Raw genomic sequence first — 141,888 nt, 5'->3', positions numbered from 1 at the left:
TTCAATATTCTAACGCTCTCTCTCCCTCCCTAACCCCTTCGTACTACATCTCCATCTCGATTCCGGCCCTCTCTCTCTCCCATTTCCCTTTGCTTACTGCCTGCTTCCTCTGATCCCTTCCTCTGATCTCTCTCTCTCTCTTCTCTTCTTTCTGTGTCTCCATCTCACCTCTTTCCCTTTTTTCCCTCTTTCTTTTTTGGTCTGCGGTCACTCTCTCTCTCCCCCTTCTTTCTGTCTGCCTCTCTCTCACCCCCCTTTCTCAGAGTTTTGCTAATGACAAAGTATTAAAGAACTACGATACAAAATCAAATATCATTTATATAATATTACACTTTTCTATTATAGAGCTCAATGATCATTGACCCTTAGTACATACTAAACATCAACATATTCAGTCTCATATATCATTGGTGGATTAAAATGTAAACAATTGAACTTGTCCTTAGACATTATCATGCATTTAGAGAACTGCATTTTGTGATGTCAAATCCAAATGAGACACATCAACATTCTTGGAAAAAATAGCAAAATCTTTTAACTTTTCTCAATTATTTAGATAACATCATCATTTCAATCTTACATTAGATTAGAGAAATTTTGTGTCACCATACGTACCAATGTGAGTTGTGATTCCAGGTACCAATTGATTTAATGGCTTTAACAAGTGCTGCTCAAAGTTACACTTAAATGTATTTAAAAAACAACTACACAAAGTTGTTACATATTTATTTTGTTTTAACTTCTATTTGAAAAGCAAATAACTTAATGTACAGACATGTGCCTATTACGTTTAAAAGACAGAGGAAAAAGAAAATGGTAAGCTTTGACTAAAACTTTGAGCAATGACACAAAAAAGACTACAAATAAATTAATCACAGCATATCTATAATAATAATAAATTCAATATACAGATATTAATCAATATCTCTGAAAACTTTTTACAAATATATTCCACAATATTTAGTACTACAAAAAAATACAAAAATATATATACACCAGAATACAAAGCAAGGTGATTGATTATTCACATAAAGAATTCTTATTTTACAAAATCACATTTAATTTATTTGTGTTCAGGGAGAAAATGAAGATACACAGAACTAGAACCCCTCTTGTATCATACACTGCATACACCAACAGCTGAAGCCTGACAATTTTTTAATCATTGTTAATAAAATCAATTATAATCAACGATATGATGAATATATAATTGATTAAATCAATTGTAATCAAGGACATGACTGATGTAAAACTAGTCATTTTCAGGGCTTAAAGTAAAACAGAAAATATATCTTGCTTAAACCACCATTGCATGTTTGTAGGTTAAAATTGTATGTTTTTCTTTATCACTTTACCACTGATTTCAAAGTGGCTGGTCAGAGAGGAAGAGGACAACTGAAAATGACATGGAAACAGCAAAGTGATGGAGGAGAGCAAGAGGGTTGGGTTGAGGGGGGGGGGGGGATGATACAACGAATAGAGTAAAGTGGAGGGAGGGGTCAGGGTGATCTCTCTGAGTGTGAGATGATTCCAGCAAACCTCCTAGTCATGGCCTATACCAGGTTTAAAACCTGGATTACTGACAACGAGTGAGGAAATAGCCTTGGACAGATATGTGTGGTTTAGCAGTGAGCACTGGTTGGAGAATTTGAATCAAATTGTCGCTGACCACTATAAAGACAATACCGATTATTAGATGCAAATACTTTTCAATGATATATTATGATCATATGAATTAAGGTCAATAATAAAGCTGCTGCAATTCTAAAGTCATTTTTACATAAAGTACTAAAACTCAAGGTATGCAAGAAGATTTCATCGTGAAAAACACTGTCCACAATGTCTACATGTTTACAGTATAGCTATAGTAGCCATAATCAATTTAGTATTTTGGCAACCATGATCAATGAAATAACTGGGCCTATATATCATCACAGGAAAGTCACTCCTAGTGGATACAGTGTTACATGTCAACCATGTGTTTTTGGATCCTTGTTTATTCTGAACAATTAACTTTTGCTAAGGTTTGAATGCCACAGCAGGATACTGGTTTTATTCCAAAAGAATGAATGTTACAGGTAATTATTATTCTGTGAAAATGGCACAATTTCCCTGTTAGTACATTACATTCCCTGTTATTACATTAGCCGGGGTAATAATAATAAACAATGTATTTCTAGATAGATGGCGCTATATAAATGCCTATTATTATTATTATTACCATGGGTAAAATACTAGTATGTTATGGATCTCAGATGGAAATCATTGTAATGAAAGAGTTTGGATGAAATAAAATTTTAAAAATCTATCCAGTCATCCATTGAGTATCTGATATAGCTCATTTACCTTGTGTGTACAAAGCACATTACAATTTGCTTCACACTATATACATGTTGGCAACTTTTCAAACATTTCAAAAGAAATCAATTGAGAATTAAAAATGTCTCAACATTAAATGACAATAAGGACTAAATCTCCAAAAATGTTGTCAATGGATAACATTACCCACGTGGCATTGTCAATATGAAACACATGTTTCTTTAATTGTAGCAAAAAAATAATTACCAATTGATTATTTTTAGAGTGTGATGAAATATTTCATATGAATGTACTTGACAATGAGATATTAATTCAATTCAAGAATCAGGCTGTCTATGGGGAATACAAAATTTAGTAGTCAATGGATTAACCCAATACCTACAAGAATAAGGCTGTCCCTGTATAAAGTCTATGGGGAATACAGAATTCAGTAGTCCATGGATTAACCCAATACCTACAAGAATAAGGCTGTCCCTGTATAAAGTCTATGGGGAATACAGAATTCAGTAGTCAATGGATTAACCCAATACCTACAAGAATCAGGCTGTCTATGTATAAAGTCTATGGGGAATACAGAATTCAGTAGTCAATGGATTAACCCAATACCTACAAGAATCAGGCTGTCTATGTATAAAGTCTATGGGGAATACAGAATTCAGTAGTCAATGGATTAACCCAATACCTACGAGAATCAGGCTGTCCCTGTATAAAGTCTATGGGGAATACAGAATTCAGTAGTCCATGGATTAACCCAATACCTACAAGAATCAGGCTGTTCCTGAATAAAGTCTATGGGGAATACAGAATTCAATAGTCAATGGATTAACCCAATACCTACGAGAATCAGGCTGTCCCTGTATAAAGTCTATGGGGAATACAGAAAGTCAGTGATTGACGGGTTACAGGCATGATCAGCAGTAAGCCTCATCCTCGTTATAATCCTCCTGAACATCTTCTTCTACCTCCTCTCCGTCATCCTCATCCTGACCGAGATCATCACCCATGACCACACCCTTCTTCTCCGCCCCTGTGCCACGCCCAAGGGGTATGTCAAGGGCTCTGTGTACAGCCTCAATGGTGCGGATGTTGATGTAGTAGGCCATGTTGACAGTAGCTATCCTTGATCGCATCTCCTCCATAAATGCATAGGCCTGAAAGAGAACAGGAAGAGAGAGAGAGTAGAGGTAGGAACGAAAAGAGAAATAAACAGATGAGAGAAAGAGATTAACATTATTTCCGTTCCTTTTGAAAGTTTAGACTTCAATCATTATTACTTAATATTCATACTCTTTCATCACATTGGTTGAGCGTTCGTTTCACACCCAGGAGGTTGAAGGTTCAAACCCCGTCCGCCTCAGATCAAAAGACGTTAAAATATTGGAGTTGCTGCTACCCTGTTTGGCATTCAACAATTCAAGGGCTAGGGCTATGTCGATCTGGCAGTGCACGGCGGCTGCCGGCCACACGATCAATTGGGCAAAGTGAATTTTCAGATTATTTCATTTCAAACAATAGAAAATAAATTGTCAAAGCGTGTTGACAGGACATGTTTGTATTGCCTATCCAGAATGAAAGAAGAAATATAAAATCATGAATATCTACAACAATTGTTACAAACATTTACATTCATGGCACAATAAGCATACCTTCTTATAGTTCTCTTGTCTAGCATAATGTTCTACCATCATACCATACACATCACCAATCCTAATAGCGCTGTCTAATTCTGTTTCTTCAAGTAAGACCTGACACTGACGCATTGATTCTTCTGGCTCCTCATCATACGCTCTGAAATATATCAATACAGAGATACGTCGTTGGGTTATTTCAAGTTCAGTGTCGGTGTCAGTGTCAGAGGCACAATCTAGATTGCCTTTCATAGCTCCTTTTCTTTTCTGAATCAACAAAACTGATCCAAATCACATTATATGTAACTCAACAGCTAGTGAGACTTGTCCTAAGACCAGACTATACATTTTTGTTTTGGTACTTTGCTTGACAATATCAAAACTGACCAAACACCAACACCGAACTTGATTTCCCCTATTTGAGAGTTTAATTCTTGGAAAACACATTTTGGCCATTATTTACATTGCATAATTCATTTGTCTCCTAACACTACCTTGTCATTTACTATGCTACTTTTACAGTAAAACTTCTGAGGACTTCTCGGGGCAGACACTGAAAATGATAGTTGTAGTCATGCAGTCTTTTGCACAGGTTTCTTTCATTTCATGCTCTTATACAATAATTGAGGAAAGAATTGGCCTGTATAGACAGGTGATCCTTGAAATGTAAAATAACTATCGCATAATTATTGGACTATATATCACAGTTGAAAGAATTATAAGGGGTCGGTTGCAGAAATAATTGCAATCAACTGCAACTTATAAGATTAAATGCAACTCTTTGTGCAACAGATTTTCTGCAGATCATACCTTCTTGCTTGGACAAACTTCTTGACAAGACTGATCCGATGTTTAAGAGCTCCTAGTTTCTCTTCAATCTGTGTCTGATTCTTGACTTTAGCCTTGCTAAGACATTTATATGCCTCTGTCAAAGCTCCAAGGGCTTTGTCATAGTTCTGATATTCATCAATCTCAACCTATAAATCAGAACAAAATCATTCATAATTCATTAATGCAATACAGACCACACAAGGGAGACAAGAATAGTTCTGGGCTCCGTAACACAAAGGTTTACGATGAATTGCAAATATGAAAGAACCACACTGATTGGTTCCTGGTCAGAATTTTAAACCAAATGCGCATATAACATTGATATTGATAGGTCAGTTCATTTAACGATTGACGCTAATCTTTGTGTTACGGAGCCTTAATGAGCAGGTGGTCTTAAAACCTTATTTAACAGGGGGTGGGGGTAAAATTGACTCCCCCCTCCCTTGACAAATTTTGTGACTATTCCATACTACGGTGATAGTGGAATAAACTTGAGTTCTACATTAGTTTTGACCTATCATTATGTTATGTTTATTTTTAATTGTTTTATTTTGATAAAACCAAGAATTTCAGGATTCATATCCATAGACTTTAAATTGAACTGAATTAGTATCCTGCAGAGTACCTCCTTTCATGGTACCAATGTAATAATAAGAACATAGCTTACCTGTGCACAAGCATCATAGAAGCCAGCCAGTGAGTCTAGGGCTCTTCCTTTGGTATAGAAACCAATAATATTCTTCATGATCTCAGGATCTTTCCTCCAATCCAAGGATTGAAGATAATTAGCAGCCATGACATAGATCTCTTTCTGACGCGACACACCAGCAAAGAAGATTATTTTTTCAGTGTCCCCTGATTTCAGGAGTGCTCGCATGGCCTGAAGGAGACAAAAGGGTAATTTAAGTCTTGTAAACCGAACATTGGGCTTGTATGCATATGATTAAGACTTTTCAATTCGCTTGCCATTTACCTCAACGTACGAGATTAGTGGATTTTGGGAGCTCTGCACATGCAAGAAGTAATCTGTGGTGAGATTCTCATTCATTGCCCAAAATCTGTGGCTTGTGTAACAGGGTTTTGACGTTTGGTCTCACTGTGCGCGAATAACATCATCCAAGCTTAGAAAACTGGATGAAGCTGTAATCAACGTCTGAGTTTCAGCAAATCAGAAGGTTTAGTAAACCACTAAGTTACTGCTTGTTACCTACTTTGCCATTAAATTTCATGGGTTATGTTTTCATCCCCTAAATGTACGGTAGGCAATTGATGTTTCATTTCCAAATGGTTTTGCTTTTTTTGGCTTTTGCGCCACATTTGCACTCCCAGCTTCCAGGATTTCGGCTCGCTATAGTCCTCCCTATTGACAGCAATCAAGAGCCTGATGTACAAAGAGTTTAGCCATAACTGAAAGTAAATGTATAAATCCTTTATCCCTTATGCATGCTTCTACTTTGTCCAAAATCAAGTTGCATTTGATTTTTTGGAGCTGTGTTTAGTTGCAACTAAGTTTGACTTGCACAAATTTTACTGAAATAATTCAAGAATAAATTACCATAATAAGAATAATATGAACTTCTACGATGGTAAGTTGGAGTGGTAACAATGATTAATGGTAAATAGTTTAATAAAGGTGCCAAAGTTCATCTTTAGACGATTCAATGGTCTCCCCCAGTCTTTCACCCATGATTGTTATGGCATTGATGGTGACCTTGATACTGACCTTGACCTTGTTACCAGCTTGAGTATATTTCTTGGTTGCTAGGTGATATGATCCCTGTAGGAAACATAGATCAGCCACCTTCTCTAATAGTTTGAGTCTCATATCACCTTGGCTATCATCCTTAGACAATGTCATCTTCTCAGCTAAGCGTTCTGTGATGTTCACATTGTGATCCTGACAGAGCTCTAATGCCTCAAAATACTGGTAGAAAAAACAGGAATCAGAAAAGGGTTAAATATCAATCACAAATGACACCTTCTCAGCTAAGCACTTTATGATGTTCATTATGCTAGACATCTCTCATCTAATTTAGGTGCAAGCCAGAAATATACATAACGTCACTGTAACTCAAGGTAAACAAAAAAAAATCGTAATAGATTTTAGATTTATCACTATACCTCAAGGTAAAGAAAAATAAATCTTTTAGGTCATAAGGTTAATTTCACCTCATCAATCTTTGGAATACCACGGACTCCAATCATTACTCTTACATTAATGACTGCAGTGGAGATACTTTTAAATCATTCAATGAGATTATTCTACACGAATAGAAAATCATTAAAACCAATGAGGATGGTATATCTGTCAAATATTCAAAAGTCTTAGAGTGAGTGTATACACACTAAAAACTGAAAGGTTATTGAGCAATTGGAAGGTTTGAGGAGTGACCTTTTCCAAATTTACCACTTTAATTAGTTTGATCCAACATGTTGTTAAGTTCAGCCTAATGCAAGGTTGGATACAACCGTTGGATACAACCTTTGGAAAAGTTTGTCACTCCTCCAACCTTTCAATTGTTGATTTAACATTTCACTTTTAGTGTGTCAGAGAATGTTCAAGTCTAATTAAGAATAAATCACAAATTTAGCTCAGATCTAGCTATCATGTTAAAAATGGACCTACCAATACTGGTATACTCTCACAATTGCTTCATTTTAGAGAAAGGCAGTATTAAAACACTAATATTGATTGCAGTAAAGTTTAGGGTCCTTGAATATCTCACAAGTGTTCAAAAAGCTCTTCAAGCTACATGTATGTAGCAGGAATACATCTGTTTTGTAAATGATCATAATTGTTACTCTGAATATTGCCAATGAGAGTTATTTTGATAACTTTGTCTGTCTAAAGCAATACAATCAGTGTGTAAAATCAATGAATGTACGCACCTTTCCAGCTACAACAAGTAAATCAACAGCCTTGTCATACTGTCCATGTTCCATAAAGAACTGTGCACATCGATTGAGAAGAACTGGATCAGTTCTTTCATCAAGGTCTTCTGAGATGAGCTGTAAGGCACCAAACTGCTGGCTTTCAAAGGCTAGCTCAAGGGCCTTAGAGAAATGACCTCCCTAGATATAAGGTAAAAACATAAAACTAGTCAACTTCTTCACACATCGGATATTCACAGTGATTGCATGAAAATGAAAAAAAAAATGAAAATCCATATTTTATTATTCGAAATGAAATAAAACAAAAATACTCTGAAAATTATTTTTGCCCAATTGATTGTGGGCCAAGATGCCACTGTGCAGCAGCAGATGCAAATTTGGCAACTACTGTATGCAACCACAATGCTGACTTCCTATGTATAGGAAGTTAGCATTGTGGTTGCCAATGGAACTGGAATAAAGTCAAGTAAATAAATTCATGTGAATTTCATGTCTTAAATCAAAATTGCTAATATTTGTGCATTTTGTTTTGGTTTTTACTGTATAGCAACTGTTTTAATCAAATTACAGTTATTGAATCTGTATCTTTGGATTATTTGGTGAAATAGCATTGTAGTCATTACCTAATGAATGAAGAATACACATTATGGCATTGAGAAAAGTGGAAGACTGCAACGCTATCAAGAGTATGAATATAATTTTTAAGGAAATGGGCTGTTTTCAGCATGAATTCAGTGCAGAATATGTATTACCTTGTGGAAAAGCATGACAGCTTTATCATGAGTATTGCGGTTATTTTCATAGTAACGAGCTGCTTCTATCATATCTTCCTTCGTACTCATCAAAGCTAGGTTCATTAGTTGATCTTCCATGTCATGTTCCTGTAAGAAATCAGTGATAGTATACAAATATTGATTGGAGGGTAACATTGGAAATTATCAGTCTCACAGTGCAACGTGTGATGAATTACAATATAACATTAAAAAAAAATCATAAAGCTGCAAGATATTACATTTCAAAGTTTTCCACAGTAGTTTTAAAGACCTTCAGTCTCTATCAGCCTTTTCCTCTTTTAAGTTACATGCCTATTTTTTTTTACAAATAAATACCAACAATAATATCCACATTCTAAATAATAGTATATGTTCTGTGAGTTTTTCATAAACAATAAACATATTTCATCCAAAAGAAGATGAAAAGTTCCAGAATGATAGAACAGTATGCATGTATGATCTTGACATTATTTTGAAATTCAGATTGAAAAATATCTCACCTTGCATAATCTAATGGCCTGACTGTATGATTGAGCTCTAGTGAAGAAATGAATGGCCTCTTTGATGTTATCCTGCTAATACAGCAATGAAAAGTTAAGAAAAATTTATTATACATTCAATGTCAGGCAACTCAATGAACTGAGATCAAAGGGAAAAATGAATTGTTATATTTTAACATCTAAAATCAAAATCAAGGATAGGAATGTAAGCATATGAATGGCTGAAAATAAGTTATAATTTCTGAAGGTTTCCATGGCGAAGAAGAATAGTGTAGTAGGTTTCACGGTACACCATGTATCTTTCTTGGGCATATGTTGGTCCTGAAAAGGACCACCCAATCTCGACGTTTCGACAAGTGTGTTCTTGTCGTCCTCAGGAGAATGAGCAAAGTTTGTAAAAGCAGGCCTTATATACTCTGTCGAAGTGCCGTATGCACGGTATCTTGCAGGGTACATGTCTCTGATTGGCTAAATAGGTCACATGACATCCACATATGCGGACGTGGGTGACAACACACAAATTGGGCGCGCAAAACCAGCGACGACCGGAAATTGCTGTCAGTTATCATTCCCGCTAGGATTAGCATGAATGACAAAAGTCACCACTTCCGCCCATACACTGCAGTGCTCACACGTGTGTGGAACGTCCGGGTAGGCTAATTAGGCAAATTAGCCTCTTTGTCTAGAACGGTAAGCCAGGTATTGCTGAGTTGGAGGCCGCTGTCTTGAGGAACAGTGTTATGTTCCTCAATCTCCAACGCTTCTCTGACTCTCCGTTGATACCAGTAGGGGACACGGGTGACCAGTCTACTCTCATCCCAAAGAATCCGGTGATCATGCGTATGGGCATGATCGATGATTGCAGATTTTTCCCTCTCGTCTCTCCTACCATGGGCCTTGTGTTCCTTAATCCGAGTGTTGAAGGAACGACCCGTCTCTCCGATATAAACTTTACCGCATTCACAAGGAATTCGGTAAACTCCAGGGAGGTCCTTGGAGTTGCGCTTGTCCTTATGTGTAGTGAGGGCAGATTGAAGCTTATTTGAGGAACTATGACGAACCTCAATGTCGGCTTCTCTCAAAATCCTCTGAATTTTGTGAGAGGCTGCTCCCAGATATGGAAGAACGACTCTCGCCTTGGGTTGTCCTACACGAGGGTTCCGCGAGGGGGGAAGCTCAGTGCAGATCTTATGTGAGGGGTAGTTGTTACATTTCAAAACACGTTTGATATGCTCAAGCTCACCTCTCAGGTGGATCTGGTCACTAACCTCATGCGCTCGTTTGACTAACGTCTTGTTGATGGATCTCAGCACTGATGGGTGGTGGAATGAACGATAGTTCAAGTACCGATAAGTGTGAGTAGGTTTCCGATAAACCTGATGGGATAGGGATCCCTGTGCCGTCCTCGTAATCTTTGTATCAAGAAAGGGGATAGACCCCTCATTCTCCATTTCCATGGTGAACTTGATACACTCGTGTTGAGAGTTGAGGTGCTGTAAGAAATTGCTAGTTTCCTCAGCACTGTGTTGCCAAACCACAAAAGTGTCGTCCACATATCTAAGTCACACTTTGGGTTTGTGGGTTGCTGACTGGAGAGCCGTCTCCTCGAAATGTTCCATGAACATGTTGGCTACCACTGGGGACAGGGGAGACCCCATGGCAGCCCCTTCGGTTTGCCTGTAGAATGTGTCTCTCCATCTGAAAGAGGTGGAATTGAGGCACATCTCAAGCAGGTCATGGATCTCTAGAGGAGAAAACTGTGTCCTGTCAGGGAGAGTTCTGTCAAATTTCAATCTCTCAAGGATGATGGCGCAAGCATCCTTAACTGGTACACTTGTGAATAATGACTCAACATCAAAGCTGATGAGGAGGTCATTGTTAGAGACGTTCATCTGACAGATCTGCTCAACGAAATGTTTAGAGTTTCTCACGTGATGCACGCCCTGACCAACAAGAGGCTGTAAGATGTAAGTCAAATGCTGAGCCAGTGCGTACGTGGGAGATCCTCTAGTAGACACAATAGGTCTGAGTGGAGTGTCTGGTTTATGAATCTTCAGTTGCCCAAAGATTATGGGACATAGACCAGACGAGCTCCGGAGTTGTCGGTAAATGGGTCTAGACAAGACATCCTTCCTCTGGAGAGAGAGGAGCTTATCATTAACCCTACGTTCGATGGCCGGTGTGGGGTCTCTAGGAAGTTTCCTATAGGTCCCCGAATCCAGTAGTCTTTGAACCTTGGTCTCATAATCCAATCTGTCCATCACAACAGTAGCATTACCCTTGTCTGCCTTGAGAATATGAATGGAGTTATCCTCTCGGAGACTAGCAAGGCCTGACTTCTCGGCTTTGGTGAGGTTGGGCCGAGGTGGGTTAACCGAAGTCAGTACTTGTGAGATTTGGATACGTACTGTGTCTGATTGAGACCGAGTAAGATGTCTGAGGCTGGGTTCAATCTTCTGGATGAATTCTTTTCGGTTTACTTGCTTAGGAGCCATAGCAAAATTAAGTCCCAATGAGAGGACCTGATGTTCATTCTCAGACAACTGACGTTGACTGAGGTTGACAACAGTTTTGCTAGGATGCAAATTGTGTCTAGGCTGGCGGTTGTGTCTCGGCTGGCGGTTGTGTCTCGGCTGGTGTTTGTTGAAACGGGAAGGACGGATCAGTTTCTCAAACTTCCTCACTTGTTTGGACTTAGTTGTCTCGAAAACGAAGTGGCTGGAAGATTTGATGAAACGATCGATTTTACCCCAATCATTGCTCGAGAGCTTTGACTTTAGGTATTCTTCCGATGTTTCAACACAAGGTTGAAGTTGTCTGAGCTGGTTATGGACGTGTCTGATCCTCTCTCTGATGAGACTCTCAGAAGCATGTCTAAGAACCTGCTCCGCTCGTCTGGAACGGACAGGTGCATGGAGCACCAATCCGCGGGGGATAACCCCTGAATCCCTGCACCTTTTGAGAAAGGTGAGATGGTTGACAAATCTGGCTTCCTTGATCCTGTTCCGCTGTAGTCTTCTGGTGTGCTGGAACGTCTGCTCCCCGTAGAGACGAATGATATAACTTCTGAAGGTTTCCATGGCGAAGAAGAATAGTGTAGTAGGTTTCAATAAAAATAAGTTGCTGAAAATAAATGTTACATTCCATTTTTCTGAGTGGTAATAGAATTACAGTTTATGGTAGACGCCTGTTTGAATTCTAGTGCTGTTAATGATGACTTTGGCGAACAAGTGCTGAAAGTAGGGATAATGATATCATTTTGGGCTCATTTTGAGCAAATCTACTTACATTTCCCAAAAGATATTGCTTATCTCCTGGACTGCGCATTCTGTCATCACAAATCTGGGCCTCGTTTCATAAAGACTCGTTATAATAACAAATGCACATAATTTCAATAAAAAATGCAAAATTTCAATAAAAAATGCAAAATTTCAATAACAAATTTACCATCAACCAATCATATTGAACTAATTCAGTAGCTTTTAACTGTTATTGTTTATTATAACAAGTTTTATGACACGGGCCACTGGTCTATAAGATGTGCAAACCAAAAAACAAACAAACAAGTGCATCAAAAGCTTCATGAAACTGTCTAGGGGGATTTGAGTATCCATCTGGTCTTACTAGGATTAATTCATAATCAAGAACCAGTTGTGTATACTTACCTGATTTTCATGCTGTCTAGCTAGATGATAACAAGCTGCTCGATCACCCGTTTCATTAGCAATCTCAGCAGCCTATATGATAAAAATAACAAAAACTCTTAAATTGCACTAATGCGTGAAAATATTATGTAACAAATGATCCATGAGCACATGCTATATGTCCTGGATTCAAGCATAGTATCAATTTCTATACATGCTATACACCCTCTCTTATTATCATTATCGTATAAGGAAAATGGTAGTATTCTAGACTAAATGTGCAGAGATGAATTTAATGAAACTTTCAAGAATTTTATCACTGCAGTTTGAAACATTTTCTAGAGACCCATCTCTCACATGAATTTATATTTATAGGCAGAACTATTGCACTGTTTGTCTGATTTTCCTTCCCCTTTCCTTTTAAGGCCTTTATCAATTTCAAGCTCTAAGCTTAAGATGAAGGTCTCCCACATTTCAAAATGTATTATGTCGATATATATATAATTTTTTTCTGCTATTTGTTTTAATAATTTAAAAAAAAAGAAATTTATCAGGTATAAATATATTTCAATTAGATTGTTAGATTGTATATATGCATATGTTATTAATTATATAATTTGCTTATTGTTATGTTATGCTAAGAAAAAATGATTTTTTTTATATACTTTTGTTGTTGGAATGTGGAAATAAATAAATCAAATCAAATCAAAACTAGACAATCACTGTACTATGAAATACTTTACCAAAAGTTCAATTAGGTCACTTCATTTTATTTATCAGTTATTCAGCATTTCAAACACATTAAATTTACAATATCAATATTAATATGATTACATACTAGTGCATAGAATATCGTACAAATGCACAATCATGCAGACACTCAGTGATTCAAATGATTACATTATAAAGACGTTTAAAAAAAGACTCCAGCGTCAGGGGATGATATACCTTGTCAATGTTACCACAGTAACAGTAGACCCTGACTAGAGATAGGTAATCCTGAGCTGCTTCATAGAACTGTAGAGCTGTCTCCATCTCTCCTGTACTCTCCATGTACTGGGCCCACCATTTCCTCAATGCTCTACAAACATAAATAATATCATTAATTGAATCACAAATTCATTACAAATCAAAATTATCATTGTCATTATCATCATAGATATCATAATTACATCCAACATTATTACCACCATAACCATCACCATTATCACTACCATTAGTATCATCATCATCATCACCATCATGCATCATCACCCCCATCATCATCATCACCATCATCATCATCATCATCATCATCATCATCATCATCATCATCATCATCATCATCATCATCACCATCATCATCATCACCACCGCCATCATCATTGCCACCACCATCACCATCATCATCATCATCATCACCATCATCACCATCATCACCATCATCACCATCATCACTATAATTGATAGTGACATTGAGACCAAAGAAGAAGTAATATTTGTATTACAAACCTGTCTTTTGTCTTCATAATATACGCTTCTAAAGCCTGAGGCTCATCAAACAGCATTCTTGGAACCTCAAACCGATGTGTATCAGATTTCTCATAGCTGGGGATAGTAAACAGTGTCAAAGTAATAAAAGAGTCAATGTATAGATACGCATATGCTGAAGCTTTTTTATTCACACTCTTTACAGCAATATGCAACAATGAACAGAAGGCAAAATCAAACAAAGTTTGAAAACGGAAACTAATAGGAACATATAGCACAAGAAGGGCAAAATGCAAATCTCTGTAAGGCTTAATTAATAATTCAAATACCTCTCTCTTTAACTAAATGCTAACTGCAAATGTTAAGTTGGTAACTGATAAAGAAATAATAATTATAATAAAACATGTAATGGTAGTTTACAGGCAATTTGAAAATGATAGGGCTACACTCAAATGAAATGTATAATAGTAATAGAAACTAAGATTAACAATAAGATAAATGTATTGGAATTTGGACTTAAAAATCAATGAAAAATATGGTTGACTTTTGGTCTTCCTAAAGATCCGATGGAAACATTTGTGATTTATCATACTGAATATCAATTAGTGGTCAGTCAATCACATTTCAACTTGGGACAGAAGACAATTTTGAAAGAGGACAAAAAAATTTTATCATAAAAACTCTACATTTTGATAAACATGATACATACTTTGGAATAGCTCCATTGATGTCACCCTTTGCTTCTAGATGTTTAGCGTAGTGATAGTAGGTGGTTCGTAAATGAATACGATCATTCAGTTCGGCAGTCTCCATAGCCTAACCAAACAAAGTAACAAATTAATCAATGGATCATGGCAAATCAAAAGAGTGTTTTCATTGTCATGCAGAAAGTATAATATAATTGCTTTCTTGCAGAGGAACTATTAAAAGCATATTGGGATAAAAGTATTTTCAAATAACTATTATACTTTCATACTTTAATACTCCCATACTTAAAATTAGGTATAAAGGAAACATATTTTTTTTACTTATTTTAAAAAATTGAAATAGAGTAGAAGTTGTCAGACATTGCATTATGATGCAATAGTAGTAAAATATTTAAATATTTGTTTGTGTAAGAATGTTTGTGTGGTTGGAAAATACTTTTTCAACCACGCAAACATTCTTACAAAAACAAATATTTTACTCCATGAAGGAAATTAACTAAAGCATATGGTGTTCTGTGATAAGTGCTATCATGAATTTGGCATATCGAACATCTGAGCTAATGCCCTTCTGCTATACTGGTAATGATAACAAGACTATAACACGCAATTGAATAATTTTTTCATTTCAAGAACAGTTTGTGATCATGCATCCTTGGTATTTATAAGAGTATCATGTTATCTAGATTGACTTTTGTATACCTTTCCCCACTGTCCACTAGCTTGGTAGAATGCATTAAGAAGATCATAACGCCCACAGTTCTTGTACAGTCTCTCAGCATCATCCTTAAAAAGAACAAATATAACGCTCAAATTACATTCACTTCCAGTTTCAACAATTTTCAGCTACTTGTACTGTAAATACAGATTCAATGCAAGCTTTCCAGACATAAACAATATGACCATAATCTAAATGAAATTTACTGTATGACAAGGCTCTTTGAACATGGAAGAAGGACATACAGTTGTACATGTAATCCACTAACTTAATTTACTAGGGGCATACAGATAAATCTTGTTTTGGTTCAAAACAACAGTGAGAATCCTGGTAAATTATCATATCTTATTCATAGAAATGTGTAAAAAAAAAAAAACGTGCAGTTATAGCTAAAAATACTAAAATGACTTTAATATACCATAATATAGGAATTCATAGATTAAGACTTTTTTTGGATTTTATGAACCTCACCTCACATTGAGTGATTGGAAGAGATTGGATTTTTGAAAAATTGCGATAAGATGTTTTATACAATATTTGCAAGGTTAATTCTTTCTAGACAATGGCAAAAAAGGCAAGGAAAAGCAGTTATGTCATTTCGGTTGCAGCTGTCCTGTAACTGGTATCCTATTTGACCCCATACATGAATGCTACAAAATGAAAGAAATTGTCATTATTCTATTCCAATGACCAGTCTATACCCAGTCAGCTACAAATTACAATTTCAAACTTAATTTACCAAATCTTATTGCAAATTCTATTAGAATCCAATTCATCGCTTAATGCGAGGCAGGTTGAAGTTACCATATTATCATTATAATTGAATTTGAATGCAACTTACCAACAGACCAAGTTGAACAGCAAGCATAGCAACCCTTGCATCAAGCTCTGGCTCATTCTCAGCTTCTCTTAAAGCTCTAGCTCCTCGAGCATGTCCCATGTTACCAAGACACACCCGGGCTACATCCAACCTTCTAGTCTTCACGCACATCTTAGCCATGTTCTCCCATACTGACTCACTGTAATATACAATCATTCATTTACATTAGTTCTATGGGTTTATCTCTAGATTGATCTAGGCATTCTATCCACTTGGAGTTGTGAGTTGAATAAACATTTTGAAACGTTAATTAACTCAATTCACTCTTTTATTAATCATGCTAAATTTTGGAGGATTTGTTTTGGCAAAGCCGACTGGAGGTGGGGGGGGGGGTGATCATCAAAGATCAGAGTGAGACAGAAAATGGTACATAAATCATGTGTTATATGCAGAACAATTCCATGCCTGACCAACCATTTTCAATACTCTTACTCCTACTAATATGCTAAATGCATATAGCATTAATAGATGTTTCTAAGAGCAGCATACTATTACCCAAGCTTTAGCAAGGCTTCCTTGATCCCTGCTGCTTGGACACTCAAGTGTTTCAGAAATTCCTTCCTACATTTACTACAACTGGGAGAGTGGCAAATGTATATGAACACCTTTCCAAAGGACGCAAGTGTTGTGGTGGAATTGGAACCCCAGACCTTGTGGTTCAAAGTCCACAGAATTACTAAATCAACCATAGCACCACTTCATTTTTCTCCATTATTACTTCACATCATCAACTGCTAAAATCAAAACAATTTGAAAAAGAATGAATTATGATAATAATACTACTATAGGATACTAACCTCTTGATAAGTTTAATGGCTTTGAATGCTTCATCCATATTACCAATAGTGAGGTAATAACTGAAGTTCATCATAGCATCTCTAGCACTCTTATCACCATCCTCTAAACCAGCAAAGTTTCTCATCACTTGTCTAGCAATCAGAGATGATGATGATATAGGACCAGGATCATCCATCTTCTCACCAGGCTACAAGAATTCATATAAGAGTTACAGGCTATTTTAAGTATTAAGTGCTAAATCCCTTCAAAATTGCACATCACTTTATTATCAGATCAAACTCTTTTGTGGAAATAAAAGAAACCATATATATATAAAATCCAAAGTTTTTTTTTCAAAATCTAATGTTTACACAGTTTTAAGAATTATGCTTGTATGACATTTTGTCATTCAATTCAACTTGTTATTGGGGTGGATCTTTGCCTTTATAATAAGCTTAGATACAACATGATGGGTATGAGATCCTCCAAATTTGAGTGTACAGAGATATATTGATTACGAATAACTCTTTCATTACTATAACAATAAACATACAACATTTTTTTAAAGCGATAACACTTCCACAATACACAAATACATACAGGAAATAAATACATACCAATTTTGCCCAGATTAATATTTTTTGTTACAAATTCACCTTCTAATCTCACCCTCTTCTCATATGCAACAGTTAATAGCATCTTAAAAATGGCAACACATTACGTCTTACCCCCGTTTGGGAACGGACCGCAGTTCGGATTGCAAACTGCGGTATTTCACCCCATTTTGCGTTTGAAAATCTAAAACATCATTTCCAAGCCCTGGGGGTCATTTCATAAAGCTGTTCGTAAGTTAAGAGCGACTTTAACAACGACTGGTGATCATCGCCAATTGTACCATTTACCGCAAGACATGATCACCAGTCGCTCTTAACTTACGAACAGCTTTATGAAACACCCGCCTGATCAACCCCGCTTGGCCAGGTAATCCCCACAGGCCAGATTATGAGCGTTGAGCCAAGGACGAAATGATAAATGACAGCTGTGCTATTACGTAAGTCTTCTCTGCCTGTAGAAGGACATTCGGAATTAAATTATTGTATTCGATATTTAATCACGTTTTCAAAGGCATATTGTATTCAGAAATTCAATGCTAGCCCATTTTCAATTTCGAACAAAGAAAATCAACCTCGAAATAAGGAAAGTAAGTGAATAAAAAATGGCGACATGTTTTCCCGGACCGCACTCGGGCTGTTGTGTTATCTTCGGACCGAGGTCAAGAAACAGGTGTTTTGATACTTAAATTGCATGCCTGGGGCAGTGAGTAGGGTTTTCGTACTTGGAGAAGAGGGGTATAGTGTTATCAAACGGAGCTCTTTCGTCATGATATTACTTGTTTTTAGGGGGAAAGTTGGACAACTTAAAAATAAAATCAACATTGTTTTTTTGTTACTCTCTGGTAAAAGTAGGACATCACAAATGTGTTTTACCTGTTTGTCATCTTTCACTTCAAATTTTGTTTGAAAGAATTTAACATAGCTCTAAGCATATGAAACTAATTATTTGTAAATGATCAGGTTTGGTAGTACAATCATTCACTATATGTGACTGAACCTAGTCAGAACAAACAATAAAATATTGAATCTATGCATTTGTCATCCACAGATTGCTGTATGGTAAATGGTAGAACATGCACTATACATATCATGAAACAATTGTCTGTACACTTTACATCAATCTTGATCAAATGTTAATGTTCCATGTAGACTACCTCAAAGCTTGTGCTATTAAAGAAGAGAAACAAAATGACAAATATATGAAAACTACAAGAGAAACATTTCAGCAGCTGAGGAGTCTTATATCTCTTGAAAAAATTATGCTTAATATCTACAAACATACTTTTTATGTGACAGTTCTGACAATTCATTTTCTGTCATACTAATCTACAAATCACATTAATCTACAAATCACATTGATCTACATTTTCAATATAAGCAGATAACATAATTCTAGACAAATACTAGAAACACTGCTGCAATCCCGTGATATATCATCCCCATGCTCACCAAATAATAATAATAATAATATACAGTTCTTGTATAGCGCATATCACATTATGAATAATGTCTCTATGCGCTTCCAAAGGACTTGGATATTATTACCCCAGCTGTAGCTTGGCAGCCGTAATTACTAAGATTACAGCGCACATGCATTTCAAGGAATAAATTCCTGCCAGGTACCCATTCACCTCACCTAGATTGAGTGCAGCACAATGTGGATGAATTTCTTGCTGAAGAAAATTACGCCATGGCTGGGATTGGAACCCACGACCCTCTGTTTCAAAGTCAGAAGACTAATCCACTGGGCCACAACGCTCCAAATAATGATCAAATACTTTTATGTGCAATTGATAGTGAAAGCTGGTCAGGTTTGACACTTAATTACACTTTTCCTTTGAATATTGTGAGTTTGATTATGGAAATAAGGATAAATTCTGGGTTTCATTATCTGACAGACTCATACAAGCGTCGTCGTGTAGCGGTTGTGACTCTCGCCTTGTAATCAGAGAGTCGTGTGTTTGAATCCCACCATGGCCTAGTGTCCTTTGGCAAGGCATCTATCCATACTTTGCCACTCTCCACCCAGGTGTTAAATGGGTACCTGGTAGGATGCCAAGCAATTGAGTCTTGGAACTCTTATTGGAATGCTCCCCAGGGAGTGGAGAAGGTGCATACATTGTATGCGGGCGTGCTAGAATCCGATGACTGGGGTAATAATATATTATTAAAGCACTGAGAGACCTCGTTCCGATGTATTAAGCGCTATATAAAAGTGGGACAAGCTTCAAGTCTGAAATATATCCCATCCCTCCCCCCCCCATCGTTACGATACTATGAATGTTAATTTACTATCTACCCAATATTATCTTTTCCATATACAAATAGTGAATGTATATGAGTGCGATGGACAGAATACTTCATGAGGTGAAAGATGAAAAGGAGGCGTAGCTGAGCTGAATAGTTCAATTATTTCATCTTTCACTAAATGAAGTATTCTGTCCATTGCCCAAATGAACATTCATTAATTGTTTTATATGATACCTAAAAATAAATTCTTGTCATTTGGCATTTATAAATTTGAATTCAAAATTCATTCAGTACGATCAAGTTTTGTTGATTGTCGCATACATACAACACGCGCAATGCAAAGAGTGGTCTCGGCGAGCAGGCAATGGACAAAATCGTATGGATCCAAAATTGCACGAATGATGACGTCATCGTAAAATGGGCTGAATGATCAACACAGGCATGATATTCCCCTCTGAAAAAAAGTCTCGGCAAAAGTCAGAGTTTTTTTTTCAGGGTTACAAGCGCTTGCATAGCAAAGAAATCAAAAGTGAGTTTTCAAGTTGAGTCTGCATGATAGTTTTATCATTTGATTTCACTTTAAAAAGCAGTAAAACCAGCATGAGAATGTTCTTGGGCAAAGGATTTCATGTAAAAAAATATAATAATTTTTTTTTTTTTAATCTGAAAAAAAATATTACAAAAATCGAAACTGATTTTAATCGGGAAATTATCATGCCTGTCAACATCAAACAATCAAATGACAAGGATTTAGTCTTATATAGCGCACGACACCATTACAAAATCATTTTTTCCTGTTTAAGAGGTGATTTTAGTTTCTTTTCACAGTCATATTAATGCTACCATCAAAGCGAATAAAAGACAAACTAAAAGTACAAAATTAATAAAGGATTAAGAAGTACTGTTAATGCTACCATCAAAGCGAATAAAAGACAAACTAAAAGTACAAAAATAATCAAGGATTAGGAAGTACTGATAAGTTGACATTATTTCTTGAGAATTCGACAAAACGAAGAATTAGCTTTGTATAAAGAATCAAACAGGATGTCTTTAGATTTTGTAAAGTATTCTTTTCCACAAACTTTATGGTAGAGTGTGATACAATATGCATTGAAGATTACCATGAAAGTTATTGTGTTCCTGACTATTAGACAATAAGATTTAAACAGTGGACCTTGATTAGATATTAGTCAAAAACATCTTCATCTGCAGTTAAAAGGAGGAAGGGTTTTTTTCTAAGCAGTGCTAAGCATAGTGACTGATACAGAGTAAATAGTGTGTTATAAAGTTATAGATCAGTGCTTTAATGATAGACCATTTGGAAAACATAATCATACAATAAATTGTCTAACTAAAATATGAATTATCAAACTTTAATTGGCGCAAACTAAGAGAATGCATTAACAATATGGATTTCTTTTACTGTAAACATAACTCCAAACCTTTCCAATGGAAGAATATGGATAATTTCAAAACAGTATTTCTCAAAGGAGTGTTTGATGAAAGTATTAAGAAAAAAACTTGATAGAAGAGCACAGAATGGTGAAAATTAAAGTTTGTTGGAGCTTTTTAAGAATTCTATGTAAAAAAAATTAAAAAGGATAAAAGACATTAAAAGAAACAAGTATTTGTCATATTCTGGGATATGTCAGTTAAACTAATGTATGATAATAATTCCGCACCATATATAGGCACATTTTAAGGAAGAATGCGATTGCATGTCAGAATGATGAAAAAATTTTGAGAGCATATTTTGACATTACAAATGTTACCATCCAAAGATGACATACCATTAGACAAGAGATATTTGAGCATGTTTTAATGTACACTGTGCATAGACAAGTGCAACATTGAATGTTTTAGATCAGTGAAACAACAATAAAAATATCAAAAGGTGAACTACTTACGAAAACTCCTTTCTTTGTTTTCCCATCCCCAGCCTTCAAGAGGCATAAATTAAACACAAGGTCAAAAGTCAAATGCAAAGTAAATACAAACATGAAATAGTAATAAGAACATCTAAAAGAAATGAAAGACGGTCTCCAGGGGAGCGTTTCATGAAAGGACTTTTCGGAAAGAAATGTTGATAGAACACTCCCAGATATCACTGCATGTACAGTGTGTACAAACCAGTCCAATGCTGTGAATATACTTGTTCTGCAATATTGGGTATGTTACAGTGTACGTGCTAACTTAGATATACTGTTGTGGATCTATTAATGATCTTGACATGGCTCTCACTGTTACAAACCATGAGCAACTGGGCATGTTACACAAACCTAACCATTAATGACATCTTGGCCATCACTAGTAATTTCCATGGAAACCTTAGCTACATGTATTATCAATTGTTGAGGGATTTTACTATGGTAGTTAAACCCTGATGGCAGAGATATTACAAGTGTACAAAAAATAATAATAAAAATAACAAAGGCCAAGTCATCCTCACTATTATTTCCTTGTCATTGTTACTGGTAGTTATATTTATATTGTCAAGGAGCTCACTTCCCTGCAATCATACATGTCTGTCCCCCAAAACAAAGCAAACAGTTATGTTTTGTCATTCTTGAGTGCTTTACCTGATGGGAAAAATCAAGAACGTGACAAGAAAGTAGGAAACCCTTCACCTGGACGAACCAGGAAGATGACAAAGCTTACCTTCGGAAAAGGAAATAATCTGTTATCTCATGATGCGGCAAACTGAAATTGCGACGTTTCGACTGCACCTAATATTCCTCGTCAGGCAATGAAGTGGACAATCGCTGCGTACGTCTTGTCCACTTCATTGCCTGACGAAGACTAGCAGGTGCAGTCGAAACGTCGCAATTTCAGTTTGCCGCATCGTGAGATAACAGATTATTTCCTTTACCGATTCTATACTACCACGATGATCAACATCTTCCGTACTAAAGCTTACCTTCTTGATGAAGTAGAAGTATGGTACTTCAACTCCAAGTAGAGTCCCCTGGACATGACCAAAACTATCCTGTAGGACCACACCATGCTCCAAGGTTGTAAACAGAGATACTACCATCATCTCAGGCTGTAAACAAACATAACATTAACTATCAATGGTAGGCTGAATAAAACTGTTATAAGCTACTGAAATCAAGGCAAAAGATTGGTTGAGAGCAGAATGATAGCATATGTAATTAATCAAAGTTGACTACACATTACCATGATGGAAATAATACAGAGCAAACAAGCATCCACCCACCTCAAATTTAAGGGGAAAATTTTTGTTGTTGTAATTTTAATGACAAAATAATCTAATACGGTACTTAACTTCCCTCATTCCAATTCTATAGCTCAACAAGAAAGTTATTACCCCATGTCAGCTGATCAGTTGAATCTTTTTTTCTCTCAATTATGGTTTGCAGTGTATTCTGTAACCATGGAGATATATATTGTTTGTTATATTTAACCATTCTATGTGATTTTAAATGGAATGATAAAGGGAAGATCTATGTTTTATGACATCCATGTTTATTTACTAGATACAAGATACAAACTTTACTGCTATTGGTTGTTGAGCTTTGTCTATATTATTACATAAACTGTTTGTGAACCTAAATTTTCATTTGCCAAAATATGAAAAAGTAAGTAAAAAGAAAATTAGACCATCTGGGTATTAAACTAAATTACATTTAGCCCAAGTAAGTATTATATCATGTAATACCTATAAGTAGAAATTGGTCCAAATTAATGGAAGACCATGTGGGTTCAGCCATGATGGTATTTAATGATCTGACGAACTGCTAGTACTAGTAGTGAAGAATATACCTGTGTATTGACGATTGTACTCAGTAGAGATGTAGTTTTCTTAGGTGTAGTAGTCTCTTCCTGATGGGATAGTTTTGCTTCACAAACCAAAAGCTTAGATTCATGGGTATCCCAGAAGATATTGATTGGATAACGACCAGCTACATCCTGGGCTGCTTCCTCACGACCCCTAACAAACATTGACAAAAATAAATAGTAATCAATGGTACAAAGCGTTTTAATAAGATTTATCTGCTTTAGCTTCTTAAAATGACAATTACCATTAATTTTATATTCATTTTCATAATTTGAAAAACTTAAATATAGATATAACAGAGTTAATTATCAACAAAAAGTTGCCAATTTGCATTTTCAAATAGTGATTTTGTTAGGTTACAAGGTTTTTATTCAGGAACGGCAGCACACACTACCCAACTTTTCAGCATAATGTTTCATATTACTGATTATTTCTTCTTCATTCACATTTCATCAATTGATGTTTTATAAATGTTGAAGAAAGAAAGCATTGAGGTTGGTCTAAATAAGAAGAATTCTCAAGACAGAAAAAAATTGGAAGGATGTAGTATCATTATAAAGCCTTGGTAGGAAAAATACAGACAGATATCAATTATGAGAGTTACTTCACACTATCATTTTAGTTATCATCACTACTATAACTTATTATCTTGATCATTGTAATCATTATGATTATTATCATGATTATCATTATCATTAAAACCATTACTGTTATGATTATAATAGTTATAATTTTAATATCATAATTATATAATCATTATAATCATTACTATAATCATCATCATTATTATTGAGTTTTTGTTTCCTACCTTTCAGCATCAGTGATATCATCATCTTTACTAAGAGGTTCATCCTCTTGATCACCATGTCCTGTCTTGAGATCAAAGAAACCTAACGTGTCTAGATCAGGGTCCCATACGTACAGTTTGGGGTCAGTAGTACCATCACTCTGTACAAACAAAAATCAAACAGGAAATATTTCATAATCAATCACAGCAATAAACAAGCATGAAGTTGAAATATCATATGTATCAAATGATAAGTTATTGTATGATCACATAGACTATATATTATAGAAAATAAAAGTATCTAAAGAAAATAATATCTTAACTCTTAATGTGCCATTTACTGTAATCAGCAAGTGCCATTTTTTTTTCAAAGAGTCTATATTTAATAGTTTTATTCATAAAAAAAAGGATCACTCCTGAGACAATAATGTTAAACCTCTTGACCATAAGCTGAAGTGAACAATGGAATCACTCATGCATGCAATGCACTCCTCAAAATGCAATAGGCATAACAATAGCTGTATGACAGAGCTGCCAACCTTGTGCAAGCAAAAAAAGTAATCATTATGGCCAAAAAAAGGAATTTCCAACAAAAAAAAGGAATGTGTTAAAACGAACCGTAAAACGACATTCAAAAGTATGCATGCAGTGAACAATTAAAAAAAAGTTAATCTCTAGGCCTAGTCTGGGCTAAGTAACGGAGCGTTACAAATTGGACCCTTATTTTAATTAAGTCAGTAGCAGGGCTTGAATTAAGAATTGAGAGGGGCAAGGCCATTTTCAAATGGGCACTTTCAGCTTGGGGCAACCGGCAAAGTGGCCTTGGATGCCCCAAAATTTCAAGGGGTATCAAGGCCATTCTAAAGGACATGAAGGCCACTTTTATTCTAGTCAAATGGGCACCTAGGCAAATTTTTCTAAAAATGACAAGTAGGCCTTTCATTTTGTAGTGCAACCTACTCCGGCACTTATCAAAGTGAAGATCTGTCGAGAAAAAATTCTTTCAGGGGCACCAAAATCAGTTCTGGTGAACATTTTTAGGGACCCATTTTTCTGGGGCTTCCTTTCCACTTCTAAAATAATTAATTGTTTTATGTTGAGTTTCCTGACAAAACTACCAAATTGTAGACTAAGAGAAATATAAAAAAAAAGTTGACATCAATTCAGACTTCTCTTCCCAAGTAACATTGTTTTTGCCAAACAGTACCCTTTAAAATTAAAGTGTCATAAAATGGAAGTGTACATGTAACATTCCACAAATATAGAAAAATTATTCATAAATCAATCTAATCTAAAATTCAAATAGATCTATAGATAAGAAGTTGAAATCATTCCACAAAAGTCCCATCGTAAATCACTTCACGATGTGCACAGCTCAGCCTCAATCACACTGCACGCACACTCAATCATCCCCAGCAGTGACGGCACTATAGAGCAGACATCTAGGCCGCCAGAACCGGGGAAGAAATCTTCCCATTCCTGCTAAACTGAATGCTAAAGTGCCGACTTTTTTAATGAATTCCAAAGGCAGTAGGACATCTCTCTAGTATAAATCATGTGAAACTATCAATAAATGTTGAATATCACCCAGAATTATTACTTCAAGGGACAATGAAGAGCTTTCCAGGTCTTTTCAAAGCCAAATTCATCGTATTTGTTTGATACGATTACGAGTTGATGAAAATTAACCAGACGGTACTGTTATCCGAAGGGAATTGATATTAATCAATTCAAGAAAATAGCCTCAAAATTTCATTTCTTTATCACAACAATTAATTTTAAAGTATATGAAAAATATCTTTTGATGATTCAATCTTTAATATATATGATGAGTATTTTTGTAAAATTTTGCAAATGGAATAATAATTTCCCTCAAACCTCCAAATCCCCCTCCATTACAAATGGACTCTTCTCTTACTACATTTGGGAATTACCCTACCCAATTCATCGTACTCCTCGCTCTGCGCTGCAAGAACAAACGTTGGCTCGATCACCTGAAGAGTGTTGGCCCGTGCGTAAAGACAACGTATTAGCAGTAACGTTAGATCTAAATTCTGAAATCTGATTTTCGGATCGTTTTTTTGTACATAAAACATCACTTTATAGGAAAGAAATTACATGCAAATTTAAGATAAAATATATAAAATTCAGAAATAACGTACCTTAGACCGCAGTTACTGTTATTTCCTTTCAAATGATGATCAAAACATAATCATCCTCGATCCTTTCGTTTGTCATCGTAAGTTGCCATCTTGGATGACGTCATCATCCTTACAGACGTATTTACCAGTCGCTATACATTGCGATTCGTACCATGCATGCCGCTCGCATATTCAACTAACGTATATGTACGTGCACGCTATCAAATTATTAAAGTGCGTTGGAAAACCGGCCGGCGGGCGACTACGCACGCGCAAATACCAGGCTCATCTCGGGCTCAACCACTGAACTAGAAATACGTATTTCTAGTTCAGTGGGCTCAACACGCACTCCACATACATACAATTATGTACACACATTATCAAAATTGTCAAAAAACGTAATTTGAAAAGAAAAACCATAATGCTGTAATTTGAATGAAAAAACGTAATGATTACGGCAAAAACGTAATGGTTGGCAGCTCTGGTATGACCATTGTACGAAAATGTGTTCGCGGCACTCCAGTGGATGCACAAATATGTGTTCATGGCACTTTAAGGGTTAAGGAAACACAGTAGGGTAATATCTTTAGTTAGATAACGATGTCCCACTTTGGCAACCAATGGATAATATTGGATTACAATAATGATATCAGTTCAAGCCCCACTAATGCTTTGATCAATAATGTGAGTTATACTTAACTATCATTTCAATCTTATACAAGTGTAGTGGGCATTAAGGAGATCATTGATTACCTTTGAGACGATGATAGCAAGCTTTGTACCGTTACAGTTGGTCTTAGCCATAAGAATGCTCCCCATACCAGGTATCACATCCATTAGGTTCTTAGGAGCATTGTGCGGCTTAGCTTCCCTGATAAACATAAACAAAATTATATTTCATTCATGTAAATCACTTTAACTGCAACAAGACAATAAATTAAAACCTCTTAATTAACAGACCAATTAATCAACAGACAGGATTTATCCTGCTCTACATGTATTTAACGCACCTTAGGAAACAATACACCCTTTAACCCTATCTAGGCGGGGGGGGGGGTGGGGCCTCAACGATTATATATATTTTCGCCGTGCGAAATTTTTTCACCGTGCCGCTCACTGACTTTTTATTTTCATTATTTTTATTATTATATGTCTTGCGCATCTTTTGAGACCAAATCTGCGACACCCGGGTACGCGGTTCCGAAATTATGCAACATTTTGTAAGTGCATGTCAAACCAAAAATTGCTTAAAAACATGATTTCGTGTACAAAGTCAATGCAAATTGTGTAGATTTGCTGGTCTAAATGGATCTATTTTATGTTGTTTATGATCCCCCACAAAGTTCATTGAAAGAACAATGAAAAACAAAAGGTCCAAAAAACAAAGAAATACATAAGATATTGCAAAAAACAATATAATACATAAGAAATTGATCTGATATCGCAATTTTTTTCATGTACATTTGCTGAGTTAGAGGAAAAAGTATGATTTTGTATACTAATTACGCATAAATTGGCATAATCAATTAATAGCAATTTTTGCAAGAAATAAATTCATATGGAATTTTGTAGACTATGTCCCAGACTACCCGTGTGCCAATTTTCGGCACAATCGCTTGATCAATGGCCTAAATAGGCCTAAATAGGCCTAAATAGGGTTAAAGTTTGATAGTACATGTTGAAAAGTGTATTATATAATTACTTGGGTAAAAGACCTGACACCATGCTTGTTTTGCTGATTTTTCAGCAATTACACATTTTTTGCAGATTCCTTTGGCACATATTTTTTAAATTATAAATACAGATACTTAGGTGGTCACTTGATTGGATACTATACAAACTCATTTTGATATTGTTACAGCTGGCAGTTATCTTTAAACTAGGGTTTTAAAAAAAAGAGGTTTAAACCTCATTTAGGCATGAGAGTTTCAATAATTAATGAGTGTTTCTATTAAGAAAATAAGAGCTCACCTCCTTGATACATCATACATCTTCACAAACCCTCCTGATGTTCCAACAACCAGGTAATTACCCATAATTTCCATTGTACAGGGCTCTCCTTCATTCTCATTCATGGAGATGAGTTGCTTTACAGTGCCCTGTAACCAGTATAACAGTGAAAATGAAAGGCTGAAAGAGGACCAGTGACTGTCAGATAGCAACAATACTCAATTCAATTTTCAATAAAGATAAGTAGTTTTACATGAATATTTACTCTGAAGAAATAGTTGGCCAAGTTTGGTACGCGTTTTTAAGTCATGATTATGGTTAGGTATTGTGCATTTCATTTGAATTTAAAGGTCAAGTCCACCCCAGATAAATGTTGATTTGAATAAATAGAGAAAAATCATACGAGCATAATACTGAAAATTTGATCAAAATGTATTCCTGCCAACCAAGACACTGACATATTGGCTTCATTCTCCTTTGCCAAGTGTTTTAGTTAAAGGACAAGTCCACCCCAATAACAAGTTGATTTGAATATAAAGAGAAAAATCCAACAAGCATAACACTGAAAATTTCATCAAAATCGGATGTAAAATAAGAAAGATATGACATTTTAAAGTTTTGCTTGTTTTTCGCAAAACAGTTATATGCACAACTGAGTGGCATGCCAATGAGAGAGTCGATGATGTCCATCACTCACTATTTCTTTTGTTTTTTATTGTTTGAATTATGAAATATTTTAATTTTTACCAATATGACATCACAGACCGACTTAGCTGAACCATAAAATGTTATAACAATGGTAATGTCACATGTTCAGGAAGGAATAAAACAAATTAAGGACCAACATCACTGAACCATATAGTATTAAACAATACTAATTCCACATGTTCAGAGAGGAATCAATCGTTGTATCACTTGACAATGAGGAGAAAATTTGAATATTTCATATTTCATTTAATAAAATACAAAAGAAATAGTGAGTGAGTGATGTCATCAGTCCCCTCATTTGCATACCAACCAGGATGTGCATAAACTGTTTTGTGAAATTTAGCGTAACTTTAAAATGTCATAACTCTCTTATTTTACATCCGATTTTGATGAAATTTTCAGTGTTATGCTTGTTGGATTTTTCTCTTTATATTCAAATCAACTTGTTATTGGGGTGGACTTGTCCTTTAAATAAAACACTTGGCAAAGGAGAATGAAGCCAATATGTCAGTGTCGTGGTTGGCAGGAATACATTTTTGTACATCTTGAGCTATACAGAATAATAATAGAAGGGTTTTGGAATGACATATTAACTGCATATATTTGGCAATTGAAGTGTGACAACTAAATGCTTCTAATTAAAATAATTTTGGCTCGAATTTGGCCTACTAGAATCAAATATTGATGACCTACCATGAAGGCTAATAAAAATGTTAGACTTTACACCATGGAGTCAAAGACATTATTTTCCAAAATGAGTATTGTTTTTAAGCTACATACCTGGAAAGTTCTGACTTGTATTTTTCCTGGTTCTGTGGTGTACGCATTCTGCTCATGAATACGAACCATCTTAGAGTCAGTCGAGAAAGTACCTGATAGGACAATATCAACATATACAGTGGAAACAAATAAAAGGTTAGAGGGGCAAGCAAATGTCCATTACAACAAGCTCCCCCTCCAGTATTTTGCTGCATTTAATCAAAACTTTTCAATTACAAATATAGCATTTGAACAGGTTAAATTCATATAGTAAGAGCATACTTTCACAAGTCTTTTGACATCATATGACATGATTGAATCCATGGATGAACTTTTCATGAACTTTATGATACACAAATCTACCATCCATATTGATTATTGAGTATGTGGTTTAAAGTTTAATAACCAGCCGAAGTATCTTACCTGTTGCCCTGATGGTTTGACTAATCTCATAGACTACAGCTTGCTTGCCATTCCATACAGCAACATGGTCCTATTTTCACAAACATAAGAAATACAATTATCTTAGGAGGATTAAATGTTAATACTTTATCTGCCTGCTACAAACAATGGAACTCCCTGGTGGTCTCGCCTGCAATTACACAATTCAATATAGCAACAGAGCTGAATTTGAAAATTACCAGTATTTTGATAATGAAATACTAAGTTTGTTGACCTCAAATCTCCTTTGATCTTGATCATGTGACCTGCAACCCATGCCAGATAATAAGTGATACTTGATTTACCCATATGTCCAATTTTCAAGAAAAAGATCTATATACTTTTAAGTTATGATGACATTTCCAAAAATTAACAATGGTAAAGATTTCAATGTTGTTAACGCCACCGCTGTCGGAAAAAGCGGCTACTATTGTCTCACACTGCTATGCAGGCAAGACAATAAAACTAGTATAATGAGATATTACTGACATTCAACAAGAGCATACTTCTTAGGGAGTGTTTCATAAAGAATCTTTTCAGTGATTTCTACTGACAAATTTGTTCTAAGCCAATCAGATGTAAGGATTTCATGATCTCCCCTTACAGATAATAAGAATGTTAGTACATTATCATACTTTATAGTGTGATAAATACAATTACAATCTCCTGTAATTTAATAAAATAAAGACATGAATCATAATATTGTTTGAGCCTTTTTTGTGTGGAAATTTGGTCTCTCATTAAAATAATCCTCAATATCTTAATTAAAGAGTGTTATTTGATAAATTTGATAATAAAGAAAATCAACGTTGAATTGCAATAAAGTGCAATTATGCCAATTTGTGAATGTACACATGCTTTCATGTTGTACATTGAATGGGGCAATATTCAAAGTTTGAAACTTGATAGAACAATACATGGAAAGAACACTGTGTGACATCACTCATTTACAGACTGACCAAGTCCTGCATGTCAAAACTTTCTGAGACTATGCCATATTTGAAAATACTAGCATCTTCTTTCTTCAAATTAAAACTTATTTGGAAATTTATTATAATTAATATATATAATTTCATTTCCTTTCTTTTAATTATATTTACTTTGAGTTTTATCATAATTAATATACCTTGTTTATTCTATATGTAATTTTTGTGAAAAGGGCCTCATTTGATCATTAAATAAGATAAGAAATGTGGGACAATTACTCCACGACTTGAATATGGGCTTCTGCAATAGAATAATTTTACATTTTCTCCTGCCATTCTGTTACAACTAAATAACAAAGAACTTGAGGTAATGAAGATACTTTCAAAGTGTATGCGTGCTTTCAATACTAAATATCATATGATTTCTTTTATTGATTTTTTGTTGTTGTAAGAGTTGCTTTTAACATGAGAATCAAGGTAAAGAGTACAACTAAGAGCACTGTTACCTTAGTGTTGCATATTCCCTTGATATGTATGTCAGTCTTAATGTCATGATGAGAGCCATTCACGAAGACATCTAGAGAAACAGAACTAGGTCCAGCTTGGACTACAGCAACCTGTCATTAATGAAATCATAAACTGAGTTAAAAGAGATAAACAAAATACACAGATTCTTGACTATGTGCAATCAAAATTCATGCTTCCGCCATTGCCAGAACTGAAAATATGATAGTTTTATCATCTAAACTATTTTAACTTTCTTATGCAAATATGAATCAAATTTGAATTTAATTTGTTTATTGAATATATGAATTATTGCAAGAATGGGGCTTTTATGATTTAAATCTATGACCTTTGACTTGGTGATCAGTATAATATAACTGTTTCTCGTATCATGAACCTATTAGATGCAAAGGTAGTCACCCGATTATGTGCCTCTGAGCCAGGTTTGATTTCGATCCTTTGTTTTGATGCTTTGATAAAGACCAATATTAAAGGATCCTCATGAGGTGTTCCATTGTAGCTATTGGTAAAACAACCCTCCAGGAACATCCTCTCAACCCCCCCCCCCCCCCGCCCAATTAGTAGGAATAAAGAGGAGTAATATGAATACAGACCTGATCTTTCATACTAGCACTCATGATGTGTTCATTGAGAATAACTACTCCACTGAAGCTATTAGTAGCTAGTAGATCCCTCCTAGAACCCCATTTGATCTGACCAAGCTGACCTTCTAGGTTACAAGGGGCCTGAAGTTTCCATTTGGTTTCTCCTTCCTGTCTACGCCCTAAGACACCGGGAACAGGTGAGTAGCGCCACATAGCTACGCGACCCTTGTCTGTACCTCCAGCCAATAAACCTGCATTCAAAACACATATCAAACTTGCTTTAACAACTATTCTAGCTGAAGCTTATAGATTATCAAGCAACTGGCATATTATATGCCAAATGAAGAGTCGTGTGGTTGAGTGGTAGATTTGTATATGCCTATTATAAACTTATACAATGTTCATGATATAGAGAAAAAAATAGAGATGATAATTCTCAATAAATTTTGATTTCCTACGTGAAAAATTTAAATGTATCATAATAAAAAAATAAAAAAAATTTTCATTGAAAAATTATACTAAGTACAAAATAATCCGGTGTTGTTGGCTCAGTTGGTAGAGCGTCCGTCTCACAACCGGGAGGTCGGGAGTTCAAACCCCAGCCGCGTCAGACCAAAAGACGTTAAAGATAGGAGTTGCTGCTACCCTGTTTGGCGTCCAACAATTAAAGGGATAGAGCCTCGTCGATCTGCACAGCGGCTGCCGGGCCCACGATGGGCAAAGCAAATTTTCGGAGTATTTTACTTCATGTCTATTTCGAACAATAAAATATGGACTTTAATCTTTTTCATCTTTCATTTCATAATCCTACTGGTGTGCACTTGGTTTTATGAAGTGAATTTGAACTGTCTTCTTCATAGTGAGAATTTAATGCAATTTTTCTCTCATTTTACTTTGTCATGAAAGTTGAGATGCAATCGATTGGTACTATCACCCTGAAACCAGCTTTATCTTCAAACTGAGTTCAGCAACCTGTCCCTTACTCTCAAAACCAAAACCAAACTAAAAATCCACATAGCCTCTTTTGATACTAGGTAATCTTACCCTTTTTTGAAGAGTATGCAACACACGTGATATTTTCCCCCATCTCAAAGCCGATATTCTTATCCAGAGCTAGAACATAGTTATCATCCTTATCAAGATCCCACATCCTAATTGAAGAAAAGAGAGGAAAGAAAAAAAGAGTGGGAATTGAAAAATGTGAATTCATTTTATTTCATTTTAAAAATGCAAGAGAGATAGAAATGAAAGATCATTTATATGAATAAGAGAAACATGAAAAAAATTAAACAGATGGAATGCAGTCTCAGCTGCATTATAAATATAACAGCAATGCTATGCAGGCAAGACAAAAATGTAGGATGAAATGAAAATAGAATATTACATCAATATATAATTATTGTACTTAAGAATGTAGCATTGAACAACAAAACAAAACCCAGTTCCACAATATCTTTATAATGTAGAATACAAAATGATAGACTTGTTTTTGTTAACACGATAACAATAAGACTATGCAGCAGATCAACTCAAAATTTGTTCCACGTATAGATAGGGGTTATCTACAGTACTATAGGGTTAACAGTCAGAAGAAGACCAAAAGATTGTGTACCTGACTAATGATTCTCCAGATGCTGTTGCTAGAAGACCCTTACCAGCCCAAACCATGTCACAGTCACTATCGTTAGGTTTACCACTTAACTTCACCTATATACGATCAGAACAATACACATACATTGAAACTTAATTAAAGACTGGTCACAAGAAAATAAAAATATTATTTCATATATATGTACCTTTTTAATAGGGACATTCAAATTGCATACTGGATAAGTGGAATGCAATATAAGTGCATCATAAAAGGTCAGCTTTGTAAGTTGGTGGAGTGAAACAGTAATAGAAACTCAGCATGCCCGAACTCAAACAACGATGCCAGTCATCTCAATTGCTTGTGACGTCTTGAATTTCTCCCAAATTATGTCTTTTGCTACAATAGTGAACAGTCAAAGTACTGACATGATGTGTTTCTTGGTGCTCTGTATATCACGGTACTCCAAGCCACCAAATTTGTATGCAGTTAACAAAAAAAAACAGACTATTGTGGCATGAATTTGAAGCAGGCTGCAAGTCAACATGCAAAACAAAAAGTCCATATTACCATCATGGTATCAAGGTCAATATTCACAGGTAATGGTCTATGTGACCTTTGGTACAGAAAAAAAAACAGTCCACAAGGAGTATGTTTCAGCTTCCCTTTATCTCTCTTTCTCTCTCTCTCTTTCACACACACACACACACACACACACTTTTCAGAAAAACTCATGTTATTTTGTTGTTTTTTCCTTCATTTGAAAGTTGAACAAAATAGAAAAGTACTATTTTCCATATTGAGCATTCTCTTTTTAAAACGTTTTCTTATCTTTGTTTGCCTACATACACTCATACATCCTCCAACATTTCTCAATTATTTCTTCTTAAAATGGTCAATAAACAATCTTCCTCACCTTCATCATTTCTGTCAGCTTTCCATCTTGTGAAACACTGTATTGAGACAGAGCCATTGACTTAGTGACAACCACCATGACATTCCGATGGCTATTATACAGCAATTTCTTGACTGGGCCGTCTACAGATACAGCCTGGGACATGTTGCCCTTGTCATCCATGAAGACAATGTGACCTGAAGAAGAAGATATTAGACAGAGAACAATGTGTAGTATGATATTGATGGATAGGAAGAAGACAGAGGGTTTCTTGCAGATGTAGAGTGTGTAAGAAGCACGGGACCGCTTGGCAAAGACAAATAGGGTAGGTTTGTATAGCCATGCACTGAGGAGGGATGATGGGCAAGTTTTAGCAAAAGGTTTCTTGAGTTTGAAGTAAGTGATCTGAGGAGGGGAAAACAAAAAAAGACATTGAATAAACTAAACATGTGGAGGACAGTAGAAAGGATGGCTTGTGGATGGAGGAAGCACTGAATTGCAACAAGTCAAAGGACTGGTGTGCGGCCGATGTGAAGTGAATTCGGCCTCACAGTAATTCAGGCCACCCCAATTCAACATGGACAAAACTGGGGGGTCTTTCACAAAGCTGTCCATATTACATAGGACTTTATGTACAACTTTACCCACGACTTCATGCACGACTGGTAAGCCTTTTTGGGGGTATTAAATCAGATCCTCAATTATTTAGATTCCCATCAGCTACAGTGGAAATATATTTCTCATTATATTAATTAGGGAACATTTTTGGCTTCTCCTTTAGCACCCATGAAATGGTCATCAGTTGGAGTCAAACTATGTGTATCTTACAATTTTTTTTTTAATGACCCCTATTCAAAGATTTAAAACTACTGAGTAAATGTGATATGGATCAGTCCAAAGACTGAGCGCCAAGAAATCTGGGATCCCCACTAAAGAGGGACTTGTGTCATTTGACAAGGCAGCAATCTCGATTTGCCTCAATTAAATATTAAAGGGATGGTCCGGGCTGAAAATGTTCTATCTTAATACATAGAGTAGAATTCACTGAGCAAAATGCCGAAAATTTCATCAAAATCGGAAAACAAATAATAAAGTTATTGAAGTTTAAAGTTCAGCAATATTTTGTGAAAACAGTTGTCATGAATATTCATTAGGTGGGCTGATGATGTCATATCCCCACTTTCCGTTTTCTTATATTATTACATAAAATCATTTTTCATTATTTCATACTTGTAAGAATAATATGTCTCCCTTATAATGAAATAAGTTGCAGCAATAAATATCTAATGCACTAAATCAGTTATCAACCCAATTTTTCTAGTTCTTGGAGGAAAAAAATTGAATAAACCTAATTTCATATAATAAAATAGTAAGATTAAACGAGAACTTACCTGTTTGAAGTTTAATTGTTATTTTATAAGTAATGTAAGGGGAGATATTACGTCACAATGAGAGAGCCCGCCAGTGAGCGCACGAGGTCTTGACTTCAATCTTAGAAGCAAAATTCAGATCGTGACATCTGTAGCAACGGAAAAGGAAGATTACTGAAACTTAACCTGTTTGATAACCACTCAGGGTGGGAGGGAGGGGACGTAATATCTCCCCTTACATTACTTATAAAATAACAATTAAACTTCAAACAGGTAAGTTCTCGTTTAATCTTACTATTTTATGACGTAATGACGTTGAGAATTACGTCACAATGAGAGGTTCGAAGCCAGGTGTCACGATCTGACAGGAATGTATAAAAAAACAAACAAGATTTTTTCATAGAAAAAATACCTGAAAACCATTGTTTCATGCACATTGTCCAATCACTGCTGATGCAAAATCTGCTTGATGCACACTTGTCTTAGAGCTTTCCTTTGGCTTGTTATAGTACTTGTGGAAAGTCTTTTCATTCGACCACCCTGCTTGATCAAGTATCAGTTTGACTGGTAAATTTGCACTGTTAGCAGCCGATGAAGCTGCAGCCCTCGTGGAGTGGGCCTTATACACGTCTGTATTGATTCCAGCTGCAGCCATAGTTTGCTTAATCCACCTGGAGATGGTTGCTGCAGTGACACGTTTGTGTGGTTTCTGGTAACTAATGAAAAGGGCACGTTCCTGCCCCCTAATTTTTTCAGTTCTCAAAATGTACTCCTTTAGGTAGTGAACAATGCACAGCCTTCTGTCAGGAGCATAAGCTTTAAGTTTCAAAACATAGTCTGCTTTCCCTGGTCTGTCTTGTTTAAGTAGCTCCTTAAACTGAAAAAGGATCACACTGCCTTTCATGACCATGTTGTCCAAATTAAGAAGGTGCAAGGACTGTACACGTTGGGCCGACAGTAAGGCAATCAGCATGCACAGCTTTAGAGTCAATGCTCTCAAATTGAGTACTCTTCTTGGAGAGAGGTTTCGAAGGTAGTCTAAGACTGGGGACACATCCCAGACTTCCTTATATCTGGATTGTGGTGGTCTTTTGTTGAAAACACCTCTCATAAATCTGCTGATAATTGGGTGATTTCCAATATCATATTTGTCATCGTTTAAGATTAAGAAGGATGAAAGAGCACTCCTCGCTTGATTAATAACACTGTAGCCCGATGATCCATCAAAGAAAAGTTCGCTTAAGAAGTCTAAAACATATCTAACTTCAGTCTGAACACAACTTAGGTTTTTCCTGTCACAGAAAGCTTTCCATTTACGGATATAAACCCCATACTGTTTCTTAGTAGAAAGCCTCCACGAGGCCGATATTAGAGTCATTGTTCTGTCGCTTAGTCCTTTTCTTTCCCATGCATCGGACAAAGCCTGCAACATAAAAGATCAAGACAATGATTAAGTGGATGAGGCTCATGTGTAACTGGGTTAACCAAGAGTGAATATGATTTAGGTATGAACATAGGCTCCCCAAGAGTCATGTTCATTAGGACTGGGAACCATGGTTGAGAGGGCCAGTTGGGGACGACAATAAGTCCCATAGCTTTGTCATTACGTATTTTCTGTATACATTTTGAAACAAGGCAAAATGGGGGGAATGCATAGAAAAAGAAACTGCCCCAGTTCACAGAGAAAGCATCTGTGGCCTCAGCCCCCGGGTCTGCTGACCATGACATATACCTCTCAAGTTGTTTGTTAAGTCTAGATGCAAACAGGTCAATATCTGGTAACCCAAACCTATTAACAATAATAGCGAACACTTTTGTGTCTAGCATCCACTCTGTTCTGTCATTGAATTTTCGGGAAAGAGTGTCGGCTTCCACATTTAGTTTCCCAGGTAGGTGGGATGCAGTAACCCAAATATTGTGCATAATGCACCAGCTCCATATTTCTTGAGCTGCTCTATTGCAGTCCCTGGATTTGGTTCCCCCCATATTATTGAGGTAGGCAACTGCTGTGGTGTTATCTAGGCGAAGTAAGATATGAGTGTCATGCAAATGAGAGCAGAGGGCTTTCAGGCCTAACCCAGCTGCCAGCGTCTCAAGGTAGTTTATACCACTAGAATTTGCCATTCGAATTTCATCATTACTCCATCTACCACCGGTAGAATGAGTGAGGTCAGTTGCTCCCCACCCCAATCCACTTGCATCAGTTCGCAGTTCAAGGGAGGGACTTTCCCTTCCAATGGGGGCAAACACCGACTCAATATTGGAAAGCCACCATTTGAGATCCTCTTTGGCCTCATGAGATAAGACCATCTTTCTATCAAAGTGACCTTTGTTGAACCTCAGTGCCCTAACCTTATCCATTTCCAGAGCTCTATAGTGTAGGGGTCCAAACTGGGCAGCAGGAAATGTGGCTACGAGTTTACCTATTACCCTGGCAACTCTTCTAATTGTAGGTTCATTGGAATTGAGAAGATCAAGACATGTTTGAAAAATATCCTGGACTTTCGTGATGGGGAGTCGAATTTCCATTTTTATGGTGTCAAGTTCAAACCCTAGGAATTGCAATTTTGTTGTGGGAGTTAAGACTGATTTGTCTGGATGAACCAAAAACCCCAATTTAGTTAGCAGATCAGTAGTGGCACTCGTGGCCCTTTCTGACTTTTCCAGACTATCTCCCATGATTAAAGTATCATCCAGGTATCCTACAACAACATGCCCTGCTTTTCTCAGATGTGCGAAAACAGGCTTCAAAATTTTTGTGAAAAGTCTTGGTGCAGTGCTGAGACCGTTGGGCAGAACCTTGAACTGCCAAACTGATTTGTTCCAAATGAATTTCAAGAATTTTCTGTGCTTGGGGTGGATTGGCACTGAGTAATAGGCATCCCGGAGGTCGACTGAGGTGAGCATACAGTTAGGGGTTAAGAGATGAGCAGCAGTGTGAACGTTATCCATTTTAAAATGATGGTAGTTGAGAAATTTGTTAAGGTCTGAGAGATCTAGAATGATACGAATACCACCACTCTTTTTTGGTCTGGAGAAGATGTTGGAGATAAATTCTCCCTCTTCGTGAAAGGTGGCTTCAATGACCCCTTTATCTCGTAAGACCTGAATTTCATTGTTTATTTTATTAAAATCCTCACAGCCACGTCTATATTTGACAGGTGGATGTTGCTGTGAGGGGATTGCTGCAAACTCTATCTCATAACCCTGAACTGCGTTCAAAATAAAAGGGTCAGATGTTAATTTACACCATTCTTGGTAATGCTCTTTCAGTCGGCCTCCGACTGCTTTCTTTTCCTCACAATTAGTGGGTACATAATTTTGAGAGGCACTTACCTCTTTGTTTTCTGCTTTGTGAGCTATTTCCTCCTTTGGCTCAGCATGTTGCTCTGACCCGGTCCGGCTTGTTGAGCATGTGACTTTGTCTGATGGGGCCAGCCCTGTGCTTGGTGAGGTTTTCCTCTCCCCCGACCTCGGGGGGCATGGCCTAAAAAATGACTGTCAGAGTTCCCGCTGTGCGGTTCGTAGGGTTGGGTAGCAGTGCTACTGGCTTTGCCTTTAGAACGAGCCCACCCCGCTGCAGCAAACTTGTGTTGAGCGGCAGTTGAATTTCTCTGGTAGGGGTGGTAGTGGGGTACATGTTGTGAGGTGCGAATAAAACCTAGCCCTTTATTCCCGAGGCCTGCTACTGCTTGTTGCTGATCTCTCAAGTCCTTGACTTGTTTACTCAAGTCATCTCCTAACAGAAATCTTGTCACTGGAGTGTCAGGCTTACAGAGGTGGTTATATCTGCGGTGCAGACTAGGCTTGATGAACTCCTTTCGGAGACAATTCATCTCAAATTGTGCATTACAGATGAGTGCCATGGCATCTTGCTGCGTTTCAGTCATAGACTGGGATGAGAGGGTTCGAAGGAAAGCATTCAGTCCTTTGGACAGGGATTTTTGTACCCTTTGCATCTTAAGATCCCTCGACTTTGTTTGCGGTGTTAAAATTTCCCATATAGCTGGGTTAACGCGTGGAGTAACGATGGACTGGCAGTTATCTGGTAATGGATACTTCGCAACCACATCGGTAAGAGTTTTGCCCTCTAATTGGTTGCCGACAAGAAAGTTGGCTGACTGTGCTATGTCCTGATCTATGGGCTCCCCAATGTCAGTTGGCGTAGCAAATTTTGCCGCAAGAGAAGGAACTGCGATTGGTTGGGGCTGCTTCTGACTAGATCTAGTCTGACTCTGTGCCTGTGGCCAGGAGTCTGCAAGTTCAATTTCATCATGTTCATTCCCATAGTCATAACTAGATAAGTTCTCAGAACCACACACTTCATGCTCTATGTAATCCATAGGCATAACGCAATCTTCGTAATCCGGATTACCGGTAGACTCACCCGCGGTGAAAATCTCGCCAGGCTCTACGTCCCTTGCCCTCGGCAACCCCGACCCAGCGGGTGCGGGTTTGGCCGGCTTGCCGATCGGTGCCGGCTGCTGCCCCGCAGCGGGAGGCGAAAACATGTGGCGCTGAGTCTCAGCAATATTGGCCACCATTTTCTCTAGCGCTTGGAAACGTCTGTCCATATCGTCCGACAATTTCGGGGCTGTAGATTTTACCTTTGGCTGAGCTGAGGGCTTGGACTTCCCACTCGATTTATGGCTTTTAGCCTTGGGTGGCATAGTCAAAAGTGTCACGTCGCTTCCAGCTTTGCTGGCCTCATCGACGGAACGTTCATCCGCCTTCCCCGCGAGCGGGGAGGCGGAGGTGGTGGGCTTTGCCCTCGAGATCGTGCCTTTGGCACTGATACTAGGGTCATCGTTTTTACGATCCGACATAATGCCTTAAAAAACCACAAACACGCAAGAAAATCCTTGAAAGGGTGAACGAAGATCACGACCACGAAAAAGTTGATGAAAAATGTCCAAAAACACAAAATCCTTTGGGGAAAAACGTCGAAAAAAGTAGTCAGTCTCAAGACTAAAATTATTCCATGACCTCGCTAAAATGGCGCTACTAACGAATTGAAGTCAAGACCTCGTGCGCTCACTGGCGGGCTCTCTCATTGTGACGTAATTCTCAACGTCATTACGTCATAAAATACAAAAGAACAAGTGGGGATGTGACATCATCAGCCCATCTAATGAATATTCATGACAACTGTTTTCACGAAATATTGCATAAACTTTAAAATTCAATAATATGTCTCCCTTATAATGAAATAAGTTGCAGCAATAAATATCTAATGCACTAAATCAGTTATCAATCCAATTTTTCTAGTTCTTGGAGGAAAAAAATTGAATAAACCTAATTTCATATAATAAAATACAAAAGAACAAGTGGGGATGTGACATCATCAGCCCACCTAATGAATATTCATGACAACTGTTTTCACGAAATATTGCATAAACTTTAAAATTCAATAATATGTCTCCCTTATAATGAAATAAGTTGCAGCAATAAATATCTAATGCACTAAATCAGTTATCAATCCAATTTTTCTAGTTCTTGGAGGAAAAAAATTGAATAAACCTAATTTCATATAATAAAATACAAAAGAACAAGTGGGGATGTGACATCATCAGCCCACCTAATGAATATTCATGACAACTGTTTTCACGAAATATTGCTAAACTTTAAAATTCAATAACTTTAATATTTGTTATCCAATTTTGATGAAATTTTCAGCATTTTGCTCAGTGAATTCTACTCTATTTATCAAGCTATAAATACTTTCAGCACGGACCATCCCTTTAAGAGTCAATTTGTAGGAGGTAAATCAACACCAATGAAAACTTGATGGTTATCATCTTCCACAAGAAAGGGTCACCAGTCATTCGTAAATTTTTGTATAACTTACAAACGGCTTTATTAAAGTTCCGCCAGAGGGAAATATCCGATAGGAATCAATCTCTGAATACACTAAATGCTGTATAGGTTTGTTAGATTTTAAGCTAGGCTATTCATAGTACTCTGGATATACACAGAGATGTTATATCATACAAGTATAACATTAAAACATTTAATTTTGGTTGTGAATTTGAATATGAAAGAAACTGTCCCAAAGTGATTGTGAAATGTTGTTTGTAATGCATTTCTAAACTGGAATTGCCAAAAGAGAACAAACTGACTCAATACTTCAGAATAATTAACATGTATGCAATGCAAACTGATGAACATATTATATGGGATTAATCCAAAAATTGTTTGTCAAACATCTCTTGGATATAATGTTGACCAAATTCATTTCTAGTACATGCAGGTAATAATAATAGCTGGATTTATAAAGCCCTTTTTGCCAGAGGATACAAAGCGCTGCTATCATTACCCTGGCTCTAGCTCAAGCTACCATCACCGCCGCTCAGTGCATGCAAGGAATTACTCCTGCCAGGTACCCATTCACCTCACCTGGGTCGATGGCAGCACAGTGTGGATAAATTTCTTGCTAAAGGAAAACACGCCATGGCTACGATTTGAACCCACGACCCTCTGTTCAAAGGCAAGAGTCAGAACCACTAGACCACGAAGCACCCACAGGTACTATTGGGGAAGAAATGCAACTTACCTTCCTCTCCTCCTACAAAGCAAGCATTGCCATCCGCTAACAGACTGGAAGAACCTTTGTACAAATTTGAGCTCCATGGGGCACTCCGATCACTTTACACCATAAATTGACAAAAAAAGGAAAGAAATTGAGTGGAAATCTACATTGACAAAGTAAGACAGCAAAGATGAGAGTGATAGTGAATTGGAAGAGTTTTTTTCGAGAGATTATTGAAAGAGACACCCGAATAAAGTGACATAAAAATATCTTATTTCTAAGAATATAGAATTGTTTGTCAATTGTTTAATTTGTAAATTTTCTGGAAGCAATCCTTTATGTTTTGACCTGAATCCATACACATTATAAAAGCCATGTAGATATGACTGCATCACCTATCCTCAACTCCCAGTTAAATTCTGAGAGGATAGCAATGATTGTTCTTTTCATATCTTCTTTCAATATTGTACTACTGATTTATTCTATAGATGTATTAAAGCCAAATGTGACAGTAAACACTAATTAGTGTATGATTGTTAAATCAATAATTGAATGAATGCATAAATAGCAACATTTGCATGCTAATGGATACCAAAACAATACAAACAATTAAAGACAAGAAATATCACTGACAGTAATTACCACCCCTTACCCCCCCCCCCATCCAATGCCGTTACCATGGCAAAACAGTTTCCAATAAATAGAGAAAAAATGTGTTGCCCCTCTTTACTTCAAGACAAGTGTGCCAAATTTCATGAGCACTGGTAAAAAAGTGAGGAAGTAGTATGAAACTTGGAAAAACAAGCAGGGCCCTGGAATGAGTTTTAAATAAGAGATGCTGGGGGTATTATGAAGGGGATTGTCATCTGGAAAAAAATGACAAGAAAAAAAAAATTAAATAAAGGTAATTGCTCCCAAACATGTCATTTTGAGAGGTTTTTTTTTTGTTGTTGGCTTGTCAACCTGATTCCTAGGGGGGTGCTGCCTATGGTTATTACATATGCAGCACCCCATGAAAAATCTTGGGCGTGCTATAGCACCCCCAGCATCCCCGCTTTCCAGGGCCATGACCTCAAAATTTTTAACAAATTTTTGCCCTAAATATAAAAATCATCAACACATGCAAAAATGTGCCTTAAGACCAATGTTTATGCAAAATTTTGTATTAGAAATATGTTAAAAAGTGAGAAAGTAAGTTGATCCACAACATTTGCAATGGACAAACCTGCCAATAACCTGATGAATAGTAAGGGCAACAATGCCTTAATTTAATCTGCACACAGCTCATTAAATATAGAGTACATCCCAGAAAAAACGAAACCAAGATTTATCAATGATTTTCCATAACTTAATCACAAATACAATAGACAAATGTAAAGCTGAGTGTCTCCTCTTTCATTTGAAATAACTTAGATTATTTATCATTCATGCATGAGTGAGCAAAATCAATTTGAAGAAAGGAAACCAAAAAGTCACTTGGCGGGCTGTATCTGAGTTTCAAAAAGAAACTCACATTTTTAAAAATTTCAATATCTGCTCTTAAATTTGATACCTCAGTTACAGAAAACGGTCAAGAAATAACAAAGTTCTGTTTATTTGAAATAAGGCTTGAATTCCAATAATTTCAAAAAATGAAGAGGTTTTACTGGATAGCTTTCAGACTTACTCGACACTCCGTTTTGTTGACGATCAGCCATGCATAAAGTCTTTTGTTAACCGTGCGATAGCTTAGGTGAGAAACCGGTGAAAACATGTATGTTTCATGAAATTATGGAAATACAAGCATTGTTTTGAAGAAGCATAGCTTTGTTATTTCTTGACCATTTTCTGCGATTTAGCTATCAAATTAAAGAGCAAATATTGAACTTCTTAGGCATGTGATTTTCTTTTTGAAATTTTGATATCTCCCGCCAAATGACTTTTTGCTATCCTTTCTTCAAATTGTTTTTATTCACTCATGCGAGGATGAGAAATCTTGTATGTTATACCAGCTGAGAGAAGAGATTCTAAGCTTTACAATGATAGGTCATTTGTCTACTGTATTTGTGATTAAGTTATGATAAATCATTCGTAAACCTCGGTTTCGTTTTTTGTGGGACGCACTGTATACTGAACATTTCTAGTCAGGAATAACACTTGAATGACAGAAACCAGGATCTGGGGTGATTGCACCCCTTTCAAACTTCATTTGGCGAAGGTAAAAAGGATAGTTGCTCTTACTCATCCTGTTTTGGTCCACCATAGGGAAATAAACATTGAGTTGGCGTCTGTTGAGATGGTAATTGACTGATGGGATTACTAGTCAGATGACCTTTTCCGTCACTCTTCCACATGATCAATGTTCCTTCCTATAATCAATGTTAATCAAGAAAGCGAGAATTAGTAATCTCCTTCGATATTCCTGATTATTGCATAACAGACCTACATTAAGTGATATGATATATAAGCAAAGTGTAAAAGACCCGGTTATCAATAACAAGGGCAAGAATGCTATGATATAGATTTTTTTTGTCAAATTAGATACATTCAGTAGCTTATAACAGAATGTTAAATCTTCTTGTGGAGTCAAGCAAGGAATAAGTTTTGTTGACCAAGAAAATTTGTCGTAGTTCCATAGAAGTTAAAAGACAATTTGTATTGTTATGCCATTTTGTTATTAGTATTTATGTATGTCCTGTTTAGGCTATTCTATGTACCCAGATATGTCCTGGTCGTAATTCCTCCCACGTTTGTACTCATTCCTTTGTTTTGAACAATTTGAATGTTAAATAAAGTGATGAATCACTACATACCTATAAAGATACATCCCTTGTGCACATACATGTCATGCATCAAGTTGCAGCTTTATGCATAGAACTCCAAACTCATGCATGTGCATTTGATATCATATCAGAGAGATATAAAAGCTCAGATTAATACAGGGTTTATTTTAACAAGAAACTGATAGATCCATAAGAATCCAGGAGGGGGGTTCATGAAGAGCTTTGCAAATTATTTTTTACTGACTAATTTGTTCTCAACCAATCAGATGCAATTATTTCTGTAGCTTATATCATGTCAGTGAATGAAGAAACAAAACTCTTCATAAAACACTTGCCAAGTCTGACCTTATCTCCTGATAATAAACGTTGACCCTTGACACTCCATTGAAGCAAGCAGACCTGAGCCTTGTGAAGTTTGGTGGCTTCCTGAAGCTGCTGATCTTGCTCATTCCAGATTAGAATCTCTCCACTCTCCCATCCTACAGCCACTGAAGGATGGGTAGGATGCCAGGCCAATGAGGTGGAGTAGCAAGAACGTTGAAGATTAGCTGCTGGAAGGGCTTGACCCTAATTAACAATACACATAAATCAATCTTCCTTTATTCAGAGGAAGGGCAAATAAACAATGACAGGCAGTGATAAAGATAATTCATAGAATTATTATTCATGAGTGATTTTTGAAGGTTTATGAACTCATTTGTCGCACACACGGATATATTCCGTTTCATAAGCGATTATTTTATTTTGATATCGACAAGGGAAAGAAATTGAAATGTTTTCATTTACATCATCCACTATAAAGATTAAACCACACCAAAAATATCAACACAGAACTTGAATTCACAGTATTTTCTTTCATTAAAAATATTGTTCCTTTAAGATGAATAGCAATCACTTTACGTAGATAGAAAATAAATAACATGAAGATGGGTCATGAAAAATGTAAATCTTTCTCGAGAGAAAAAAAACCTTTTCCTTACCTCTTCATTGAAAATGTTGATGACACCTCCGCCTTGCTGGCCTCTCATTGCAATAGCAAGTAAAGGTTGTTCATTATGCCATGATATATCTACATGGCTAGTTGAGCCTGACTGAACTCGATGATCAAAGAAAATAGCCATCTTGGATACAACAAGCTTGTTCTTTCAAAATGATGTGGTTTCCATACAAATTATAGGTCCGTCCTCGGACCTAAGAGGTAAATGAGCAATATGATTCTGTAGAAAAAAAAATGGGAAAGGATAATCTTTCTTCATTTTTGCAAAGTGAAAAAGGCTATATTGTTCATTCTTTAATTTTCTAATCTTAGGACAGTCAATTGAATTAGAGTAAGTGAAGTTACTAGAGGTATCTGTATTTTGCTTTGAAATTGTTGAACCTCCATTTGAAGAAACTATCTTCTCCCTTTATTATAGTTTTCAGAATTAAGACAACAAATAATGTTCAGCAATATTATGTGAAAACAGTAACATGCAGGTCATCATAAATATTCATTAGGTGGAGAATAGCCCCGGTCCGACGGTCCCAGACCGGTAAAAATCACTGTCGGGCCAGTAGATTTTCAGAAATAGCAAGATTTACTGGTCCGACATGACCAGTAAAAAAATATCATTGTCGGGCCAGTAATTATTCCTAAAATAGCAAGATTTATGGGTCCGACATAAACAGTAACAAAAACCATTGATGGGCCAGTAACTTTTCCAGAAATGGTCAAATTCACTAGTCCAACATAAACATTAAAAATATTCCATGACTCAAATTGCAAATCATCTTCCTCCAGTTAATTTCTGTCATTCACACACAGAATACACACAGAATGAATTGTATGCAATTTTTACTAGGGTAACATACAGTGTACATATGGCTAGCCAGCCACACAGCCACATGGTAAATTTTCTACTATACTGGCTGCACGAACGAAGCTTGGCTAACCTCTGGCAAAAATCTCTCACAGAACTGTCAAAATTCACATTTCACACTAACATGACTACTGAAAAGCTCTTGTAATGTCCATATTTCCTAAAAATTGGGGTAACTCTGTCATTTGTAAGCAGTAAAAGGAGAAATTTTCACTTCTGTTTTAGTTCAAAGAGATCGGGTTTCGAGTGATATCATCTGAATACATGATAGCCCCACAAATGCTTTTGTGTGTGTGTTGATACACTTGGGTTCTTTCGTAGCTATACATCTTAATTGAGCCAAAAAGAAACTGATAATTTATTTATAATGATAGTTTTAGCTTTCTTCCTCTGTTTTCTTTCTATCTTTCTTTCCTTCTTTCTTTTCAATCTTTCTTTGTTTCTTCCCTCTCTTCTTTCATTTTTTATTTCTTTCTTTCTTTAATTCTTGAGTTCATCCATCCTATATTTATCTCTTTCTTTCTTCCTTTCCTTCCTTCTTTTTACCCTTTCTTTCCTTCATTCTTTGTCACTTTCTTTCTTTGTTTCTTTCTTCACTCCATCCATCCTTTCTTTACCCTTTTTTATTTCTTCCTTCTTTCAGCCCTTTCTTTCATTCATTCCTTCCTTTCTTTATACTGTTTTTTGTTCTTTTTTCCCCTTCGTTCCAACTATCCTTTTACCTTTTTTTTTTTTTTTTTTTTTTACTGCTTGCTTCCTTTCCATTCTTCTTTCGTTCTTTCCTTCATTCCTTCCTTTCTTTGTCTTGGCCTCTTTTTTTCTTCCTTTCATCTATTCTTTTATATTTTCTTTCTTTTATATATTGCTTGACTGCTTCCTTCCTTCTTTATTTCTTTCCTTCATTCTTTTTTCCTTCTATCTATCATTTTACCTTTTTTTTTTTCTTCCTTTCTTCTTTCTTTCTTCCTTCTTTCCATCTCTCCTTTTAGCCTTTCTTTTTTATTGCTTCTTTCCTTCTTTCTTTCCTTCATTACTTTCTGTCTTTTGTTCTTTTTCTATATTGCTTGCTTCATTTCTTTCCTTCTTTCTTTCTTTCCTTCATTTCTTTATTCATTTATTTTCTTTTGTTCTTTCTTTCTTATTTTGGTTCTTTCTTTCCTTCCTTCCTTTCCTTCTTTAGTTCTTTCCTTTTTTCCTTCCTTCACATCTATCCTTTCTTTACCTTTTTCTTCCTTCCTTCCTTTTATTCATTCTTTCTTTCTTTATTCCTTCTTTCCATCTCTCCTTTTACTCTCTCTCTTTCTTTTTTATTGCTTCCTTCTTTCCTTTTTTCATTAATTTCTGTCTTTTGTTTTTCTTTCTTTCTTGCTTACTTCATTTCTTTCCTTCTTTTTTTCTTTCTTTCCTTCTTTCTTTCTTTCTTTCTTTCTTTCTTTCCTTCCTTTTTTTTCTTTTGTTTTTTTCTTTCTATTTTTTGTTCTTTCTTTCCTTCCTTCCTTCCTTTCCTTCTTTCTTTCATTAGTTCTTTCTTTTTTTCCTTCCTTCACATCTATCCTTTCTTTACCTTTTCTTTTTTTCTTCCTTCCTTTCTTTTATTCTTTCTTCCTTTGTTTCTTTCTTTTTGTCTTGCTTTCTTTTTGTCTTTCAGTCCTTCATTTTTTTTTTTTTGGGGGGGGGGGTAACAAAAAAGGAAAGCAAAATAAACCAACGCCTTTTTTTTAATGTTTTCTTTATTTTTTGGGACCAGTAGATTTTAGGTTCGGACCAGTAAAAAATGGAAAAACTGGGTATCTACTGGTCCGACATGAATAGGTTGGACCAGTAGAAAAAAAGAGTTAGTGTGGAGCCCACTATTAGCGCCACCAACAACCTTCCTTTTATTTCCGTCGAAGAGACATGCGGAGCAACTTTCCAGGCCGAGGTAAGCGATTTTGCTCTTTTTTACATGATTTTTACATTAATAAAATTTGTAAAATTGAAAATGGAACGCTTTTCACCAGAAAAAGTCCTGGTGAGTAGCGGAATGAGTTTCGACTAACATTATTCGCGTTATAAAGCGATGGTAACCGACAACTCTAAAGTCCATACTGTAAACACGTATGGTGAGACCACTACATATCGACCACCTCTTTTGAAACCGACCACCTTGCGCGCATCAAAATTATTGCTCATTACAAACGATACGCGCAGGAGAGTAGGCGCAGTGTCCATAGGAACGGTAAGAATTGATTTTTACAAGAGAAAAAGAAGGGGAAAAGGGTAAAAGGGTAAAAATTTAGTAGAATTTATCAAAATTGTATGACTAGACCCGAACCCGCCCCGTTTCCGATAGGAAACGGCTTTAGAACAAATATCCGTCATCAATCGTCGAATCATGTGCCAGAGCTCGCAGTGGATGGAAGTAGTGAGACAATGATTTAGCATGTTGACATCATAGAACTGATTTGAAAGAGTAAAAATATTTCACCACCGCGACAAGAATCGGCCGTAAACTTAGTGTATTGCAGGTGGTCGGTTTCAAAAGAAGGGTGCAAATGAGCAAATGTAAAACCGTCGTATTCGTTGTTCGCCGATATATACGCGAATTGAATCGGAGTTGCCGATCGAAACATGGGAATCTGATCTGCTCAATTTTCTGCACAAATGAGACGAAAACTAGGTAAAACTGATGAGTGATAAATATTTTCGCAGATATGATGCTTAGAAAATTAGGTGGTTGATAAGGGGTAGTTCCAACCATACGTGGTGCGAGGTTTGTATAGTATAGCATACTAACCTCGCAATACGTGTGAGTGAGTGGTTTTGGCCCATGACCTAGACCAAAAGCTTCAGTCTCTGTATTTTGGTTGTTCCGCTGAACTGCGTTGGCTCCACTCACCATACATAGACTGAAGAGGAGGGGGGCCCCTACCTACAGCCAACGTATAGTGAACTAGCGTTTTATAGATCGCGATTTAAAACTGTTTTTTAGGCAAAATTGACATTTTCATGGTTTCCATTATCAGGGTAATATAAATAACTTAAGTAATTGCATACCTTGGGCCGGAGTTATTGAAAAAAATCCTCTGGATGATTGAGAAATCTGTCATCTAAGACATTTTCACCTGACCTGACGGTTTTTCTTGCAAGTTGCCATCTTGAATGACGTCATTATCGTTATTAACTTTTTCATGTCTCGATTTATCGCGATTATAACTAGTATCGTTTATCTTCGTGTAGTGTATCGTATCGTATTAGATCAATTAGATTTAGGAGGTGCCGTGGCCGAGTGGTCTAAGGCGCCTGGCTATACATGAAAAAGTCCGGGGTACGATCCCCGGCCGCGGCACCTATGCCCGTCAGCAAAGCATTTAATCTTCAATGCTCTTTTATCCTGCTTTCAAATAAATGTAAATGCTATATGCATTATTGGTAACTAGGTGTGCACTTGTTTAAAAAAAAAAAAAAAAAAAAAAAAAAAAAAAAAAAAAAGATTGATTGACGATATGATTTACTACACACAACAAAATAATGCACCTGGTTTCTTAATGGCAATAGATTTTGAAAAAGCGTTTGATTCGGTCTCGCACATCTTTTTGCAAAACGTTTTACGTTCTTTTGGCTTCGGGTCCTCATTTTGCAGCTGGATCAAAACATTATACAAAAATGCCCTGAGTTGCGTATTTAATGGGGGTATATCGACAGGATACTTTAGTGTTGAAAGAGGTGTGAGACATGGGGATCCCCTCTCTCCTTATTTGTTTATACTTTGTATCGAGGTCCTTTCTAATACCATTCGTAAAGATAAATCCATCCACGGAATCAGCTTTGGTAATGTAGAAGTCAAACAAGCGCTCTATGCGGATGATATGACACTTTTTGTGAGGGACTCCCAATCTATTGATAGAATCGGAAAAATATTTGGAGATTTTGCTAAGATTTCAGGCTTAAAAATGAATAAAGAAAACACATTTATATTAGCGTTGGGTCCTCTTTCTACAAAAGATATTAAAGTTCCATTTGGTAAATTAGTTGAAACTATCAAAATATTAGGAATAACTTTATCATTAGATGTAGAAATTCAGGAAAATGTTAATTACAAATAGATTCTAAGTAAAATAAAAAAAATTATTTATATGGTGGAAGCAAAGAGACTTTCTGAAAATGGGTTTAGATGGAAATGAAATAGATAAAGTTTATAAAGTTTTTGAAAATATTCCAGCAACATGGAAACACCTATTGAAGAAAAAAGACAATTGTGAAGACACTGGTCTAAATCTAGAATTTATATTTAATGGTAAGATTAACAGTTTACCAAACGTGACATCTAATAAAATATACAAGGCACTTTTAAGTATTAAATTAGAAAAATCGTATGCGTTTGATAATATAAGACATATAATTTCTCCGAAAAAGATATATGTGCTATATTTTCAAGACCCAGAAAATGTACTCTAAGCAGTATAGGCTTAGAGAGTTTCAATTTAAAATGCTTTATGAGTTAATATACACGAAGAAATATTTACATTTATTCAAAATTTTCTCAGATAGTGAATGTTCATTTTGTGGGAATACTGAAGAAACTTACGAGCATCTGTTTTTCTCATGTGAAAAGACGAGAGACTTATGGATAGATTGCGGTAACTTATTCAATATGTATGAAATAAAAAATGCCAGGTGGGTGGATATACACATTGGTGTTAAGCATGCTAATATAGGGAAGGAACAAATAATTAATCACATTATTCTTTTAATAAAATATCTGATCTTTGTTTACAGCAGGACTAAAAAGACCACCAAGTCCCAACGAAATTAGAGAGAAGATATTAGAAAATGAACGTGAAGAGAAAATTTTAGCAGTAACAAGGGGTAAATTATCAAACCATATAAGGAAATGGGAACATTTCCTTACAAGAGTATAGAGGCGACAGAGCTCACGAGATTATGTTCGTTCATTATGGTGTTTTCTTATTTCAGACGGAACGCGGCATCATATGCAAGGGTGTACGAAAAATGTTTGAGGGTGTGAAGTGTGGGGGTTTGTGGAGGGAAGGGGGGGGGGGGCAAGGAGGGGGCAGGTGCAACGCATATACTTTTATAATTTTTTTCTCTGATATTTGTTTGTTAAACTCATCTGGTAGTGGTACGATGCAGTCTTAGAATATTATTTCATGATGTGCATAATGTATACTAGTTTAAGAAATTTATTTGAATTATTATTTACAATTGTTACTTTGTTAACTGCATTGTATGAAATTTGATTTGAGAGAAAAACAATAAAACATCTTTTAAAAAAAAGTATATTGCCATGTAGGTGTGCTGATTGCTGGTGGTAATTTTATTTGATTCATTAATTCATTTTAGTAATTATGTCTGACTACTGGTGTTGTAATTGTGACCGTAATTTGACTAATCATCCTAATAAAAGAAGAACTTTGAATGCAAAAATGGATCACCGTGATTACACCACTGCTGACGCTGTCGAATCATTAGGAATTAAAGTGACACCCGATCAAATATAAAAAAAAATCATTTGCGACAGATGTTGCAAAATAATTTTGAAATTATCTGAAAGTAATTCAAATGTAATTGAAAATAAATCCAAATTAAAGAAAATTAGTAGAATCAATGTTTACTTGGGGAGGAAGGTGAAGGTGACCAGCTATGCTTCGCCATTTCTTCGAAAGAAACGAAGACGACTGACAAGCCCACAAGCACAGACACCCCTTCAAAAAAAAGATGTGACGACACAAACACAGCCAGAAAAACGGCGGGTAAGTTTCTCTTTAAATCACACATTTCGAGACTTGATTGTCCATAGACACATTAAACTACATTTTACCGAGCCCAAAATGAAGAGATAAGACAATAATCTGTCAAATGATAAAAATAGAAAATCAAATTAACCACAAGAAAAAAAAATCAACTTGACCAGTTGGACCAGTAACTCTGGAAATTGGAGTATTGGTTTATCGGTCTGGTAATACTGTTCTAGTTACAAATAATACTGCTCCAGTCATTGGTATTGAATAGGCCTATAGTAACTGGGATTTTAAACTGGTCTTAATTATACTGGAGTCTGTTACTGATGTTTTGGCTTAGTGGTTGGTATCCAACTGAGTGAACTCAATTGGTCTTACTGGTAGTCCCTATTGGTCTTATCGGCTGTTCATTTGGTCTTCCTGGCGTAACAGGCGCCGGGGGGGGGGGGGGGGGGGGAGCTGCCCCGGCCCTGGCGGATTTCACCGAGAAAAGGGCGAAAAGAGAAAAAGGTAAAATGAAGAAAAGAAAACGAGGAAAGAGGCCGGGGTGGGAGGAATGGGAAAGGTGAAAAAGCAAAGGAAAATGACAACAATAAAGAAAGAAAGAATTAGAACATGCGAGAAAGTATAGGCCTTAACATGTCTTTAGCAGGAGACTCAGTGGCATGGACAAGAATGGTGGACAATGAGAGAAATCGACAAAAAGAGATACGAAATGAAGGTATATAGAGACAAAGGTTGAATTTGAAAATCAGAATATGAAGAAAAGGAACAAGAAAAAAGTCAATAACACGACAAAGCTGCCGCGGATTGAAAAAAACGAAGGGAAAGAAAGTGTATGAAAGTGAGGTAAAACACGTGCTCAACAGTGGCGTAACTACGGGGGGGCATGGGGGGCACGTGCCCCCCCCCCCCCCCCATCGGCTGGCCAAAAAAAGGAAGGGGGGAAAGTAGAAAAAGAAGGATAAAAAAAGGAGAGGCGTAGTAGAGGAAGAAGAAACTAGTGCATATTCTATTATATTAAGTTATATATATATATATATATTATATTATAATATATTATATTACATAAATATTTTTTTTTTTTTTTTTTCATAACTCTAATTATGAAACATATTTTGCTAAGGGCCTATGACATTGTGTTCATCATTCCTGGTGCTCGTAATTTCTGTTTGATGAAATATATAATCATGTTGTACTAAAAAATTCCGTTTTCAAGTCAATATACACCATATACATGTATTTCCTTGCACTTCGAGTTATTGTTTTATGTAGTGACATGCTTCTCACTCATGACTACTTAAAAGAAACTGCCCCTTTTTTAAAGTCTGAATGTAAAATATTCCCAGTTAGTGCTTACGTTCGCATCAATGGACTGGTGAGATATGTCTGCTCTTCATGAATTCCTGAAAACAGTCCTTAAAATTTTCCCTTTACTGGTCTGAAAACTCTATCAGAAATTTTCAGCTCGCGCTTCGCGCTCGCATAATTTAGTAAGTGAAATACGTATGGCCTTAGTGAATTTTTACAAACAAGCCTAAGAATGCCCCTCTTCAGGTCTGAATTTCAAAAATCTCAGCTCGCGCTTCGCGCTCGCATTATTTAATCAGTGAGATACATATCTGTTTAATGAAACAGTCCTTAAAATGCTTCTATTACGTCAGTACCTGGCAATTGAGCGCGCTTCGCCAGCCCAGTAAATGACTCAAAATTTTTGCTGGTGCCCCCCCCCCCCCAATGCCGTGACCCACGGTACGCCACTGGTACTCAACATCATCAAAGAATGACTGGAACTGGTCATGACCAATTGGGAATTCAATTTCAAACAAGAAATTTTATCAACCCGACCAGTTTACTATAACATTTATCTGAAAAATATTATTCTTTTATCTCTTAACCATAGTGATAATATATATAATGAAAATAATGACAATGATGATGATGATGATAATAATGAAATAATAATAATCATAATAACGATGATAATGAAATATTACTACTACAAATATTAATACTTACAACGATAATATTTAAAAACCACAATGATTTTAGCGATAATGATAATTATATAATAATAGTGATGATAATTTTATCTTTAAAAACCAGCAAGCGCGTATATGATTACCGAGGTAGAGTGTACGTATCCTTTTCATGAATTCAAATAAGGAGCAGATCGTATAATATCGAAAGCAATATCGATATCACATTCATGATTGTTGACGCCCTCTCCGTTCGTTTGTAAATATTTCATAGTTTGGCTGCCATATTGACCATTTTTATCGTGTTCAACCCAATTAAACATCGGTAAAGTATAATTTTTCATGCCTTTTCATCTATATCGTTTAAAGTATTTTGTTAACAAAATATCCAGTTTTAAAAGTTTGTTGGTTATACATCCTTAGATTGTAAATTCGATGTGTAAAATTACATCAAACTTTGGACTGTGAATTGACAAAAGGGTGGGAATGAGAACACATGCGAGCCCACACGTATACCCTACCGTCGGTTAATGGGGATTAAAGTAAAATGTCAGAAATTGTTGAATAAATCCCCAGAAACGACGGTTATTCCTGTCTACCCATGACCATGACTTTACTTTAGTCTTGCATGTCTTGACTTGTCTTTACTTTATTTAGTTTGGGCTCAAATTCAAAACATGATTAAGTAAAATGTGTGATTTAATAGATCTAGTTTCACCGTGGGAAAACCCACGGTATATATTTTATTATGGGGAGCAATGCCAATGGTAACCTGTCCCAGGCTTCATGGAGAGTAAGCGAAGCCTACGTTTACGTGTCAGTATACAAATGATGCATGGGTTAGAGTGGGTCAGTAGGAACTGTGTGCACAAGGTAACTTTGGCATGGTTTAACCCACGAGGCGCAGCCGAGTGGGTTTAGACCATAATGCCAAAGTTACCGCGTGCACACAGTTCCACTGACCCACGAAAGAAACCCATGCATCATCTGTTTTATAGAATGGAAAAATTTTATTGAATAAACCACAAAAATTAATGATTTACCGGATGCATGATAATTTCATGCGTCCAGTAAATTCAATTTACTGGACGCATGAAAATATTTACTGGACGCATGATTTTTTTTACTGGACGCATGATTTTTTACCGGATGCATGAAAATTCCAAAATGTAATGCAGACCCTTTGATAACCCTGGAAAACATAAATATGTATGCCTAACTTGATAATATGTTGGCACAAAGGCATCATTATACCCAAAATGCCAGATACAGCTTTGCCTTTGCATTGACTAGATCTATGAGGCAGCCATAGGCATAGCTGTGTGTGTATGCCCGGGCCGCTCCGGTGGCCAGTGCCTACGGCTGCCTGGGCCCGCACTGGAGATTTGGCTGTGCACAGCCACAGCCAGCCCAGGGCAGTGCCAGTAGATCTATAAACGTTAGATCGTATGTCTGGACTTCTCAACTAACGAGTATGCAGGCAGTTTTAATCCCTATGACAATTACGGTAACGTATTTGTACTTACAGATCATTTTGCATCCTTTATTTGATTCATTCTGCCTTGATCGAAAATTCAAAATTTTGACGTTATACAAATAACGCATGGCACTGCGTGCGTTAGAGTAAAGTGCAGCGCACTCGAGGTTTCTTTAGATTGATGCGCCTCTGCACACGAGCCGCTTGCGGCGAGTGGGCAGTGCGCATCATCTGAAGAAACCGAGTGTGCGCTGCACTTTACATTTATACACACAATAGTCTAATGCGTTATTAGTTTTATAAAATAGCGGAAATAAAAACGAAAAAAAGGTCTAGGCCTAGATCTAAATCTAGAGACTAAAGTTAGGCCTAACAAAATTTATCTAAAATATATTTCACTTACCAAAAAAATCTTGCAGGGATATTCCAAATTTAGGGATTCCAAATTATTTAGTCCAATAGCCAACTCGTGAATTCCAAATTAAACACAAACGTATTTACAAAGTGACAAGTCACAAAGTCAAAGAACTTGATAACAGTTAACAGTAACACTGACAGGCCAAGTCCAATTAAATTAGGCCTAGGCCTATAACTTGTCCAAGAAGTGAAATCCAATTCCAAAATTGCCAAGTCCAATTAAATGAAGTCCATAAGGAGTGAAATTCCATATCCATAAACTACCGGTACCGTATACAGCCGAGTACAAATGTCATTTGAGTAACACTGACAGGCCAAGTCCAATTAAAGTCTAATAAGTCCAAGAAGTGAAATTCAATTCTAAAAATTGAAAACACATTTACAGTTTAGTTTGATGCTGAAAATTAATTGTAAATGTTAACGTTGCATCCATGGAAATGAAAATGCTTATGGATGCTTTGTTGTTGATGAATCTGCGATGAACTGATGCCGATAGACTGAGTCTGGGACTGGGATTGGGAAGATGGTCCAGGATCTCCGTAAGCCACAGTTTCCTGACTGTAACTTGACTCGGTACTAATTGTCACAGACCTGGTCTCAAGTTCAGATCTAACATGCGATCTTGGCACTGGGGGCATAGCCACAACATCAGTAGGCCTAACGTTAGTAGAAGTGGTTCTAGAGTTTTCAGACTCAGAGTAAAGTTGCTTAGCGAGAGTGCCGCTCATTTCTCTCTTTCTTTTTTCACCGGTGCGGCTGTAGTGTTTCAGACTCGATTCACTCTTGTGGCCACTGACGCTCATTATGTCCCTCGACTGGAACCCTGCACTATCCAATGTATTTATGGTTGTAGCACGAAGAGAGTGATTTGTGTACAATTGACTACATCCAGCATTTCGAGATATTGTCTTCAGCTTGTTTCCGATGGTGTTTACTCCAAGAGGACTGTTAACGTACCACGAAGATCCATCATTGGGAGCTTTTGGTTTGGGTCTTTGCCATAGCCAGGGGCAATTTGGGTTAAGTTTACTGACGAGGTTCTGGAATGCACTTACGGGACATGAATTACTCCCTGGAATCTCATACATGCGGCCACTGTTTGATACCTCATCCTGATCTTCTCTGTTATTCTTTGTGAGGCAGTCTCTCTTCTTGATGTAAGTCAGGCCACTGTCGACGTCCTTCTCGACTGTGAAATCGTCAGGTTTCATTCCACGAATATTTTCCCGTCCACGGTTACAGAAGAAGGTCATGATGTCGACAAAAACTTTATTTTGTAATCCGTATGGTGTTGTCATGTCGAGTTCCTCCGAATTCTGCATTGTTTGCATGTCCGTTGGGCTGATCACGGGTTTGTGCTGCACATTTCCCTTTCCTTCTTTCTTCAAACTAACCAATAAGGCTTTGAACATGCGATTTGACTGAGGAAATTTCACCTTGTCACAAATATCTAAGGCTAAGCCGGACTCCTCCAAATAGTGCCGTTGAACTCCATATTTTAGAGTTTGCATAGTCCGTTTTTTGTAATTTGCCCCATCTTCTTTTCTGATTCCGGCGTAGAACTTACAAAGAAAGGAATCTAGATCAGACGGATCAGATAGGCTCTCCAAATTTGTGTCGGAATACTTGGCAAATCCAATTAATTTCTCTCTTGCAAATTTCAAGGACTTCTTGGTGTTGTCACTATCCATCTGGCCCATCAGGTCAGCGAGTTCTTCGTCCGTAGGGACATGAAACGACTTATTCGCCATTTTTCACGATTAAGATAGTCCTAGTCTAGACCCAATAAATCAGCTCCGCAATCCATTTGCTTTCCGGATTCCTCAAATTTGTAGCGATTTTTGTCTCCCGCTCTTTTCATTGGACTTGGCCTGTCAGTGTTACTCGCACTCAAATTCTAGCTAAAATGAGTGCAATGTCACTTTTCATTGCGCGCCTGCTGCACGGCCGTGCAGACTGCGCAAAAAAAGTTGAATGTCATGTGACGCGTTTTGACCAATCACGATGCTTAAAAATACAGAGCTATTTTATAAAAACAATTAACAAGCGTAACAGTACATGCATGCGCGATGACATCACAATGACCTTTTCGGACGATAGCTTGTTTACAGTGGATATCGTTTTGATTATCGGGATATCGTTCATGCAGCCCAGTAAAAATTCTTGCATTGCTCTCAACCAATCAGATTGCAGGGATTTTCCCATCCATTCTATAATAGATACTTATATACCGTACTATCCAGAAGCCTCCTACGCCTGAGCCTGAGGTACCGGTCCGGATACCGTACGGTACCGTACACACTGCACCGCACTGCCACTGTCGGCGATGCGAAAATCATGGCAACAAATGCCTTCTAAACAACTAATTATCGACTCTACCTCTCTTCATTTAATAATACAAATTATACTTCATGTACAAAAATTACATTTTATAACGATAATTCCAAACTCCCTATGTATAATTCTTGGCAACGCATAATTTTTATCAAATACTCACACATAAATCGGTTGACAACGGTTGGTGGGTGAAGCTATTTCTTCTAAAGTTAGCGAAACAAATTACGGCCGAAAATATAGCGCTAGCGCTTACTAGCTAATGCCAATTTGATGAGTAGGAAACAACGAAAATATCCCTCTTAGCTCAGCTCAGTTTAGAGACCGTTCAAGACCATAGAGATGTAGACTCAAATATTCAATTCAATATTTAATTCCAAATCGCCGTTCACATTGTAACTTTTGACTGCTGGTTACAATAATATATACTGAAAACGGATACTCTGAAAGCACAACTTTAAGGTGAGAATTGACAAAATACTTCCATACACGGTATTCGATCAGAGACCGAGGAGGAGATAACAAAACAATAAACATGAATGGAATGATAATAAAGACAAAGACAAACCAGTACCTCCTGTATACCGAGCATTGAACCAACTAGTAAGGTATATCGTCATTTACACTAAACATAGGCAAATCACAGAACGTGACTACTTATAAAATGATTTTAAAAAAGAAAACAGCCCGGTAGGCCCTGTGATTTGACTCAGCTAAATCACCATATCTACTAGTCCATGATCAGACTTTAAACAAAATTCTGAAAATAATCATCAAAATCGGACAAGGAATAACAAATTTATTGCATTTTAAAGTCTTGCATTATTTCGATGCCTATGCATATTCATGAACTTGACATGCAAGAACTGTTCCGGGAGCTGTGTCATATCTATTACCATTTTTTCTTATGTTTATTGTATGAAATTTTTAATTTTGTTTACAGGAGTGACAAAAAAATGGATTGACTACTGATGTGTAAGATATTCATTGCCATAATGTGTTACGGAGCTACACGCAATACATTAAATAATGAAATGATTATAATTTCAGATAATAACATAGGGCTTATATTTGAAGAGAAAAGAAACTTGGGGACATGATCATCAGCCCACTTTGTTTATTTATGATGGCGGTGCTTAAGTTTAAAATCCACTAACTTGTTTATTTAAGATTTTAATGGAATATTCAGATTTCTCGGTGAATTTAGATTCAGCCCGCGGAGTACCCAGTTTATTTGTTTCTCTATCGGAAAAAAAATGAATATCATGTTGACTAAACAACAACTTTTTTTTGGCAAATGTATCAATGAAGAGTAGAAAGTATTTTTATCAAGAATAGTTTCAGAAGACTAATACTAAATTTCAAATACTAACCGGGAAGATATCCTATATAATTCAAAATTCGAATGCTGCTTGCTCAATTTTTTTTTAATACAGTCTCTTCAACAGCGTTACGTGTTTATTCCAAACGGCTAAGTGAAATAATACAATCATCATAATGAATTTTTTTTTTTTTTGGGGGGGGTATTTTTTATGTTTCAGGAAAAAAATAATAAAATCAATCAAGTCATGCACAATTACAAAATATTATCACTTCATTTTCATTTCGATAGGTTCTCGTTTTTTCTAAATAATTCATATTCATTTTTAAAATATGAAAGTCTCCACAAGGTTCAATCTCACCTCATGGTCATTCCATTTTCAGTGACATTTGATATCCAATCAATCATGGTTGTCATATTTAAATTTGTTTCCTGGTCTAAATAAGTCTTTCCCTGAATATATAGGTCAATTCCTGGTTGGTTTAGACTGACCCGTTTCATCTACTTTGCGTTTTGTCTGGGGTAATCCAAAATACTTTGTCTAAAACCAATTCGCATGCGGGTTCGTCTGATAACCATTTGGTCTTATCGCCATTGATCCTATATGCTATACATGAATAGTTTTTTTGTACTAAAACTCTGCGCAACACCACTTAGGCTACATTGTAGTAGTAAGAGTACCTACGAACCAAATTTTCATAAAGAAAATCATTAGATAAAGTGGATATAAAACCAGTTAGCCTTTAGACTAAATACGATTTAGACTAAGTGGCTAGTAAGGTCAAGTGAAGTGTAGTGTAGATATACACTAGACTCAATACATTAGACATTACAATACTAAGCAGGCGCGGATCCAGGGGGGGGGGTACAGGAGGCACGTGCCCCCCCCCCCCCCTTTGAGAAGCCAAATTAAAAATTTGAAATGTAAAAATGCCATTAAAACAGAGGTGAAGACCTTTTTTTTTTTGCTTGTCAAATTTTTTCGGGTACGAAATATCTTTAATTTGTTGTTGAAAACTTTTTTTTTTTTTTTGGGGGGGGGGGGAGCTTGTCAAAATTTTCCTCCGAAAAATCTCCCCCCCCCCTTTTGGAAAATCCTGGACCGCCCCTGACTATAAGTACACAAAATTGATCATAGACCAAATGGGTCTTGCGGTGTTAGGCTATTTGAGAAATAGACGAAGTGAATATTATCTTGCGCTGATTGACTCAATACACTAGACATTACAATACTAAATACTGCCATCTTTTGACGGTCGTAGGACAGCATTGAACTTGAATAAATCTAGATTGATAAAGACCAGTGTCCCCGACAAACCTGAACAAAATATTGTAATAAATACATAAACCAGAGGCGGTGCTACATGATATTGTGATCAGGAGGGGGTAACTGCCCCAAATGATTCTCGTTACTTCAGGTAATTCGATACAAAAAAATATGTGGAGTAAAAACGGAAAGTTTTGGGTCTCCTAAAACTGTAACTCTGTTATTGAGAAGGAAAAAATATCACTTTCCGGTTATCTTGCCCTTTTTGTGAGGAATGTGAGCAGATTACCAATTGAAATTTACATCATCTTCCGTTTTCTTATTACTCTAATTAGCCTCAACTTTATAAATCCTCGTCCATCTTCTTCCAAACTTTAGTTTCAATCCTCTGTTATTCTTGTTATTATCCACCAGTCCTTTCATTACAAATGTGAATTAAATAAATCACGAGATGGATTATAATACCCCCCCCCCTTTCAAGGTAGAGATATGGTAGAGATATATGGCGCTGTTCAAATGCTGTGCATCATCATCATCATCATCGGATGAAATGCAATATCAGCACAGAATGTGACATCGAGTTACAACACGAAAATGCCCCTCCCCCCCCCCGTCACATTCAATTGTTTGCATAATGGAGCATTTTTTCCATTTTATTATCCCCCCACCCCCCGACGTCATTTGTCATACCATCCTCACTATCTTCTCTCTTTCTGACCTTTTCTTTCCCTCTTTATTTTCTTCTCTTTTGGGACCATTTTCTACCAATCTTCCCCCACTTTCTCTGTAATACATCAACACTCCAATGTGAAAGCAAATTAAATAATACAATGCGAGTAGCTTTATTTGTGTAATGCTTAAAAATATAGCACATTTAATAGTCATCTTTATTTACAGGTATATAGGTAACATAGGTAGGCAAAGCCTCCAAAGATACCATCAGGTTTTTTTTAAATCAAATTCTTCATAAAAAATGAAGAATTCATATTTTATCTATTTTTCTATCATATCACAATTTACTGGTACAAAAGTAGTACATGTACATATTCTTAATTGTGGTAGATTGTATACTGTTAGCATATTTCCATCAGAGAATTAAAAAAAAATAATAATTTAAGAGAACTTTTGGCATAACCTAACATACAATATAAAACAGTCATTAGAAGAGAGAGAAAAAATATACACACTGGCTTAGCACATGCTATAGGTTGAGGTTAGAAATTGTACATTAGGATAAAAAGGAAAAACTTCCTAAATCTGAATTGTAAAACTGTCATTTACTAGTTTTCCATGACAAATTTAAGAATATAGCTGACCAAAAAAAATTGAACTGAGGTCATATATCTGCAAATTGGACATGGATGTTGTTAATGTTTGGATATGGAATACAAAAAAGGAGGTATAGGTAACAGATCTTAATCCAATCAAATATGAGATACAGATTTTAAAGAGATGGAAATTTATGAATGAAAATGGAAAACTGAGCATTGATTTATTTATTTAAATAATCCTGGGAAGCATTCTGCTTCTAATATCATTTACTTCCACGATTCTAAAGTCCTTTTCATATGGCAAATTACATTTTGGCACCATACAAATTCCAACTTTCTGGATAAAATGAAGACTTTAAATTTAACTCAAAATGGATCATGTCTAGAATTGAACTATGATGAAACCATCTTAAAATATATTGAAAAAAAAACGATAGTCATTAAAAATCATACTCTCATTTACTTATAATTTGAATATCATATGAGTGATAGCAGTTCATGCATTGGGAACTGAAATTTAAAAAGATACAAACGTTTTCATGAAAGTTATTACGAGAGTCAATTTATCAGCTGTAACGAGAGAGAAAATGGCAAAGCTTAAGTATGCGCAAAGTGTCATAATTAAAAAAAAAATCACCTTATTTTCTGTGAATGGTAACCTACTGATATTATGAAAGGACTACCATTTGGCAAATAAAGATAAATAACAAATAATGATGATAACTGTGGTGTGATCAAAGGAGAGAGAAATAAGACAATTTTCATGATTTTCTTAACAATGCCCATAGGCAATTACATTGTTTAATACTAGGCGATACTGTTGATAAACTAAGAGAGGATATGGGAGAATCAATACTTTTCCTATAAATATATGAATATAAAAATACAATCACCATACATAGGAGGCAGTTTGTCTCTTCTTTTTCTTTTATAATTATCAATTAGTATTGTCTGCCTATACAATACATTATTCAGTAGAAAACATCTTTCTTCATCTTAAAAACAAAACAAAATCTGTCCTCTCATCTGAGGCATTTCATAGAAATGATCAGTCAGAATTTTCTTACGAAAACAAAACACTATTTTGGCATAATTCTTTTTTAACCTATAAACATATAAAACAAGATAACAAATAGCCTTTTAAAAAATCAGAAAAGAGGATTCAGGACGTCTTCTTTTCTTCTTGCATAGTTTTTCTTTCTTTCATTTGAAGTTTAAAAGGGATTTTATTTATTATACTGCTGTGAATTAATACACCAGTTACATTAAGCAGGGGGGGGGGTGGTGATTTTACAAATGGCTGGAACACACTGCGGTGCGAAATGAGATACCTCAATGTTTCACAAAACAAAACTGAATTTCCTATAACCCTCGTCTAAATTTGATTTTTTTTAATCTCCAAAAATATTCAATGTTGGCCGATGGGCACCTAAATGATCAAAATATAACTTGACACCAAATCCATGTTCCATTCCATGAAGATACTGCATAACTTATGAGCTTTATAGACAAATCATAATGTCATTTAATTAGTTATCTTAATTTCAGTTATCATATATTCAGAATCATCTACACAAGATTTTAATTTTTTTTTTAACCTTTGTCAATGGTTGTAATAATAAATATGCATACAGTACATCCATTTAACACTACCCATTTACTGTGGGATTCAAATATTCTGCAAGGGACAGTGACATTCCACAAACCATTATAATCTTCCATGAGGAATATAGGTGATTATCAGAAATACTTAAAGAGCTCAAATTCTTGAGATATAACAACCCCATCATGGTAAAAAACACCTCATAACTGACCTCCCACATTATATATTGACAGCAAACTCTGCTAAAAATCTTGTTTTATTGGATACTTTAAAAAATAAAAGCATTTGCATACTAAGCTGGTATTTTAATTACAAATATTCTTAACCTTTCAAAAGGCTGTATGATACACTAATATGAAATGTTTAGGAAAAAAGACAGTTTTATTAGTTTTGTATCGTACATAGAATGATTCTTAATTTCAGGAGGGAGATTATTCATTATTGTAATATATGATCTGTAATAAACTAGCTACTAGAAGAGAATACATTGTATTATAAATAGCTTCCATGGTATTATCCCTTTCATTTGACGTGAATACATGAAAACTAATTGTAATCTTCAAGATTAAGTACCTTTAATTACATACAAAAATCACAAGTACAAATCTTCACCATTGGACCCATTTACACTGATAAAGTCAGGTTTTGTATGTGCTTTTGTTGTAATAAAATATACTTCTCAAGCTGGATACACCGAGGGGAAAATGAGGGGTTTTACTCTCAATTAACTCCAGGGATTTCTTTTGGCAAGATGTCACATGCACATCATGTCTATTTTGAAGAAAAAAATATGACCCTGGTAGTATGCATTTAGGGATATCTTTGCTTACATGTGAATAGTTATCAACTTCCAACTTTAATAGCATGTTACTTCTATTAACTGCAGATGATTCATTATGAGAGAAACATGTCTGAACACAAGTAATTTTTGTAAGCAGAGGATCTTTATGGAAAGGATCAGTTGATTAAGTATCAATAGGAAATTATTCAAGGGAAACAATTGTTTTTTAAAGACAGGTGGTTCTCCCACACAGATGACTGCTAAAGTAAGTTTTACTTTATCATTTACTCCCTGAGATCTTAATTAAAACAAGCATGACATGCAATAAGAAGCTATGACTTAAAAAATGAAAAAGTTACTGAAACTCACTGAACATCCCTTTCATTGAATGTCTTGACCAAAAATTGTTTCATATTCCAGGATAATGAAATCTTCAAGGAGAAAATACAATTTTTACCCTGGTACATCATTCCTCTTACTAGAATTGGTTAATGGGTATAATCTTATGTTAACCCAATTACCTGTCATAATGTGCATTGAGCCAAACACCAGACAAACACACCCTGTAAACTTGCATCAACATTGACCTCATATACATATTACAGACTTGATATCTGCATTTTGAAAAACATTTTCAAATTGATAGGTGGAAAGGCAATTGTCAAGTAGGAGTGATTTCAAGTTTTGTGTTTGATTACAAGTTTGATGTTGACCTTTTGAAAATAAGACTAGTCCTACTACGAATCTTACTTGGTGTTGAGATGTCAATAATGTGGTTTGAATCATTTATGTAAACTCAAGATCAGGTGATGGATCTACACCATTGCTGAACTTGAAATGACCTAAATAGACAACAAATGATCATCAAGACCGCATGACTTGGAAAAATGATGATGAACATAACAATATCATATCTCCTAAGTAGAGTTTTATGGAAGGTTCAATACCAGTTCATCAACAATAAAATCCAAACATTCGTTTTCCTTTGCAAAGTGGATATCATATACATGTACTAAGTCGTGCCAAAATCTTGAAACACTATCCTCTGTGTGTGACATCATTTGTAAAATATATATTTCACACTCATAATTTTTGTTCTGTTTAGCAGGAAACAAAACTGACAGTTTCAAGAATCACTGGAACACTTCATAATTTTTTATCAAATCATTGTATCCTATTGGCTATGAGGAAATTTGTCAGTGAAAGACACTCATCACTGTCAATATGCTTCCTGAAAACAAAACGACGATCTCTAGTTTTCTTTCAAAACAACGATGAAAAATATCCTAAAAAGCATGCACAAATCAAAAAAATAAAACACAATACGAATAAATGTAAAAATGCAGCCTGACATCATAACATCACTTCCATAATGCATTTATAATAAGACCTAATAAAACAATCTGAGGTAGGATGGTCTGAGATGTTATAAAGTATATCCCATCATGCTATTTAATGAGTGTAGAAGAATGATGGTATTAAACCTGAATTCAGCAAAGGAAATGGTTCGGTTTTTTAGCATATAATCTTCAAATGAGATCTAAATCACTCATCAAAGTTTAAAATTTGAACAAAATGAAAAGAGAAGATTTTAAGACCTGATTCTGTCATTTGATAGTGTGGATAATAAGTCTATTAGATTACATCTTTTGGGGGGTTTCCCATTATTATGGCAGATAGACTCCTGTTTTTCAGTAGTGACTAAGCAGTATCATGGCATTGACAGGTAGTAGAAAGATCATTTTTTGTTTAAGTAGGTTGCTTTCGGGTTGTTGTTTTTTTTCGATTAAAAATAGTCAAGTTGAAATTCAAATTGTACTTCCAAAGCGCAAAATGGATTTAAAAATCTGATTTAATAGAATATGGCACATTCCCCCACAGCATCATCATACAAGGCATGAACACAATTAAAGATTGAAGTGTACAATGAATTCAAACTTATCCCATTGTCTAATGGAACCATGTGTACAATGCATGTGGGAATCACCAAAGTCAGGAATTGATGGGTAAACCTATTGTCTACTGGAACCGGGTGGTCCTGTGTGTCCACCAGTTATGCAATGGAATGATATCCTGACTCAGCCCAATTATCAGTTAGATTTATATAAATATCATGTAGTGCCCTTGCCATAGTATGAGCATGATTTAATTCAATGAGACCCAATCCCAATAAATCAAGATATATTAAAAAAAAAAAAAAGATATATTCAATATAACACCAGGAAACATAGTTTCACCCTTTGTCATGGTTACTGAGAATAGCAGGAAAAAAACACCTTGCTCGAATTCCTTATGTTAAGTCGCCTGAGAAAGTTGCTACAGTGATAAAATATCATCAAGTATAAAAAGTTATTACTATATCCTGTTTCGTAAGTTTTTTTTTCTTGCAGAAAATACGTAGCTGAAAAATCCTCCCAAGTCTATCTTGGGATTTTTTTGTTGCCATATGAAGAAATTCCAATCCTTTTTTTGTCATGACGATGTATCAATGGATATCCAGAGAGGAGTGCATAGTTCATGTAAGTTGACATCCCTCTTGGTTACGTCATCTTGTACTTAGGGTTGGTTTGGTTGCCATGGTAACATGTTTAGTTGTCATCCACTGACTCCACCTTGCCTACCACTTTCCCTTCATACAGAGGCAATACTGCATCATCGTCTACTAAGATCTGATGAACTACTCCAGATTCAAATTCAGTGCTTGGCATCTTAAATGTGTACCTGCATAGAAAATAAAGTCAAAAGAAAAATATTAAATATTGAGAACACCATTGGATTTTTGTAATAACAGTCGCAACAAGCCCCAGGAGGCTTCAGGAAAACATACATTCTAACTATATATGAAGGTCTGAGAGCAATGCTTTATGTGAAATTGAATCCTATATGCCAATAAGTCTTTCTGGAATGAAGGATTCACTACAGATAGGTATGGGAAAGAGTCAAAGGGAAAGGAAATATACAGTACAATCAGCATATCCTTGAAATGGTGCATCACTTTACAGTGATTACAGTTTAAGATAAGTTATGCAGATGGCAGTGAAAACAAAGAAGGGGCAATGAATAGCCATTCGTGACAGGCTTTTAACAAGACAAAACCAAGGAGAGAAATTAAAACAGGTGATCAGTTGCTCAATCACATCATGGGAGTGTTTCACAAGACATTTTGTCTCTGATTTTTCACTGACTAATTTGCTCTTATGTAGTCAATCAGATGCAAGGATTTTAGTAGCTTTGGCAATAAAAATCACTGAATATTTGTGCCATGAAATACTCCCCTTGTCAGGTCATGAATAAATATGGAAGAATGGATTTGTGAGATAGAAGACAGTGAGAGAGGGAGAGGTTAGATGAGAGGGACAGTAAAAGAAAAGAAAATGGCCTTGGGTAAGGTTCAACTTCAAACAGATATCCCGCCAGCCAGTGAAGCAAGCAAGCCTGCAGGTGCACTGAAAGACTGTATCATTCTGTCCCATCGTGCAACACAAGCTGCTTTCATACCCACTTCATACTCATAATTATGTGAAAGTTTTGCCATACAAATATTACATTGATTTAAAAGAGGAAGGAAGAACAAAGAATATACCCCACAAGATTGCACACATTGGCCCATACTCTTCCCTTCTTCCCTTTTAACGCCCTTTGCCATAAGCTTGCATTTAATTGGATTTTTCATGGTATAAATAATGAAATATAAAGCGTAATTATGGACAAAAATCTGCATAGTCTACGGTTTTGTACCATGGTAGAATTAAAACCTCTCTCAAGAATCAATGCCATCACATTGTCAAGGCAACTTGGGATTGACTTCTAACTGGGGTAAGCACTGGTGGTGGAGCAAAAAGGAGGTTAAGTATTGGATGGATGGTGAGATAAGAGAAAGGAGGAGTCAGAGTAAAGCACTTGGTATCAAAGGAATATAATTGGATAATGGCATTCGTTGATACCAGCGAGGTTTTGTACTCCAATGCTGGTGAATCAAGGAAATCTAATGAGAGAATCAAATCCAGTAATTAGACACTTAACTCTTATCAACATAAGAATGGTGTACTGATTACAACTGGGAATGGGGGGTAAGCATGTATAAAACCATACAAGTGGAGAATATATACCATTTATTACCTCTTAGAAGAAAAGGGGGGAAGTGGTAACAGATATGAAAATGAGCCGCGATCGGCACTGTCACTGGCCAATTAGGGCAGGGGTGTTGGGTTTCAAGAGGTGAAAATTAGCTACAATTTCCTACAGCAGGAGCAGGCTTTGGAGAGAGGGCCATTGCGGCATGACATCAAAGAGACCCCTAGCGAGTGGAGCGAATTAGGAGGGCATGACAATCAGGTTACCACCGAGAGCCAGTTGTCACAACAACTTAGAGTTCACTCTCAAAGACACGTTGGCCACATCACCAAACCCAATTCACACAGACTCATTAAAAAAACAAAGGGGTGGAAAGCACAATCATTTCTCTGTCCTAATACGGACCCCCCCCCCCTGAAAAAAAAAATTATTAAATCAAATCAGTTAACAATATTTTACTTCTTACTGGTTATTTAAAAAAATCATATCATGCTAAGTAGAACAGTGGCTTATAACAGATTTCAATACCAGATTTGTGTGCTACTTTGTGATGAAATTAAAAGTAGGAAAACGGTATAGCATTTTACTCCCGTGTGAAAGAACCAAGGTTGTGACCCTAAGGAGAAAGTCTGAAATGCTCTACAAGCCACACTCATCAGATGAAAAATGCATTACCATGCGGTCAATTACAGAGAAAGACAGAGAAAATGGCAGGTGAAAAATCCCACCACAAATCCAGACAATTCAAAGCAGTCACTCTCTTCTTCCTTCCTCTCATCCAATATTCCTCTCTATTTTCCTCTCTCGGTTCTCAAACTTGAAGCCACATAAAAAGACATGTGATCAATATCTCTGAAGATGAGATATCAACCTGTTTAAGACTGCATCTCATTCTCCAGAATGTATACGATTGGGATACATAAATGACACCCTCGCAATTAAAGTAGCAAAAAATGAATGAACAGCAATAATATTGTCAACAAAAAAGTACAATACTTCAGAATTTAATTGCTAATAGTTCATTAATACATAGCAAGAGGAAAAAACAAGAAAAATATAATTACTAGATTTCTTATACAGAGAAAAAGTTAAAGTAATAACCCCCCCCCCTGCCCTAACTGAAAACAAAAATTAGTGTGTGCAACAGTGCATATTGTCATTACATTCATGCACTGTACAAGTCATACAGCTTATTAAATGACCAGTGATTCTCTCTCTACCTTGACTTACATGTAGACATATTTTTAAAAAGTTTAAATTTGTTCTAATTAATATTCTAATATGGACATACCCTTGATAACCCCATGTGGATTTGGTGTTTCCTCTATATTCGTAGTTTTTGCAAGTAATTAGCTTTCTCTCTCTTTCCATTTTTAAATATTTTTCTGTTCATGTGATATATATTCTTGATTGTGATTTGATGATTATGTTTGTTTTTAATTTTAATATGTAAATAAATGAAATTGACAGAATTATGAAAAATTCCAGTTGGTGCCTGTATTTGTAGTACTGCCAGCAGAGAAAAATGATTTGCCCATTTCAAGAACATCTTATGATTATGGTACCTTGGCTGTTATGGTACTATTAAATCACTCTTAAAACATGACTCAACAGCCAATCAAACTCAAGGTATACATGGTAATTAGCATAATAGCAAAAGTCACAATAATCACATGAAAGTCTTTATAACACAGAGCCCTGGTCATTATTTCCTGCAACAATTTTACTTTGAAGGATACCCTAAAGATATATCTGGGGAGCGTTTCATGAAAGGACTTGTCAGACGTTTTATCTGACAAGTCCTATTTTATCTGACAGTTACCATAGGAACATTGTTTCTCAGCCAATCAGAACCAAGGGAAGTTGTCAGACAAACATGTTGATGAACACTCCCCTGATCTTGGATAGGACAGCCAACCGTGTTCAAGCTTTCAGAAAAATGATTAGCACTCTACACTGTTATTCTGGCCTGATATGTATAACTCCCTTGTATCGTGTTCTACAGTCATATTGATTGCGTGGAGTTGAGGTCAGTTTGACTGCATTCGGGAGGCCTATACAAGCAAAGCAGATGCAATTTCCCTGACCAGCCTTGGCTTATCTGTGGTGAAAGAGCAGCGACCCCTGTCTGAAGCATCAGAGCATGTAGAATTCTTGGTTGGGTCAACTTGGGGAGAGGGATTAATGGGTATGATATCATATTGGCCATATAGTCAAGGTTACTAGTTTATTAGAATCAACCATGACACTTTCAAGTGATGTTTCAATGGTTGTAAAAAAAAAAGGGCACCTTCCAATTGCACAAACATGTATTCTGTAAATGAAACACTTTGGCAGGAAATTCTGCAAAACCGTGGGCAGTAAAAGACAGTTGATCAATACAGAAAAGAGATCTCAAACAGCATGATTCTAAAACTGTTGTTGCTGCAATTGAGATGTATTGCATATAAAGTTCAACCCAAGGAGCTTCAAGTCAATGAATTGCGAAATAAAAATGGCAGCCGTTTCTATTGTTAAAACAAAACAAAGTAGACTTTCAGCATCATGCACATAAACAAAAGAATACCAAGACAAAATTGACTTTAATATCGTAATTCGTAATGAGAACAGTTTCTACTAAAAAATTAAACTGTGAAGGATGAAGAGCTGCATCTTAAAGCTAGCCAGAGGGGCCAGAGTTTAACAAGGCATGGGTGAAATATAGGAGCAAAACTGTCCATCGCAGCTCCAAAGATGGCCATCGATGGCTTGAGCACGATCAGAGATCCATGAGACATACATGGAGAGTACAAGAGACAAGATGACATCATGGTACATTAGATGTGACAATCACATCAAAATGACAGCCAATCCATTCATTCTTGACACCCTGCAACCGTCAACCCTCAGGTGTATTTCAAGACACATTCTGGAGAGCAAGCATTAGCATGCTGAGAGATGGGCAATGTGGCAATTGCCTTCGGTGAAGCGTATGCAACGGTGAATCCATTATGGAACACCACTTCAAACCCTGAGCAGCCTCTGGCATCCACGAATAAAAGGCAACAGTTTTACCCACTGAAGCAATGCACAGAAATGGTCCAATTTCCGATAGAAGCGACATCGCTCACCGTGGGATGAGAAAGGCCTTTAATTTGAAGATTCTTCTATCAAAATAGAAAGTGTAACCTTAAAATGAAGCAGTCTCTTGCAAGACACAGCATGGTCTGCCAATCATGACTACTGGAGTATTCTTAATGCATAATCCACTAATTCACACCACTTCAATAGGCAATTGCCAAATGGACATGACAATCTAATAGCTTGTTCACAAGTGCCATGTGATGACGCATCTTCATCATATCACAAGAGTATTCTCAGACTACTTCACTTTTTCCACCTGCAATTGTCAGTTTTTACATGCTATTACAGTAGAAGTAAAGAAAAGTAATGCAATTTTTTTATTCATTTTTCTTTCTGAGTCTGAAAACACTAGCCAGGTTGTGGGATCATGAATCAGCTATAAAGCACATAGGCCCGTATTCTGAAGTTGGGTTTAACTTAAACTTGGGTTTAACTTAAACTCGGGTTTAAAGTAGTATGGAAAGCCAATTGTTACATAAATCAGTAACAGTAGAGATATCATATTTAAGCTCATTTGGCTATCAAATCATTCATAATTGTCTAGGAAGTATAAATATATCATTGTCTTCACCATTGAAGAATCAGGAAAGAGCACAGTAAATATAAGAAACATACAACTTAATAAAAATTTTGACACTTTTGGCTCCCCATAATTTTAGCACAGAGTTAGACCATGGTCAAGTTAAACCTGTCTTCAGAATAAGGGCCATAGATTCAGGTACACAACCATGGTTAACACATTCTCCCAACTTAAATTTCAATACAATTAAAAATAAACAATTAAAAAAAATTGGGCAATACCACAATAAAAACAAAACAAAAAAGTCCAAAACACCAGGAATCTTTTCCTTTCTAGGCGTTCAGTAGGCTCAATCATGTGCGGTAGACCTAGTTCTTCGAAAGGCAAGCTGACTGGACCTTACGGCAATGTTGATGTTGCATTTCTTGGGCTGACCTCAAAACAACACCTGAAAAGTACTTCTATTGAGCTCATCAAGGGCTATGGAATAGCTGCTTTCATACCCCCACACGATCACAAGGATAGGCCTCAAAACACTCATTCTGCATGTACACACCAATGTGAACCAGTGTAGGAGGAGCCAGAAACAATATTCCTATTTCAGCGTGCAACACTGGCACTGGTCCGACGGTCCCAGACCAGTAAAAATTGCTGTCGGGCCAGTAACTTTTCAGAAATAGCCAGATTTACTGGTCTGACATGACCAGTAAAAAATATATCAAACCAATATAAATTATATTTTCTCCTCTTTAGTATCTTAAAAAATGGCTTTCCAAAATTGAGAAATGGTTCTCATAAATTGTGTTTTGTGTTTAGGTGTGTACTGTTTGTTAGTACGTTTTTCTTGGGGGGGGGGGGGCAATAAAAGAGTCATTTCTATATTTTTCCTTATTTATGGGACCAGTATTAAATTTATGTTCGGACCATTAAAAAATTGAAAAACTGGGTATCTACTGGTCCAACTTGAACAGGTTGGACCAGTAGAAAAAAAGGTTAGTGTGGAGCCCTGCCTATTTTTACTCATTCCTCTTGCCTCATGTTTACTACAAGTTCTTCTCTTACACTGTAAAATCCCTGCAAAAGTTTTTGAGATTTTGAGAAGTACCTACTGTAAATTTTACAGGCATTGTCTTTTGGGGACAATACAAGGATACTTTCAGTTCCCAACTGGTATAAACACTAGTATCTGGTATTTTATTGTATGGGTGGAATTCCTGATCAGACAATACCAGGTATTTTCTGTGATCTAGAGGGTATAAAAGCTCTACATGAGGGTCTCTCTTTCTGTGGGGGCGATGGGAATTAGGTGAAAAGACAATAACAAGAAAAAGTGGGTTCATTTCAGTGCTTAAGATGGATGTTATTTCTGAAATAGATGAATTAAAAGAATATTATTATACTGTTGATTATATTTCATCCATAGAGCTCCATAAATCTTACATCTTGTTCATAAATACTGATCAGAAACAATGAGAGCGATTTAAATTGCAGATGTAGACCTATATTTCAGATTTAACAAGAAGTTGCATGTTGAGAAGTTACTGATAAAACGTAAATATGAAAGAGAAAAGAAAGATTTTTTTTAGATATATCCTTTACCAATATTTTCATCTTGGTATCTTGATTTCATGAATAATGCAGGAATATAGCAGTCAATAACCCATCAACATGTTAAGAGGTAATCCATTCTATCCATCATCTACCAACTACCATTAAAAAAAAATGAAAGTACTGCTGCCAGTATCTAATACATATAATACCATTAAGTGACAACAGGAACAGGTAAATACTAATAATTCACTCTTCAGAAAATGATCCTATAAATGTAAGTAAATTCAAATATCAAATAACATTTCAAAAGATTAGTATGCCTTGCTACTGAATACCTCCAACAGGAAACAGATTTTTATGCATGTTTTTTTTAAATAAAATATCATCGATCATATTTTAATATGAAATAAGCTTCAACTGAATAGTGAAAGAGGAATTGTCATAATGTGCATAATTTCAAATAATACCATAACCCCATCCCCAAAAGGATTTGATTTATTCATGTTATTGAACCATGTTCCTCAACATAAGATCTTATTGTACGACTGTCAAATTTTGAGGGTAGAATTTAGTGATAAATGCGAGTATATTTTTAATATGGTTTTTCAAATGTCCAATTTATACTTTCTTTCAATTTCAAAATTAATCCCACATCAGTGAGGGAGAAGAAGATAAACTGCGGTGACGAAACGTGAGAAATATGAAACAAAATGCATTACAACAAATTACAGCCAAGTATGCGGATTCTTTCCTGTAATTATTTTTTTTCTAAAAGAGATTCTTATTAAGAATAAATCTAAGAATGAGTCAGAATATGGCATGCTGATTTGCCTTATGGTGATTTTAATTTTTACTGTTTTCTCTCTCTCATTTTTTCCTCTTCTATCCTTCTCTCTCTCTTTTAGTGTGAGAGTATCTTGAACACACAGCTGAGCATGCTGGGTACAATCCCCACACACACCCACAGGCAGTGCACAATCAAACGTCAGATTACATGGGCGGTGGAAGCAAGAAAACAGGGTGAACGACCTCACAGTCGTTGCCCTACATGACGCCACACAGCCACCATGCCCACAGGGGAAGAGACACAAACCAGAGTACACAACCAAAGAGACAGAGAGAAAGAGAAAGAAAAAGAAAATGAGCCACGGTAAAGGGGAAAAGAGAAAAAGGAAGTGAGAGGAAAGAGACAGTGCAAAAATCAGATGGTGTGAAGGAGAGAATGTGGAAAAGAAATGTACATGAGATAGAAATGGAGGTTATTACAATATTGTGAGACTTTGAGGGATGATGGGAAAGAGAGAGGAATAACAGACAGAAAAGGAGAAGAAAATAAGACCAAAAAAATAGAGAAATTGAATAAAGTAAAGGGAAGAAAGAAAAAAATTGGGAAGGTAATGTGATATTAAACTGAGAAATTGGGATCACGAGAATAAAATCTGAAGTTACAAGCAGATTGGATGATGTCAATAATAAGGAACAAATCAAGCTTCATATAACCAAAAAAATAAATAAATGAACCATAATCAAAGAGATCCACCCCGAACAAAAAAGTAGAAATCATTGTAATTACAATAATGATATTAAAAATGAATAACTATAAATAACTAAATAACTACATAAATAAATATAAACCAATAAATAAATAATGAATAACAAATTGAATCAAACAAGCAATACCTGGGTCTGGTATCACAAAGCTAATGGATTGATTACACTTGATGTTTTACTCTTGATTGCATCATGATTGATGTAAATCAAACATACAAACCGACCCTACAATCAAACAATACATTACATGTTACATGAATGCAGACTTAAAAAACCATTAAAACCATTATGACCATTGAATTTGAAGAAGCAAAAACAAAGAACACAGCAGATTGCAAACAGATGATCACAAAAAAGACTATTATCCAGTATTATTATCTACCCTTCAAATCACAAACAATAAGTGATTCTAATCAAAGCATGAAAGTGAAAATCAATCAGACCACACATTTTCTCAACTCGATACTCATCATGTTACTGAGCTTTGACTAAAGTAATCCTTAAACTTGATAAATAAACTTAAAAATAGACAAACCGTCCATACATCACATTCAATTCATTCCAGTATTGATCACATTTTAGAGAATTGATTTTACATGACAATAGTTGAAATATCATAGATACATCAAACAGCACCAAGAAAAGAGAAATTGCTCTAGAGAAAAGTGCAGTCGGGCAATGACTTGTACAATCATTAGCTCTTTATCTTTTTTTCCCAGGTTGCCATGGAAATAAGAGATTCTCATCCATAATTCATTGCTTCAATTGTCATATCTGATCCTCAGCCCCACTCAATCAGTCATCAACCTTTAAAAGCCTGACAGAGAGATAAGAGCTCTGTGAAAAAATTGAGTTGTTTTGACTCGAGATGATGGGGTTATTGGGAATAGGTGTTAAGAGAGTTAAGTACAGGTGGTGGGCAAGCAAAGGGGTGGGGATAATGTTTGTTTTCTCTTTGGCTACTTTTCTAGCCCACCAGCCCAAATTCGCTACATTGTGTAGCAGTTTACATAAAACCTGATGGGAATTCCAGAAAAAAAATTGACAGAGTAGGGAATGAGGTAGATAAGGAGAGGATAGAGCGGAAGAGGAGCGGCAATACACAGCAGATTTATATAATTCTGATTTAAACCAAAGGGAATAATTAAAGAGTGGAAAACTTAGCTTGTTAAATTAAAAAGGGGGAATATAATGGTTTCTTACCTGTAAGTACCCTTCTTTGAGATGAGAGCCTTGAACTGTCTCAGAGTGATCTCAGATCCCGGTAAGCTTGTCCTATATGGAATAGGATCATTACAGAGATAGTACGCAATGGTGATACTTGGTTGGACCTTCTTCTCCATAGTACCACTTGACGAGGTGGGCCGGCTTTTACTGGAGGAAGACGAGGAGGTGGGCCGCTTCCTGAAAATGGAAAACACATGGAGGAGAAAACTAAGATTATGGGGAGCAGATATGGAGCATTGTGGCCTAGTGGATTAGTATCAAACTGTGGAATAGAGGATAATGGGTTACTATCCCAGCCATGGCGTAATTTCCTTCAGCAAGAAATTGATCTACACTGTGCCCTCAATCCAGGTTAATGGGTATTCGGCAGGATTAATTCCGTGAATGCAGTGAGTGCTTGAAATGGCAGCTCGAGATATTCACAGAAAAAAACTCACTGAATTCAGGAAAAAGATTGAATTGCATGGGAAAAGCAAATTCTCAGGCTAAAGAAAAAAGAACCCTAGGACTTCACATTAAAGGTCTTACATTGTAGCGACTGAGCTTTACATATTCACATGATTGATATTAACATCTGCTAAAACGATTGGTAAAAATGGGACTTCATCTTCTTCCAGAGTAAGTGCTGCTTCAATGTGATGAAGATAAATGCACTGGTTGTGTGTGTATAAGGATGTGTTGGTGTATACATTACCTAAAAACTATTGTAAAAATTGTGCAAGAATATAGTCATAGACAATCACATAGGGAATGATATGAGAAGAATCTTAACCAGTAAAAATCATATGAGCACTGTTTGTACTAAAATTATATGACAAATATTTAGTCCATATAATTTTGGTACAAACGGCGCCTCATAGAAACACATCTCAAGAAACTTACCCTCCAGTGGTAGGAGGTCTAGAGAGACCCGGATATATCTGGTTATCAGAGATACTCGTGGGCATCGTCGATCTCGTCTGACCTGACATTGATGACGGCATGGTAGGCATCATACCAGGCCTTTTCTCCTTACGAGGATCACTGGTTTTACTGCATAGGACAATCAATAAACACAAAATTAAACTTAGATACAATGGAAATTTCTTTTGTGAGAAATGTTTTCATTTTCAACTGATTTATCATTGCCTAATGAAGGTACCACAAGATGAATAATCTTGTACAATTAAAATCATGTATGCACATTGCAGGATTTCAATCAGAAAGAAAATAGCTAGAAACTAAAATTATGGTTATCAATGATTTTTTTTTTTAATGTGGAATTAAATCTTTGAATATGACAGTGCTTTATTCATTAAAAAGCTTTTTTTTCTGTCACTGTCTGCTATTATAAACCAAACTTGATGTCAGAGTAGAAAATTCCCTTTAAATGTGATCTAGACTGCAAGGCCAAAATTCACAAAGGTGGTTTTGAAAACCAGTAGTTGAACTCGTGGTTTATGCAGATTTCCTGTATAAATTACGCTTATTTACTGTGTATATTAGAAAAATGTCCAATGCTGATGCGCGCTCTTGTCACAGTGCGCCTAATTGACGCCTGTCCACTCTTCAAAACAGTGGACTCGTGAATAAAATAGCGTACTGAGCCATGGCAACAGGTGTCAACTTGGCGCACTGTGACAAAAGCGCGCATCAGCATTGGACATTTTTCTAATATACGCAGTAAATAAGCATAATTTATACAGGAAATCTGCATAAACCATGGGTTCAACCAATAGTTTTCAGAACCACCTTTGTGAATTCGGGCCAAAAAGCTTAGCAATACATGGTAGAACAATTTTAACATCACATTGCACTGGCTACGATGTACATGAAAAGCAACTATACGATCAATCATCGGGTTTTGTGTACGGAGACCCCGTTATTGAACTGACCTGATCATTCTTTGTTGTCTACTAGACATATCAATCCTTCTCCTAGCTTCTTCCAAGACTGTCAATGGTTCCGGTGGTTGCATCAGAGGCATCTTAGGATCCTGGATGAAAGGTTGCTTAGGAAGGTGAGGTGAACTTCTCTTTGCCAGGTTAGTGGTTGGTGTATGTGTCCTTTCACGCTCCATTGAGTTGGGTCGGGATGTGTTATATTGGACTGGCTTCTTTGACATTCTGAAAACATCAAGGACATGAAAATAATTAATGGACAAATGCACTATACTCGAGTTTAATATTCTTGCTATTATCAATTCATTCATTCATGACTGGTAGAACACCTATACCAAAGACTTCGTCTAATATTCCCACGTCTCCTGTGAAGCAATTCATCACGGTAAATACCATTCCAGAAACCTCATATTCAACTATAACTGAGGGATGCAAGTTTTGAAAAGGCTTCAATCAACACGTTTACAACTTAACATTTGGCAGGAGTTTATTCCTTGAAATGCTTTAGTGCTGTAAAATGCCAGGATTATAATATCCAAAATCCATAGGAAGCACCTAGAGGCGTTAGATGATAACGTAACATGCATTATAGAAAAACTGGACATCATTATCACTGCGATGATCAGACTACTTACGTTGACATTGTCATAGTATTGTTATGCTCGGGATGCATTCGATGTCTCTGCTTATGATGCATAGGTTGAGTTGCTAACCTTGGATCAGGCTGTTCGTCACCCTCTCGGATCCAATCAGCAACACGTTTCATGGAACTAAAAGAAGAAATACCGGAAAACAATTCTTAAAAGCATATAAACCTTAAGCCAACTCTGTTTCAGCATCCACCTGTCTTTAGAGAACATAACTTTGTATTCCCTTGCGAACCCTCCCCATTAAAACACATGTCAAAAGAACCTGCCCATAGAAACCACCTACTCAGTAAGATCACTTTCCTTGTCTCCTCCCCTGTGCGGTCTTTAAATACAGGTTTGACTGGGCAAACTTAGAAATTTGTGCATAGGTTGGGTCTCTCCTCTGCATTGTGTAATGCAGATATTTCCATCCATTGCAGTAAATTTGAAAACAAAAATAATTGTGAAATGTAAACTTTTGATATAACCATTAATTTACTTCATTCACATCCAAAATGACGAAGATGACGCCATCATTCTGATACAATAGCAATAGATAATGCATAAAACCAAAGAAAGATTAACGTCCAACTGCTTTCTGTTTCAACTTACTTCTCTGAATCTGATGGCAATGATGGTGGTCCTTCATAAATTCCACTGTCTGTTGTTTTAGAAATAGATGAAATGTCAGACTTTTTACTACTTCTTTTTTTATGTCTCACATTATCCTCAATGTACGTCATGTACGGCGTCTCAGCCAAACCAACGCTGGCCATATTGGGTGGCACTATGAGTTCTTTCTGGGATTTTGACATGTGATGTCTACTATGATGTGGGTGGGATGTGATCTGTTTCGGATGTAACGAGACCTGGGGCACGTTGGCCATAGAGGGCGGCATTTTATTCCTATGATGATCGGGTGACTGGGAACGCGGCGTATGCCGGTTTGAGTCTCTGAACACCCTAGACATATGGTCCTCCAGAATACTATTAGGGTCATCCTCCACAAAATCATGGACGGGGAATATTTGGTTGCCAGGAGCCCTCATGGTCGTTGATGCCGGTGTTTTACACTCATGTTCCTCTTCCTATTATCAGACAGGAGACAAACACAGGATTTATGGTGATCAATTGTTAACACAACATTTTGTGAAATGCTGATGGGTTACATGTACATGTATATGCTGCAATAAATAATGAATAGAAATCTTTCAATATAAAGGAAAATACACATAACTTGCATGTTCCTATTCCAATGCATCATAAAAAATCAGGCAGAAAAAACTACGTTATACATAGAACTTGACCTTTTGGGAGAATAGGTTGCAAACAATGTCATACAAAGAACACTTAAAACTAGCTATTCTCTTGATTGATATCATCAAACTTTCATTGATCAGTACTCAGCCCGTATTACAGAGCATAGTAATTGATTGATTGAATTAATCACAATAACATCCAGTTGGAAAAGCAATCCTACCATCGGTCGCTACGCTTTGTATTACAGAACCCCAATTGTATTAGAGGCTAGAGGTCCCCTTAAAAACTGAAGAAAAAAATTTACCTCAACTTTGCGTAATTTGGCAGCAAGTCTTTCTTTAGCTTCCCTTTCTGCAAGAACCTTCTCTAACTTCTCAGTTAATTTCTTTGCGAATTCAACCGGGTCTGTTGGTGGTAGTTCTCTAGGATGAGCACGCTAAAGAAGAAGAAGGAAAAAGAACATGTATAATGTGGAAGCTCTAAAGGGTCTTTGTTACAAGTGAGAAAATATGCTCTCTGACAGAATGAGAAATACTCCATTCCATTGTCATAATTCATAGTAAGAATATGCAAAAGAATTCCTAAACTATGTGCGTTGACTTTGAATGTATTCGGTTTTGTATGTTTCATCAATATGTTGTAATGATGAATGAATTAACTGTGATAAATTCAATTCAATATGTCACTGAGCCAAGAAAATAATGTGCAATAAAGACTTGAAACCAGATAGGATATCAGCCTGAGATCCTGAATCACTCGTGTTTGTGAATGGAACAATCAACCATAGAGGGAGACAGATTAACATATCTTGGAAAGTGCAGAACAGCAGAAGCATTCAATGTTTTGTTTTTGTTAAATATCCCCTGAGGCAAATAAAATACATTAGCTCTACATTCATGTTTCACTATTATGTCAAAGTATATTTTCAAGGTCCCTTCAGTTCTTTTATATTCTCCAGGATTTGTTCCCCTGGAAGTTCACAGAAATGCCTGAGTAGCAATTACGAATTTCACACCCCAGCTGAGCTGTGAAGGTCAAAGGTCATGGAAGTGAAGCCTCTTCTGGAGAAGAGGTCAGGTTGTTTAGTCTCAACTTCTCAGACTCACTTCTCATCTGGAAATTCAAAACATGGGTGGCAATCATAGACTACCCCGGTAAGAGACCGTTGAGAGTTGTGACGGGAATGACACCACCCTGATCATTTTGTCATATCTACTTCAAACTTGAGGAACGTCTCTTAAGATATATTTGAGGTAAGCAATGCTAGGCAAGGGTGAGTCTGAAAAGGGAATTTCTCCAGACTAATAAGGGGCATATGAAGCACAGATGGGATGCTGGAAGCCTGTCAAGGTCTACTCTGTACCACCACGATGGAATTCAACAAGTTCAATTGCAAAACCAGCTGACTGGGTGCGAAATGATACAAGATCTTCTTAGATCTCTTGCAAAGGGGGCACAACAAAAGGGTGGGGCCATCTTACAGGGGATACTGTCCAGCGTAATATCAAAGTGCATGTACATGTATGTCGTTGAATGTTTGCAATCTTTGCAGGAATTCGAACGAACTAACTAAAAGTATTAATGATTTTCAAATTATGTGATTGATCATGCACATTAAATGCACAACCTGTGAATCACTGTGCCACTATCCATTCAAGTCATTACAATGAATGGGATTAAGTCATGTAATCATTTTCCAATTCCACCTCTGAAAGAATCTTTAGATGTGGATTTTTTTGCATCATTTTAAACACATTCTCATCAGCTTTGATAGCTGTAGCAAGGGGCAGGTATTTTGAGAAGGGGGCAAGGCAACTAAATGTGACATCAATTTCTCATCAATTGAATAACCAGGGTATCTTAGGGTTTCAGACCTCTCTTGTCTGTAAAGTTCTGTGTTTCTTCTCTTTCCTTTTCCCTTGTTTTTCTCTTCTTGAAAAATAAGATGACGCAGTTGCCTACAACCCCTTAGCACAGCCCTTGGTATTGTGGAAAGGGTCTTTAACAGACTTGCATTGGATACCACATATGGTATTCAAATTAAAACAAACAAAAAGATATATGTGGTGGGTGGTCGAAAGGTCAGTTTTCAATGAAAATGAATCTTTTCTTGAAATCATTTAAGGATATTTCGCATTAGGAAACTTTTTGCCAGATGGCATGGCCAGATTGAGGGTACAGTAGAGACATTCTATCTTGACCTAATCTTGTATGTTCACACCCTGTAACAATGCTTTACAAGACACAAAACTCTTAATTAATAGTCCTTGACCTTTCCTTTCAACATTGAGTAGATATACAATGTTCAGTTTTCTTCCCCCCTCTACCATATTTTAATTGATTTCCCTCATTTAAAATATTGATTTTTTTTCCTCCTCTCATCCAATTTTTTTTTTTCTGAACATAAATGTAATGTATTTTGCTACATTCAAAATCAATAGCCTCCCATTCTTGCTCTCTTAAAGGGGTACTCCAGGCTAAAAATATCATGAAAATCTGATAAAAAGCAACAAAGTTATTGAAATTAGAAGTTTAGCAATAGTTTTTGAAGGGCAAAATTTGAATAAGCATAATTTCAAGAAGGGATGACATCGTCAGTTTGCTCATTGAATATTCATGAAAAAATTCATAGAACCGTTTCACCAAATAATGCAAATCTTTGAAATGTCATAAATTTGTTAACTCCTTATCTGATTTTGATGAAATTTTCAGTGTTTTGTTAGTATGATATTTCTTTATCTCTTTAAATCATATATTTTTAGCCTAGAGTACCCCTTTAATACTATACCAGTAGGGTCAATAGCCCAGGCTACTTGCAAAATTGGCTTCCGATTATAGTCTCTGAATGTCTTCTCCCACTTTCTTCCTGATATAAGATCTCTCTCTCTCTCTCTCTTCCCCGCTGATCAACTATTGCATCTGTAAAAACCTGACAAGGTTCTTGTCTCTATTTCTATTTCTCTCTTTGTTCACACACGATTCTTATACTACTTTGACTCTCCCCAGCCACCTCTACCTCCACCGTGTCCACTTCCCTCATCAATCTTGATCTGAGTGACCAGTCAGATTTGCATTTTAATCACATATCCTCTTGACCAGTAGACCAAGTGACCAAACAAAGAACCTTTCTTGACCATTAATCCTGCTTGGAGACTAGCTAAAATGAACATCAAGTTTATGCTAAAGCATTTATGCAAATTTCCCTTCAAAAGTCGTCCAGACAGCATTAGGGTTCATACTGGCGTCTGTGCTGTAAGGGATTTACATGTACATGTAGATTATGTTGTTTTTTTCTTCAAAGAAACAGTATAATTTTCATCCCCTCCCCCTTCCTGCATCCTATAGTCCACCTAAAAATGACAGGTAAAATGTCTGAATGACAGCTAAAAATATCTGACGTCTGACTGAAATGTGGTTTCTGATTGTTGTGTAGTTTTAAAGACGACTTTGGTCTGGAAAAGACGTAATTTCATGACGTCAATCGAGAGATGGTTAATAACGTTCAAGTAATATATTCCTGGAGCATGCATTACATTATAGATTAACCATTGTTCCCTTTCTATTTTGAATGGGGGGTGGGGGCAAGCCAGAAAGGGGAATTCTATAATTCTTTCTCCACATGGAAATGCTAGCATCATCTGACAATCATCACTTCACAATGATAAAAAAAAATATGAAAGAGAGAAGATGGATGAGGCTACATTTTGAGACAAATCAAAACTTTATGTACTGAGGGGCATTGCATAAACATAATATTCAAAACAAACATAAAATTTATTCAATTTTTTTTATTTCAGATTTTAATTTGACATTGATTGCAATGTTTACTTCACATCATACTAAATTTCTATCCCCACGATCACTGAAACCAAACTGTCAAGGCACAGATTGGGATCTTCATAGAAAGTCAATTATTAGGGACAGTGATTTTCAAAAAAATTCAAAAAATAGCTTTTTCCATTTCAGAAAATTTTCTGATTCCCCATAGACTTTGTGTACATGAAAAAGTGATGATTCTGTTAACCCAGGAAATCAATACGCGTTGAGTAACGCAATACTCGCGCTGGTCAAAATTTGTATAGATCTGCTAATGCTTTAGAGTCCAATCTATACGAGCACACAAAATATTTTAAGAAACACATTTAACATGAATACATCGTCACCTTTCACATTAGCATTATTTTAGGGTTGAATGAAATCTAATCGATAATTTGGGGACTTTTTGGACATCGTTTTGAGCAGTCGACGACATTAGTCTATCCACCATTTTGGATTTGAGGAGTACTGTGATCGTGCTGTCACATCACTGAACGTTGAGGGCAGCAACACATGGCCATGTCAACAAACATATGTTTGTTGGTTATAAAATAAAATGTTTGGTCGCTTATTTCAGCTTGCGCATGTGAACATTTTCAACACGATTGAGTGATGGAGTAGAGTGCAGTCACAATGTGTGGATTGTCATGACTGTAGCGAAATGAGATTGTGATTTCGTTGAGATTTTGGAGTAATTTCTGATGTTATTCTTTGGATTTTGAGGAAAAATATGTTCTCCGTTTGAAAAGCCATTTTTCCGTTTCAAAAGGCAGTTTCTGTGAATTCCGTCCGTTTTCTGCAATCGCGAAAAATCACCGTCCCTAAATTATGAGGTGACCTAGGACAATATTTGAAAGGGATTTTATCAGCTTTGATTGGTCTGCATGTACTTACCGGACAAGGAAGATGAGTCATTACTTTTCCATTCTGTCTGATATTATATTTCATATTTCGCTTCTGTCTCCTCTTCTGTTGCTGCCTCGACCTTACTGGAAAACCATCCCTGTATTACAAAGAGCAAAACATGCAACAATAATGATCAAAAGTGAGTAAAAATAATTTGATATCGTAAAAAAAAAAAAAAAAAAGGTTTAGTCTGATAATGATGCAGATGCTGAGATCTCCTTTGCATGTTCAGAGTATGACACAAGAGTGCATACCACAGCTAGGATTTGAACCCACCACCCTCTGTTTGAAAATTGAGAGCATGGACCTACTGTCCATGGTGAGAGAAAGAACCACGAAACCTTGACAAGCCCACATCATAGTCCTATGAGATCTATAGAGTCCAAAGCTAACTTCTTGCAGGTGTATGTAATATCAAGAGAATGGAAGAAGCGGCATACAAACAAAGAAGGTCTGCTTTGAAATTGGGTTAGATTGAAACACTCTGTCAGTGTGTGCAAGGAGAAGGGTATGTATCCAAACCCAAATCCTCTGTAATTGATCTACTTCGTATTACCTGCTTTGGGTTGGCAGGAGCATTTCCCCATCGTCTACTTGTTCTTCTATTCCGTTCTTTCTGGTTGAAAATAATGTTGAAATGTCTTGTCGTTGCAATAGCTTGCCATTATTGGGCACTAGGAATACATGTAGGCTTGCCATACACTGTTGGCCTAGATGCATGATGTTCAGCATTTTGGATAGTTGTTGGCAAGGGAGAGGGACAAATTCCATTTATTTTCCAGGTCAATGTTAATCATCCAATATTTTAAGGTTGGAAATGCTTGATTTTCTTAAAATTAAAATAGATTTATAGATTTATTCACTTCATTTTCATAATTGAATATTTTGATAACATCAATTAAAGAGCAGTATTCAAGTTTCAGTTGGAAGAAATTATAAACAGGAGTACTAGTATACCCATCTTTATATTTGAGATGGGCCGAGCATAGAATATGGGCCTACACTACAGTTGTAGAAACTGTAAATTGAGTAGAAGACTATGACTGGTAGGGGGTAGAAATGAAGTAATAAGATTTGTGCCTTATTTTAGAATCCTAGGCTTAGCACCAAGCAGTACATCCCCTGTGGGGATGGCGGAACTACTTCACTCCAGAGTAAAATGAAAATGAGATTTTGTCTATCAGTCATCAGTGGAGCAATGCTGGTTCTCCTTCCAGGCAGGCAGTCTACTGCTACAGCTGTGACATCATAGTCTATAATATACAGACCCTTCACTACGCAACACGAAAAGATATATTACAAATATGCAGCAATTCAATACTGAATAGTAACTGTTCTATTATTGCGAATAAGAGTAGAATATAAATCCACGGACAATACCACAAATCAAAGTATCCAAAAGGGACAACCATGCAGAATACAGGAAGTATATAAATACGAAGGTGGGAATAAATGAATCTTTTGCACAAATGATGCAAAGTGATTGTGGACAAAAAACTTTGCAGAGACAAGATAGCTCACAGGACAGGAGAATCATGAAGTTGTTGACAAAGCAGAGATACACTGTTTATTTCACTAATCTAGCTCACATGGTGAGGGGTGTCTATTTCTAGACTATTTGTTTGCTGCCGCATAGGAGAGGAAAAAAAAGAAGCCAGTCCCCAAAGATGAGAGAATTTATTTTCCAGCAGGGCAGAAGGAAACCGAATGCAGCCGGTATGAGCCCCAGTGACACTGCTAAATCAAATTACCAGGGGAAGAAGGGGGGCAGGCATCGCAGGGAAGGGCGGCAGGCAGTGTCGGCACTGGATCAAAGCGTTGTAAGGAGATCCAGAGAGGAGAGAAAGGACGAGAGTGAGAGAAAGAAGAGGAGAGAGAAGGAAAAGCACAAGAGATGGAAAATGTAACAGTCTCACAGGCTAGGCACCCCGCTTCCATCTCCAAGATTTCCCATTTGGAGACCGCCTTTGTGTTAATAGGAATAGCCTTGGGTAGATTAGAAACACAGTGTGATGCAAACTTGTATTTCACCTCAACATGAAAAACAACTAACAAGCAGTTGCTACTTTGTACCCGATACATCATCTCCTTCGCCATGGTCTCAAGGAATTAACCCAATTGTTACCCCAGGATCAAAATATGTATCTCAATGGGCAGCGTTCCTGAACATGGTATTGGATTGGTTAATACCATTAAATACTTTAAAAAACAATTCTATACATGGTAGGTGAACAGCAGAGGTTATTAACAGAGAAAGGGAACTTCTTGAAAAGTATATAAAAAGGGGTCAATACACATTCTGCAAAAGGAAACAAGCAGTTTCATCATTCATGAAACACAAAGGCAAAGGGAAAAGAAAATAAGGATAAAATGGGGCACATGCAATTATCTTGTGTGTTTATAAAAAAAGGCAGTTGATGGCAGTAACTGATGATCAATGGACAGGCTCGAGGGATTGTCAAACAGACAGGAGAGAGAAAGCGATAAAAGAGATAGAAGAAACAGAAATGAAGGGTGGATAAAAGATGAAGAGATTTGAACAATGATAAGCACTACAGGTAATCATAGTTAATACCCACACACAGAGCCATGCATGGTGGTGGAAAGAGGGCATCGCATACAAATAGAATTCATACCCGCAATATAAATACCATGCAATGGTTTTTATTAGAACTCAAATTTTCCATGCATGGTCGAACATCTACGGTAGGCCGCAGACTTCAAAGCAATGACCCGACTGAATGAAAAATTTGATTCTGAAGCTTAACAAGCTCCATACAATGCCGTAAATGGGTGTAAAGCCGAAGCCGCGCCAAGCTCTCTACAAAACAATTTACAAACATGTTGGCAAAAGGATGATATCTGTGCTTACCCCCCCCCCCCCACCTTCTCTCTCTCTCTCTCTCTTCTTTTGATCATGATAATCATATTGCCATAAATGACTGGGCATGGATGGAATTAGTGGGTTAGCTGGGAGGTGGGCTGTGAAAAATTCAGCAACCACTGCATTTGTTGATGTGATTAACAACACAAGGGACTTAGGCAGAGCTTCCGCTCTAGGCACAATGCGCTCACACAATAGCCAACCTTCCCTCCTCTTTCCCTCTCTCTTCTCTTTATAACTAACCTCGTTTGCATCTTAATAAGAGCTGCCCCTAAACTGTGCTATTACCCAAAATACAAGGCGACAATCATTGTGTGCTTTGTGTGTGTTCGGCTGATTTTATCATAGAAGCTGGAGCCAATTTTTTTTTACCATCAAAAAAATATATTCTCGAAAAGATATAAAATATCAGAAGATTGGTCACTGAACATTCCTTTCAATAACCCCACAAAGAAAAAAAAAAAAATTTCATCCTCTGAGTATACCAGAATTTAATTCAACTTGAATTTCCAAGCACACACATATAGGCCTATATGAACATGTATACATGGTAATTAAAGATTAAATTCCATACATATTTTTTTAAGACTACACATTAGACATTATACCTCAGTCACATTTGATCTACGACGGCCATACGGCGAGATGAAAACAGTCATTTTATTCATTTTTTTCAGACCACTTACATGTACATGAAGCTATTAAAACAAATTGTTAAAAACGGCTGTTTTCGACTCGCCGTACACATAGATCAAATGTGACTGAGGTATTATGAAATTTGTTGCATATATTACACTTGAATACTCCCGAGTTTGATCTTCTGTAACTCATCAAAATAAAAAATTATGTTTACTTCAAAAAAATATCAATAATAGTATCCAACATTCACATACAATGACCAGAGGCTTGAGGTATACCCATTTCCTAAACCTGGGTGAAGTGTGGTTAATACTTACACACTGGAGTCTGTTAGAGACATGGTGTCGTCTGAGATAGCATCACTGCTCAGAGATTGTAACTCAGAATCATTGTTTGACGTTGCAGGTGCTATGGCTGCGCAGCCTGGGTGATATGGATTCTGACTACCTAATAATCCAGGGTATAATCTGCAATGGGAAAGAAAAAAAAAGTGATCTTTAAAATTTGGCTACTCTTTGGTTGTTTTAAAGCTAAATTAAAGTAGTTGCAGTAAAACACTGATTTCGTGAGTCTGTAAAACCAAGGTTAAGTATTACTATATCATCGTGGATCTAGATCTGGTACAGTTACATAAACTGAACTTTGTGAAATCATAAAATCTAAGCTGAAAAACGATCACACTGAAGATTGCCAACACAGATAGGCACACGTGGGACAGTGTATATTATTAGTGCTGGAATAAAGACCCGACGGATGTGCCCGAATCCGCGCTTATTTTGTTTATTTCTCAGCAATAACACAATTTCTTCCAGAATCCTTTGGCACATATTTTTTATTCATACAAACAGACACTTGGGTGGTCATTATATTGGATTCTGTAAAAAGTAATTTTGAGATCATTACCACAACTGGCATTTCTCTTTAAGTCAATTGTATCCATGTTGACAGGGTTTTTTGAATACCCAAACAATCTCATTCTTAGCAATTAAATCCTACCTTAAGGGATAGTCAACTGCATGTACATGTATATTTAATATCTTGATACAAATATTATACTTATTGTTTTAAAATTGGGAATTCCCATCCTAAATCCCAATGACATATAATGACAAATAATTTTGCCATTGTCATGTATAAGGGTACGTATCTATAGGCCTATATGACACTTCACCATCAACATTCTAAAAACCTATATTGACTGGTTCTTTTTACTGAGTTGGTTATTTATACAAAGCTAACATGTAGACCTAGTAGATATATCAGCAGTTCAAATATGTAACCGAAATGTAAAGCCTCCAATGTCACCTATATAGAAAATACATAACAGGTCTATTGTATACATGCAGGGCCAACACATATTTTGCAGTGCTCGGGTGTGCAATCTCTGAAATAAATTTTCAGTGGCAAGTACTGGTAATATTGCCCCATATCACTGTTTCCACCATTTCTAGCTTTCAAGGAATATCCGGATAAATGCTGCAGATTGCATGCATGAAAAATGTGGGATTCAATTTCATTCCAAATTTCCATATGACCATCCCAAGTATGCACAGCCCCCTCAATGGCACTGCATGACCAGTCTGAAATACCAATACATGTACATCCACAGATCCACTAGCTATTTGACCAAAGGTGATATGTAAGGTACTGGTCATATAATACACTACACACACATACCATTGGTCTTGGCAGAGATTGCATGGAATTGAACACTGTATTTACTTTGTTTTCTTACACCACCTCTTCTGTTGGTCTTTGAGACCACTAGTCTCCTTATGTCCAGACGCCCTGCACGTACAATGTACAAAGACTTACAAACTACATGAATGTAGGCAGACATTCTAGGTTTTTAACAAGAAATTTTAAATCAAATACAAGATCTGTATTCAACTACATGTAGGCTTATGTATTCTGACTGATTGCACAAATCGATCCGGCATCAAAGAAATAAACGAAATAGTGAACGTACACACAGGCATCTGATATGTAATGCAACATGAATCCCTTTGATTGAGGGTTTGGACAGGATTATCATCACTCTTTCACCCATTATTAGTTGTATTTTATTCGAAAGATATCACAATGTGATTGACTGCTTGAGCAATTCCTATCAAACATTGTTATGAGCGCGACTCCTAGCTGAATGGGTATATAAGAAAAGACTACATGTACTACCACAGTGCAACCAATACCGGGCTCTGCCATGTTGTGCAAATGGTACTTTGTTTGGACATTCCAGTATCGTTGGTCAAAGGTCAAATGAACTATAATAAAATGGGGCCAGGGTGGTGTATTGGCTTTCTCCCTGTCACTGCACTCGCTTTAAACAGGACAAGACAGTCACTTTTCTTTTTCTAATCTAGTTTAAAGCCAGTTCTCTGCGTTGAATGCATGGTACATGATGTAGGCTACAAGCATGGATTCATGCACATGATGCAATATACCATACGCTTGTAGGCTACAAGTACATGTTGTAGGCATCCAATCAGTGCCACAGAAACATACCTGTGAACCTTAATATTGGTATTTATAATTACATCATAATGGTCAAATCAATGTTGCCCATTCAAGTAATAACATGACCATCATAATTTTTCTTTAAGTACCAGTACATGTAGGTGTAATTCATTTTCTCTAGCCCCTCCCCCCCCCCCCCCCAAAAAAAAGGCCTGTGAAGGTATAGGTACAGTATGATGCTGTCGGGTAAGTTTTACAAAGGAACATTTTTTGCTGAAAATTGCTCACAGATAGATATATGGGCCTAATAATTCAACACTGTCATTGACTCCAATAATTCTCAAGAAGAAAAAAGGGAACTATGTACATGTAATCCAGCAATGAAGCTCTGCTCAAAGATTTATAACTTGAGTATGAGGGAAATGCCTGCTTCACATCGGCATGTCCATGGAGAAGGTATGTAGCCTAAGGGTTAAAAAATTAATTTCAGCCTCCTACAAGCAAGGGAATGAAGAGACAATTTCCACCTCACCTCCTATTTAAGATTAAGGGTGCTTTCATACCCTCTTTATTATAAAAATACCTGTAAATTATACAAAAACTCGTCCCAGCAACCCAGGCCCCAAAACAGAGCATAAACATTTGGGGGTAAAAATCTATCTGAATCAGATTATAAAGTTGCTGAGTTATGAGGGAGCAACAGTACTCAAGATTGCATTTATATCAGATATATGCATTCTAAATGCCTGCGCCCTTTAATAATAGATATTCCTGCTAAATTTCCAACAATTTTGACAAAAAAATTGACAAATTACCTTCATGTACAACTTGCTGGTATTTTCTTTTGAGAATATTTTACACATATTTTGCTTTTTTACTGGAAAACACCTGGCATTTTTTACTGGAAAACACCTGGCATTTTTTACTGAACTGGGTAGATTTATGGCATAATATACCAGGTAGCCTATACTGTAAGTATGACAAAAAATACTAAAATGTAGTTGGTATGAAAGCAGGTTCTCTCACCCCAAACGTGTTCCAATTCTATGTTGGGACTGTTTGGACAAAGTCCTACTGCCAAGAATCTCAGGAGGCTGGACCACACAAAGTCTCAGTGGGAAGCCATTTTCTCATTTTCTTCTTTTTTTATTTTGACCCTTCTTCTTTGAAACAACATCAAACTGTGCTCCATTTTTGCCTGGTCTCCTTCACAGCTCTCTAATTCATCAGCATAATCAGGGGGGATTGCACTGGGGCTTGGGGCAATTCCGCCCCCCCAAAAAAAAAAAAAGTGATCAAAAGAGAACTGGAAAATCCCCATTCACTGCTGTATTAAAGCAAATCAAATGTGGTTGATTTATGCAGTAGGTTGTGAAAAGTAGCCCCTAACAATAAGAAATGACTTTTAGCCTGGCTATAATCAATGTACATACATTGTACATGTACATGTATAGGGCCTACATTCCCAGTTTAGGTTCACATGTAATGTAAAAAAAAGTCAAATCAGTACAACATGCGAAGGACCACTGTCCTCTCACTAATTTCTAATCATTTCTAAACATGAATTTAGATCATTTCTGTGTACCGGTAAATAAAATCCGATGAGTAAATAAATGTACATGTACATGTTGTACCATTGGATACTTCTTTAAAGAAGTAAAGGGCCACACCAATCACCCAGTTTGACTCAAATATTCATAGATAGACACATGCAATCATGCAGGGAGGATATTTATTGCATAGCCTTCCTTACCAGGCTCTAGATGAAATTGTTAAAATATGAACCTACTGTACATGTAGGTTTGGATACACTTACATGTAAGGACAAGGAATACCAGTAATTTCCCTGATATCGCATCGCAATTTGCTCCACATTTTTTTAAGACTGCTATGCATTAAGTCTTTTGTACATATGTACTGTATAGCATATTTTTACATAGGACTGTACATTACTAGTTGAGAGGCTTTCTCTTATGACCAAACATGCTATTCAAATTTGTAAAGCAAAATTGTTCCCTGAAGAATTTATTTTTTGTTTACTATTTTCAATTAAAATATCAATGTTACTTTATGTTACTGTCTGCATAATTTCAATTTTTGCAGATATGAAAATAAGGAAGCTCTCCATTGAACCACAACGATCACAATTCTATACGTTCATTCAGAGTGGAATAAAACTTGAACACATGAAGAAGAGGAAATAGAATTATTTCATATTTCATTAGAATAAAACACGCACAATAATACAGTTCCCTCAGTATGTACTGACACGGAAATCCTTGTACATGTACTATGTCAGCCTACGTGCACATTTTTTTTGTGAAATTAGGCGAAAATTTAAAATTACATAACTGTTTAAAATAACATGTACATTCAGTTTGATTACATTTTCAGTGTCATGCTTTATACTTGATTTTGTCTTTCTATTCGAACCAACTTTTGGTTGGGATGGACTTCCCCTATTAAACAGACCACAATCATTTATAAAATTGTAAAAAGATGCATTTTCTAATCCTGAACAGGTCTTCAATTTACAGGAATATACATGCACATGTGGGCCTACATGTAAAACCAACTGGTAACAAAGCCTACATGCAATATAGAAAGACCACCAATGTTGTAGTAGCTGGTATACCACTGCTTTGTAAACAGCATACAAATCAAACTATCTCCATTCTTGAATCTCTATGATGAATGTTATTTGGGGACTTGGGACACTGATTAGCTTATTAAAGTTTAATACAACACTACATATTCAATGGATTAACAAATCTTGCTCCTTATTCTCTTACATGTACATGTAGCTTTGTAATTTAATAAACATGGGTATTATGAAACCTCTCAAATTGATCTAGGTTCAAGCCTGAATTTAGACCTTTTACCTTCAAATACATCATGTAAATGTACATGTACTGTATGTACACAGAAAGTATGTAATATTTGAAGTACAGTATGTAACAAGTACTAATAAACACATTAAATTACTATATTCTAATGCTTTCTAATAGGCCTACTTGTACATGTACATGTAGTTTGCAACGCCTTCATAAAATACTCATGAATATAAAAAATGAGGCCATACATGTATCTTACGAATAGGTAGTGGTGGAAATCAATCAAAAAATATGTAGGAAACAAACTGTTTATCTTTGATTCAGGATTATAAGAGTAAAGATGCCAAGATCATAACTCAATTATTCCCTACAAGGTCTTGACCAAAGGCTATTTTGCCTATTATTTTTCTTAATATATTGATACGTGCCATGTAAACTAAAAGTTCTATTAATAATAAGGGGAAAAGAATGGGGGAAGGGGGGAGGGGAAAAGGGGGAAAAGAAGAAAAGTGGGAAAATGGGAAAAGGGGGAAAAGTGGGAAAAGGAGGGAAAAGTGGGAAAGTGGGAAAAGGGGGAAAAGTGGTTAAAGGGGGAAAGAAAGAAAGAAAGATATACCTCTAGGCCAACATGTATTTTTTTTAAGAAAACAGAATTGACAAATGTTTATTTAGTCGAACTGACTGGTTGCCAAATACATGTAATAAGAAGATTCCACCCCCCCCCCCCTCCCCATCCCACAATAAAATGCCCCTATCCCAGATGTAATGATTATCCTTTATCACTATTATATAACAAAATACCCTATGTAAACCCATCAGTGATGGAGTTAAAGTAAAAACACTACCTCCACTGGAAAATACCTGGCCGCAATAGAATACACCTTCAAAGATCTCTTTTTTAATTCTAGATATCAGTAATTTTGGGCCAAGGTTTTTTTTTTAATGAGTAGTTATTTTCAAAAGCATGTAAAGTAATCTACCAAATTTTATTTGAATACATTACTTGAATACAGTATGCAGTACATTATCTACTTGCACATTTAATAGTAGAATATCTGGGGACCAAGAATATGGATAACTTGTAAACAGGGGCAACTTATCCACGATGCATTTATATTGTAAATACATACAGCTTGATGTCAGGGTTTCTGTACCATATTATACTGTATGTAAACCTGCACTGTATTCCAAAAAATGAAGGTATTAATAATTGGAGATCTAATTTTTATACCTTGTGATTTGAATGACAGGGATGTTTAATGGATAACGCTGGAGTAGCCTCTTCATTCAAGAGCACTATCATCAAGAACCTCCATAGGCTATTAAAACTAACCTCTCACACATCTTAAAAGTCACAATTAGATCGCTGCTAATACATGTAGTTAACAAATTATATGTACGGCTGTAAGAGGTGGTTTGAATTTTGAACCATGGAGGAAGAACTATTTTCCTGAGGGGTAGAGCCCCAAAGGAAAATGGTAGCATTCATGTCACTATTAAAGGGAGGGGGATCATAGCTTCACCAGATCTCCCACTTCTCTAATTTCACCAAACCTTTGTTCAAAGGCCGTGTGCCTAAATATTTGGTTTATGTCTGTCATCACTATAATTATCACTAACTACAAATAGATAGGAAAAGTAATTGAATGAATAATAAGGAACCCCAGTCTTTGAGTGAGAAATTATTAATTAAATGTTGTGTCACTGTTTCGTATTTGCTTTGTCATGAATTTTATTTGAATTTTTTATATTTCATAAAAATTATAATAAATGTTGTACATTGTAGAACTAAGAATGTTGCTAGAACTCTCCGTTACATTTCAATGTTTCAAATCCGTGCATTATAATAATAAAAATAATAGATGCAGGATTTGTGCCCACACTCATACTAGAAGGATTAATTTTTAAATAAACAGAGTAAGTACCACATGATGATTTATTCATGATGACATTGAGATCCTCATAGCTACTCCAATAGAGTGACCCTTCTAAATTATCCATCAATTCCATAAGGAAACTCTCCTATCCAACACCAGGCCCTATTGAGATGCAATACACCTTGGCCATCTAAATTACCTCTCCCATCATATAAAATGAAAGTGACCACACCACAATAATGCAGATGACATGATAGTGGGCATCTATCCACTCAGACAGGCTTGCACTTGGGAGGAAAAAGAGAAGTACAACCAAAGGTCGTGTGCAGTGCATGACCGTACTCAAACCTAGTAAATTAGATTGGACTGTGTGAGCTGCAAGCTAGCCTATGGGACCAAGGACACCAATATTATGGACCATAAACAAGGTATCAGATTGGTGGCAGAAATATCAATTCCCTGCACAATTGGCAACTTGCTGAAAAACTCCTTTTCCCATCACTTTAATATTAAAATGGCTAATGCTGGATGAGGAAAATAATTTACGAATACTACAGAAGCCTTGTTTGCAAAGAATGTGTTTATTTTAATGATAATTTTTGAAAAACAATAACCACAACATTGTCTTTTTCATACAACAAAAAACATCAGAAAAGACCTTTTGAAATGTGCATGTATTAAGCAGGCCTGCATGTGTGGGACTTAATCAGAGGGAATCAGATTTTGGCAAAGCCAACAAAAATCAAGTCTGCAATACAAATACAAATGCATTTTCTGCCAATGGATAATTCAAGAATACGTTATAGAGAATCATCTACTTTGAACAAATATCTAGTACAAAAATAATTTATACTTTTAAAATCCTTTTCTGGCCGTGTATTGGCTACTAGATTGGAATTGTGGGTCATGCATGCATAGTTCATAGTTGCATGATAATGTACATGTAGGGACATATATCTAGGCCGACATGTACATGTATGTCTATCATGTCAGACCCAAACGTAATTTTGAGTGTCAGGAACTATCCTCGACAGACACATCTTGCTTCTGATTCCAAATAGTCAAAGAAAGAAGGCAAAACACATAAATAATTTAAAAATAAATAATTATATTTCTATCCATTAAATAGCAAAGTTTTGTTGGCATCGTAAGAGTCTGATCCAGTCTCATTTAAGTCCCACATGTAAACATTGATGTTAATAGTCTAACTAGGTAACTATCAGCTGAAATTCCAGAAATCAATATTCTTCATTTACTTGGTACATGTAGTTTCAAACTTTAAAATTTCTTTCAGGGATATATAACACATAGGGCATTCGGGTATGTAATGAAAGGTATGGGGAGGGGTCCTCAAAGATCCTGAAGCAGACCACAATGTACACTGTTGGATGAAAAACTCTATTATTTAGATACAAGAAGCAATTTATTAGCCTGATTTTGAGAACCGTCTGGTAGACGGGTTCAGCTTATGACCAGTTTTCATAAATTCAAAAAGTTTGTTGGCTGTATTGACTGCCTTCTGCTGTGTGTACACACACTATTATCAGCTGCACTGTACATTCAGTGTATACCTACATGTAGTACACACTGTATGTAGGTCATGCTGTGTTCATCTAAAGTTAATGTGTTGTAGAGCACAGATTTGCTTTATACACAGTCATTGAAACCAACCCCCAATTATTTTCAAACTTTGGCTTAATGTACATCTCCAATGATTTAAAATTGTTCTTGTTGATATGATACTTTAAAACTTTTGGGATGGTATTTTTAGCACATTTTTAAGATACGAAATGATATTTTTTTAGATCAAAACAAAGTGAAATGATCACTTTAAGAGCAATTAGATGGTGAGAGGATGAAAACAAAACTGGCTTACCTGTCCTGATATCTGTCTGTATTATGCCTGTGATGACTACTCCTCAACAAGAGATCTGCTGTGAGAGACCCCGCTTGTGGAAGGTCTGAAAGTTCTGAATCCTCCGGCAAAGTTGGGAGGTAGCCTGCCTGTGCAGGATGACTATTACTACCATTACTGGAGCATCCTTCAGAACTCTTAGGACTAACCCCACCATTATTCACATATTGCACATAAACATCTGACTTGAGGAACATAGGATAGGATGTCTCCCGCATGTATTCCTCTACTTCCATCTGCGATGCATCAAACAGATTACTGTCTACTTTGTTAGTTCTTATTGATTCTGCTACATGGTTCCTTGTCGAGCCATGCAGCCTTACGACCTGTTGTCCATCTTTCTTGATAAATCTTCTATAAATTAGTTTCGCAAGATCAGTTCTGACAGGATCACTATCAGACTTCTTCTTGAATCCTTGCGTGGCAAGCCAGAATAACAGAGGGTTCTCTGCACCTTCCTGAATAAGATAGTGTTTGAAAAGCTGAATCCCATCCTCGTCCGAAAGCAATGCATGCAAGGATTCTGTCCATCTTGTGTACGGCGGCGTCACAGATGCCGAACCTTCTGGTTCGAAACCAAGTGGTGCCCCTTCCAACATTCCTCCTTTAAAAGTGGCATCCTTCAAATTTGACCGTCTTGGAGTACCTGCTGACTGGTCACTTTGCTTCCCACTTTTAACACTCGATGACACACTACCTCTATCCTCAGTCTCTTCTCCAGGTACTGGAGGTCGTTCCGAAAGCTGACTCCCTCCGCTATCAGCTAAGAACCTATACACTTCCAGACTCATGGTGGCTTAACATCTTAGGTTGTTCACTCATTTACAAATGTGCCTGCCATCCCACTCAATAAGTTTGTGTCAAAATCTAAATGAAAACAAAATTCAAAAACAAAAGAAATTAAAAATGATGAAGGTGAATTGAAAATTGACAGATTCTGTGTGAATAATGAAATGAAACACACCAAAATGAATCAAGGTAAGTAGATTATTTTTCTAAAATTCTGTGATTACATATGGGTTTTGAATTTCAACAAAATAGAACTGGGACTCATCTTGACCTTTCTCAATGATGACTGCTGCTACGAGTACAAAACAAAATACAACAACAGAATGTCTAAAGTGTGTCGCACTACTGCTGCATAAAAATGGAAATACAATGTGTACATGTACATGGTGACAAAAAAAACATACTAGTAATAGATGAAACTTCAAAATCTCAGCATAATGTTCAAAAGATCTTAAAACAATTTCTCTCTACAATAATACATGTAATACGTATATAATATATTTGGAGTAATATTTTTTAAATTCGAACAAAGTGTATATACGTAGCAAATTATTCTTGAGCTCAATAATGCATTCAGTTTCACCTTTTCATATTAAAGAACTTATCCTTGATAAAATACTGAAATTCCAAGCTGACATACAATACTGTACAATACTTCATATGGTAAACATGAAATACATACAATGTATACATGCAACAAATCTGGACAAAAATCAACTTACAAAATCTCCTCTCTTAAACAAAATTCAATGAATTTTTTTATAAAACAGATTTTACATTCATAGCTGTCCTTTTGACGCCTGTTCCCTTGCAATATTTCAAATTCCTTCTATAGATTTTTCACCACTCAACAAACGCAAATTCTAGACGAAAGCCAGCTTCGCATGCACCCTTACGCTCACAAGCTGCGCTTTCCTACCTCAATCGCATGCACATACATGCACGTATATAATGTAACTTGCGGTGGTTACTCTGAGTTCGAAGCACAGCCAACGTGTGCATTTGCTATGCACAGAACAGCAGCATACATAATAAATGTAGACTCAAAAGCCAGCCATCTGATTAACATACATTAAAGAGGTCAAGTCTTGCGATGGAACCAATCTCTTGTTTTCCAATCGAGAAAACTGGTCAAGTAGCTGATGACCATCACATCCCCTCTCCCACTGTTATCATTTTCCTTTGAATTCTTGCATTCCTTGTAGAATATAAAGAGCTAACCTGCTCATATGATTCGTCCATTGAGTACTACCTTGACAAAAGCCATTCACTCACTGGGTTGGTTGGTTGTGCAGTGCTATTCAGACTCACTAGGCTTTTTCTTTCTCTCACACTCTCCCTCCTTTCTTTCTTCTCTTATGTATTCTTAGACTTGCAGGCCAGTGCAATTGTATTGAATAGCCAGCTCTCTCCCCTTTTGTTAGATACAATCCAAGCCTTAGCTTCTGGCAGTGCCAACACTGCTCCATGTTTTGTCAGAGGTAGAAGTTGAAGCACAACATTCAGTGTGCACAGAACAGAAAGCTGACACGATATTACATAGTATGCCACTGTGAATTGAACTACCACATGTATAGAGGAGCTTATGCAGCAATATCTAGAAAACCTAAATTATTCAAAATCACTGCACATTTAAAAAAGGAGTAGTTTACAGTGTATATTATAAAGCGTTTCCTGTCTTGCTTTACAATACACATACATGTACATACACTACATCTAAACTATCTCAAAATTACAGAACATTGTAATATGTGCACGTACATTTTTTAGACCTACTTTTATTTTTGAAGAGAAATTACTAGATCAATACTGTGTACAATGTAAGATAATGCAATTCTGACTCAACAAACTACATTGTACAGTTCATGTAAGCCTACAGTACCTTCTGAATTTCTGATTGCGACTGTGAAATAAATATTTTACAACACCTGTATGTCTAGCCTACAATATGCATGTATAAAGCAACCAGGCCCTCAATGTAAATATGATATAAGGAAAAATACAACATTATATTTCTAAAAAATATTAAGCTTTACACTTGTAGCAGACATAATTGGCAGAAAGCTGTTTGAGTGAGATAGAGTGAGGAATCATAACTGGCAGGTGGTCCCATTACTTTCACCTAGGCCTACATTATAAATAGAGAACCAATGTCACACACTGTTCTTTTGTCTTTCATTACATGATCATGAACGTGTAGCTGTAGGCCAATAATATGAAATTATATAATATCTCAAGTTTTTTTCCTACAATATCAAATTTAACATCTTTTTGTTTACGTGTAAAATGTAAAATAATCATAAATTCATATATCATTTGGAGATCTTTGACATAAAATGATTGAAATTTAATATTAATAGGCTATTTAATTATATTTTGTGTAATGTGTTACAATGTACATCACCATATCAGCTTTACATGTATTTGCTGATAACATACATGTATATGCCTATATATCAAACAAAGCATTTTCTTATTTCACTTCTGATTCGAATGAAACTTTTTGGTGCTACAATGCTTGTCAAAAACATTTTTTTCTAAATTTGTTCACATAAAATTGTTGTTGGTATTGACTGGAACTTTAATCACACAATAGTCCACATCCCCTACCCCTACATTGGATTAAATACAAAATAAAGTACAGCCCATTATCAACAGAAGGAAAAATATCCATCATACAATAATTTATTCCCCTAAGGCCCTTGCCTACAAATAAGTGCTGAAAAGACACAACTACAGATTGAAGATAGTCCCAAAGGCATACATTTTCAAATTGGGTTCCAACTGACCAACTTTAAACTTTATTTGAAAGGAAAAACTTATTAAACATATTTCCTAAGCTACACTATATAAAATCGATGTAGAGAACTTGTGCTAAGTATCCGAAAGGACAGGGTTTCAATTTGCCAGACCAATCAACATAATAAATCTAACCCTAAATTAATTATGCAGACAAACTGGAATGACAAATGATCCTCCTCCTAAAGTACAAATTTTACCTTCTTCTGACTTTGTACACAAAGCACATTGACAAAAATTAATATAAAAATCTGGTAAGACCTTTTCGTTGTGTATCTTTTAATACCAGTAGGTTGCAAATTGTCTCACAAGTTGTGCAAGACTGCAAAGAAAGAAGTCATTAGACTTTGCAGAGCCACTGAAAAATGAAACAAAACATCGAGGGGGCATCATACCCCTAAATATAAAGATTAATTATCAAACTTACCCCAGATACTCCCACGCCTACAAGCTCAGTGCTAAAACAGTCTCAATTAACTTTCTACAAGTACTGGTACATGCATGGTGATTTCAAATTGACAATATTGCTTCAAAATAGGGTACTGTATTTTAAAAGTAGGCCTACAACTGTGAACAGAAAATCGCATAGTATCTTAAAAGATGCTGCTTGTCTTAGGCCTATTTTGTCTTACACTCTAAATTACAGGGATTTAAAACAAGTCCACATGGACTGTAGTTAGGGACCAATCGAATTCCGGATTTAGTTTGAATCCTTAAGATTCATTTTTAAATCTCGAAAGATTTAAATTTAAATCATTTGAGATATAAATTTAAGTCGTTAGGATTAAAACTAAATTCAGAAATCGATTGGTCCCTAGCTACAGTCCATCTGGACTTATTTTAAATCCCTGTAATTTAGAGTGTATGTTTGCATCCACTAGAATTGGGACAGAAATTCTCAGGCTATAGGCCTAGTTATTAAGTTAACATTTTCTATCACTGTCGTTCCAGTGATATCGTTCCAGTGATCGCATTTTCAATGTTAAACATTTTCATGTTAAGCAGGGCTTGCTGGGCAAACAGTTTTTGGAAATTGTGGTTACTCTGGGTAAATATGAGGTTATTATTATTATCTTTATGATTTGACTTGTAAATTGTTTATATTTGAGAGAATGAGTTCAAGGAGAGAGAACGAACTGTGATATTGTGCAACGAGGAAACCCATAGTAACGTAAGTCTTTAAAGCTGGTTAATTGTCAAGGTCTTTGACACTGAAATTCTTATGAATTCGAAATTAAGACTTTTTCCTAGAGTAATATGGTGCAAGAATAAAAGGGTTTAATCTAATGTTTGATCTACAAGGGTGATTCCATGCTAGAAAAATTAGTCATTTTCACAAATTCTTCTAAACCGCTGTCCAAACAAACAAGGAACTTCAATTTGTTTTGTGGTAATAACAAAGTTCTACATGGTACATGTAGTCTTGTGAAAAAATAACAACCCCCCCCCAAAAAAAAAAATCTTTCCATGGGTGCATAAGAGGTGAAAATATCGCTTGTCGTACTGGACGCAGAGATGTCCTGTACAGGTTGTTGTTGTTGTTTGTTGGATATTAATGGCGACCAGTCATATTTGACTATTACCGCCAACTCGTTAGGCCTACTATTATTTTCTATTTCTGGGTTCCAAGCTTTGCCAAAAAACAAAATTCTGTGGTTTGTCCCTGATGAACTTTAAAACTTCCCTGATAATTATTTAAACCCATTCCCAGTTTTGCATGTTTTCTATTTAAAGTTGTTGCAGTGAATAACATGTATTTTCAGAATATATTTAACAAATTCCCTGATTTTTCCGACTGGAAAAAGAGTAAAATAATTTTCCCTGATGGGCTGGGAATCCTGCTGTATGACATGCAATATTTTCACCTCTTATTCACCAATAAAAACAAATCACTAGCTCAACTTTATCATTGCCATAAAAAAAAAAAATTATTGATCAAGCATTCAGTTTAAAGACTACATATCGTTCTCTAAATGTCCCATATGACACAAATGGAATCGCCACAACAATGGAATGCCATTCAGAACAACTTTATAAATTGACACGTTCCACAACAAAGTCACTGGCTCACTGCATAATTATCCCTGCTCAATTTGTAGATACATGTAATAAGGTAAATTTGACTACACCAGATCAAAAACCACTTTGTGACAATACAATGAATTCATTATTACGAGTATTTTAATTAGCAGATAATGACCTATTTAAAATTAGGTAACATAATTTAACTCTTACAATGCACTTGAGATCTTGCATTAATATAAAAATATGTTAGGGGGTGAATTGATTTCCTCAATGAACAAGATTGGTCAGATGGAGATCATTCATAAAAACATGATCCTCTGCCTCAACGGCATGGTCCCCCATGGAACACTTTTTTTATAATAATGATCAGTGAACACACAACTTCAATTCATTCAAATTCAAATCAAGGTGCCACTACTACTAATACTAGGCATTTATGCTGTAATTGTGTCTAATACTTTAGTACATACTCCAGAGTCTACTGAGGAGACCTAAACCTACACAAAATACATGCTCTCTCGATCTCTATTGTGCGGATACACAAGATGCAGCTCGAAGATCGGCGCTACAAAAAATAGCGCCCACCACGCATTGACTGTGTACCACGGCACGACGTCCAGGGTTATGCGAAGAACAAATCGAACCTCACTGTTTTACCAGTTATTCTCAAATTCTGTTTACGCTTTATTTATGATCCACTTGTGTGATAATCCAAGATAGTAGATATCCGTGAAATCCAGTTTGGGCAGAGTTTTCTTGAATTATGGTCCAGACTTCAGCTACAGAAAGTAACGCCAACGGCCATGCAGATGGAGCCAGCGTAACGTAGTCTCGCTCTATGCATCCATGGTCCAAATAAGCGCCCCGAGAAAGCCACGGGACGGGAGTGCGATGTGTGGTGCATGCCGGACCGTCCAATCCAACTCCAAGTTAAACGTGTTTTGATGCAACATATCGTTACACGATATTTAAAGGAAATGAAAAGGTAATTTTGAGTTTTAGCCTAAAATTCCTCAATATGATTAAACTTGCACACTTTCCTTACCTTCTAATCATTGGAATGAAATATTATGTTCACCGCTGATCAGATTCGATGCAAGCAAACCGTTCGTACGCTAGGCATGGCGAAACTGGGCATAAAATGGCAAGTCACTTTGGATGCTCATGCTGCATACACACACACGTACACACACAAACAGGGCCTAGGAAGTTCTCAGTGTTGCAAAGTGCATGAAACATCAAAGCACATGCCCGCCGCCCGAAAAGCTCCCAAAGGGCAGTGACGTACACACAAACGACAAGCCGCACCAATCAGAATGCAATTCATTAAGTTGCCTGGACCACTTCCACTAGGAAATAGAGGGGTGTTCACCAAATCGTAAATAGATAAGGTATAGATAATATTCAAAGCACGTTGCGTTACGCAACACAGAAAACTCCAATAAGATAAATAGCGATGTGATAAACTGTATCGGCTGAACAGGCAAACTATCGTAATAAAACTTCAATAGAAGACAAAACTCATCTAAAAGTCTAAAAGTTTGCTCTTGTAACATAACAGGTCACACTGTCATTGTAGCGTGAGAAATGATTAGATTTTTCTTCTCCTAACCCTGGCTCTTTTCCTTCTTTATCTCTGAACCTGGCAGAAATGTTGATTTACACGGATGCATGGGATTTTATCAGTGTTCTAATACATCATACATCTAGGAATATCTCTTCTCGTATATTCAACAAACATCATGACATCCCTTTAAAATAGTTTGGATTAGAGGTTTCAAAATACCGTCACCCTCTTGTAAAAAGTCTGTTGAAATTAAATTAAGTTTGGTTCTTAATTTTGTTTCTTTCCCTGGCCTTCCTTCCTGCACTGATGACATGGTCCATCGCTTTTATTTACAATGAAAACTAGGAGAGCGGCGTCGTATAAATGCACAGTCGAGATTTATTCAGGCAGTAAAAATTCACTGGCTACAATTGTGATGACTCGCCGTCGTTTTTTATTTGTATTTTATTTTTACAACCTGGACTCTCCTGGCTTTATTCCTCGCCTGGAATTTACAGGGCGTTCATTCTATGACTCTTGGCATTCAATTGTGATTGTGATAAGTGTGGTATACAGGAATACCAAATATGAATATTAAAAGGGGGGATAACATCATTTGTAATCAAGTTTCTGACATATTCATGTGGCCTATATTATGCTGAAGCAAAATAAAATGAGGCCCAATATAGATATACTTGACATTTCTGAAATTATACGATAGCGATAAAACAGGCAAACATTTTCAAATATTCAGACATTATCATAATCACAAACATTTGGGGTCCTTTCCCCATCACCAGTTGGTCAAGATATATGACTAAAAAAAAGGCTCTATGGAGAATTTTCTTTAGTTTCTTTCTTTGAAAAGGTAGTCCTTACACTATTTAAAGCATATTAGCAAGCAAGGAAAGCAACTAAACTTATCACAAAGACTCTATTTATTTTTTCAAGTTGAAAAGAGAGTATTTATCTTACGGCATTTTTTCTGGAAATTTGCAATAAGAGGATTTTAGAAGTCCCTGCGCATCGACACACCCTCCCTCCCTTCACCAAAAATGGAACGAAGCTTCATTTTTTAAGCTGGAATCGACACCGATATTAACAATTACAACACTTTTAAAAGAACATCATTTAGATAATAAGAGCGTTCAATCCATGAGTGGAAATAAAAATAGATAAATAAATGAATGAATAAATTTAATAAAAAAAATCAAAATAACAAAAATATCCATAGCATATATAGGTCTCTTGGTATAAAGATAATTTTTTCAATGGGGTGACTTCATGATGTTTTAAGAGAAACAATGTTTGAAAAAAGTGTTGAATTTATGGGAAAACCTCAAAAGTCACCGCTCTCTTCCTCTAGGCCAAATAGCCTAATTTATAGATATATGCCTACATAATGAAATATATATAGCATATATATAGCATATATATAGCAGTCGTGAACAATACAATCATTTGAGTGTACCACAAATTATATACCAATTAAATGAGGTTTAACAATAAATGCAATAGCCTATCCGCAAGTATTTCAAGCACTGGTATACGGGTGTGATACGGGGGGGGGGGGGTAGGTGAAAGAAAATACATCACCTTTCAATCATAAATTAAGATTTTTTTATTAAAAAGTTAAAAAAAAATCACTCGATTGGCACGCTCATATATTGTTTGGAAAATATGCCACGTCTGGCCTCTCTTTTTTCTTTTCTTTTTCTTCTCATTTCGCCACTTTTTTTCAAGGGAAGTCGATCAAGCAAAAAATAATGGTCCTATATTTTAATAAATCAAAATATTAAACTATCATTAACAAAAATAAATCGCCAGAAACAACGAGGTATACCGGTGGCAAAAGGAAACAACATATTTGGTTAATATGACTTTACCTGATTTCGTCACTGACTCATTTAAAACGGTGACATAAAGGGTCTACCGTCTAGCTATAGATGTTCAATTCCTGTGTTCAGATTCATATACTCGACCGGTAGGTCTATAGTAAATAATTTGTTTCTTACAAATAATTCTCAGACGATTAATTTTTGAAGAAAGAAATAGAATCTCTAGATCGCTGTTCTCCTCCTAAGCCAATGAATAAGCAGGAATGAAGTCGGAAGGCGAATCGTCTATCACAAACGATGGCATGAATATTACAGGGAGGGGGGATACTGGGGATGTACAATAAGTTGAACCGCGGAACTGTTAGTGCGGGGATACCGAAGCGAGAATACCGCCTTCATTACTCCGCTCTTTACGGGTGTTAATGATTTATCGCGAGCAATAAAAATAAGCCGACTCTCTGTGATCTATGCCGACACGAAGCCCTGCCAATTCAACGTATCGCCTCCATATATACCGCAGCATTCAACGTTCTGCTTCTATTGTTCATCTCTTCACATCTTCCCCTCTATTCTCCTTCCCCTCAGATCTATCAATATTCATCCTCTTCTCGCTTCCTCTTTCTATCTGTCTGCCTGTCTTTCTCTCCCTTTCCCTCCCCATCTATCTATCTTTCTATCTATCTATACCAACCAACCTACCTACCTACCTATCTATCTATCTATCTATCTATCTATCTATCTATCTATCTATCTATCTATCTATCTATCTATCTATCTATCTATCTATCTATCTATCTATCTATCTATCTATCTATCTATCTATCTATCTATCTATCTATCTATCTATCTATCTATCTATCTATCTATCTATCTATCTATCTATCTCTATCTCTATCTCTATCTCTATCTCTATCTCTATCTATGTCTGTCTGTCTATCTATCTATCTATCTATCTATCTATCTATCTATCTATCTATATCTATCTATCTATCTATCTTTTTATCTATCTATCTATCTATCTATCTATCTCTATCTATCTATCTATCTATCTATCTGTCTGTCGATCTATCTATCTATCTGTCTACCTACCTACCTATATCTATCTATACCAACCTACCTATCTATCTATCTATATCTATCTATATCTATCTCTATCTATCTATCTATCTATCTATCTATCTATCTATCTATCTATCTATCTATCTATCTATCTATCTATCTATCTATCTATCTATCTATCTATCTATCTATCTATCTATCTATCTATCTATCTGTCTGTCTGTCTGTCTGTCTGTCTATCTATCTATCTATCTATTTATCTATCTATCTATACCTTCCAACCTACCTACCTATATACCTTTCTCGGGCTATCCCCTTTGTTTTATATGGACCTATGCATAGGTCCATGGTTTACTCATCTCGTTTTTATAAACGTTATGAATAAATATGTTTTTATTGATTGTCTCCTGACGCGCTTCGTACTTTCTCTGCCCTCTCTCTCTATTTAAAAAAAATATATTTACCCCTCCCCCTTTCTCCTTCCTCATCAAATATTTCTCTCTTTCACCTAACCTTCACCCGCCTCTTATCCGTCCGCCCAACTATTCTTTCTGTCTCTCTTATTCGATCTGTTCAGCTTCCAACAAAAGGAGGGAATGTATTGTTATCTCGTCTTTACATGATTTCAGCCGAGTGTAAACACATTGTCCCATATTTTATTGGAATGTAGAGCATACACCATAAAGTCCTGCCATGATCGGTCCATATCCTACCAATTACTGTCATGAGTTCGTCTTGTTGTAAACTGGAAAAAAATAATGCCAATCCACAGGCCTAGATCTGAGGTTCGCAAATATTTCATGAACCCTCCCGCTTCTGGTTGTAGTACATTTTAATTCAGCTTTTATTATCTGGTTTAGAACCATTTGTGGATTTCGATGATTATAACATTTGAAATCGAAAATATTTCCATTTTAGTGAGAGATGTGCATGGCTTTGAACGTTGGAAGCTAAAACAATCAAGGGCTCGCAATTTTGGAAGATTACATCATTATCTAAAACTAATCTCAATCATCATCGCAGAAATACGCTGATTAAAGTGATAAAAGCTATATAACTGACTGGAACTGAATTAATGTTTATTAATTTCCAGCCAAGTATACAATGAAAGCACCCCCACGTTGATATCGGATGCAGCTAGGGTGAAAATGAGGGCCCCGAATGAAAAGTGGAAATGGGATATGTGCCTAATGACTGGTAATTACTAGTATATTGTTCACAACGGTCTTGGGAGAAATAAGCCCTTGCATGAATTCGGATTTGAAAAGGCCCGAAAACGGCAACTCATCCCTGCCCACCCCAACACTCACCCACACCCTCACATACACGAACATAACCTTACGGAGAATTGCATTTTGTTTATTTTTCCTTTGTCATGATACATTTTGATGTATAAATGACATTTTTGTCTTAATTGGGTACTCCAGGCTGAAAATAATTTGATTTGAGCAGATACAATAAAATCAGACAAAATTAATAAAACGCTCAACGATTTCATAGAAATCGGACAAGGTATAACAAAGTTATGGCATTTTTATTTTTGGCATTTTCATTTTTGACATTATTTCTGTAGAACAGTTTCTGTGCCTATCTTCATGATTATGCAATGGACAAGCTGATGATGTCATTATAATAATACAGGGGTAATAGTATATATGCAGCGCTTAGAAACCTTTGTATTAAGCGATATATAAATGTTGCATGTTATTATAATTCATATTATCATCCCCGCAAATTTTGTATTTGATTATAATTATGAAATTATATCGTATTTCAATTTTGTCATCCAAGTATTTTAAAAAAATGATTGACTGTTGATGCAATGTGTAAGATAATAATTGCTACGACTTATTTTGTTGCAAGGGAGACATTGTGATATGAAATAATCGCTATTAGATTTTTGTGGAATTTTTAGTGCTTTGCTCGTTTGATTTACTCTATTTGTGATTTTTATCATTCTTTTCAGCCCTGAGCATCACCTTTAATTTATAAGGGTTTGGTTATATCTAATATTACTTTGATTACGGGGGTCAACATTATCTGTAAATGTGTATAATAATAAATTTAGCCTAAATGATATGTATAAACAAACTATTGATAATTAGGTCTGTAAGTCAATGTCTACAGGGCTCTTTTGTAAAGCAGGCCTTTGGGCACCGAAGGATTACCTTGCATTTTTTAATAAAGCTGCATAAATAAATAAATATCATTTTTCATTTTTTCATTTCATTTATTTCATATTAAACACCTTACAGAATATTACCGAAAATTACAAAAGAAAGAAGAAATTGATTCGTGTACATATAAAGGAGATACAAGAGATAAACATACAACAAAATTGAAATACAATTGTAACTAATGTGACCATCAGGGCTAGTAAAAGCAGAGCTTATCGAGTCTAGCCCCGGCAGAAAAGGAGAAGGAAGGATAGGCCCACCCCGGCAGCAGAAGCGGACCAGTGATTCCATATCGGACACGAGGAGCCGCGACCAAGGATAAATAAACAAATAAATAAAAAAAAATAATAATAATAATGGTAAATAAATAAATAAATAATAAATAAATAAATAAATAAATAAATAGATGGATGGATGGATGGACGGACAGACGGACGGACGGACAGACAGACAGACACACAGACAGGCAGACACACAGACAGACAGACAGGCAGACAGATAGATAGATAGATAAATAGATAGATAGATGAATAAATAAATGACTAAACTGGACTGGATCGAATCCACCCCGGGCGGATAACTGAAGCCTGCGTTGTGTGTAACCCCCCCCCCCCTGTTCCTTACTCTCTAAATGCGAATGAACCAATCTCCCTAATCTCGATTCCTCTTCCCTTTGGAGTGAACTGTACATTCTTTTATAGTGCATTATGACACCTTTTGGAGTGCATGTGCCTCTTCTTGCACTTCACTCCAAAATGAGTTAAATGCACTCTAAAAAATGATGTACAGTTCACTCCAAAGGGATTGGCCCCAATTATCACTCCAAGAGGAGTGTGATTGGGGACTAAATATTTTTTTGCATTTAGAGAGTAGATGCAGGCTATGTTACAGTGGAAAACACTCCGTCCCTCGGATAGGACGTTAAATGGATGCCCCATGTAGGGAATAATACGAGTAGGGGGAAACCCCGGTGTATTGGACCACCTGCGCCCCCCCCCCCCCCCCATCATATCGGGTGGAGAGACCTGCGGATCATTGTGATTCAGTTTGCTTTGAAATCACATCCCAGGAACAGGTGACGCCAACCAAATAATAATAATAATAATAATAACAATAATAATGATAATAATAATAATAATGATAATAATTACAATAATAATAATGATAATAATATTAATAATAATAACAACAATAACAACAACAATAATGATGATAATATTCATTAATTATTCATTTTTATTTATTGGGTGAATTCAATGGCAATTCATCATTTGGGCTGCAATATTGAATAAAATGATCAACTTCTATCACACTTTTATGGAATGAAAGTTTTCAACTAATTCACCAAATCAAATTTATTCGAATCCTGTTGCAAATAGTAAACTTTTAAGCTCAAATCCAGCGTGTGACCATGGATATACTAACACACCCTATAGTGGTAATGGTGACGGTGGTAAAGGTAGTGGCGATGGTGATGGGTGCACTGGAGTCGTGATGGTGGTAGTGGAGGAGGTTGTGGTGGTGGGGTGGAGGTGGCGGCGGTTGTTGCTTTTCGTACTTATGAATATGAACACACATACCTGAACACTGCACTGATGTTTGAGTGTAAACGCCTCTTCCTGTTGGCGAACCCAGCATGATGATAACCAATCGGTCTTTTTGTGTGTGGTACAAGTTAATTCACTTTGCTTGACTGCCCTCTTCACTCGTGTTGTCAAGTGGCAGACTTTAATCCTTTTCTCCTTTCTGCGAATAATATAAGACCTTTTCTCTCTCAACTTATTTTTTTTATGAGATTCTTTTCATGCCCGATTCGCTGGCATTCCGTCATTGTGATCTTGTAAAAAGGAGCTCTGAAAAAATCTAACATGGACAGAGAAAAAATAGCAGAGGATGGGAGGCTAGAAAAAAGGGGGAAGAGGAAGGCAGGACCTTTTCAGAAGGTTTGTTCTAAAGAAAGAGCGCCGCACCGGTGATATCTCAATTATTCGAGCCTCGTGCGGACAATATGACTATATAGAATGAGGATAGAGGCTTTAGAAAAGGATCTCCAGAAAAGAGTCTTTGATAAGGTCCATCTCTTTTGTCTCCCTTTATCGCCTCTTCTTTTCCCGATTTCTAAGGAGCCCTTTTGATCTGAACTTACAAATGCGTATCAGGAGTATGTCGGTGTCAATTGTGTCTTTTAGCCGATTTCTCTCCATTTCTCCCTTTTGATTTTGTTTTTGTTTCTCTTGGTTGTTATTCACACTTTGAGAGAGATCAGAGTTTATTGTCCAACCAACGTCATCAGTATCTGTGATTAATACATCGTGTAGGTATTGTAAGTTCATCATACTTTATGGCAGGCAATAATCAGCTTTGTATAGTTATTGTTTTGTGCGTTACTTGTGAAGGGAATGCAAATGTCACCTTAATTCCAGCGAAGATTCATTACTAAAATAAATTATTAAATATTACTATTATTGTTGTGTGATTTTGTTATAATTTTTCTCATCATCATCAATAATAATAATAATGATGATAATGATAATGACAGGCGCGGATCCAGAGGGGCACGTGCCCCCCCCCCCCCCCCTTGAGAAGCAAAATTAAAAATTTGTCATGTAAAAATGGCATGAAAACAGAGGTGTGCCACCTCTTTTGAAATTAGAGCCTTTTTTTCTTGTCAAATTTTTTCGGGTACGAAATATCCTTTATATGTGGTTGAAGACCTTTTTTTTGCTTGTCAAAATTTTCCTACAAAAAATTTGCCCCCCCCCCCTTTGGAAAATCCTGGAATCCGCCCCTGGATGATGATGATGATGGTATTAATAATAATAATAATGATAATAAAAACAACAACATATAAAATTGGAAAAATTTATATAGCGATTGATACAAGTTTTCTAATCGCTACCTACTATATATTACCCGGGCTTGAGCAGGGCTACCCCGATCAGGTGCTCTAGCATACAAGGAATTTCTTCCTACCGGGTACTCATTTACAACACCTGGGTGGAGAGTGGCAAATGTAGATAAACGCCTTACCAAATGACGCGATTGCTGCCGTGGGATTTGAAAATTCAGATACCTCTTATTATTGTCTAGTTATTGTCATTATTACGATGACCCCCTCCCTCCACTGTTTTCATTATAGAGCATGTTTTGACCATAATAGACTATCGATGTAAGAGATATAATAAAGTATTAACATATTGCAATAGTGGTCCATCATCCCATTATCATAGTTCCCCGAACCCCAAGGCAATAAAAAAACGGGCGGTTAGTTTTTTATCAAAATAATAAATTCAGAAAATAGAGTGTGTATACGTATGCATGTGTACAATCATGGGACCATACCTCGACGCATGGGACTCATTCGTTATAAGAGAGGGCGCTTTACTCTTTTATAGACTAGTGTCCCTGTAGACCAAACCTGTATCTTTCTATTGCAAATAGGTGGGTGAATACAGATTGAAAATTAAATCAAACAATCCCCGCTTATTCCTTTGTATTTTATTTTCTGAAACTGTATTAATTTAAACGTTGTGCTCCAAGTATGAATTTTTTTTTATTTAATGTGTGATATAATAGATTCTGTATCTTATTTTGCTATAAGGGAGACATGAAATAATCAGGATTTCATGAAATAACATAAGAAAAAGGAATATGGGCAGATGACATCATTCAGCCCATCCGTTGCATATTCATGACGGTGTAATCATAGTAATTGTTTTCACAAAATTTTGTGATCACTATCAAAAATATATTCCCCGTGCATTGTCTTTTGGATTAATCTTACACAGCAAAAATGCAGTGTTAACCGGTGTACATAGAGGACCACACCAGTTATTTTACACCGGTGTTAAATTGACAGTGTTAGTTTAGCACCTATAGGTGTTATTGCAACACCTTTGGTTGTTACATGTACACTCTTTGGTGTTATATTCAATCTCTAGGGTGTAATTTTAACACCAGAGGGTGTGGTCCTCTATTAACACCCACTGGTGTCAGTTTTAACACCACAGTTTTTACAGTGTACGAGAATATCGTTCCATTGAAATGAGCCTTGTAAAAAATTAAAGACTGTGGTACGTAGCTTTTGAGATAAGATTAAACGGAGGTAGGATATATTAGCATTTCGATTATTGTAATTATTGGTTACAGTAGAATAATTTATCAAACTTTAGCATGCTTATTCTATATATAAAAAATTGATTTGAATGAAAAGAGAAAATCAAACCGCGAGCGTAACACTGAAAAATTCATCAAAATCGGAAATTAGCAGCACCTTGAAAATTTTGCACATTTTTGCACAACACAGTGATATGCAATTGAGAGATTTGATGCTATAACACACTCACAATTTCTTTTGTATTTTATTGTATATAAAAAAAAAAAAATCATTTTTTGAAAATCTAACAACATGGAAATTCTCCATTGATTAAATTACCTAAGTGAGTGGTCAATGTCATTGGTTCCTTCACTGCTTACCGATCAGAATGGGTATAGGCTATAACTATTTTATGAAAATACCTTTTTTTTAATTCCATATTCGAATTTCATGAAATTTTTAGTGTTATGCTGATATTTTTTTTCTTTACTTAAATGATTTTCTTGGTAGACTCAACCTATAAGCATATCATTGCAGTTTGCAGAGATATTAATTCACAGAAAATAACTATATGTTTAAAATCACTAGAATATCGATATGAAGATTGGGTAAGAATTAATACCTATATAGTTTGTTTAATTCAATAATTCTATACTCTCTTTTCTTTCCTGCACGGTGATATCGCAAACAACTATTATGTAATAACCACGAGATGACAACAGAATGTTGATAGTACTGAAGCTTATGAAGAATTCTACTTGTTTTCTATCATATCAACATTAAAGATGATTGTTCCAGGATACTTTGTCCTTTGCTTTGAAATTTACTATAGCAAGCCCCCCCCCCCCTTCCCCCTCTATCTCTCTCTCTCTTCATATGTGTATGAAATTGATTAAAGGGGTAATCCGGGCTAAAAGTAATTGTATAATAGTCTAAATAAATATAGTAAAATTCATCGAGCAAAGCGCCGAAAGTTTAATCAAAATCTGGTAACAGATAATAAAATTATTACATTTTGTACTTAAGCAAATTTCTATGAAAACAGTGATATGCACGCTGTCATTTTACAAGCAGTATAGGTGGACTGATGACGTCATGTCCCCACTTTTCCTTTTCTTATTTTGTCATTGCATGAAATGATAATCATTCCATATTTTCATGATCTGCCCCGGGGATCTGCCTCCATTATCAGAAAATAAGTTTCAGCAACGAATATCCTATACATTAAATCGGTATATTAAATCCATTTTTTCTATTTGTGGTGGACAGGATTTGAATAAATACAATTTCATATAATAAAATGCAAAAGAATATCGACATCATCAGCTTGCTCGTTACATATTCACGAAGACTCGTTCACAGAAATAATGCAAAACTTTAAGATGTCATCACTTTGTTATACCTTGTCCGATTTTGGTGAAGTTTGACTTGTTAGTATCTGATTTTACTTTATCCGTTCAATTCATTTTCAAGTTCGAGTAATCCTTTCAAATTACTGATATTCAAAGATTTAGTGTATGAATATTAAATAACTATTGCGATCTGATTCTGTATAAAATGTCACTTATTTCCTTATATCACGTATTTGCACCGTTACGTTGAGGTCAAAGACCTTTCGTCGTATACCAGTAGAATACCCTTGTTTCTAATCGCTAATCGGATGTATTATAATTATTACAGAGCTCCTACATTGTTGCTTTAATCTGGTAATCTGGTGTAAAGGTAAACGGCCAAAGAAAATGATTTCTTGTTTTAATCAAACATGGTAAGCTCTCATGAAACATTCCCATCGTATAGATGTTGTACACATTCTAACGACCCATTAATAGGCCTATTAATCATAATAATGAGTATAGTATTAGCGGGCGTCAATCCAGGAGAACGGCACACGGCGGTTCCCCGTTTGGGAATTAACAAAACAGAGGTGTCCTCGTAATATTGTTAGTTATCAATTAAGATTTGGGGGTGTTTTGGGAAGCAAACAAATTCAGTAAGTATGGAACCGACAAATACAATAGTATAACCATAATGATATTTGACTGATATCTCGATTCAGTTTTCATGACGAGCTATCACTATACAGTGCGTATAAAAAAACGGGACAAATTTGAAAAGTCTATAAAATTTTTGTTTCAAATTATAATGTCTATATTTTGGTGTTAATAGGTGCTCTAAGGTCTTATCTTTCAAATGCTATTATAAACAATTTAGTTTCGTTCATGCTTGGGCGAACACGGAATGTTTTTGTCTGGGGTTAAAATGGAGGCTTGCGCCAAAATGGCATAAAAATATAAATATGATGATCGGACTTCTTGCTAATTAGCAGACTTCCTCTTAACCTTTTCATTATCTTTGCCATAATTTTCAAATCATGCGGTCAAAATTCATTTTCAGATCTATTTATTTGCTTGAATTTTTCTGTTGTTGTTTCTTTTTAATATGCTCTCTGTTAGCTTTGAATATTCCTTCTTCAAGCTAAAACAATTTTGTTTCAACCGAAGTATGGGAGAGCGTGGATTTTTTTTCAAATCCTTTCATTGTGTGCTACAAATGTCATGGTGCCTTTTGAACAGTGCCACACAGATGGGCGGGCGCTCAGGATGCATCCCAACCCCCTTAATAAAAAAAAAATCATGACCAAGAAAAAAAGTGGACAGGAAATAAAAGGAAAGATAGAAATTAAAATATTATATTATTTTCTGAATATTATGTCAAAATCTATCACAAAATTTGATATTGTAATAAAAAAAGTGGGAATATTTGCGTGCTCACTTCGCTCGCTCACAACTTTTTAATACATTTTACCCGATCTGCCATATCTAGCTCCTTCAAAATTAACTCGATACACAATAATAAAAGGATTTGAATAATCACAAGTTTTCCCAATTAATAATGCAAATCTTTTTGCTTGGGTTGACAAAAAATCTTCTTTCTCAGTTACTTATGAAGGAAATTTAAAAGGTAAGAGAAGTTTAAACGAAAAAAAAAAATAATTCAGGTAAATAAATAAATTTGTAAATAAAATTCGAAAATTGTAGCACAGATAATGAAAAGGTCAAGAGGAAGTCTCCTGATTAGCAAGAAGTCTGATCATCATATTACTCATATTCTGCAATTCTGGTGCAAGCCTCTTTTTGAACCCCCAACAAAAATGTCCCGAGTTCGCTCAAGCATGAACAAAGTTTTTTTTAATTGCATTTCAAAGATAAGACCTTAGAGCACCTATTTACACCAAAATATAGAAATCATAATTTGAAACAAAAATTGTATAGACTTTTCAAATCTGTCCCGTTTTTTTTATACGCACTGTACATGAAACAAATGTCTTATTTTTTATCACATGATAAGATAGAAGAATGTATTAAGGGGAGGTAGATGATTTTGGAGAGCAAACAAAATCAGCTATCGAGATGATTCAATAATATTTCTAATATACAGGGGCAAATCAAGGATTTTCCACAAGGGGGGCACATTTTCCCGAAGAAAATTTGACAAGTTTTTTTACCAAAAGTGTAGGTGATTTTGTCTATTATAAGTTTGACAAGCAAAGACAAAAAAAGGGTCCTCACTTGTTTATGAACGACATATTACCATTAAAAATATCAATTTTGATGTGACTTTCAAAGGGAGTGCATTCACACTTGTCTAAAAGGGCACACTTACATTCCAATTTTTTTTGGCTCTCAAAGCCGGGGGGGGGGGGGGGGGGCTCGGGCCGGGTGTGCCCCCCTGGATTCGCCAGTACTAATATAGTATAATTTAGCGCATTTTCATGACGAAATAATACTTTCCTTCTTCCTCCCCCTATCCCTCTCTCGTTCCTTGTAGCATAAAGGGTATACACGTTTCCAACGTATGACAATGCATATGGAGGCATTTAAAAAAAAATTTTTTTATCAATTTACAAAAAACAAATTTTGATTTATCAGGGTCATATTATTTTCGTGTATTCCATAAAGTTTTCAAAATATCCCTTTTCAGGCCTGAATGTAAAAACGTATCAGCTAGCGCTGCACGCTCGCATTTTGATTGGCGAGTTATGTATGTATCAATATTGATTACACAACAAACTACTTAAAATTCCCTTTTCATTTGTATCAAAAATTTCGGCTCGCGACTTGCACTCGCATTAATTCCGCACCCTCATTATGCATTAATAAATAAGATATCAAGTCAATAATTAAATTTTTCTTTTGTTTCATCTCGCACTTAATTAGCAAGAGGAATAGAAAGATAGTCATCATTTTCATATGATGACATGTCCTAAGGATATCCCGGTCCTATGTCAAAACTCAAAGTAATAATAATGAAAAATATCAGCTCTTTATTAAGTGCAATCCATATCCATCTCACAGTATTCCTGCAAAGTGCTTGAAATATAGAGCTGAAATTAATCCTTTTTTAGATCGAAATAACAAATAATTTAAGCTCGCGCTTCGCGCTCGCTTTGATTTTCCTGATAAAAATGTATTTAGAATGCCTAGATTCTAGGATAAATTCTGAAACACGCGCACGCATCTTCTCGCGCTTTGTGCTCGCATTATTAATGTAGGAAGATCCCCTAATACTCATCTCTTTCATGATTTACAAAACATGAGTAGTGTCCCGTTTTTAGGTCTAAATCTCGGATTTTCCGCTCGCGCTTCGCGCTCGTATCAATTGTTTAGTTATATAGCTATCCTGTTCACGATTACAAATATTGATAAAAAATTTCCATTCTTTATGTAGACATGTCAACAGTTTTCAGCTCGCGCTTCGCGCTCGCATTATTTGATTGTTGAAATATTTACGTCTCCATGGCTAAGTGCAAACAAACCTTAACAGGTAGGGCCTACCTTTTCAGTTAAAAAAATATTCTGCTCGCGCTTTGCGCTCGCATTATTATGGTAAGGAAGATCCTCAATTACTCATCCTTTTCATAATTTACAAAACATGAATAGTGTCTCGTTTCTCGGACTAAATCTCAAAAATTTTCGCTCGCGCTTCGCGCTCGCATCAATTATAAAGTTATATACCTATTCTCTTTAAGTTACAAAAAGTGCTTAGAATTTCAATTCTTTAGGTGAAAAATTAAAAACATTCAGCTCGCGCCTGGCGCTCGCATTATTTGATTGTTGAAATATGTAACGTCCTCATGGCTAACTGCAAGCAGTAGGTATACCTACCTTTTCAATCAGTTCAAAACGTGTATAAACAAATTCTGCTCGCGCTTCGTGTTCGTAGTAATTATTTAGTTGCATACACATCTTTTTCAGGATATCAAACATTGCCTAGAATGTTCAAATTTTAGGAAAAAATACATAAATTAAAAAAAAAATTGCTCGCGCTTCGCGCCAGCATTATATAAATAAGGATATGATATTATATATTTATGTTGATTTATAAGAATTAAGCTAAGAAGTAACTATCAGGATTACCCCTTCAAAGAAACAAACAAAAATCACGTTCGAGCGGCCGATCGGGGAAAATATGGCTGAAAAAATATTCCGCCCCCCCCCCTATTGGCGAAGGCTAGATCCGCCCCTGGATTCGTATACGAATTCCAGAGTTCTTAGAGATTTGTAGATGGGGCATAGATTCTTACGGTCTCCTTATGACCTTCTCGAGAATCGAAATGATTTTCGGTTATAAAATATAATTTGTACATTTTTGGTATAATGCCTTGAGGATATTTCACGATTTCTGATATCGCAAGATGTTGCAACTAAAGGAACTCTTAAGTCATTCGTAAGAAGATTTTACTCTTGCACGAGTTGTGTACCTACGCCTGACGAGTCCATTGCGAACGCCTTATACAAACTCCAAAGGTCGCTCTTAGAGCACCGTATGGGTCTCCATTCACATTGCTTTCTTACGGACGCCGTAAAAGAGCCCTCTATGAACAACTAAAGGTGTTCTTACGATCATCGTAAAAAAATTAAAGCTTCTATAGATTTATCTCTCGACTATACAGAATGATGCGTGGTTCTTGCGATGTTCTCAAGACGTTCATACGGTCGCATTGCGAAGAGAGGCTTTCGTTAACAAAAGATTTGGTCAGACCATCGACCGATCTGCGAACTTACAAACGGTCTGTGAACACTGTTTTCGTTTCTTTGGTAGATCTTACGAAATGGTCTATTAAAAAAATCGTTCAATTCCTAGCAGTTCTTAATCTTATTTGTGACCAAGCCAATATATACTGAAATAAACACAATATGTGTAGCTTGGTCGAGCACTTTTACATTAATTTTGTCAAATTATTTTGGTGGCTCGGTCCTTTATTATTCATCGAACAAAACTAACAGTTTGATATCTCATCGTGAATTCGGTTTGTTTGATACTACGGATTAAATCAGATCAGAGACTCTAATCGTAAGATGTCAACAAAGTGCGAAACCCGTTATGTTTTTCCAGACTGGGATATATATCTTGATCGTTAAATTCTAAACTGAGGTGTGAGGAAATAATGTACTAGGACGGCAAACATGAAAGGACACCTAAATAATGATTTAATGATGATCTAAAACTTAATGCAAGGCGGTACCCTCATTATTTCACATTTCGATGATTGCTTCTTTTCATTGAAAATTTTATGGCGCGAATAAAAGCGGAATCAAGGGTCCCCGATCATGATACTAAAAATTCATTTTGTTTCCCGTCTTCTCTGCCTCTCATTGTCTCTCTCCATCTCACACCTATGTTCTTGAAATTAATTTATAAATAACTCAATCTTTCTTCTTTTTTTTTCTTTCTTTCTATCTATCTAACTATATATCTATCTTTCCTTTCTTTTCCTCTCCTCTCCTTTCCTTTCCTTTCCTTTCCTTTCCTTTCCTTTCCTTTCCTTTCCTTTCCTTTCCTTTCCTTTCCTTTCCTTTCCTTTCCTTTCCTTTCCTTTCCTTTCCTTTCCTTTCCTTTCCTTTCCTTTCCTTTCCTTTCCTTTCCTTTCCTTTCCTTTCCTTTCCTTTCCTTTCCTTTCCTTTCCTTTCCTTTCCTTTCCTTTCCTTTCCTTTCCTTTCCTTTCCTTTCCTTTCCTTTCCTTTCCTTTCCTTTCCTTTCCTTTCCTTTCCTTTCCTTTCCTTTCCTTTCCTTTCCTTTCACTTCCTTTCCTGCCCTGCCCTGCAATTTCCCATCTTTTCTTTCTTCTTTTTCCTTTTTTTCACCTATTCGAGATTCGGTCCCATGATTCGCAATTGAACATATATATAGGCCCATCATCATCTTCATCTTCACCATTATCATCATCATCGTCATCATAATCATCATTGTCATCATCTTCACCATCTCTATCTTCTTCATCTTCATCTTAATCATCATCATTATCATCACCACCACCACCACCATACAATCCTTCTTCTCCTCATCATCATTACCATTGTCATTCCAGTTTTTTTTAAATCTACTACTTCTACATCTACGCATGATGAAGATGCTATCTTCAAGTTTTGTTACGATCATACATGGTAAGGGCTAGATATTCTGTGTTATCCAAGATTATGAATAAATGTTTGTATACTTTGGCCGGTGACGTCGACGGCCTGAAGCTAGAGTGCATTGACCCCTTTACCGGACAAATTAAGACCATGGTCTATTGATGACCATTGTAACAGCTAAACACACATTTAGCGATCAAACATGAACGGCGAACATGAATAAAATGACCGGAAACTTATGAAAATAATGGACGCTTATAAGCGTGCAGTAAATTACTGTATGTATACACCTAATGATCGTGCTTGCTGGTAGGCCTATTGAAATCGGCAGATTATAGAATGAAAAGAGAGATCAGTTGATATTGATTCAGTGGATTGAGATTGTATCACGATAAGGATCAATACTGTGAGAAACATGGCACATTAACTTATTACCTATGTAATCCCAATCCAGAAGAACACACAAATATGTGAGAACGAGGGTTTGACATATCGATTAGTAATTCATTGCATATTTCTGCTTTGTTTTTGTTTTGGTAGGGGTGTACCGCTTGCACTCAAATCAACCTTGATTTAGATATTTCGAGGGAACGTTGCGAGCGAGGATGAAAGTGTCATAATATACATCGTATTCAACCGACTAGATTGCTAGATTTGTTCGCTGTCCTAATTATCAACTTGCATACAACATTCACTGTTTGTGTTTCCATGTACTGTAGGGTCTACTAGACCTTTACGAGTGAGCAAAGTGAGCGAGGTAAATTTTCGTCATAGAAATGTTTCAGTGGCACATCCGGCCTGCATACGAAAGTGAAAATGGGTGTGGGGGTGATTCTTATACTCACTGGAACAACCTTACAACAAATAGATGAAAAGTTACTGGACTAAAGGAAAGTCCATCATCCAACTTTATCAAAATAAATGGTGCCGTTTCTCTAGGACATTCATGAAATATAAAATGTCAAATTCAACTTATCAGATTTAGGTGTGGCAAATTCAACCTCTACAGGAAACCTTCAAAATCGGGCAATTCGAAATAGAAGGTGATCACGTTTTGTATCGTATTTGTCTAATATAAATTGAAATTTATCTGCATTGATTGATAAAATTGATACTCTATCTGCACCATTTAAAGAAGTTATATGACGCCATGGTGAGATGCGTTATCTTGCCAAGTCGAGTGACATATGTATAAGATATGTCTCCAGGGCGAGATTTGAGTCGACTTAAAAAAAGTTACATGTCGACAAGGCCATATACGTTATCTTAACAAATTATGATCACAATTGACTTCCAAAATTGTATTTATTTCTGTATAAGCTGGACCGGCACACCCCGTAAGTCATTTTGTATGTGAACACAATTTACAGGCAATTCCTTTCAAATGACTTGGGGGTAAAGTAGTAGAAATATATTTTTTCCTTGTAGTTTGATTCGTTTTCTTTATATATTAATTTCTTTTCCTAATATACTCTGTCGAAGCCACGTGCAGACTAACTTAAAACCCTCGAACAAAACTCGACATCAATTCCTGATCGGATTAGATCTTGTTTAATGAATTACCCACGATTTTCCCGCTCTCTTCCTGATTAATGACAATTGAGACCACGCTTTTAACTCCCCAAAATGACGGAATGAAATATTGTCCTGGGGAAATTATATATACTGAGTCGTTCTAAAAGGCGTGTATAAGGATACTTAGGACAATTTTTATTACGTCTTAACTCCCCTCAGCCTTAATGATTGCTCCCATCTAATATGTTATGACATAAACACAGCAATACGAGCAGCTTAATCAAAATCATCATCGATGGAGAATGAAATATACAGAAAGAGAGGGTACGGGGGGGGGGGTGTATTAAGAAAAGACATTAAGACATGACAATAAAAAGAAAACTCATCTCGCTTGTCTCGCATTTTGTCGGCGTCCTATGATCATTTAACCAAACACTGTCGATGGAACCCAATGAAGGGAATTATATGATGGATGCCCCAATACGAGATCAAAAGGACCGCCGTCGACATTAATAATTGAGCAGAAGAACATGTCTGCAAATCGGAGGAGAACGAGATGTAAAATGGATCGCTAATTTCAGTCAGTTAATATAGAGTCGGAGCGATGCGTCCCTGGAACTCGATATTGGCTACATTATTTTTTCTTCTTCCCTAATAATATTTTATGCACGCCAGCTGCTCGGTGTTCTTTCAGTGGGCCATCGGTCGAATGTAGTCTGGATGAAAGGGAGCAGAGGCGACGAATGGCTCTGACATTGCCCTATAATCGATGATCGACCCTTGTTAATACTAAGTATAGTCTTATTTTGTCAGACACTTTCATTTCAAATGGGGTTCCTTGACTATTATTTCCTGTAACATTTTCTCCAAAAGGGTTTATTCTGTCAACGGCTGTATTCATAAACAAAGTTTCAAAAATCATGCAACGATTCCATTAACTCGAAAGCGCTGTGTAATGTCTACAATCGGATATTAGGTTGTAGGTTCGAAATTAATTGCAAATTTTCTCCCCTATTTTATTGAAAATTGAAAGCGAGTTTTAGCCTGACTCAAACTTAAAATACGGGTTGCCTGTGGTATACGGGAAATGGGAAGAAATTGTTTTAAAAAATACGTCGCGATATCTGAGCGGGGGCGGCGAAATGACCTGTTAATTTTATTATACCTTGAAACTATTGAAGATAAAATAAATGATTAAAAAAAAATCATGATAATAACTAGGCCAACTATCAGGGATGGAAATGATGCGGTAAAGCGAGAGAACCCCCGCTCATTCTCTCTCACATCACGCACACAAAGGAGGGGGGGGGGGGTGGAGTGGTTAAAAATGATAAAATTGAAATACGGTCCTTTGCTTTGGAATTTACCATCCTTTTTTTTAAGTGCACGAAAGTGCCATATTGATGATTAGACCAAATTGCAATTAGACCAAATTATTGTTAGACAAAATGGGTTTAGACTAAGTGACAGTGGACCCCAACTGCAATTAGACCAAATGGAACATATATGAACTGAAAGTAGACTAAATGGTCATTAGACCATTTGCCTTTAGACCAGTTGGCTATTGGACTAAATGGTAATATAGACATAATGAAAATGAACAAAGTGGCTATTGGACCAATTGGCAAAAAATGCAATTAGACGAAAGGGCTATTAGACCACATGATAATAGACGAAATGGTTATTAGACCAACTGACTTTTGGAAAAAAATGGTAATTGGACGATGCGGATAGTGGACCAATTGATGGTAGACGACATGACATTAGACCATGTGGTGAGTGGACAAAATGGCAGTAGACGAAATGGCAATAAACCATCCTGAACAGGATATGTAAGTAAAGTAAGCGTTCTAGCCTGATCGGAAGGGACTGTAGTTAGCCATGAAGACAATTAATGTTTCAACAATCAAATAATGCGAGCGTTTGGAAGGTTAGGCCTACAATATTACACATGAATGAATATTGATCGCACCAGAGCTCTATAAAAACTTTGGCTGAAATATGAAAACAAAAAAGAAAAAAAATGATTGAATTATATTCTATTTACTTTTTTGATATGGCCAATTGCAAATCAATGGGGCAAATAGGTCATAGGGGCACTAGCGTACCTACGGGGGGGGGGGGGGCAGAGGGGGCAGTCTGCCCCCCCCCCCTGACGAGCTACAACCCATGCAAAGGACGTATCCCTGCCCCCCTGACATGCCTGACGAGCTTAAATTTTTTTTTTTGCTTGTCAATTTTTTTTCTGGTACGATTTTTTTTGTTTTGCTTGTCAAATTTTTTTCTCGTACGAACTCGTTAATTTGTGATTGAAGACCTTTTTATTTTTATTTTTTTTGCTTCTCAAATTTGTTGGCCGACGGTTTTGCCCCCCTGTGGGAAATCCTAGGTACGCCACTGCATAGGGGTTATATTTAATTGTGACCAGCCATCCCGCCTGGCGAGGTTCTCTGTAAATAAGCAAAATGGTAATTTGGTTTTCAAAAAAAAAAGAAAAAAAAAAGCTTATCTGAAAGAGTAATTTTTCTCCTTCATACAGTCAGGATTTTTAAGTTGTAGAAATAAACAAAAGACAAGATACAAGAGTTTCTTTGACACCATTATTGACGGACTGCTTGAACGTTCCATGCACAGAGATAGCACAGTGTAATGGCAGTGTGCACATCAACTCTGTACTTAAAGGGGGTACTCCTGGCTGAAAATATTTATATCTAAATAAATAGAGTAAAATTCAAAGAGCAAAATGCTGAAAATTTCATCAAAATCGGATAACAAATAACGAAGTTATTGAATCTTTAAGATTAGCAATATTTCATGAAAATGGTTAGATGCACGTCATCAAGAATATTCATTAGGTGGGCTGATGATGTCATATCCCCACTTTCCTTTTTCTTATGTTATTACATGAAATCATAATTGTTTCATTTTTTTATACATGTGTGAATAATGCGTCTCTTTTATAATGAAATAAGTTGCAGCAATGAATACCTATATAATGCACTAAATCATTTGTCAATTATTTAAGTTCTAGGTAGAAAAAAAATTGAATAAACCTAATTTCATGAAATAAAATACAAAAGAAAAAGTGGGGATATGACATCATCAATTTGCTCATTGAATATTCATGATGACATGCCTAGAACTGTTTCACCGGAAGAAAGCAAATATTTAAAATGCCATTACTTTGTTATTCCTTGTCCGATTTTGATCAAATTTTCAATGTTTTGTTTGTCTGATTTTTCTCTATTCTGTTTAAATCATATTTTTATCATCTCTTTTTTTAAGCGCTTCCTGAATTTCTTCTGCATGAAATAAAGTAACCGGGGGAGTTATTGCACCGCCCTGGGAAGCAGGGATGCTGGGGTCTTTGCTGGGGTGCTGAAGCACCACCATTCTGTTTGCAAGATTTTCCCAGGGGATGAGCGAGTATCATTTTCCACAGGCAGCACCCCCTGGAATTCTGGTAGGTGTGTCAAATTGGAGAAATATATAGAAAATGACCAACACTTTGTGATGATGCCTTTTTTTTTTTTTTTTTTTTTGGGGGGGGGGGGGCTTGTCAAATTGACTTCAGCACCCCCCCAAAAAAAATCGTTCCTAGGGTCCTGGGTTATTGTTGAACAATTTTTGGTAATTTACTGTAATGTATCAATTTAAAGCTTGGAATGCGCTTTTTCAAGCTTATTAAAAGTCTCAGAATTCGTCATTTTGAGAGATTTATCGTTGGTTTTGGGATGACTGGTTGCCTTTCAGGCCCAAAGTTGTACACGAACAATACCCTGTAGTACGTGACCCGTTTTTAGATGTATTGAATTTATTTTTTCATACTTCACAAACTAATAACATAATACAAGAAATACATTTGATTACATACAAAATACAAAATAAAACATGTATAATGGCAGTTAATAAAGTGAAATATGAAGGAACCTGCATAAAAAGCAGAGCTTGTGATGTCTGCAGGGGGATGAATAAAAAGTGCCCTCACTTGCCATGCTTGCCGTAGTCCCATTTAACGACAAAATGATTTACACATTACATAATTTATGACATTACATGTATGTAAAGAAGTGAGTTTTATTGACATTATGATACATTATTTGAGTTAAAGAATAGTTTTTTTTCAAACCGAAATTGCGGCAACACTTGAGATTCAGAACAAAACCCACAACAAAGAAAGTTTGTTTACCAAGAATCAACGATCCGTGGTTCAGTGTATATGGCAAGTATAAGTGTATGTAAAAAAGAAGAAGAAAAAAAAAATAGTCATTAGAATGATCATAAACCGTTAAATCGCGATATTCAAATTTTATTTAGACTGTCAAGGGAGGGGGGTGCCAGCAGGGTGACATAAACGTTACCCCGTTTGCTAACAGAAAAGGCGTAGTTTTAAAGGGGTACTTCTGACTGAAAAAAAACATGATTTGAACAGATAAAGAAAAATCAGGCAAACGCAACACTAAAAAATGAATAACAATTGGACAAGGAATTACAAAATAATGACATTTCAAAATTTACATTATTTCGGTAAAACCGTTTTTTCCTCTGCATGTCTTCATGAATATTCAACAAGCAAATTGAATAAGATGATGTTATATCCCACTTGTTCTTTTGCATTTTATTATGTGAAATTATATTTTTGAAATTTTATCCTCCAAGAATAAGAAAATGGATTGACAATTGATTTAATATTAATTGCTGCAACTTTATTTTTTAAGGGAGACATATCCTTCACATATATTATGTATTAAAAGATGAAATATTTATGAATTCATGTAATAACATAAGAAAAAAAGAAAGTGGGGACACGAAATCATGAATATTCATGACGACGTGCATATAACCGCATGTGTTCACAAAATATTGATAAATATTTAAACTCAATAACTTTGTTATTAGTGGTAGATCAAATTTTGAAGAAAGTTTCAGCGCTTTGCTCGGTAAAAATTACTTTGTTTATGTAAATATAACAATTTTCAGCCCGGAGTACCCCTTTCAGCTCCAAATGCAAATGGGCGTTTTGATAAACAAACATTAAAAAATGAATGAAAAATAGTGTATACAAATAATATTCCTAAGTTGCCCACAGGCCTTGTGCCTGAGGTTTCATGGGGTTCTAGCTTTCTCGTCCTTGAAGGAGATTAGTGATCCGTTAAAAAAAATGAATAAAATAAGATAAAAATTAATTTAAAAAATGCAGGGGGCGTGGTGTAAGTCTTTTTGTCCACGGCAGCGACTAGGGCATTGAACAAGACTTGTTGAAGAAAGATTTACATCCTCGCCCCCCCCCCCAATTTTCTTGGGTTTATTTTTGTCTTATATTATTTATTTATTTCATTTTTTTTACGGATCACTAGTGTCCAATTCTGGCAAGCACATCAGGCCCGGGAAAAGCGAGGGGATAGAAAAAAAAACTAATAGAATATGTGGGTATTTTTGTCGATTATTATTCAGGTGCACCGGATACTGGGGGGGGGGGGGGAGACGAATGATTAAAATGGGCAAATAGCTGATCTAAACAGAGGATCGCTTACTAAATATAGAATTACAGGTGAGGGAAGAGATGAAAAAAATAGATACTAATTTGATAACAATGTATTTCCGTATTTTAAGCCCGTAACGGGGTACCCCTCCTCCTCCTCTTGGCTAGAATACGTAATCTCGAAAATAAAAAAGAAATATGATGAAGCAAATAAAGAAGTAAAGGCCGACGAAGGAAAAAGAAAGTTAACATGATGAACATATTTCGTTAGATATTATCGATACCAATGTGCTTGTCATTTCGTCTCCCGTTTTTATATCTGTTTTGCCAATTTTGTGTTCTTTTGGAGATTACCATGGATTTTTTTATTTCCTTTATCTGACATTATTAGTCTACTGTGTTTTGATTTCACCATCTATTTCAAAATATTAATTTTTGTTGCATTTTTCTTTCTTGCCAAACTTAATAAAGATTATATGAAGACTGAGCCTACTTCCAACACGCATGTTAGGCTCTTTATAATGGGGAACGAGATCGGAGAGTTCGAACCCTCACCTCGTTGGACAAGGTGCGATGGCCGAGTGGTCTCAGGCGCCCGACTACACCATTGAAGTCCGTGGTTCGATTGCTCTTTCATCAAGAAAATGAGGATTGATACATGCTTTATTATTGATACCAAATTAAATGTATTAACTGCGACAAGTTTTAAAACATGCATGCGTTATATATGTAAAATCAAAATAGAAAAGCCAATGAGGAGATATAAATTTAATCACTACAGAAAAAAAAGAAAAGTTCTGTTAATGGACACCCAATATGCAATAAAATAGTGATTTGTTCGTTTGATAATTTTCAAATGTAATCAAAATTTGAAGAAAAAAAAACACATTTGATGATTGTGATATTTATCTAGCATTGTTAAAAAACTGAAAAGGCCAACACTGTCGCGTTAAGTTAAAAAAACTATAATAAATATGTCTGAAAACGGTTTCTTGGACGCACTAGATACACTATACTTGCCAGGCCATGCCTAATATCACAATCATTACAAATCCAATCTATACTGGTTCAGCTTGCATGTCATGTAAATGTATTCCAAACACCTAAGGTTATATCTTTTTCGTTTTAGTCACCTTTTCTGTAAATGACTATCCTTCAGGTCATTTTGCATACCAATGACCACTCAAATATGACGCCATGGTCAAGCGAGATTGACCAGATTGTGAGGTCATTCCTGGTCAATCGCTAAGAGGATATAGCTACAGATCCTGTTGACACATTGTCCTTTTTAATCATAATGAAGGGGTTATAAATTATTTATGAAATTTGAATGTCTTCAAATCGAAGCTTTCCCAAATTCAATGTTTTCTTTCCCTAAACGTTAATTTTGTTGATTTGATGTTCTTAAACATTGCATTATGACAATGTGATCATCTGGCAGAAGTCATTGGTGGTGATTATACTACTTTCTAATCAGTCTGAACCGTGTTATTATCTGAACTTGTAATAAGCCTAAATGCTGTTTGGCCATGTATATTATTTGGGCAGGCAAAATGAACTGATTTGTAATGAAAACATAAGTACCCCCCCCAAAAAAAGACTTTTTGTTACAAAGGATTAATTAAAATTTCACCTCAGTCTATTCATATTTGTAATCCACTCTATTTTGAAAATATATTTATATATTTTTTAAAATTCTCTCTCTCTCTATCTATCTATATATATGGGCTAGAAAGTGTATTTTACCATGCACATATTTTGATGAAACGGTCGCCAAGTTACCTCCGCAGGTTTAGTGCTGGTTACTCTGCTAAAACTAATGATGATGATAGTCATAATCATCTAAAAGACAAACAGAGGGTATGAAAATCATAGGGCATATACAGTCAATCTGAACTACAGATATAAGAACAAGTAGCATAAGGACCCGATTCTACTAACCCTTCTTTGTTATAAATTTTGAATTTCCGGCCAAAACAACGAATGCATAATTTGTATGTTAACATAGATCTGATTTTTGAATATTCATGAATATTGAAATATTATGTTTAAATATGATTGAAGTTTGAAGCGAGAGGCTAAATGAGAACATGCCCATCCTGAAGTCTTTATCATTCAATTGGAGGGGACGGTATCATGTTTTTATTTAGCCCCACCAATCCGAACCCGTAGAGAATCTAGCGACATAATGGCTTTAAATTATACTTATTACATCCCGCTAGCAGACTATTATAATATGGAAAGGCCTGCATATGAACAATTACCTAGCAGCGCTGATCAATAACCCTCTAGACTCACTTTCTAGATTAAAAAAGAAAAAAAAAGCGCTCTCAAATCGGAAGGCCTGTGAAATCGATAGGCTGGTGTCTCATCGCCGATCGCATCTTTGGTTCTGTTTAAGTGCTTGTAATAACGGCGGTCTCTTTGATGTAGGTTCAGGTATATAATAATAATCCCGTCTTTGGCGGCGAATTTCCTCCTGCCCAGGTTCTGAATAATACATTATTATCATCCATATCCCGGCTAATAATACCATCATTCTAATTTCCTGTTGTTCGTAAAATCCTTTAGATGAGCAACAATAGAAGAAAAACCGCCGTGTTTTATTTGGTATGCTTGAGCGGCTGTGTCGTAGATGGCATGCTCTTTACGCGAGGGAGGCGGCGCGCCCCGGCGGTGAGATGAAAGGCTCTTGGTATGCCAATCATAAGTGTTCTGTTTTCCTTGTCAGATCTCGAATTTGAAGAGGAGCGAAAAGTAAGAGGATGACTACTGACACTGTATGACGTAATTGGGGCACTTGTAAATTTGAAGTAATCTTGCAACTCTTCATGTATAGAGCGAAACCCAGACAGGGTAGAAACTTTCTATTCTGCAAAGAAAACATAATCTATTCTTCAAACTTTTGAATTAAGTGTTTCAAGGATTATCCAGGCATTTTAGGCCTATATACTAAGGAAGTTGGCTGTAATTAGGATCGGATTATAGTCTGTCGGCGCTTTGATAGCTCAGTCCGACTGAAAGTTTTTGCACGTGTGACAGTTGAAATGATCATAAGTATTGCAGTCAATCTTAAAAATAAAATATTTCTAATAAACAGCAAAATCTATCTATCTATCTCTATTTATATGGATTTATATATGCAAAATCCATTTAAATATCACACAAATATAATTGTTAGCTAGGGCGTAGGCTGGTTTGAGCATGGGGAGGTGCACATCCTGGGGAGGTGGAACTAAAGTTTGGAAAATCAGCTATTGAAAGAAGGGGTACAAAATTCGTTTTGCTCGCCAGTGTCGGAACTCCTCTGCCTCAGCTGGACCCTTAATTGGTTGGCAGCAGTCTACTCAGTGCATCAGTTAGCACTTAGCAGCAAGGAAGAGAAGAGTAATCGGTGGTCCATCTGCCGCCCAACGAATGGAATAATGATCAAATATAGCATTAAAATGAAAGTTATAGATAGTGATGATGATCAAGAAATGGGCAAAAAAAGAGAAAAGAAAATATAATGTCGTCACAAGAAATTACATACTCGAAATAGAAAAATAAATTTGAAAATCATTGTAATAAAGATGTTCCTGATACAAGCGGCATTGACACCTAAATTACTGAAAACATTTAATTATGTTGGATGAGAATAATCGAATCCGAAATTGAGTTGATTATTAAATTTGAAAATAAAATAAACATTAAGAATGATAGCAATTTTTATGCTATAAGAATAAAGAGTTACAGTTAATTACAGATTGAAACAAAATGAAATCATTAATCAAACAAACCGCTTTGTAACAATAAAAAAACACAATACAAAGAAATATATAAATAAAGGTAATAACGAACAAGAGGGTAGAGTTACTGTACTTATTCATTTAATATTTTAATAGAATTTCCATTCTAGAATGAAATTGGTTATAGAAGCAATATCATTTTGACGAGATTGATACTTTCAATTGTTACGTCACGACATGCGAAGAGTTGCTTCATAATAAGTAACATGCCTCCACAAATCCCATTCTGAGTGGATTATGATGATTCACAATATATATTTTTTCTTAGAGAAGTGTAGGCTATATGAAGTAATGTGGCTGATAATTTCATGAGAAAGTAAAATTAATGGAATTTACCTTACATGACTTGGGGGAGCTGCTCCCATGTATACGAGACAATATTTAAATAAAACTGTAAAGTCCATAACTTTGTAATTGTTTAATGGATTTGGGCAAATCCTCATTAATAATAAATGCACCTCTCTCATTTTCTGATTTTTATTTTATAGACCCGGGGGGGGGGGGGGGGGGGAAGGCACTTCCATTGACGAGTGGATACCATGTGCGACCATGGGGTCTCGAAAAGCACCCTAAACACGTATTTTCCATATTCTGAAAATGCACCCCTTAACAAGTATTGGCGTCTGAAACCCTACCCTTAACAAGTATTGGGAACAAAACGATACTCTTGGCAAGTATTCCCTGAAACGAACCCCTAAACAAGTAAAATATTTTATTGTTATGTCACGGGTCCTTCGGTCGTTGGTTTTACCTTTACACATCATTTGGTTTAGTACGACCCCACCTTCCACACCTCGTGCAAATCGGACTCTAAACACGTAGTGTTGGGGCAAAACAGACATCCTTTATAAAACATTTTAATTTTGTTTTATCATCCCCGCAAATTTGACCCTAAACACGTAACTTTCCTAGCGAAATAGATACCCTTTTTTCATTATTTTTGTGTTTTTGACACCCTTACCACGTTACGTACGTAACGTGCCCTGTCTTGAAAAAGACATCCTTTTTACGTGTTTTTTTGGTTGCGCATGATATCCACTCGTCAATATAAGTGCCCCCCCCCCCCGGGTTTATAGACTTGATAGATGGATCTCTTACAAAAGACTGATAGAGGCAAGAGATAAGGCGGAAGCAGCACCAAGACCCATGAATCCTGTCCTTAATTATCTCGATTAAAAAAAAAATGAAATGAATCTATTTCTCACGATCCACCATTATGCTTCACCTTACAGCCATTCAGCCTTGAAATCCGACTTTGTGGTTGTAAGTAATATAAAGGTCATTCTTATCTTTAAAAACCCTTTTGTCTTAATCTTTACCCCCGCGAACATTGGCTTTTTAATGACCGCAATTAAAAGAATTGCTCATCCAAATTTCCTCGCTACCCGCCAGTTGTGGTTGCTAATAGACGTCCGCTATATTGGGACAGACAAGCTATAGATGTCAGTATTCGAGCTCAAATACGAAATCAAATAAATAACTTTAAAAAAAGAGACTCTTTAAACCATGCGGCGCCACTAATTACGATGTCTCCATTATTGTCTTTGATCATGTCAAAATCATTCAACGGCAGCCATGTTGGATTATAATTCTACAGAGATTGGTCCATGCAAACTACATGGACATTCCATCTATTCAATGATTTAATAATTTACAATGAATTTGATATTTGTAAATATTTTTCATTTAAATTGGGGTTTTAATTACTCGCTATATGGCTAGTTACAAAGCGAAGATACTTCCAGATAGTCCACAGAGAGCCTTGAAGTTTAAAGGACAGGTCCACTCCGACAAAGAGAAAATCCAACAAGTAAATCACGGAAAATTTCATCAAAATTTGATGTAAAATAAGAAAGTTATGATATTTTAAAATTTCGCTTAATTAAAAAAACACAGTTATATGCACATCCTGTTCTGTATGGAAATGAGGGGACTGATGACGGTATCCACTCACTATTTCTTTTGTATTCTATCATATGAAATATTCTGATTTTTCCCTCATTGTCATGTGAAAGAAAGTTTTATTCCTCTCTGAACATGTGGAATTCCCATTTTTAATACATTTTATCATAGTTCAATCAAGTTGGTCCCTATTGTAAATTTGAAAAAAATTGAAATGTTGTCTATTTCAAACAATAAAAACAAAAGACATAGTGAGTGAGGGACATCATCGACTCTCTCATTTGCATATAACTATTTTGTGAAAAATAAGCGAAAATTCAGATTGTCATAACTTCCTTATTTTACATCCGATTTTGATGAACACTGTACAGTCTGCATATCATGATCATTTATTGGACATTGAGATCTCCAAAGCAGGGACATCTCTACACTCAACAGTGATCACCCCATTATTTTTCAAGTGGTGAAAAAAGAATAACAAGTGGAAGAAACTGTAAGAAAAAAGAAGGAAGATAGAAAGAGATCACGATGTGATCTATATACACCTGGCATATGAATGAGAAAAACATGACGTCACTTACATGGGCGGATCCAGGATTTTAAAAAGTTGATAAGTACAAGGTTTTTTTGGTTGATCTGTGTTTAAGATAGGTTTTGAAGTAAATTCAGCTTGGTTGCGACTTTGGTAACCATTTTTTTTGTTTAGCATAATCAGCATACTTTATATACGTAATATGCTACTAATTTTAAACCAGAAAGACCGAAAACATAAATAATACAATTTTTCTACTGGTTTCTATGACGAGAAATTCATTAATGACCTTAGTTTTTATTTTTAAGTAAACCAATCATCGTAATCAGTGTAATTAGCATAATAAGCTAATTAGCATAAGTGTGTATAGACCCTTTTGTGAATGTATATACAGAAAACACCAAAAACATAGATAATACAGCCCTTCTGTGTTTTTTTAATGAGGAATTCATTTATGACAGTGATTTTCCCTTTTAAGCAGTGAAATTTACGTAATTTGCATAATTCACCAATTGTGCAATATACATATTAGTCTTTGTGACTCTGAAAACATGAATAATACAGCTTTTCTAAGGTTTTCTATGAGAAGGATTTAATTTATGACACTATTTTCTCTTTCTAATAAATCAGTTTTATTGTATTTGTAATAATTAACATACTGAGCTAATTAACATATAGGGTTATACATGCAATATATAGATTTCTTTGCCACTGTATTGTCTAAAGTCTTCCATTTTGAATTTTTTTTACAGCTCTGCTATTCTACTGTTTTCCGTGACAAGGAATTAACTTATGAAACTAACTTTCATTTTTAATGAATTTATTCATCATGATTAGCCAATCAACAGACGACATAGAATCTGTTGTCAAGAATTATCTAGAAAACCTGAAAAAAAAAATAATATATCGCTTCTACCGTTTTCTATGATGAGGAATTAATTTATGACACTAGTTTTCTCTTCACAGAGTGTATTTGTCATAGCATAATTAGCATAATGAGCTACAGTAATTAACATACACTGTATAGGCCAAAGAGCAATATGAAGCAGTCTTTGCCACTGTACATGTAAAATGCCTGAAAACATAAATAATAGAGCTCTTTTATAATGTTTTCTATGATGAGAAAATCATTTATGACACTATTTTTCTTTTTCAAGAAATATAATCATCACAATTAACATAATCTGCTTTAATTAACATTTACTTTTATGTGCAATATACAGAATTCTTCATCCCTATTTTCTCTAAAAAGTCTGAAAACATGAATAACAAAGCTCTTCTGATTACATTGGTTAAAGGGGAAATCTAATGTCATATTTGAACATCACATTTATATAGAAAACCTTAGAAAGTTTGTTCAAATTCAAATTAATCTATTTCACATCTCTTACAAAAAACAGGGTACAATACAAAGTGAGTTAATGCAACAGAGTAAACACAACTATGACAGTTGTACAATTTAGACAAAAAATAACAAGAAAAAACATAGAGTAATGAATGGGATATGAGGGAGTAACAAAAAGCCATTGGCCTATCTAGGCTACTCCCTTTTTACATTCATTACTGATAGAAAAAACAACAACAATATCTTCCAATCAACTTTTGAGATTGAAAACAAAGATCTCAAAATCAAACCAAAATCAGTAGACTGGTAGAACAAAACAACAGCAATTAAAAGCAAAAAAAAAAATCAAGTTTTCAGGGTTTCTAATACAGTGACAAAGAGCATATTAGTGCAGTATGCTAATTATGTTAATTACGATAATATTTTGTTATTAGAAAGAAACTTAGTGCCATAATGAATTTCTCTTCACATAAAACCTTTGAAGAGCTGTATTATTCATGTTTTTGTGTTTACTAGATAAAACAGTGACAAAAAATATGCGTAAGCCTATTGCACTATTCATTATTGTGTTATGGTAATTATGTTAATTATGATGATTAAATTGACTAAAAAGGAAAAATAGTATCAAATGAATTCATTATCACAGAAACCCCATAGAGGAGCTGTATTCATGTTTTCTGGCTTTTCTGGAAATAAAATGATACAGAAATATATATATGTTGCACATGTATGTTAATCAGTGCCAGGATCAGTGCATTATGTTAATAATAGTAGTTACGATGATTACATTTGCTTAAAAGGACAACTATAGTGTCGTAAATGATTTCCTCATCCTATAAAATCCCAGAAGAGCTCTATTATTTATATTTTCAGATTTTCTGGATGTAAAATGACAACCAAATCCTTGTATATTACACACATGTTAATTAGTGAATTATGCTAATTATGCAAATTTAAACAAAGGAAAGACTACTTAAAAATCAAAATCAAAACCATTGCCATGAATGAATTCATGCCATATTACTCATGTTTTCTGGATAATAGAGTGAAAATGAATAACATGTAAGTTAATTGGTGAATTATGCTAATTACGTAATTTTTAAATGCATAAAACAGTAAAATAATAAATGAATTTCTCGTAATAGAAAACCATAGAAGAGCTGTATTATTCATGTTTTCAGGCTGTCTTGATATAAAATGACAACAAAATCCATGTATACTACACACTTATGTTAATAAGTGAATTATGCTAATTATGCAAATCACAACAAAACATTGCTTAAAAATAAAAACCATTGCCATAAATGAATTCTTTGCCATATTAAACCTCAGAGAAGCTGTATTATTCATGCTTTCTAGATATCAGAGTGACAAAGAAATATATATATATTGGACATATATGTTAATTGGTGACTTATGCTAATTACGTAACTTTCACTGCATAAAAAAGGAAAATCATTGTCATAAATGAACTCCTCATCATAGAAAACCATGGAAGAGCTGTATTATCTATGGTGTTTTCTCTGTATACATTCACAAAAGGATCTATATATTACACTTGACTGGTTTACTTAAAAATTAAAAAATAAGGTTGTGAATGAACTCCTCATCACAGGAACTCTAGAAAAATGGTATTGTTTATGTTTTCATAAGATTAAGATTAGTAGCATATTACAAATATAAAATATGCTACAGTGTAATTATATGATTATGCTAATTAGAAAAATTGCCCAAGGTTTCTAAGGTGGCGACCAAGCTAAATTTACTTTAAAACCCATCTAGAACACCAATAATAATAATACTCAACATTTATAACGCGCTTTTCCCACATTGCCCAAAGCGCTCACAATTTCAGTTAACTTATTTATACAAACAAAAAATCAGAATGACATATTAAATGAAGGCAGTTGACTAGAACAAAAGAGATTTAAGGGACTTCTTGAAGGACTCAATTGTTGGGGATTGTGTCTTATTGTGAGAGGGAGTTTGTTCCATTCCATTGAGGATGCAACGGTGAATGTTCTATCTCCGGTCTGTTTTCTTTTAGTTGAATATGTTAATTTAAGTGGGTCTTCAGAGGATCTAGTTCTACCTGGGATATAAATTTCTAAACAATCAAACAAGTATTTTGGGGCTAGGTTATAGAGTGATTTTTTATACAAAGAGAAGTAACTTGAAAATAATCCGTTGTCTAATAGGGAGCCAGTGTAAATTATTTAACAGGGGTTCAGGAGGTGTGTCACGGCGGACTTCAAAAATAAGACGGGCAGCCCAATTCTGGAGGTGCTGGAGACGATTGATGTGAGCCACTTTGAAGAAAGAAGACCATTACAGAAATCAAGGCGAGAAAGGATAAGGGAGCATATGTCATGGTTAGCAGTTGATTGATCAATAAACCTACGAATTCTAGTTATGTTCCTCAAATGATATGTGACAGTACAACAAACAGTGGAAATATGATCATTCATAGTCATATATTTATCAAAATATACGCCTATACCAATCAACAAAAATCCTTGTACTTAACAACTTTTCCAGGTATGGAAGATTTCTACTGGACTATTAGTCCATATATCTGAAACCGGGCCACATTTAATCGATGATTACATAACAGGGCCATAATTAATTAGGAGTGTGTACAAACATGTGAAGGCGTTAGCTACATTGATAAGCATTGATATTAAGGAGGATATAAATGAAACAAATATTCTCCTTAGATCCGTTTTGTTAGGTCAAAGTTAGGTTAAACACTCATTTTAATATTATACCTACTGGTACATGATATTCTAGTTAATGAACATGAGAAGAAAACAAGGCCGTTTATTTTGGGCGTAAGCAGCGGCGTAACAGGGGTCGGTGGCCAGGGGGGGGGGGGGGAAGTGCCAAAAATTTCCCGGTCATATCATGGTATGAACAGGCGTAATGGTGTAATGAGGCGACTATTTTGAGAAGGCAGATATTGCGTATCGGGCAGAATTTATCTTTTAAAAAAATTTGCGAGCGAGCAAAGATTTTGACCTTTTTAATACAAAAATCAAATTTTGTGATAGATTTTGACGTGATATCCAGAGAATAATATATTTCACTCTTCTCTCTTTAGATTCCTTTTTTGTGGTCTGTACGCCACTGTGAACAGGATTCTTTGCGGCAGTAGCGTGAAGAGTAAAAAAAAAAAAAAAAAAAAAAAGGAGGGGCGTAGTATAGCACATGTGCTAATAAGCTGCTTTATATAAGTCCCGAGCGAGCGAAGCGAGCGAGAAAAAAATCACCTTTTCATGAGAATCTAACTTTGAACTATTTTTTTACATTATATTCAGTAAATAAAATCATATCCTACACTTTTCCTTTGCTTTTCTTTCCTCCTTTTTTTGTTCTTGTTTGTAAAACTTTTTGGGGGCATGGCCCAACCCTTCCATACGCAAGTGCTATGCGGTTGGGGTCCGGGCGGAGCCCCCGGAACTTCTTGATATCAAAGCCATTTAAACCTCGCAGATTGGCGCTATTTTAATCAAATCGCGGGTATATACAGAATATAGCTTTTACACAACACATTTATTCAACCCAGTTGCGTAATGAACCAAATATTTGGGGGGAGCAATGTGGGAAAAATTTGTAAAAAGTCGCCAGCGTGCAAAGCGAGCTGGAATAAAATGCCTATTGAAATTAAATTCTAATTATGTGATAGATTTTCCCATTATATTCAGCAAATAACACATTTTATTGTTTCCATTCATTATTTTCATTATACTTCGTCTCCTATAATTTCTTTTATTTCCTCTTGGGTGTGGATTCTGGAACCAAGACCCCCCCCCCGCCTGTATGCCAGTGATTGAACGGGGGCGTTATAGAGCCATTTGAAGGTTATAAATGAAGAGCCCCTACTAGGTGGGGTCTGGGGCAAAGCCCTGGTAGCTTTTTGCATAAAATTCAGCAAGCTTTTCATGCTTATAGTATAGCACAATGTTGTATCCAGTCCATTTTTCTTCCCGCTCTTTTAATTTCAATCATCGGCAGCCCGGTTGTGTTTTTTTTTTTCTAGTCCCTTTTCTTTGTTTTCCAATTTAGCTTTTGATGAATTCCATTCTACCTTCGTTGCTATTGTTTGCCAATTTGTTATCTTTTGATTTATTTCCCACCGTGCTATTGCATTACATAGGCCTATTTCGCCTATGATTTGTTCTTTCTCAAATGTTCTTCTTTCGTACATTTTCCCGCTTTCCTTCCTTTTCCATAAAAAAAAATGGTTTTTTCTTCGTTTTCTTTTCGCTTTTCCCTTTTCTTCCCCTTTCTTTCTCCCTCCTTTTTTTTTCTTTTCCCGTTTTCTTTTATTTTCCCGGTGAAATCCGCCAGGGGGGCAGCTTGCCCCCCCGCCTGTTACGCCACTGGGCGTAAGAATTGTTTGTTCATTCTTCTACTTCTTCCCATTTTATATAGGGAGGGGGTGGTCGATACGATTCTTTGATGCAAAATTACATTTGCATAAAAAATAAAAATATAAAAGACAAAGATCAAACTGACCAAAAGGTGATCAACCATTATGGTTTATAGCAGAAACTCTTGATCTAGTTGATATGGTCTAAATTTTTACAATATTTTGTAATCAATTTTTATCAGTTTACTTTT

The 141,888-nt window shown here is 36.0% G+C and overlaps 2 protein-coding genes across 9 annotated transcripts; both read right to left on the bottom strand.

Moving 5' to 3' along the window:
* Positions 1–312: 312 nt before the first annotated feature.
* On the bottom strand, positions 313–46,979 carry LOC129270272 (intraflagellar transport protein 140 homolog). Of its 4 annotated transcripts, none has more exons than XM_064105456.1 (32): positions 46,745–46,979; positions 46,110–46,331; positions 45,223–45,350; positions 43,027–43,118; positions 35,125–35,300; positions 34,233–34,327; positions 33,665–33,771; positions 32,630–32,871; positions 32,018–32,128; positions 30,568–30,637; positions 30,166–30,257; positions 28,699–28,826; positions 27,481–27,598; positions 24,608–24,747; positions 23,784–23,952; positions 22,918–23,043; positions 21,908–21,940; positions 17,157–17,344; positions 16,321–16,498; positions 15,464–15,547; positions 14,767–14,873; positions 14,079–14,174; positions 13,536–13,668; positions 12,609–12,680; positions 8,944–9,018; positions 8,423–8,551; positions 7,668–7,850; positions 6,502–6,702; positions 5,446–5,658; positions 4,758–4,924; positions 3,966–4,107; positions 313–3,470 (listed from the first exon to the last, which is right to left on the bottom strand). In XM_064105456.1, exons 1-32 carry the CDS (start codon positions 46,883–46,885, stop codon positions 3,231–3,233), a joined length of 4,398 nt encoding a protein of 1,465 aa, XP_063961526.1. In that variant the 5' UTR covers positions 46,886–46,979; the 3' UTR covers positions 313–3,230. The 4 variants fall into 4 exon arrangements, with proteins under 4 accessions (XP_063961526.1, XP_063961527.1, XP_063961528.1 ...); XM_064105457.1 differs by having other exon boundaries at positions 8,944–9,015; XM_064105458.1 differs by lacking the exon at positions 21,908–21,940.
* Positions 46,980–63,000: 16,021 nt separating this feature from the next.
* LOC129269188 (axin-1-like) lies at positions 63,001–108,368 on the bottom strand. Of its 5 annotated transcripts, none has more exons than XM_064105455.1 (11): positions 108,003–108,368; positions 98,919–99,824; positions 90,192–90,341; positions 86,340–86,448; positions 81,934–82,065; positions 80,982–81,457; positions 80,376–80,510; positions 79,735–79,965; positions 78,743–78,892; positions 77,837–78,037; positions 63,001–68,535 (listed from the first exon to the last, which is right to left on the bottom strand). In XM_064105455.1, exons 2-11 carry the CDS (start codon positions 99,746–99,748, stop codon positions 68,403–68,405), a joined length of 2,547 nt encoding a protein of 848 aa, XP_063961525.1. In that variant the 5' UTR covers positions 99,749–99,824; positions 108,003–108,368; the 3' UTR covers positions 63,001–68,402. The 5 variants fall into 5 exon arrangements, with proteins under 5 accessions (XP_063961525.1, XP_054762624.2, XP_054762627.2 ...); XM_054906649.2 differs by lacking the exon at positions 108,003–108,368 and adding an exon at positions 105,616–105,851; XM_054906652.2 differs by lacking the exon at positions 108,003–108,368 and adding an exon at positions 105,072–105,470.
* Between the last annotated feature and the right edge of the window lie 33,520 nt (positions 108,369–141,888).

Source organism: Lytechinus pictus, chromosome 10, assembly GCF_037042905.1.
Source record: "Lytechinus pictus isolate F3 Inbred chromosome 10, Lp3.0, whole genome shotgun sequence".
In the NCBI taxonomy this organism is placed as follows: domain Eukaryota; kingdom Metazoa; phylum Echinodermata; class Echinoidea; order Temnopleuroida; family Toxopneustidae; genus Lytechinus; species Lytechinus pictus.
The sequence above is the reverse complement of the archived record's forward strand: the minus strand, read 5'-3'. Positions and strand labels throughout refer to the sequence as shown.

Excerpts from the sequence above, each read along its gene's own strand:
- LOC129270272 (XM_064105456.1), bottom strand. The coding sequence starts at position 46,885 with ATGGCTATTTTCTTTGATCATCGAGTTCAGTCAGGCTCAACTAGCCAT. Across the intron at positions 34,328-35,124 it reads AGCTGACAGAAATGATGAAG|GTGAAGTTAAGTGGTAAACC; the intron begins GTGAGGAAGATT and ends GATCGTATATAG. Across the intron at positions 32,872-33,664 it reads TGCATACTCTTCAAAAAAGG|GTTTATTGGCTGGAGGTACA; the intron begins GTAAGATTACCT and ends TTTTGAATGCAG.
- LOC129269188 (XM_064105455.1), bottom strand. The coding sequence starts at position 99,748 with ATGAGTCTGGAAGTGTATAGGTTCTTAGCTGATAGCGGAGGGAGTCAG. Across the intron at positions 86,449-90,191 it reads TCTCTAACAGACTCCAGTGT|GGATGGTTTTCCAGTAAGGT; the intron begins GTAAGTATTAAC and ends TTTGTAATACAG. Across the intron at positions 80,511-80,981 it reads TTGCCATCAGATTCAGAGAA|TTCCATGAAACGTGTTGCTG; the intron begins GTAAGTTGAAAC and ends TTCTTCTTTTAG.